Below are 142432 nucleotides of genomic sequence, written 5' to 3' on the forward strand. Positions count from 1 at the left end.
TCACTGCCACAGGAGGTGGTGGCAGCCACAAGTATAGCCACCTTCAAGAGGGGTTTAGATAAAAATATGGAGCAGAGGTCCATCAGTGGCTATTAGCCACAGTGTGTGTGTATATATAAAATTTTTTGCCACTGTGTGACACAGAGTATTGGACTGGATGGGCCGTTTGCCTGATCCAACATGGCTTCTCTTATGTTCTTATCTCTGTGCAGCTTTGCACAAAGATATGACACCCCTCCCCATTTCTTGATCTGTCAGGGGAATGGACATATCTTACAGAGTATCTAGCTGAAATTGCCATCAAACTAGGGATATCTGATAGCACCTTCTTTCACTTTGAGAGACAGTGTGGTGTAGTAAAGAATGTCGGAGTCCGATCCAGGAGACCCAGATTCGAATCCTCACTCATGCCACTCTCTCAGCCTCACCTACCTCACAGGGCTGTTATGAGAAAATTGGAGAGGAAAATGACGCAAAGCAACGGAGTCCCCTGGGGAGAAAGATGGGATATAAATGAATTAAATAAGTAATTAAGACTAATTCCACTGTGCCTGCCCAGTTCTGTTCCTCTTTTCTCTCTCACTCATTTTCCTGGTCATATAACACTTAAATGTTTTAAGCTCCAAGTCCAATAAATCCTAGTCTATTGTAGGTCTCATACAATTTTCTAATTTTGTAATCAATTTTTCAATATTATATTGTTCATTGCGTCTTACATCATTCCTGCAGCATCAGTTTTTAATTGGGTGTGTGTCTGTGTGAATGCACACACCTGGACGTGCTGGCAACCTCTGGTGACTGACCCCCATTGGGGGCCTGGAGGATATTCAGGGTGGTGGCTGAATAAAGCCTGTCCCAGCCTCCCAACTGGGGATTTCAAGGACAGTCCAAGTACTGACCCTGCTTGGCTTCCAAGTTTGAGCTTGCCTGCCTGGGCTATCCAGGTCAGCCCTGCAGCATCGCTTTTAAATTCTGTTATCCCCCCCACACACACACACTCAGAGGGGGGGGGCTATAAAGGAAGCAAGTGCCTGAATTAACACAGCCACTGTGGTCAGTGTCACTCTAGGCTACTGGTGACCTGGGTTGGAATCCTTGCTCTGCCCTGGATGAGCATGGGCCCCGCCTGGCACCCCCTGTGAGAACCGCCCCCCTCCCAGGTCGATGGCGCCCAGCTGGGCTGAAGCAAGAGACCAAAGCTGGAGTCCTCTGAGCTGCCGGGAAGAAGCCTGGGCAGGAGGGTGCGGGCAGCTGCTCCAAGAGGCCCCCCCCCCGCTGGCCTTGCAGGGGCCACCCCGGTGGGGCTCCAGTGGAGAGGAGGCGCTGCGCCAGGCCGGCAGCTAAGCAGGGGCTCACGGGGCCTGGCCCCCTGACAGTTTGCACCGGGGGGGGGGGGAGGAGGAGCCCTGCACAGTTCCGATCCCACGGGAGGGGCCCCGGGAGCAGCCAGGCAAGGGCTCCACAGCGGGGGGGGGGGGGGGGCGGGACTGCAAGGACCCCCCCCCCCGGGGCTGCGCGGGGGGGAGGCGGGAGGCGGGTCGCGCTGGGCCCCAGGCCACGGGGGGGGGGGGGAGATCGCTGCGCCCGCCCTTCTGGCCTCCCGGAGGCGGCCCCCTCCCTCCCTCCCCTCCCCTCCCCTTCTCTGCCGGCGGGGCGGGGCGGGGCGAGGAGCTGCGTGGGAAGGGAAGGGAAGGGAAGGCAGCGGCCGCCGCCGAGCTCCGCGAGCGCCGCCCGGCCTGGCGCTTCTCCGCCTCGCCCATCGGCCCCGGGAAGAGGAGGAGGGAGCAGCGGCGGCGGCGGCAGTGGGAGCCTCCTGCGCCGGTAAGCTTCGCCGCCGCCGCCGCCTCCTTTGTGCGCTGCCTCCCGGGCGGGGGCTCCTGCAGCTGGGCGGGGCGGGGCCGCTGCGTCCCGGGAGGAGGGCGGGGTGGGGGGGGGGTTGTGCGCCGTCTTTTGCTATTGGGACCCCCCCCCCCCTTCCCTGCCGCTGGCTGTCAACTTCGGGGGGCTTTGCGACGCCTGCAACTTCTTTGTGCAAACCACATGTTGGCTGTGCTGCTGCTGCTGCCCCCCCCAAGAGGCCGGGGGGGGGGCCCGCTGCTGTCGCCCCCGGGAGGAGGGAGCGGACCCCCCCGAGAGCGCGCGGCCTGCCAGAGGCGAGGCTGCCCAGCTGAAGCTTAGGAATCGTTACCCAAATATATATATTTGGGGGGGCGTGGAGGGGGGGGAGTAGTCTTTGCTTTGCAGAAGGCTGGGGAATCAGAGCCCGACGGAGTAGGAGTCAGTCCCACGCCAAGATTTTGCTTTCTCGTTTTATAAAGATTATATTGAAAAAAGCACAAAAGACTATACCTTTTGGGGGGAGGGCATTTGGTGCAGTTGCCTCGAGACCAGGGTTCCCTCTAAGCTGAGTTAGCTCACAGATTTTGAGCCTCCAGCTCACACATGTTGGGGGGTTAGCTCAGGGTGGATGACCCCAGAGCACAGGAACTGGTGCAGGAGCTCACAACTGTCATGCCAGCGCCTCACAAAGTAGAATTTTTCTGCTCACAAGACTCTGCAGCTTAGAGGGAACACTGGTCCAGATGTGTTAGACATCTGCTCGTAAGGCCTCAGTTCCTTTTAAGGTTGGCAGCCCACTGGTGGGGCATGGGAGGGGGGGTAGGGTGGCCAGCTCCAGGCAGGGAAACTCCTGGAGATTTGGGGGTGGAGCCTGGGGAGAATAGGGACCTCGATGGGGTACAGTGCTGAAAAGCCCACCTTCCAAAGAGCCTGTTTTCTACAGGGAACTGGTTTCCATAGGCTGGAGACGAGCTGTCATTCTGGGGGATCCCCAGGTCTCACCTGGATGCTTACATTGTAGAAGTGGTGTGAGGGGCACTTTTCAAAATGCACAGGATTCAGCAGATGAAAGCATCCACTGACTTTTCACCCCTTAAAGGTTTAGGTAACACAGCCAAAGGAAATCATGCTGCATGAGATCCAGTGGCAACCCACTAGATTCCTTAGAAGCGGTTCCCCTTTCAAGGTAAATTTCCAGAGGAGGGGCTGTCGGTTTCTTTTGCTTCCTAGCAAAGTGCCCCAGCACAATTTAAACTGTTTCTCATTGTTGGGTGTGTTCTCAGCCAATCAGAATATTGCTCCCCTACCCCAGGACAGGGACGCTCCTCATTAATCTCACAGGGGAAATGGCACAAGTGGGAAGAACTGCAGGAAGTGGGCCCAAAGAAAGGTTGCAGCTTTATTTCTGAAAAAAAATGTTCCTGCCTGCCTGTCCCTTGTCACGGGGACTTGTTAGGCTTGGTGGAAGGGGTCCTCTCAGTGAAATTGTTAGCAGTCATAACACTTTATAATATTATTTGCCGTTACGATTAGCATCGATAGCAAGATGGCCGCTAAATGGTTGGGAATATATAAAATCGGAAACATCACTCAGACTGCCAATTGGACCTTGGTTTTTCTAAACCTGCCAATAGGGGAGAGGGCGGAGACAGGATTGGTCTGTTGCCTGGTGATGTAAAAGCTACTCTGCCCACCACCTTGAGAGAGGCCTTTACTTGCTGCAATACCCAAGGGGATGGATGGAGCGTTTTGTAGCCTTTTGTCTTGGTTACAGGTTGCCCCAAGCACAGTTCAGTATCTCCCCCCTCTGTTTTCTGCAAGCATTTCCACACCTGTGAGAAGTGACCTTCGATTTGCCATTGCCTGCCTCTCTGTAGCAGCCGTGGATTTCCTGCTGGAATGGCCTTGGGTCAGCCATGGCTCTCATAGGAGCTGTGCTTGAAAGGGCAGCTGCTGTGGGAGCCCTTTCAGCCCCACCCACTTCACAGGGTGTCCGTTGTGGGGAAGAAGATAAAGGAGATTGTGAGCCACTCTGAGATTCGGAGTGGAGGGCGGGATATAAATCCAATGTTGTCATCATCTTCTCCCGTCCAGGTACTAACCAGATTGACCCTGCTTGGGACAGGATTGGGCTGTCTAGGTTAGGGCAAAAATGTTTGTATGTACGATGCTGATCCTGTGAATTTAAAGCTAAAGATAGTCCCCCGTGCAAGGGCCGAGTCATTACCGACCCATTACTGACATCACATCACAACGTTTTCTTGGCAGACTTTTTACGGGGTGGTTTGCCGTTGCCTTCCCCAGTCATCTATACTTGACCCCCAGCAAGCTGGGTATTCTGTGAATTTAGGGGGAAGTATTTGTGAATTTCCTGCACTGTGCAGGGGGTTGGACTAGATGAACCTGGGGGTCCCTTCCAACTCCATGATTCTGTGATTGTTTGTGGTGGTGGAAAATACTTTCAAATCACAGCTGACTCTGGCAACCCCACAGGGTTCTCAAGGCAAGAGGTTACTTGCTGTTGCCTGCTTCTGCACAGTGACCTTAGACTCCCTGGGTGGTCTCCCATCCAAGTACGAACCAGAGCTGGCCTTGCTTAGTTTTTGAGATCTGATGGGGTCAGTCTTGCTGGGCTATCAAGGTTAGGATTATAACTACTAGTGTTATTATTATTCCCCTTCCTTCTTTCACTGTCTTTTATTCTTTCTTGTCTTTTATTCATTCTTGCAACAGCTGAAGTACCAGAAAGCAGACACTCCAGCACTTAGAATAAAGATGTTTAATACTTCTGTGGGGGAAAGGAATGCCATAAGAAATGTTCAGGTTTGAAAACCAACCAGCTATACACTTAATCTCTTAACGGAGAATCATACTAGTCGAGCTCCCTACACAATGCAGGGAATTCACAAGTACCTCCCCCCCACTCCCAGTGACCCCTGTTCCAAACCCTGAAAATGGCAAAGAAAAGAAAATGCCTTCCAGGATCCCTGGCGAAAAGAGCCTGGGGGCAAATTGCTGCCTGACTCCAAAGGAACAGTCAGCATTTCCCTGGGCATGTAAGAAAGGGCCATGAGAGCTAGGCACAGATGCAACCCCTCCTGCCCTCCTCCTCATGATCTGCCACAGTTCACAGAATCAGCATTACTGTCAGATGGCCATCTAGCCTCTGTTTAAATACCTCCAAGGAAGGCAAGTCCACCACCTCCCGAGGAAGCCTGTTCCACTGAGGAACTGCTATAACTTCCAGGAAGTTCTTCCTAATGTTTAGCTGGAAACTCTTCTGATGTAATTCCAACCCATTAGTTCTGGTCCTACCTTCTGGGGCCACAGAAAACAACTCTGCACCATCCTCTAGATGACAGCCCTTCAAGGACTTGAAGATGGGGATCGTATCACCTCTCAGCAAGAACCCTGCAAAGATACCTTTGCAATTCCCAAGAACTTGGTTAGATCTCAAATTGCAGAACACCGTTCACCAGTTAAATATATGACTGTGACAGTTGTTGTTGTTAACAACAACACAACACCAATAGTAGCTAGGCTCTACAGAACTAGGCCAGAAGTTCTGGGTGTCCACGAGGGTTCAGAACTGTGTTTCCAGCTGGCCAATCCTATAGCGAGTTATACCTGTCCAAGCTCATTGGTGTGACTGGGCTTAGGATGGCTCGTGTCACCTGGCAGCATTGCTGAGGGAAAGTTCAGAAGCACTTAGGATCTGGTGTGCGGCAAATAGAAGGAGGTCTGCAGTTCAGAGTGAGGGACAGGGATTTTTAAAAATTCTCTAGGCATAACAGTGTGAGAGATCCCACATTCCAGCTTCTGTCTCCCTTTAGGTTTTGGTTCTAAAAAGCCCTGGCTGGTAGCTACTGAATGAGATAGCTGCATGTATCTGATGAAGAGGCATTGTATTGCTGCCCTAATTCCAGGCCCTGTTAATGCATGCGACAGGATGCATGAGAATGGAGTGGTAAAAACCTATCATGATGGAATGGGCTGTCACTGTGATCCTAAACAGAATTGTGCCCTTCTAAGCCAATGGCAGGGTGTACGTCTACTTAGAGTTGCCTTGAGAGCCAGTCTGGTGTGGTGGCTAGTGGCTGACTAGGATTCTGGTGTGGAAGCTGGCTGGGGGGCTGTTAATACTGGGTTCAGTAAAGAGGACACTCGGTGGAGTGATCATCATCTTTTATTAGTGATACAGCATATCTAGTGAGAACTGGAAAAAACTGGCTTGCATGGGCCAGTGGGGCCAACTATATACGTATCGGGTTCCCCACAGTTCCCTGCCGGAGGCCCATTTGAACCAGCAGGGGTACCCAGGATTGGTCAGGGCAACACGGGGACTAGGATCCAGCTCCCGTTGTTTTGCTAGTCCAGGGGTGGCCAAACTTGCTTAACATAAGAGCCACATAAAATAAATATTGGAAGTTTGAGAGCCACAAGACATGAACTTCAGATGTTTGAGAGCCAGAAGGCAGGCAGGCAAATAGATTGAGGGAGAGAGACGTGGAAAGAAAGTAACTTTAAATACATTCTCTAAGCTGCTGGCTAGCTTGGCTTGGATAGGTGATTTAAAGCCTTCCTTAAGCTGGCTGACAGGGCCATGGGGGCTTTGAGAGCCACACAGAGTGTGAAAGAGCCACATGTGGCTCCCGAGCTACAGTTTGGCCACCCCTGTGCTAGTCCCAAGTTCAGTCCTTTGGCTTCAGTGAGCCATGGCAGGATTGCTTACGCACACAAAATCCCGGACACAGCAGATGCCTTGGGCCAGTCACCCACTCTCAGCCAAACCTACTTCACAGGGTTGTTGGGAGGGTAAAAAGAAGGCGAGGAGAACAACGTAAGCTGCTTTGGATCCTATTGGGGAGGGGGGAGGCTGAGTGTGAATAAAGTACAAGTAAATAAATGTGTGTCCAAGGTTAACCCCCTGCTGATAGAAACTAATAAAACAGAGGGGGGGGGTTAGACCAGAGCTCCCCCCCCAGCTGTTATAATTTTCAGCTGTTTGCTTTTTATTTTTATTTTTTTTTTGGGGGGGGGGAGCATTCAAAAGTGTGAAATACCTGCTGGCAGCCACTATGCAGTAGCATCAGGCTAGGACTGGGAGACCTGGGTTCAGATTCTCCCAGTCATAAAGCTCATGGGCCCTGCCGCTGTATCTCAGCTTAACGGACCTTATGGAATTGTTGTGAGCAAAGCAGGGGCCAAGCTACGGTTCCCCCTCCCTTTCGGTTCCATGGCACTGCAAACCCTGCAATGCTTCCCGGAGGGAAAACAGCGGTGCCCTACTTCCAATACAGGGATGCCATCTTGAACCTGTTCAGGGGACTCCCCAGGTGTGCTACAAAAATATGACTTTGTAAATTAAACAGCAGCAAACCCTGCTGAGGAAGAACCTTGAGAACAGCTAAGGATCCGTTCAGGGAAGGAGGAAGAGGAAATGCTCCTGCGAGCTGCTTAGAGGAACCTGGGAGGGGAGAATTTCATGGCTGGGGTGGGATTTCCAGATTAGCTGCCTGAGTTGCAGTCCTCCACAGGCCCCAGAGTGGGTTTTCTTCCATTAATACAAAGTTTGAGTCCAGGGGTAGATTTAAGACCAACAAAATTTTACTCCTGGTATAAGTTTTCATGCCAAGAATTGTACCCAGAACTGAACTTTGTTGGTCTTCAAGGTGTCCCTGGACTCAGACTTTGTTTTGCTGCTTCAGACCAACCTGGCAGCCCACCTGGGCCTTTCTTCTTCTATCAGACACTCTTCTCAGCCTGCTGTATCCATTTATTTTTCATAGGAGGCAGTTTTGTCTTGGCTATGCTTTATTCTATTTTTTAAAAACCCAAACATTAACCCCCTGCCTTATCTCAGACTCCGAGGCAACCAACAATCCAGGTTTCAAGGACATAAAACATGGCAGCCCAAGGGTTGTTTTTTTTTTTTAAATAAGCACAGGTTAAAAATACACAGAATGTTGAAAAGCCCAGCTTACAGGTTAAAAAGTACACAGATTTAAAACAGCCTCCAATGAAAAACACCCTCAGTTCCAAGGAGCACAGCCAAACCTGCTGAAACATTTCTCCTCCATTGGATGCTCTCTGGAACAAAACTCTTATACACCTCGGTGGAGCTGGTGAAACTGCCTTCTGCACCCACTCTGGGAGGCTGTTCTACGCTTTGTAAAATTTATTTAGACCTTGCATTTCTCCTCACTGAGGACCTAAAGTGACTGGCATCATTTGCCTCCATTTTATCCTCACAACAACCCTGTGAGGTAGCTTAGGCCGAGAGTACGTGACTTCCTCAAGGTCCCCCGGCAAGTGGAGTGGGGATTAGTGAGTTTCCTGCATTGTGCAAGGGGCTGGGCTAGATGACCCTGGAGGTCCCTTCCAATTCTATGATTCGAACCTGGGTCTCCCAGGTCCTGGTCTGACACTTGAATCCCTGCGCCACACTGGCTGCGAACCCACCGTGGAAGAAGCCTTGGGACCTGGCTGTTAATGTTCAAGCAGTCCTAAGCGGAGGTGACCATAAGGAGAAGAATGTGACCACTGGAGTAGCAGAGCCCTGGGCTTGCCTGCAGAAGGCTCCGAGGCTCAGCTTTGAGTCTAGTCTTTGGACTTAAAGTATCTTTGGTGGCAGGAATCAAAAAACCTTTTCCTTACTCGAGACCCCACAGAGCCTCATGCAGAGAGAGAGAGCCCAGCGGCTGAGGGATCAGCTGTCTGCCTTGGCCTCAGGTCGCTTCATATGCCTTTGTCTGCCCTGCCACCCTGAGCTCTAGCACTGGACCTTGCAAGCAGGAGACTCTGGAACAGGGCTGGCCAAGCTGCAGCTTGGGAGCCACATGTGGCTCTTTCACACATACTGTGTGGCTCTCAAAATTCCCACCACCCTGTCAGCTGACTTGGAGAAGCCATTTCTCTGTATAACTCACAAGCCTAGCCAGCCAATAGCTTAGAAAATGTATGTAAAGTTAAAGTTGCTTTCTTAACCTCTCCCCCCACCTCCCCAATCTATTCCCTTCCCTTCCTCCTGTCCTTTGGCTCTCAAACACCTGATGTTCATGTCTTGTGGCTCTCAAGCATCTGATGTTTATTTTACGTGGCTCTTCCGTTAAGCAAGTTTGGTCACCCCTTCTCTGGAGAATCTCTGCCAGCCAGCATATTTTAGACTGAGCGAGATGAAGCAGTGACCTGTCTCCACATAAGCACTGGTTTTTATGCTCGTATGGGAAAGAAATGTTTTCAGTGATACCAGAAAGGAGTCGTAGCAGCTGATATGAATTTAGACGATGCCCATGTAGTCTGGGCGCTATTAGATCTGTTTCTCAACTGCACATTTTACATTAAGACCCGAGAATTTCCAGTTCTTCTTCCCTCCCTTCTTCCTGGGGTTCAGGCAGAGAAAGGCAGACGGGTGTTGGGGCAGGCGGGCCTGCCATACAGTAGATGTGCCATAAGCAGGAGTTTTGGGGCAGGGTGGTGGTTTGACCCCACCCCCCGGCAATTCCCTGGTTCCTCCTAGAGGACAGACGAGTCCAGTCAGTCATCAGTGGCTTCCCAATGAACTTTCCTACATCATGAAAATATTCAGCCTGGGTAGGGAAATATTGAGTAAGACAAAGGATGCAGCTGACAGGGCTGTGTAAAGAAACCAATTTAAGGAGAAATTTGGATGGCAGTGGTGCATTTTATGTCCTCTCCGCATCTCATGAAGCTGAGCAAATGCAGCCAGTGATTTCTCGGAGGCCGCGTTTCTGCAAATGCTGCTCTTGGGTATTTGCAGTCTCTTCCGCTGCTTGCCTCAGCTGGCTGATTCATATTGTCCGGACCTGGAAGCTAATGTCCTAAATCCAAAATAAATTAAAAGGTGTTCCTTCATTTGCCCCAACAAAATGACTTCTTCCTCTGTGCCTAAACCCTGGGCCTAGAATCAGTGTTGAGGCTCAAGTTGGCGGAGTGTTATCCTCAGTTCCACCCTCTTTACTCTTTGTAAGATTTTAATTTTAAGTCCAATTAGCTCAGCACTCAATCAGGTTGTTGCCTGCGGATGGCATTGCAGGACGAGGCTTTTGGATGCAGAAAGGGGGTGAGGGGAGGGGATAGCTTGTCTGACAGCAACCGCCTGCGTTCCAGCCCCCTTTCTCCCCATTCTACTGAGCTAGCTGAGGCAGGTTTCAGTCAAAAGGGAAAGTGGGAGTCTCTGGGTCGCAGATAAGGCCGCTTGAGCTTCAGGTGCTGGCCGTGCCACAGTCCCAGGGTAGGACAGGTTGCTTATGTTCGCTACAGACATAACAAGACAGATTAGCAAGTGAGCAAATCTATCTTAGCGAGTATACAAATCAATGTGGCCTAGACCGAGATGGACACACTCATGGCAAGAAGCATTCTCGGCAGCCGGGTCTTGTCAGGTCTGGGCAGTGAAGCCCTGCTCAGGACTTGGGTTGGGGGGCCAACCAGGAAGCCCGGGGTTGCTGTGCAGAGGCAGGCAATGGGGGGCTACCTCTTTGCTGATTGCCTTAGAAACCCCACGGCAGCAGTCCCCAACCTTTTTGGCACCAGGGACTGCTTTTGCGGAAGACAGTTTTCCCAGGGACCGGGGGCGTGATGGTTTCAGGATGATACAATTGGGCACTTTATTTCTATTATTACATTGTAATATATAATGAAATAATTTTACAGCTCACCACAATGCAGAATCAGGGGGAGCCCTGAGCTTGTTTTCCTGCAAATAGAATTTATGGCTCCTCTCCAGACTCCAGAGATCAGCTCCCCTGCAGAAAATGGATGCTCTGGAGGGTGGACTCTGTGGTGGTGTACTTTGCTGAAGTCCCTGTCCTCTCTAGTTCCATCCCCAGATTTCCAGGAGCTTCCCAACCTGCATCTGGCAACCCTACCCTATCCCCCACTTTATTTCTGTTATTACAATGGCTGGGGACCTGGGAACCATACATGCATACATAAAGAGAAACTTGCGGGTGGGCAGCAAGACAAGAGCAGGGAAAGGCAGGTGTCACGAGAGGAGAGCTGGGAAGGCCAGCAGTGAGATGAGAGCTGGGAGGGTGGGCAGCATGAGAGGGGAGCAGGGAAAGGCGGGTGGTGCGAGAGAAGAGCTGGGAGGGAGGGCGGCACAACAGGAGAGCTTGGATGCATCATGTGACTTGTGGCACCGCTGCCGCCCTCCCCCCCCCCCCACAACACCCAGGGCAACTTGCCCCCTGCTAGATCTGGCTCTGCGGCTCGGTTGCTCTCAGGCCATGGACCGGCACCCGTCTGTAGCCCGGGGTTGGGGACCGCTGCCCTACGGGGGTCTCTGTAAATTGGGCACAGCTTCACAATGTACACCATAAAGTAAGTAAACTGTGTCCCAGTTTATTTGTAGCACTTTGGAAAGTGTACAGTTGGTGGAGCTGCTGGTTGTCAAAGAAGCTGAGCGGTCAAGAAGAGGTCCTGTTGCTTGAGATGCTCTAATCCTAGAGAGGGGCAGAATGGCCAGAAATGGCCGATTGGAATTGCGGCTTTGTGGGAGATGGGAAGGCCAAGAGGAGGAATCCTAGAGTTGGAAGGGAGCTCCAGGGTCATCTAGTCCAACCCCCTGCACAATGCAGGAAACTCACAAACACCTCCCCCTAAATTCACAGGACCTTCATTGCTGTCAGGTGGCCATCTAGCCTCTGCTTAAATACCTGCAAGGAAGGAGAGCCCACCACCTCCCAAGGAAGCCTTTTCCACTGAGGAATCGCTCTGACAGTCAGGAAGTTCTTCCTAATGTGTGTAGGAGGAGGAGGAGGTGTGTAAAAGAAGAAGGGAGACTGAGAGAGAACAAGGAGAGGTGAGCACATTGGTGGAGAATGCAGAAGTGGGGAGGGTGGGATTTCCTTAGGACGTCTTGGCTGCAAGCAAAGAACTCCTACAGCTGGTAAAAGCAGAAGGGCTTCGGTGCCCTGAAAGCCCCGTTGTTTATGCAGAGGGATGGGGCACCTGCATGGACGACCGATTGAAGGGAGAGAAAATTTCAGATCACCCAGACCGGGTTTCTGCTGCTGGGCAGGAGAAGGAAGAATGCATATGGTTTGCTGCAGATTAATATTTTTGCGAGTGCCTTTATTAGGTTGCATGAATCACTTGTCATTTGTTCATTAATTAGTGTTGTTTGTTACCTGTGTTTATTACTGGGCATAGTTCCATTTCTTTTTGTGCCTAGTGTCTCTAACTGCAGATCCGCCTTGCACAACACAGGGTGGCTGTGCCCTTGGTCTCTTTGCAGCTTTCCTCCTCCCAGGGGATTCCAGCTACCCGGGATTTGCAGCCTTTTACTACATTTCCGGGGCTCAGCAAAAACCAGGGTAGGGATGGAAGGATGCCTGTCATTGTTGTCCTGGAGTTGCTTTACGTGCAGACTGAGTAGTGATTTAAGGGGGGATTTCTGGCTCATGCAGAGTACATTTTCAGATCGCACTTCTTAGTTCAGTGGTTCTTGAGGAGGGCTGTCCACTGGGGGCAATGGAAGCAGCTCACATGTTTGGTTTTCTTGTTGCTGCAACACAACCAAAGTTTTGCGGAGAACAAAACCGTCTTTCCGCCCTGCTAGGTACTGTAGGGTTCCTTCCAAGGAACCAGCTGCATGCTCCAATGTGTGGCCTTTGCATCAGCATGCCCAGCAAGCCCGAGCGAGGGTGATTGGACAGCAGCTTCAGCTTGGAGTTCTTGCTTACTCACAGTCAGGTTTTTTCAGCTGTTTCCCAGCAGCTGGCAGTGAATGGAACACCCCTGGCAAAGACAGCCATGTCACTTTTTCTGGCTCCAACTCCAACGTGCCCCAGTTGTATGTGCGCTCCCAAGGCCAGACCTTTCCCTTGGGGTGATGTTTCTGGATCCTCTCCTGTCTAACAAAGCTGTTTCTTTTGCCCAGTTCCTCTCAACCTTTTTTCTGGCACCTTTTCACAGCAATACCTTTCTACTATCCCAATCTGGCTGTATTTAAATGTTTTAAAATTTGACAATTACTGTTATTTGCCTTTATATACGGTGCCCTTGACAGAGTAAAATAAGCCTGGCACATATTCTCCAAGTGCGCAGTTGACCTGTGGAACTCATTGCCCCAAGGTGTCTTAAGGGCCCCTAGCTTTAAAAGGGGATTAGAGCAGTTTGTGGAGGAGTTAGTCTGCCAATGGCTGTTTGCCTTGATGGTTAAATAGAACCACCATGTTCAGAGACCGTATATCTTAGAATATCAGTTGCTGGGGGCAGCAGCAGGAAGGGGCTTTGGCCTTTGACGTGCTCTGGAGGCATCTGGTTGGCCACCGTGAGAAACCGAAGGCTGAACATAATTGGCCTTGGGTCTGATCCAGATGAGATCCCTGCCCCCCCTCCCACACACCCCATGTTCTCAAGTGATATGGAGATACCTGCCCCAGGGATCTTATAGCTGGAAATTATTTGGGGGTGGTGGCAATAGGAAGATGGATTAGACATTAGAGCAATGAAGGAAAGCATGAAAATGAAGTTTCAAAAGTTGCTGCTCCCCCGAGAGAGAGAGAGAAAGAGAGAGAGAGAGAGAGAGAGAAAGAAAGAAAGAAAGAAAGAAAGAAAGAAAGAAAGAAAGAAAGAAAGAAAGAAAGAAAGAAAGAAAGAAAGAGAAAGTTAGTTAGTTAGTTAACTCCCTCAGTGTATTTATCTGCCAAATAATAGCAGCAGTCCCTGTTCCATTAGGGAATGAATGCCCTCTGAGATCTTGGTGGCCATTGTGGGGGTTGTTAGGCAACCACAGCAGTATTACCAGCCTTCATATCTTGGTTTGGATCAGTAAAAGACAATGGGAGGAGGGCTCTTTCCAGGGCTTTCCTGCTCCCTTCACACCTCCCCTAATTGGGGACTCAGTGGGGCAGGCCCAGCAGCAACCACCAGGCAGCCTGCTTTCATGCAGTTTGTGTGACTCACCCAAGTGCGGTGGTGGCTGCAAGGCAACTTGAAGTCACACAACATTCCTGGGCGTAGCAGCAGCCTCCACACAACTTGTGCAACTTGGCTGGGCCTGGGAGTGGCTACCGCACAACTCATCTGAGCAACTTGCTACCGCATGACTTTTACAGCTTAGCTAGACTTCCCAAGGAGAGGTTGCCAGGGGAAAGAAAGGAGGGAAAAGCTGAGAGCTGATGTGGTAGAGTGCCGTACTAGTATCTGGGAGGCCCCGGTTCAAATCCCCTCTATGCCAGGAAAGCTTTCTGGTTGACTGGGCCAGTTGCTTTTCCCCAGCCGAATCTACTGCACAGGGTTTTGCAAGGATAAAATGGAGGAGAGAACAATGTTAAGTACTTTGATTCCTCACTGAGGGGAGAGGTATAAATGCAGTAAATAAATAAGACTGAAGACTGATGGAGAGGGCAGGTGAAAAACTTGTATCTGCCCTTGGAAAGCTGCTACCCTGAAAATCTTGCTGGTCTCTCACAGGGGTGGCCAAACTGTGGCTCAAGAGCCTCATGTGGCTCTTTCACACATATTGTGTGGCTCTCAAAGCCCCCACCACTCTGTCCACCAGCTTGGAGAAGGCGTTTCTCTCTCTTTAAACCACTTCTCCAAGCCAAACCAGCTGGCAGCTTGAGAAATGCATTTAAAGCTACTATTTTTCTACCTCTCTGTCCGTCCTGACATCTATTTGCCTTCCTTTCTTCTTGAGGCTGATATTTATTGTATGTGGCTCTTACATTAAGCAAGTTTGGCCACCCCTGGTCTCTCAGGTGCTCCTGCCTCCTGGTCTCAAATCAACTACAGCTGGTTTCTGAGGTGGCTTGTGAATAAAAGCGGGATGCAGTTGGCAGTGAAAGCCAGGAAAAGTTTAGCTGCTTGTTTCTCCCAGGCAGGAATGGCCTTTCAAGCCCTGGGGCGGGAGGAGGTCTGCCACGAGCAAGCTGGTGAGGATGCGCTGTTAGGGGAGGGGGGTGTTGGAAACTCTTAGGCCCACCAGACAGGGCTGCCTTGCAGGGTTGTTGTGAGTGTGGGAGGCCTGTGCACAGCTGTCCAGGCAAACTAGGCGATTGCCTAGGGGGCCAGCCTTCTGGGGCACCAAAGGGCACTCCGTGTGACTCGGAGACATCGCATAGGATAGGGGGTGGAATTCCAGCAGGAGCTCCTTTGCATATTAGGCCACACACCCCGGATGTAGCCAATCCTCCAAGAGCTTGCAGGGCTCTTTTTTGTAAGCTCTTGGAGGATTGGCTACATCAGGGGTGTGTGGCCTAATATGCAAAGGAGCTCCTGCTGGAATTCCACCCCTGGATAGGATAAGAATGGGTCCATAGGATAGAATGGAGGGATTGGACTGCCGCTGCGGTGCAATGCTACAGAAGGTATTTTAAACTTTAAACCCCTTCTCTTGGGTCACACTGAGCCCATAGAATAGAATGGCGAGATCTGGTCTCAGCGACCCCAGAGAAGGTAGCCGCCCTGAGCCTGCCTCGGCGGGGAGGGCGGGACATAAATAAAAGTTTATTATTATTATTAGTAGTAGAAGTAGTTAGCCTTGGAGCTGAGCTAACGTGCCTCCTTGTGCTGATGGAGGGAAGCAGAAAAAAGCGGGCCGCCTTTGGCAGATGGCTCGTGTTCCTTTGCTTTCCCCAAGAGAAGAGCCAAAGCCCTTCAAGGAGAGGAGAGCCAGAACTCCATCTCTCCTCGTGCTGCTGAGAAGCGGGTTTGGCTAGAGCGGAGGTTTCCTCTTATTTCCCTCACTCTTGCCAAACGTTTCCCGCTTCAGCGTGAGACATGGAGGGGGAATGATCCAAACCTTTGCCAGACCGCTGCTGACATGGTTTCCCCTTCCCCTCCCTCCCATTCCCAAGCCCTGCTGACATTGAAGAAGACCTCTGTCGATGCCGCCTCCTGACCGTCTTACGGGCGGCTCAGCTCTGGGGCTCCAGGCAGAGGCAGCTGCCCAGGGACTGAGCTTGAGGTCTGGGGCATATAAAGCAAGAGCATTCTGGCTTCTTCCCTGATGATTTGGTGCCCAGTGGGTTGTCAGGCCCACTTACTGAGGGGGGCTGCATCAAGAAATCCAGGCTTGTCCGGTGGCAGGCCAACTAATTTAGGGGCCACAGACAATACTCCCTCTAAGCTGTGGAGCCTTGGGAGCAAAAATTCTACTTCATGAGCTACTGGCATTACAGTCGTGGGCTACTCTGGGGCCGTTTTTCCTGAGCTAAGACAAAAGTGTGTGAGCCGGAGGGTAAAAAACTGTGAGCTGGCTCACACTAACTCGGCTTAGAGGGAACCCTGGTCACAGGCGGTTCTGTTTGTCTGGCACCCTGTTCGTATTTCTCCCCTTGCTTCTCTTTGCCAGAGGAACCTAAACTGAAAGAGTTGCATTTGTAGAGGGTCGCCCTGTCAATGGCCGTTAGTTGTGCTGACTTTGATGAAACCACCATGTTTGCAGGTGGAAAATATCTGAATGTCTGAGGGCCTGACAAGTTCTGAGCAAGTTCTTGTCTTGTCCCATTTCCTGACCACTTCAGTCTTTCTGACCATGGACACAAGGACTCATGAACATATGAAGCTGCCTTATACTGAATCAGACCCTCAGTCCATCAAAGTCAGTATTGTCTTCTCAGACTGGCAGCGGCTCTCCAGGATCTCAAGCTGAGGATTTTTCACACCTATTTGGAGATGCCAGGGATTGAACCTGGGACCTTCTGCTTCCCAAGCAGATGCTCTGCCACTGAGCCACCGTCCCTCCTAGCTGCCTTATCATACTTGATGGACCTTGGTATTGTCTACTGTAGGTGTGTTGAACTCATTTGTTAGAGGGGCCGGATCTGACATAAATGAGACCTTGTCGGGCCAGGCCGTGTGTGTCTTAAAATGTAATGCCAGGGAGCAGAGATATAAACTTTATAAAGGACACAGGCAAACACAAAGATTTTTTAAAAACTTAAAATAAAACATAAAACACCAGCACTCATTGGTCTTATAGGTGCTCTCTCCCATGGGATCCAGGGAACTGGGCAAAGGAAGCGCTGGCTGTTTCTTTCTTTCCCCAGGGGGCCAGGAGGGGGAGGAGCCTCAGCCAATAGAATGAAGAAAGGCTTGGCTCAGTAGCTCGGCTGTGCGATTGTGATAGCCTGGCAAAGCAAGTTTTCCCTCCCTCCCCTTCCTCCCCAAGGGAGGTGCTTCAGCCAATGGAGAAAACAGAAGCTTTGCTCTGTCGCTCTTGTGCAACTGAGCAAGCCTAGCAGAGCCCCCCCATGTTCCCCAGCAAGCACTTCAATCAAGTTCTCAAAATCTTTTGGTTGTCCCTGGGCTAAAAGAGGCTAGGCTAAATTCCCCAGAGCAAGAGCCTTCTCGGTGGCAGCCCCAATAATCTGGAACACCCTCCCAGAAGCCATCAGGGCCATGCGGGACTTATTGCAGTTCCACAGGGCCTGCAAGACTGAATTGTTCCGGATGGCATATGACATCTAAATGGGAGAGGGCTGCCACCTCACCTGGATCTATTTCATATTAGTACCAACTGCCTAGGATCTGAACGCTGTGGAGAAAGGAAAATACTATATGATTCTCTTTGCATTATTAAGCTGCGCCTTGGCCTGTGGCTCTTAGCCTGGGGGCTGTGTAAAGACCAGGAATCCAGATCCCTATTTTCCTGGTGTTCCCAATAAAGTAAGTAGACCCTCCAGAAGGAGAGCCACATAAACAAGCAGGATTTAAAAGGGGACTGTATATTTTAAAAAAGCTATCATGAAGGTAGAATGCCAGCAGGGGGGTGGGGGCTTTCCAGTGTTTTGCACTGAGTGTCTCATGTATGACTAGCTATCCACAGGACAGAAGTCTTGGGTGTGTGCTCGATGCAAGGAGCTCCTCGTCCTCAAGGAACGAGTTCGTACCCTTGATGCTGAGGTGACTGACCTGGAGAAGCAGAGACAGTCAGTTAGGCACTCGGAGAAGACTCTCGGGGACGTGTTAGATGAGCCCCACTCTGAACGTGGCAGCCCCGTTGCTGCCAGGGAGCATGAGGGTCGAGAAGGAACAGGGCACCATTCTGAGGATAAGGGGAATGTGCCCTCAAAAGGGACCTCTTCTTCAGTTGGTGAGCGGGTATCCTTTCGCGCCAAGGAACCATCCCTGGGCAGGAAAAGGAGGGCGGGTCTTGGTAGTTGGTGATTTGATCCTTAGGCAAGTAGACAGCTGGGTGGCAAAACTGCGTACTGACCGTATGGTGACTTGCCTGCCTGGTGCGAAGGTAGCGGACATTACATGTGTTGTAGATAAGCTGATAGTGCTGGAGAGGAGCTAGTGGTCGTGATGCATGTTGGCACCAACGATGTGAGGAAATGCAGTCGTGAAGTCTTGGAGGAAAAAAATAGGCTGCTAGGCAGGAGACTTAAGGCCAGGACCTCCAAGGTAGCCTTCTCAGAAATGCTACCTGTTCAACGTGCAGGGCTGGAGAGATAGGCACAAATTAGAATTCTCAATGTGTGATGTAGGGAGGAAGGGTTTAAGTTTGTTAGGCACTGGGATGCTTTCTGGAACAAGCGGGAGTTGTACAAAAGAGACGGTCTCCACTTGTCCCCAGATGGAACCAAGCTGCTGGCGCTTAAAATCAAAAAGGTGGCAGAGCAGTTTTTAAACTAAATCTTGGGGGAAAGCCGACAGGAGATGAAGTGTCTCTGGTTCGGGAGGACTTATCTCAAAGAGATGAAGGATTAGCTGTTGCTTTTCTACCGGGTAATGGATCAGAGTTGTCCACTGAGATGGTGACAAACAGTATGGAGTGTCTGCTAAAGTCTCAAGGCAGCAGGAGGAAGGTTGCGGGCCTAACTTGCCTGGGAAATTATAGATGTTTGTATGCAAATGCTAGAAGTGTTCGAAGTAAAATTGGTGAGTTGGAATGTTGGGGGAAAACATAGACATTGTGGGAATTTCAGAAACTTGGTGGAATGAGGAGAATCAGTGGGACACAGTGATTCCTGGATATAAGTTATATCAGAAGGATAGGGAGGGAATGGTTGGAGGTGGGTGGCTCTGTATGTCAGAGAGGGTATACAGTCCAGTAAGACTGAGGTCAAAGAATTAGATTCCCTTCTAGAAATACTTTGGGTTGAAATAGAGGGCCCAAAAGGAAATTTAACTATGGGAGTTTGTTATCGCCCACCAAATCAAAAGATAGAGGATGATTATAATATGATGGAAGGATTAATGATAGCGGCTAAACGTAAAAACTGTGTCGTAATAGGTAATTTTAACTACCCGCAGATTGATTCGTCAATATGTGTTCAGGTCAAGAGAAAGAGATTGAGTTTCTAGATGCTCTCAATGACTGTGCTATGGAGTAGATGGTCACAGAACCTACCAGGGGTGGGGCGATCCTGGATTTGGTCCTAAGTAATGCCCAAGTCTTGGTGAAAGATGTAAAAGTGATTGCACTGCTTGAGAGCAGTGACCATAACGTTATTGATTTCACCATTTGTATAAATATGGAGTTGCCCCAAAAGACCAGCACACCCACATTTAACTTTAAAAGGGGTAAATTCTCTGAGATGAGGAGGCATGTGAAGAGGAAACTGAAAGGAAAGGTAAATACAGTCAAAACCCTTGGGGAAGCTTGGAGACTATTTAAAACTATAATCCTAGAAGCTCAGATAAAATATATACCACAAGTTAGGAAAGGCACAAACAGGTATAAGAAAAGGCATGGTTAACAAACAAAGTAATGGAAGCTGTAAAAGGTAAGAAGGACTCCTTTAAGTGGTGGAAAGCTAGTCCAAGTGAGATTAGTAAAAGGGAACACAGACTGTGGCAAATCAAATGCAAGATTGTGATCAGGCAGGCAAAAAGGGACTATGAGGAGCATATTGCAAAAAACATAAAGATTAGCAATAAAATTTCTTCAAATATATTAGAAGCAGGAAACCAGCCAGGGAGGCAGTGGGGCTCTTGGATGACCAAGGGGTCAAAGGATTACTGAAGGAGGATTGGGAAATAGATGAGAAGCTGAATGCATTTTTTTCCTCCGTCTTCACTGTGGAAGATGAGAAATGTTTGCCCGCTCCAGAACCACTAATTTTGGAAGGGGTATTGAAAGATCTGAGTCAGATTGAGATGACGAGAGAGGAGGTCCTACAACTGATTGACGAATTAAAAACTAATAAGTCACCAGGTCCGAATGGCATATATCCAAGAGTTCTGAAAGAACAAAGTTGTGCTTGTGGATCTCCTGACAAAAACATCTAATCTTTAATTGAAATCTGCCTCTGTTCCTGAGGACTGGAAGGTAGCAAATGTCACCCCATCTTTAAAAAGGGTTCCAGAGGAGATCCGGGAAATTACAGGCCAGTCAGTCTGACTTCAATACTGGGAAAGTTGGTAGAAAGCATTATCAAGGACAGAATGAGTAGGCACATTGATGAACACAAGTTATTGAGGAAGACTCAGCATGGGTTCTGTAAAAGAAGATCTTGCCTCACTAACCTGTTACATTTCTTTGAGGGGGTGAACAAACATGTGGACAAAGGGGACCCAATAGATGTTGTTTAACTTGACTTCCAGAAAGCTTTTGATAAAGTTCCTCATCAAAGGCTCCTCAGTAAACTCGGGAGTCATGGAGTAAAAGGACAAGACCTCTTGTGGATCAAAAATTGGCTAATTAATAGGAAACAGAGAGTGAGTATAAATGGGCAATCTTCGCAGTGGAAGACAGTAAGCAGTGGGGTGCCGCAGAGCTCAGTACTGGGTCCCATGCTCTTTAACTTGTTCATAAATGATTTGGAGTTGAGACTAAGCAGTGAAGTGGCTAAGTTTGCAGATGACGCTAAATTGTTCAGGGTGGTGAGAACCAGAGAGGATTGTGAGGCACTCCAAAGGGATCTGTTGAGGCTGGGTGAGTGGGTGTCAACGTGGCAGATGAGGTTCAATGTGGCCAAGTGCAAAGTAATGCACATTGGGGCCAAGAATCCCAGCTACAAATACAAGTTGATGGGGTGTGAACTGGCAGAGACTGACTAAGAGAGAGATCTTGGGGTCGTGGTAGATAACTCACTGAAAATGTCAAGACACTGTGCGATTGTAATAAAAAAGGCCAATGCCATGCTGGGAATTATTAGGAAGGGAATTGAAAACAAATCAGCCAGTATCATAATGCCCCTGTATAAATCGATGGTGCGGTCTCATTTGGAATACTGTGTACAATTCTGTCACCACACCTCAAAAATAATATTATAGCATTGGAAAAAGTGCAGAAAAGGGCAACTAGAATGATTAAAGGTTTGGAACACTTTCCCTATGAAGAAAGGTTAAAACGCTTGGGGCTCTTTAGCTTGGAGAAACGTCGACTGCGGGGTGACATGATAGAGGTTTACATGATTATGCATGGGATGGAGAAAGTAGAGAAAGAAGTACTTTTCTCCCTTTCTCACAATACAAGAACTCGTGGGCATTCAATGAAATTGCTGAGCAGTCAGGTTAAAACGGATAAAAGGAAGTACTTCTTCACCCAAAGGGTGATTAACATGTGGAATTCACTGCCACAGGAGGTGGTGGTGGCTACAAGCATAGCCAGCTTTAAGAGGGGATTGGATAAAAATATGGAGCAGAGGTCCATCAGTGGCTATTAGCCACAGTATATAAATATATATATATATATATATATATATATATATATATATATATATATATATATATGTGTGTGTGTGTGTGTGTGTGTATATATGTTTGTATATGTATGTATGTATGTATGTGCGTGTGTATACACACACAAACACACACACACATATTGGCCACTGTGTGACACAGAGTGTTGGACTGGATGGGCCATTGGCCTGATCCAACATGGCTTCTCTTATGTTCTTATCCTGCCTGAATAGATGAAGTAGCACCATTGTGATTTTACCTGATTGTTTTATTGTTTTAACATTGTTTATGTTGTTAGCCACCTTGAATCTTTGAAGAATGGGTGGGATATAAATCTAACGTAATAAATAAATAGTAAATCAAGCTGTGATGCAGAAGGGGGCCCATTAGGAGCCCTCCGGGGGCCTGATTTGCCCCCTGGGCTGCATGTTTGACACCCTTGGTCTACTCAGACTGGCAGCAGCTCTCCAGGGTCTCAGGCAGAGGGTTTTCACATCACCTGCTACTTGGTGCTTTTAACTGGAGACACCGCCAGGGATTGAACCTGGGACCTTTTGCACACCAAACAGAAGCTCTGCCACTGAGCCTTGGCCCCTTCCCCAAGAGTCCAGGGAGATAGATTAAAAATCTCTCTCTCTCTTTTGGTCATGGATGAGATTTTCACAATGCTGTCTCCTGCTTTTGCAATGGTGAGCCAACTTGCATGGCAAATATACACAGCCCCGCGGAGTGCAGCTTGGTGGGTATCCTTTGCCCGCCCTGGAGCTGCCTGCCATTCTACCCAACTGCTGTGGAAGGTGAATGGAGAGATTCATGTCCACAGCTGGCACTTTAAAACAATCCTGGGACTGGAAATGAATGCCGAAGCAATTCTGCTCACTGGTGCCCTTGTCACTTGACGGCCCTGCGGGGAGAAGCCTTTGCCTTTTGTGTGATACTGTATCGCTCTGGAAGCACGGTGGTTGCCTGGCAGACGACTACTCTCCTTGGTACCTGCTACGCCACTCTCTTGTCTGGAGGGAACTGGGGTGGGCGGGTATGATTGGCTGGGCTTCTTTCTGCAAGCGCATCGCTCTGCTTTTGTCCAGTATCAGGCAAGCTAGGATTTGGGAGCTATCCGAGCCGTCACCTCAATACATTGCATTAAACCAGATGCAAGCGATTGCAGCCATTCTTAAAAGGCTGGTGTTGCCTTTGAAAAGCAATCTAACTGCACAACCAGAGTGCTCTCTCAGTCCGTTCTCCAAGCGTCTTGCCTCAGTTCTGGCATGGCTGGATCTGGTGCATGCTTTGAACCCTCCTGCCAGAGGCTGGGACCCTGATCCACCAACTACCAGAGGGGAGGAAGGGAGGGTGAAGCAAGAGAGCCCCATGGCAGCTGCAAGATCAACAACGCTTTATTCCAAGTATACGCTTTTGTGTCCAAGCACACTTCTTTGGAGAGGGGGAGGATGGATGGATTCTTCTGACAAGCACAGCGTACACTGAGGAAATTATTTTGGCATATTCTGAAAATAATCAAGCATACTACTGTCATTCATCTGGTGGACCTTTTGATGGCATTTAGTTTTTTTGGCCACTGTGTGACACAGAGTGTTGGACTGGATGGGCCATTGGCCTGATCCAACATGGCTTCTCTTATGTTCTTATGTGACACAGAGTGTTGGACTGGATGGGCCATTGGCCTGATCCAACATGGCTTCTCTTATGTTCTTATGTGACACAGAGTGTTGGACTGGAGGGGCCACTGGCCTGATCCAACATGGCTTCTCTTATGTTCTTATGTGACACAGAGTGTTGGACTGGAGGGGCCACTGGCCTGATCCAACATGGCCTCTCTTATGTTCTTCTGTGACACAGAGTGTTGGACTGGAGGGGCCACTGGCCTGATCCAACATGGCCTCTCTTATGTTCTTCTGTGACACAGAGTGTTGGACTGGATGGGCCGTTGGCCTGATCCAACATGGCCTCTCTTATGTTCTTCTGTGACACAGAGTGTTGGACTGGATGGGGCATTGGCCTGATCCAACAGGGCTTCTCTTATGTTCTTATCTGCTATTTCCATTCGACATCCGAAATCACCTTTGTAAAGTTTATATCTCCAGTACCTGGTGTTACATTTTATGGCACACATGGCCCGGCCCAACAAAGTGACATTTATGTCGGATCTTGCCCTCATAGCAAATCAGTAAGACACCTCTGCTCTACACGAAGAATAGCCGTTGGAAGTCTGGATTGCGTACATCCTTAGCACAGCAACCCGGACATTCAGCAAAGACAGAAGAATTCTGTTTCATCACAGAGGTTTCCTAGCAGCAAACAGGAGTTCTTTTCAGTAGAGACTGTAATAGAGAACACTGTGGTCCAGCTGCCGCAGCAGAAGATGGGAAGGTGGCTACTCCAGATTTTTGGCACCCTTCCGTTTTCCCTGTAGAGACAGAGTTAAGACAGTTTAGCTGCATCAAGTGTGAAGGTAGGTGTATGTGCATTCCAGGTGTAGCTTGACTCAAACTTGGATCTGAGCTCAGTGTCCCTTCTTCTTGGGAATGCCTCTGTAAGTTGGGTACTCATTTTACTATCTTCGGAAAGATGGAAGGCTGAGTCAACCTTGAGCTGGCTACCTGAACCCAGCTTCCACTGGGATCGAACTCACATCGTGAGCAGAGCTTGGACTGCAATACTGCAGCTGATCACTCTGCACCATGGACCTCCCCAAATCCACCCCTCCCTAGGCTCTGCCCCCAAATCTCCAGGTACTTCCCAACCTGTATTTGACAACTCTAGCAGGCAGGGTGCCACAGAAGAAAAGGCGTTGTTATTGGACAACTAATTTGCCTCCCAAAGAGGGCCCTCTGGTGAAGATCAGTTGGCTGATTTCATCTGTACCAAATATGAAAGCCAATTTCCATCAAACAGCCCAGCTCTCTAATGAAATAAAACAATGCAATGGGCTATGGTTGAAGAGTTGGAAGGCAAAGCAAGCAAATAATTCTTTAAAAACTGACAAGGCAAGAAAATAGTGTTGGAAAAGAACGATCTAAGGCAAGAAAGCTCTCTGTTTTGACATGCCATATTGAAGAAAGTGTGATTAAAGGGGAAGACATTGGGTTGCAATAAAAGGGGGCGGTACGTATAATAAACATTGCAATATATGTTATAGTACTTTTTCTTATAAGAGCAATCTCTGGGGCTGATACCTTATACCATAGTTTTGATTTCTTTATAAGAATGGCCCTTCTGGACCTTTCTGTTTTGCAAATTTTTTCAAAACGATCAGGGCTTTTTTTTAGCAGGAGCGCACAGGAACACAGTTCCGGCTGGTTTGGTGTCAGGGGGTGTGGCCTAATATGCATATGAGTTCTTTCTGGGCTTTTTCTACAAAAAAAGCCCTGAAAATGATAAAAGTGGGGGGGGGAGCCCTTTCTGATGGCCTCAGGCAGGTTTTTCTGTTCTGTGGGAACATCTGGGCACAACTGTCCTTTAGATTCTTCGGTGCTGGACTGTCAAGGGTCCTGAAAGGTTTGCTTTGAGCTTGGCAAGGAACTAGTCGACATGGTTGCTGTATAAGCACAGCCAGGATGAGTTTTCGAGAGGGACTCGTCTTGGAAGGAAGCATCAAACTGGATCAACAGTAGCTCTGGCCATCCCTTTGATTGAACCATGTGTGTTGATGGACCAGCAAGCCTTTGAGTTCTGTGCAGGTCCTAAACCTGCTTTCTTCCACAAAGGGGAATATCTGGGTCACTTGGAATGTGGGTTGAAAACTTGCATTAAAGCCTCTCACTGGAATTTTTCTATTTTTAAAAACTTTTAAATTTGATTGTGGCAGCAGCAACTGAGGAATTTGGCTGCCTTTTTTTTTTTTTAAGCAGACATCCAAAGGAGATCATGTCTTGGCCACATCCTTTTAATCCCAGCAAGCCCCCCCAGCTCTTCCCCTTTAATTAATGGCTCTTTTGCAGACCACTGGGGTGATCTGTCCCTTTTCAATCCCCTCCACCTCTTTATTTGCATGGGGCTTAGGCAGTGACTTAGCCGCCTTCCTCTGAGAGAAAACGGATTCCTGCTTTCTTAAGGCACAGATTCCCACAAAGAGAAGGAGATCTCTCTCTCTCTCTCCCGCCCCCCTTCAATTTTTGTAGATACTTAATTTTGTTCAGTGAAAAAACGCAAAGTAAACTTTAGGGCAGCACAGAATATTTCCCTGGTAGAATGCAACCCTGGCATCTGAACAACTCTAATTTTGCATGTTAAAAATGCAAATAATTTAATTATTGTAGAGTGGGTTTTCCAGATATAATGTGAGAAAGATTTCAAGCTGCATAATTAGGTTTCTGTAAATAAATGAGGTGCGAGCTGGAAGGAAAAGATACTCTTTGTTTTTTTTGTGTTTTCATTTTTTCAACATCAACAATTTGCAGTCTTTTTTTTTTTTATAACCCACCTTGGATTGCTTGAAGTTATCTTCTTAAATATTTTGTAAATTTTGGTCTGCGGGATGAATGGGGCAGTCCTTTCCTGTGAAGCATTGTGGGTGGAAAGAGAACTTGCTCTTGTATGATGAAGCTTCCTGGAACTCTGGGTTGCAGGCTGGCCTTGGCTGCTTTCGAGAAGCCGGCAGGGTTTTCATACAGACCAGAATCCCTTTCATATGAAAATTCCAGGAACTGGAATTTCTGCATCTGATAGGGTTGCCAGCCCCCAGGTGGGGCCAGGGGATCTCCTGCTTTTACAACTGATCTTCAGCTAGGAGAGATCAGCTCCCCTGGAGAAAATGGCTCCTTTGAAGGATGGTTGAGGCTCCTCCCCTCCAAAAAAACCCCACCCTCTCCCAGATCCACCCCCAGAGTCTCCAGGTATTTTCCAACACAGGCCTAGCAACACTGGCATCTGAACAACTCTTAATTTTGCATGTTAAAAATGCAAATAATTTAATTATTGTAGAGTGGGTTTTCCAGATATAATGTGAGAAAGATTTCAAGCTGCATAATTAGGTTTCTGTAAATAAATGAGGTGCGAGCTGGAAGGAAAAGATACTATTTGTTTTTTTTTTCATTTATACTGATTAAGGTAGTAATTAGATTGCGGGGAATTGTGCCCTTGTTAAGGTAATAAGAAGGAAAGGAAATCATACAGAAATCTGCTCCCAAGAATATCAATGCCAGAGGTTTGTGCGCATGCTCATCTAGTGGCTAAGAGGAGCGACGCATCAGGGAATTGTGATTTCACAGCCATGATTTTCTGTGCAGCTATCACATGGTGACTCTCAGGTGTTTACTTCCTTCCCTATGTATTCTTACTAGGAATTTTACTAGGAATAATATCTTGTACTCTTGTATGTAAGTAGTACTTTTGCTCCTGTGCACTTTATAGTATTTTCACAATAATTAAATTTATTTTCATTCAGTTTGGCACTATTGCAGTATTTTCTTCTAATATTACACATGTTGCCTCTGCTGACTGCAATCCTTAATAACTGCTTACCATTTAAGGGCTCACAGTGGGTCCTTTCTAATATAGATATGTTCTCATAACATAAGAGATTTTTTAGACCAGAAAGTTGTGCCTCAGAGCCTTATCTGTTACCTAAATGGGGTGCTCATGAGAATGGTTACTCATGGGTACAGTTTGCACTTTGGTCACGTTATAAGAAGATGAGACTTACTGAAAAAGACAAGAATGCTAGGAACAGTTGAAGGTGTTGGAATTTTGAATATTTATATTGTATGTCCAGGCAATGTCTAAAGTTCAGTCATTATAATGTTAGACGGGGCTTTCTTTGTAGAAAAAGCCCAGCAGGAACTCATTTGCATATTAGGCCACACCCCCTGACATCACCATTATTTCACATAGGGTTTTTTGTAAAAAAAAAAAAAAGGCTCAGCAGGACCTCATTTGCATATTAGGCCATGCCCTCTGGCACCAAGCCAGCCAGAGCTGCGTTCCTGTGTGTTCCTGCTCAAAAGAAGCCCTGGTGTTCGATATGTTTACCTGTCAGTCATAGAGCTGATGGAATGTGAAGCAGAGGCTTGGAAAACGACGGTTAAAGAAGAGCAGTTGGCAGTTCTGTGTTAGGATCTGCAGTGAGCTGGCTGAGGAACAGCTTGTTAGTGATAGCTTAGAGAATGTCGTCTATAGTGTTATTATTTTCATCCCAATGTCCCTACTCCTTTAGAAATAAAATATATTTTTCAATATTAAAGATCTCTCAACTCTTTTGTGATCCAGTGGTCCACTGAACTAGCTGGATGATGCCTTGGGAGGTCAGGAATGGAGGGAAGAGAGGAATGGTTTTCCTTCTGGCTTGATTACCCATCATAATCAATGGATGCTTTGTAGGTTTGGAGGTTGAAGCCAGTGCCTCTTCTGATGCTCCCCAGCAGAGTCACATGGACAAATAAACCTTGGCTGGAAGAGAATTACATTGTGTATTCCCAAAAGATACTAATTCCAGACTATAATCTCTGAGAGAACTAAATAAGAACTAAATTAAGTGGTTAAAGCAGGGGTGTCGGACATGAGGCCGAGGGCTGGATCAGGCCCCCGGAGGGCTCCTGTCAGGCCCACGAACAACTCTCTGTCATCTGCTTCCTTCTCTCTCTCTTGCTCCCTTCTGCATTACAGCTTGCTTTGCCAGGCTTGCTCAATGACACAAGAGCTACAGAGCAAAACTTCTATTTTCTCCTCTCTGACCAGCACATGATGCAAGTTATGTGCAAAAGCTTGCAATGCCCAGCCGTTTCATGTTTTCATCTGGGTCATAGGCTTGAAGTATTGACCATGAGATTTCTGTAATGAATGTCTATAAAGCAAAAGTAGGTTTGCAACTTACAGGCACACCTGAACAGCATACTCAGGACTGCTACAGCACACACATTGTCTCCAGATTTTGATGTAATAATTCAGAGCAAGAGGTGTCAATTATTGGAAACCGTTGAATCAACAAAATATTGCATGAGTACTAATCTTTTAAGTATATTTTATTTTAATTTTTTTTTAAAAATCCTTTTTTTTGTTAAAAAAAAGTTTATATCGCAGCTACCTGGCATGATACTATATGACACCCATGGCCCAGCCTGACAAAGTCTCATTTATGTCAGATCCAGCCCTCATGACAAATGAGATCGACACCCCTGTTCTAGCTCTTTCATGTTATCCAGGGTGCACCACGAGGAGGCGAGCTAAAATTGCACCCCTATTTTGCGCAGCAGGTAATATTATAACAATCAAATCGCTGAGAGAGAATAAAAGTATTTTAACTTGCTAGCTAAAATTTGGGTGTCATTTGTATATTTCTGGAAGGGGCACTTCCTTTATCCTCACAAGACGGAGGCCCCCAGAGATGATCTTGAGTGATGGGTTGGTTCGTGTGCGAGCAGGTGCCATGTCAAGTATTTTGCTTCCCAAGTTGTAAAGGCATTTAAAGTTGAAAACCAGGGCTTTGAATTGGGCTCCCAACCAAATTGGAAACCATTGAAGATCTTGTAAAAGTGGCAATAATATTTTGTCCCAGCCTAACTGTGTGATAGAATCTCTGGAAGGACCTCAGCTTCTCTGAAGATGGGGCTTCTTGAAACCTGTCCTGAGCGTGGTGGTGGCACCCTGCCTTTGGGAAAGCCTCCTCTTTGGGGCTCACCTGGCACCTTGCCATATTTCCCTTTATCTGCCAGGCCAAAATCCAGGCCTTTTCAGCTGCTTTGTGGGCTGCTATGAGCCCGAGGATTGTTTCATCAGTATCATTTTTAGATTGTCTGTTTGCTGCTTTTCTAGTGTTTTTTTCTTTCTTTTCCTTTTTAATGGACCTGTTTTAATTGGCTTGGCTTGGTTTTTTACTATTTCTGTAGGCTTGGCTTCTTTTTATTAACTTGCTGGTATTATATTGTTTTAAGCTGTGAGGCAGATTCTGGAAGGGGAGGGGGAATACAAATTTTCTAAATAGATACAGAACCACTGCTGCTGTCTTGACTGGAAAGGGAGCTTTTCCTCCTGTCCCGGTTGCGCCGTCTGTCTCCCCGGTCTCTCTCATCGCCAGTCTTGCTGCCAGAATGGTGCTCTTGGACTGTGCAGGACAGAAGTATCTCCGAGGCTGCCAACTCTCAGTCCAACAGCTAGCAGTGTGAGTGTGCTCTGGTGGCACACACCTTGCCCTTCTCTTCTTTCCTTCTCCTGCCAGTGGACTGATGCCCCTACCAGCAGCAGGGTCCAATCTGTGTCTGATGGAATCTGCCAGCATTCGCTAGACTTCCGCCAACACCAGTGCGCAGCAAGGACGTCAACAAAGAGTCTCGTGCCTGAAAGACTCTCACATTTGCTGTGGCAGAAACTTCTGCAGCTCATCATTGAATGCGCAGGGTGCTTCCACGGATGAGATTCATCTTGGAGGAAATAGTTGGAATACCTATGAAGCAGAAATAAATAGAGTGTGTGGGATTTGACATGGGTGGTAGATCCCGGATTGTTGTAATATGAGAACGTGCCCCTGGGCACTTCTGTCAGAAAGAGAAAATCAACAGGCAGCTTGTTGTCAGATTTCCTAAACTCAGGGAAAGAGGAGGGGCTGTTCTTGTTCTCACTCTCTCTGTTTGTGTGTGTCTCTCTCTCTCCCTCCCCCCTTTGAAATTAATTTAAACTGTGTGCTTGGATTGGGGACAGGGGGAGGGGGAGGGAATGGGAGATTTAGAGTTTATTACAACGTCCGGTTTGGCTCTTGACCAGCTTAATCTTGCCTGTAGGCTTTGCTGGAGAAAACAGATGATCTGCTAAGCTCGGGATGCCAAAAGGAAAAGAAGGAACATCTTCAGATGACATCTTTGCATGGCTCCCTCCCTCGTCTACCTTAAAAGTTCCCTTCTAAACAATGCCTAAAGAAGCTACAGAATGCCATCGTTGTGCAGATTTTCTGTTATGTCTGTCTCCCTAGTAAAGAACTTGTCATCCTACAGGGAATTGCAGTGCCCCTCTTACACGAACAGAATGCACATGAAGCCGTCTGATCCTGCATCAGAGCCCTGGTCTGCGACAGTCTCTGTTCTCTGACCAGCAGTGGCTCTCCGGGGTCTCAGAGGTCTTCTGCTTTGGCTGCTGCTTGATTCTTCTAACTGGAGATGTTGGGGGTTGAACCAGGGGCCATCTGGGGGCCCAAGCATATTTGGTACTCCTGAGCCACAGCCTTCACTGCCCCTCCCCATTTAGTGTGGTCCTTCTAGGGCCCGCTTAGGCAATGGCTGCATGATGAGCACATTTCTGTAAAACGTGAATGACAAACCCACTAGCAGCAGTGTCCCCAGACTCTGCTAAACTTAATTTCATCCAGGGTTCAGTCCTGGAATGCCTCTTTTTTTCAGCCCTGAGGACTCTTCTCTGAAGCATTTGGAGAAACAAGCATTTGGGTCCATGAGATTTGGGGGGAATCCTCTCTCTCCTTTCCCCGGCTGCTAAGATATTTGAGGCTTTTTTAATTCAGAAAGAAGGCAATTAAATGTGGATGAGTTAGAGGTTTATAGAATTATGCATAGTGCAGAGGAAGTAGGTAAAGAAAACTTTGTTTGCTGTGTGTTTGAGACCACCTGACAAAATGTGGCTGGTTGTAGATTGAGGAGCAAAAGGGCTTCTTCTCAGAATGACCTTGAAATTCACTGCAACAGGTTGTGATTACATTAGAGGGAGTTTACCAAGGCTGATGGTTGGTTGTAGAAAATATTTCTGAGGGCTTTGTTTAGTGCTCCCCCAAAATTCCAGTTTTTCCATAGGGAAACTGGGTGAAAATCCTTGGGGGGGGGGGGAATGTGGGGGACTTTCTCCCTTGCTGTCAAGTCGCAGCTGACTTATGGTAACCCTGTAGGGTTTTCAAGACCAGAGACATTCAGAGGTGGTTTTGCCCTTGCCTGCCTCTGCGTAGCAACCCTGGACTTCCTTGGTGGTCTCCCATCCAAGCACTAACCGGGGCCGACGCTGCTTAGTTTCTGAGATCTGATGAGATTGGACTAGTCTGGGCCATCCAGGGCAGCTAAAGGAAATGTCCACAATCAATACCTTGGGACTTCAGTTGCTTGGGATGCTGCAACCAGCTGCGTTGAGTTGTTGGCTTTATGTCCAGCTTGTAGACTTCCTGGGAGCTCCTGCATGTGTTGGTAACAGCTAGAATTGGTGAATGCCAGTTAGTAAATAAAACATTCGAAACATGAATACAGACGGAAGACTGAGATGTAGATTTTTGCAGAATGCAGGAAGCATTGATGTATGAATTGTGAGGGCAGGCTGATACACAGCTGGTTGCTGAGGTCCTGGACGGAAGGAGTGTGCATGAAACAAATTCTTAGTCGACTCCTTGTCCAGGACTCTGGGGATTTGCTTTGTACAGTCTTCAGGGGAGCCTTTGCTACCCTATAAGAGTAGAAAATCTTTAATATTCCTAATTGAACTGTGGGACTTATTCCCTTTGGACGGCATTCGTGGTAAAACCTAAAAAGGACTTCTGTAGTTCCTATTTTTTATATATATATTCTGTGAAACTTCTATACATTGGAAATAATTTCGTAGTGAATAGACTGAGATCACAATTGGAAGTATTTTCAAAGTGAATTGACTGAGATTATAAACTATAACAATTTTTGTAACTTTTTGTATTACTGTGTTAGTTATCTGGGTTATGATACTGTCAGTATAGTCAGTATATAGCAGTATAGTCAGTATATTTGCATGCATATTCAAGCTATTTATTTATTTGTATGGTTGTGCCCCCACTTTTCCGTCCAGCTGGGATCCAAAGTGTGTTACAACATCCTTCTCTTCCTCCTCCCTTTCATCCCTTTAACTATCCTATGGGGTAGGTTGTGAGAGAAAGCGACTGGCCCAAGGTCACTTAGTGAGCTTCCCTGACAGAGGGGGATTTGAACTGGGGCATCCAAGATCCTAGTCTGACTGTCTTAACTGCTACCCCACACTGGCTCTCAGGAATGGCCAGTTCAAAGAATAAAAGAGCTGTATATATATATATATATATATATATATATATATATGACTATATGAAGCTGCCTTCTACTGAATCAGACCCTCTTTGGTCCATCAAAGTCAGTATTGTCTACTCAGACTGGCAGTGGCTCTCCAGGGTCTCAAACTGAGGTTTTTCACACCTATTTACTTGGACCCTTCTTTAGTTGGAGATGCCAGGGATTGAACCAAGCAGATGTTCTACCACTGAGCCGCCGTCCCTCCCCAAAAGGTAAAGTTAATCCCCTGTGCAAGCACCAGTCATTTTCGACTCTGGGGCGACGTTGTATCATGATGTTTTCACTTGCAGGCTTTTTACAGGGTGGTTTGCCATTGCCTTCCCCAGTTGTACACTTTCCCCCCGCCGGCTGGGGACTCATCCTCTGCTTGTGGGTTTCCCTTCAGCTGCTGCTGGAAACGAGATGCTGGTGGAGGTGGGCATTTGGTCTGATGCTGCAGGGCCCATGGAACAAGCAATCTTGGTGTGGCTCGTAAGCAGACTGGATAACTCTGCAATCATTTCGATGGGTATCACTATACATTCGAGTGGGTGACTATGTTGGTTTGAAGCAGCAGGTACATGAAAACTTCTACCCAGAATGAAACTTTGTTGGTCTTAAAGGTGCCCCTGGACTCAAGCTTTGTTCTGTTCGCTGCGTCATCATTGTGCCTTCTCTTGGCTCTCCAAAAGGACTGTTGAGCAGGGGTCCCTTCTGAGTTCCGTGCTGGGCACTCTGTTCCCGTGTGCCGATTCCAGGCAGGGCTGTGAGGCGCAAGAAGGGACTGCAGCCTCCCCCATCATGTTCCGGTTTTTTTATCCTGAAAGGGCCCTCCAGGAGCTGGTCTTTGTCTCATTGATGAAACCTGTATGTAGCCATCAGTAGACGTAAATTTCCCCCAACAGGGCAAAGAGTCGCTCTGCATAGCCAATAAATGGCCCTGCAAGGGACTGAAAGCTCCCCCCCCCCCCACCCCATGTTGTGGTCCGTATTTTGACTGGGCCTGTACACACTGGGAATTGAGCTCTGAGCATGGAACTTGTCACGTGTGCAACAAGCTGGTTAGTTTACTTGATGTCAGTGGCGAATCTCCGTTTGCAAATGACCCCTGGTTTGCTGCTTCTTGCCTTTTCTCCTCCTGCTGGTGGAGAGGACATCCTCCCCTGTATTTTTTAAATTTTTTATTACATTTATATCCCGCCTTCCCCACAAGCGGGCTCAGGGCAGCTAACAGGGTGCTATCTTCGTGGCCAGACAGACAACCACAAGGAGTGGTACTACTTGACAAACTTTGGTTAGTAAATTTAGACATCACAATACATAATCAGTTATCAATGCTGATTGACAAATCAAATGCAAATCCTAGTTTGAAATGACAGCTTGATGTCAGCCAGCCAAACATCCGCTGATGGTTTGTTATACAGTTGGCATTCAGGCGTAGGGTTGTCAGCGGGCAATCCCCAGGAGTTTTGAGGGTGCCTGGGATGCTGAGATGGGGAGTGACCCTGACATGATGCCATCACTTCCGGATAATCACTTGGAAATGATATCACAGTGTCAGTGTAGCTCTAGGAATTCCCACCTCTCATCTCCCATAGAAACTAGAATGTCCTAGAGTGTTGTGGAATGTACTAGAGCAGGGGTGGCCAAACGGTGGCTCAGGAGCTACGTGTTGGTCTTTCACACATATTGTGTGGCTCTTGAAGACTCCACTACCCCACCGGCCAGCTTGGAGAAGGCATTTGTCTCTTTTAGTCTCTTTAAATCACTTCTCCAAGTCAAGCCAGCCGGCGGCTCGGAGAATGCATTTAAAGTTGCTTTCTTTCCACCTTCCCCTCCCTACTCCCTCTCCCTTCCTTCCTTCCTTCCTTCCTTCCTTCCTTCCTTCCTTCCTTCCTTCCTTCCTTCCTTCCTTCCTTCCTTCCTTCCTTCCTTCCTTCCTTTTCTTTTGTGGCTCTCAAATATCTGACATTTATTCTATGTGGCTCTGACATTAAGCCAGTTTGGCCACCCCTGTGCTGGAGTGTTGTGGACGTGGCAACTGGAGTAGCGTTGCTGCATCCATGACATCATCCCCACCCCCTTCAGGTATCACAGCAAACTGAGATTTTATCAAGCCGCGCTGTATTATGAAGCATGAATGCAGCCTTTATGCTGCCTTCTCTTCTTGCCTGCTTTTGGCCAGCAGCGTGATCCCTGAAACGTGATGCCTCTCCCAAAGATGGCTGTACAGAGCTGTTTAAAAAAGCGAGTGACTTTTGTTTTCCTCAGCTGCAGCTGGTCTGTTGGTCTGAATTGGGCAGTGGCCACTCTCCGTGGAAGGATCCGTTTTAAATCTTTCTGTTGGCCCTTAATGGACAGAGGCCTGTCCCACTTAAATAATTTACAAGGCCCAAGACTGAGAGGCCTTTTCTTTCTCTCTCCCCACATTTGAAACTCCATTCATTGTGTTTCCATAGAAACCCATGCAGGCTTTTTGCTTTTGCCTTGCCTTGGGCAAATCAACAGCAGTTTATTTCTCCCCCCCACCCAACATTAAGCAGCGAGGCCTCAGAAAGGAAGGGGGGGGGGAACCCTCATTCAGAATGTCAAACCCTGCCTATTCTTTTGCATGCTGTGGTATTAACTGCAGCACAACTGTGATTCTGAGCTGGAATCGATCCACTGGAGTGATTAATGGAGCAAAGCTTTAATTGCGCATTAAAATGTACCATCACCACCCCCAGTTTTAACCAGCAGGGGCTGAGGACAAGCAAAACTGCCTATATTTTGGGAAGGCCTCTTTCCCTGAGGGCCAAGTGTGGGGAGGTTGCCGGCTGTTTCCTTCCTTGTACATTGATGGTGCTTACCAAACCATATTGTTAAGCACTCTTCTTCTTGCTGGCGTCAGAAGTGTAAGAGCCTACCTAGTTTATGTTCCATCTGGGCGTGAGCAGTGGAGTCTTACACTGCAGTGCCAATCTTTCACTCCCACCAGCAGAACTGGCCAGAAGCACACAGATGCTTAAAAGCAAACCACAACGCAGCTGTTTCAGCATCTTCAGGTTTCAAAACGGCAAAAATGAGAGGGACATGTCCTCACTATCCAGGATCACAAATCCACTTTTCTTAGACTCTTGGCTACAGTTTACTAGGTCAGGCAAAACCACAATGGTTTTCACAGTCAGTGAGATGGCAGAATGTTTTCACATCTCCTGTCATGGGTCAGCCGGGGCTCAGCAATAGTGAGGTCTCATCAGAGGAAGAGGAGTTGATAGAAGCTGACCTGCACAAAAATGAGCTGGCATGCCCGGACTTACAGCCAACATCTGGGACAGAACCACCTCCACTCTCCAGATCCAATGCAGCAGGTGAAAGTTGGTTGGCTGCTCCCAGCCCTCTGGAATCTCCTGTGCCTTTGGAAGACCACAGACAAAGGCTGAGAGCTGAGCTACAGGTCAGACAACGAAGTGCACACCTCCTGCCAGCTGCCTGCTGATAATGAAGATGAGTCATTGCAGGAGTACTCCTGAGCAGCTGGTTGGAAATATGACATTTGAGTGTTCAGCTGTAAAACCTCCCAAGGGAGGCTTTTTGAGTGTGGACACAACAGTTATGTTAAGACACTGAAGTGCCAACACCACCTGGCAGATTCCTGGAAACCTGACTCTGGACCGAACTTTGAGTGAATTCCGAACCCCTGACCTTGGACCCAAACCTACCGCTTGGATTGAACTCTGAAACTCTGACCTTGGACTGGACGACACTGGACTTCAGAAACCTCCTCTAGTGTTGTTATCGTGGAAAACAGAACCAGACACTGTAACCTACTACCCAGAGCTTGCAAGTCAATAGTTCTCCTCTTCATCATCTTTCTTTCCTAACGTGGAATTTGTTGTCATTTTTAGACTTATCTACGGAACTGTAATCGCCAGATACTTAAATTTCTACGTTCAGATTCATTCAAGCCTGTCATTGCCAAGCACAAACCTTTGCTTTCCACAAAACTGCCGCAGGGGTGAATTCAGCAAGCGTGTGCGTTTCTCTGCCCTTGGACTGGCCTCTAAAAATGTCTGGAATGTCTCCTACCCCTCCTGTGACTAATGCACTGCTATTCCACCCTGGAATGTAAACCTTCCATACTTCTAAATTAAGCCCATGTTAATGAGAAAAGTGGAGGTGCTTAATTGAAAAGTTCCATGCCTTCCAGGCTTGCTCTCAGTTCCGTTGGGCTGAGAAGTAATTTGATCTCGGTAGGATGACTTTCTTGAAATAGTTGAGGGAATTCAAACATGAAATAAGGTTTCTAGGAACAGAGGAAGAGGATTCAGAAGGGATGAAGCCCAAAGGAGCATCTGAGATTACTGCTGCTTCCGCATAGAGGTTTTTCTCTGGTTTGGCATCTGAACTGGAGCTCTTTATGGTGGAGTACTCTAATCCTGTTCTAATCCTGCACCAGTTGCCCTTTCCCTGTTTTCAATACAAATAAAAAATAAATAAATAAAATACGCACTTTCCCAAACCTGCTTTCCTATGAGCTTCCTGGGGAGTGCACAGTCCAAGCAGCAGTTGCTCTGTCTGGTTGGGAAGGGGCAATTTTTCAAGGGTCCTACCTGTGTTGGCCCCATTTCCCTGAAATGTAGCACAAAAGCTCATGGCCAAAATTACTAATACAACTGAAATGTCTGAAAAACAAATTTGTTTGTCGGAACTTTTGGGGACACCAGTGGAATTTTTTGGGTTCACAGGAGTGTTTGGAAGAAAGAGCCACCTCTGCATGAAATTCCAATCCTAGAATGTGGATCCATGCAATATCATTGTGAATTTGAACTCACTTTCCTGTTCTGGAATTAACACAGAGATACCCCAGCAGTGCAGGGTTCCATTGTTTGGGTTAGAAACTTTGACAGTATTGAATTGTATAATTTTGATGTTTTTCGTATGAATTTTGTATGATTTATTGGATTTGAAGAACAATATCAAGAGACAAATTTGTTGTTCAAACATTTCAATTGTTTTAGTAATTTCAGCCGTGAGCTTTTGTGCTACATTTCAGGCACCGTTTTCCTTCCATCTGCTCCATGCTGTGCTTTCTGAAAAAACAGGAATTCCTATAGGGCTATATCGGTTACCAATTTGACTTGGATAGCCCAGGCTAGGCCAATCTCAGCAGATCTCAGATGCTAAGCAGTGGTTAGTATTTCAATGGGAGACCTCCAAGGAATACCAGGATCGTGACCTGGAGGCAAGCAATGGAAAGCCACCTCTGCATGTTTCTTGCCTTGAAAACCCTCCAGACTGAGTCACCATAAGTCAGCTGTGACTGGACGGCCCTTTTCACCATCATATCAATTACCAATTTGGATAATTTGTGCAGGGAAAATGGCAGCAGATGGAGGAAAATCTGCAGAAAACTGCTCTGTGGCTGCTCCCGTGCTAAATGCTGTATTTGGTGGCTGGCAGCTGTGAATGCAAAACAAAGAATCCTAGCCATGTAGATGCAGCCTAGAACAGGCTTTTGCTCGTTTTCTGTCCGCGTGGAGCTTTTTGGTGTGAAATAGCCTTCAAAGCCTGGCTTTGCCGTCAGGCAGTGTGCCTTCACTCAAGCACTTGTCAGGGTGGAAGAAGCCGCACCTGCTTGGCAGCGCAGAGACCAGGGGGAGGGGGGCAGGTATATGACACTTGGGGAACTCATAGGCAGATGTTCATTCGCTGAAGGTCCATCGGACTTGGATAGAGAGTTATTTTATTTGAAATGTTCACATTTGGATTCCTCTTCAGCTACCAGCAATTGACTTAAAAATGCATCACACCAACTGTGTCATACAAAAAATATAGCAAAGTCAAACCTGCTATAGAGCACGACTCAACACAAGAGCCAAACCAATACAGCAGCTGCCAGTACAGGTAGACAAGAACAGCAGAATATCAAACCGGCATTCCCTCAAAGCCTCTCGGAAGGAACGCCATCTTTTTTTTATTGTTCAGTCGCACAGTTGAGTCCGACTCTTTGCGACCCCATGGACAAAGTCACGCCAGGCCATCCTGTCTTCAACCATCCTCCAAAGTCTGCTCAAATTTGTATTTGTTACATCAGTAACCATCTTTACCTGACACCTAAACCGCTGGCAAGATGTGAGTCAAATTTCCCTTGGTCAGAAGTCCCACAGTGCCTTGTGCCTTCTCTGATCTTCTCCCCAACTTCTGATCCCTCCCCACATTATCCTTCCTTGGAGGTTTTTAAACAGAGGCTAGATGGCCATCTGACAGCAATGAAGATCCTGTGAATTTAGGGGGTTTCCTGCATTGTGCAGGGGGTTGGACTAGATGACCCTAGAGGTTCCTTCCAACTCTATGATTATCCCCCCCCCCTGCCCGGCATGTGCAAGACGGTCCTTCATCACTGAGCCCCTTCCCCAAAGTTTTGTGTGTTAAGCTTGTGGCTTTCTAACCCTGGCCCTCCTGGAAAGGCACTGGCTCTTGATTCCTGGGGCCACCTGAAATTGCACTGCGAATTTGTTGCTGTTGTTCAGTCGCACAGTCGAGTCCGACTCTTTGCATGGACCAAGTCACGCCAGGCTCTCCTGTCTTCCACCATCCTCCGAAGTCTGCTCAAATTCATGTTAATTATATCAGTAACACTGTCCAGCCATCTCATCTTTTGCCATCCCCTTCTTCTTTTGCTTTCTGTCTCTCCCAGCATCAGGGTCTTCTCCAGTGAGTACTCCCTTCTGATTTGGTGGCCAAAGTATTGGAGCTTCAGCTTCATATCTGACCTTCCAGGGAACGGTCAGGGTTGATTTCCCTTAGGACTGACTGATTGGATCTTCTTGCAGTCCAAGGGACTCTCAAGATTCTTCTCCAGCACTGCAGCTCAAAAGCATCTATTCTTCTGCACTCGGCCTTCCTTATGATCCAGCTCTCACAGCCATACATTACTACTGGGGATACCATCGCTTTGACTATACGGACTTTAGTTGACAGACACATCCACAGCTGAGTGTCTTTTTGGCTTTGGCCCAGCTGCTTCACTCTTTCTGTGGTTACTTGTAGTTGCCCTCTATTCTTCCCCAGTAGCATATTGGGCACCTTCTGACCTGAGGGGCTCATTCTCCAGTGCCGTATCCTTTAGCCTTTTGTTACTGTCCATGGGGTTTCCTTGGCAAGGATTCTGGAGTGGGTTGCCATTTCCTTCTCCAGTGGATTGCATTTTGTCTGGGTTCTCAGCTGCTTAATTTCCCAGCCTTTCCCTTTGCCTGGCAGCCAGCTTGCTCTAGGGAAGCCAGGCAGAGTTGCCAAATGTTGGAAGGCACAAATCTGTCAAGGGAGGGAGAAGCCAAGACAAAGGGAAGGGAGCAGGAAAGCCCAGGGTGGAGATGGAGGCCTTTTGAAAGGTCACCCGTACTTCTTTCCCTCTTAAGTGGGACAACTGAAATCATTTGGGGAGGGGCCACATGGCCCAGTATCAGAGCGTCTGCTTGGCACGCAGAAGGTCCCCGGATCAGTCCTTGGCGTCTCCAGTTGGCACCCGGTAATGCGAAAAACTGCATAAGACCCTGGAGAGCCACTGCCCATCTGAGCAGAAAATACAGCCCTTGATGGAACGAGGATAAGGCGGCTTCATGTCTTCCTTGGTGTGTCCTTTAGTGTGGAAGGAGCTGTCTGAGCTCAGCAGGAACAGCCTGACGCATTCCAGTCATGGGGAATCGGGAATTTGAATGAAGAACTGGCCTCTCCTATTCCGTCCACTTCAAGTAAGCCAGAAGGGAGAGGAGCTGACCATACTGGTGAAAAATGGGACAGTCGGCGATGCTGCAGCCATTTAGTTTTCTAAATGCCTTCCACGATCCATGACCACTGTCTCTGTGCCACTGTCTGTTTGGATGCCCCTGCTGTTTGTTCATGACAGGCCAGAGCACAGTTTGCTTATGCCTGCCGGCTCCCCTCCCTCCTCCGCTGGTGCAAGGAGACGCGTGCAGAACTCCCCCGGGCTGGGAAAACGTCAGGCAGGCTCCCCCTCTTGGCAAGCGGAACTCTGCTTCCTCCCAGCAAACAGGGATTTCCTTCCAGCAAACCAACCCATGGGAAGCATTCAAACACACTTCATGTGCAAGGGAGCAGAAAAGCAGCGCAACGAGCTGTGTTCACGTCCTGTCAGGAGCGGATGTCTAAGTGGCACCAGTGGACTTTTCCCTTTGGCATTGTGCTCAGTATTAGTCTTTCTGTGTGTTCCTTACATATCTGTTCCTTTAAAGGAACACACAAGCTCGTGCACCTATTCCCTTTCCTTCCACCGTTCCTCACTTGCCTTCTGTGTCCCACCTCCTGCTCAAGACCTGGCTTGTTTCGTTGTGTGGTCTTAGAGGGACTATTCTTTTGGGACGGTGTGTATTGGAGGGTCGGCAGCTCCAGTCTGAAGACTGGGAGTGAGCAGGAAAGGATGGGTTTCGGGAGGGGAAAGAGGGGCCTCAGTGAGGTACAATGCCACAGAGTCCACCATTTTGTCCAGAGGAATTGATCTCTGTATTCTGGAGACCAGTTGGGATTCCAAGAGATCTCCAAGCTCCACCTGGAGATTGGCAGCGCTGTGTGTGTGTGTGCGCTGTATGTTTGTGTGAGAAAAAGAGGCTGTAGCTTCTGAGAAGACACATCTGACACCCCTTTCCCCTTCATTGATCATTTTTCCTGTTTTTAAGTAGCCTAGTGTAGTATATATGAGAGAGACAGTTAACAGGATCATTTGAGTAATTGATTTTTATCTGACGATTGAGCGGCTGGGAGAGTTCTTCCATCATCACCACCCAGAACATCCTAACAAATGCATTTTAAAACAAACCAACACAATGGAGGAGAGAGCTCTAGAGCCCCCCCCCCCGCCCACACCCACCCACACCGCTGCCGCCACCCGTTCTGCAGATTGGCAAAGGAGGAAAGAGCAAGGCCTTTTCCTTTGGCCATTGGGCAAAGACCACCTGGTCTTTGGCCTCATTCTGTGCCTAATTATACATCGCAGGCCTTGCGTGTCTGCTGGGGAAACTGAGGCATAGCCCATCCCATAATAGCAGAGCAAATGGAAATCTAGAACTGCTTTGGGCCAGGTGGGAAGGCAGCAAGTTTTTTGTTGTGCAAAGAAGTACTTTTTAGGGGGGTCTGTTCTGAACCCTCTACCCATCACTTTTACTAGGCACCTGCAAGGTCAGGTCCTTCAGTAGGGGGAGAAGAAACCTGCCCGCGTCCACTTTAACATCAGTCTGCCCAGCCCATCTGCCACCCAGGTGGTGTGCAGGAGAGGAACAGAGACCGGGCAAGGCCTCTTCCAGTGCTTTTCTTTCATCCGTGGGGGTTATTATCTCTGTTGTGAAAACTGTCAGCTTTTGCTTTTGAAAAAGAAACTTGGGATATAGACCTAGAAAGTCAATTAAATTAAATCATCCTCCGTTTACTGGAGGACTGCACTGATAACACAGCTCCGCTATCAGAATTCTGCACCATCAAAAAGTAGATTCTTTGACCTGCAATTGGATTATTTTGCATCACCGGTGTTTCAGGGAATAGCACAAAGAGATGTACACTTCCTGCCACTGGCCAGCTTCTCCGTGAAGTGTGCAATGGGCTTTCTAGATGTCAACTGGAAGAAGGCCTTTGGAGAGAATTCCTTTTTAAGTCTGGCCGCAGCTGTGTCAGGCATTACCACATTCAGTCCTGAGGGGTCCATGTTCTGACATCAGCTGCTTTCTCACGGTGCCTTCGTTCAGAGGGTGAACAAGAGGCACTTCAGATCAGCCTGCTGAAACTTCTGGGTGTCGTTCTTTTCTGCAATGGGGTCAGGTGACCAGCAGTAGCCAATCCTCTCATTCTTCCTCCTATTTAAACTCCAGCTCTCCCTGTTTCTCTTCAGCCTGAGCAGCAAGGTTGCTTGAGGAAGCATCTCAGCTTCCCCTGAGGGGCTGCTGGATTTCCCCTTAGCCCTGCCTGCCTTCCACTCTGACTCCATGAGAGAGTTTTCCTCCGCTTTGCTTGGCTGACCTCAGTGCCCAGCGCTCCAGTGACAGTAAGTCCTGTTTTGTGTGTTTTGCTGAGCTGGAGACCTGAGCACCCAACAGTCCGATTGTGGTTAAAATCCGCTGGCTTCCTCCATCCACGGTTCTGGAAATTAGGTGGTCTCTTATTGATCTATTTAAAATGTTAACGTCCCATCACACTTTCAGCACACAAGGCTTCTGACCTCAAAATGAAACAGTAGAAGAATTTGTCAGTAAAACAAGAAACAGCCTGGTCTCTTTAAAAACACATCTATAGCATTAAAAACCAGAAAATAAAAACAGTAAAATTGGTTTATTTTTTAAAAAATCATAGCATTCAAAATCCATTAAAGTAGGATTCAAAGTGCATTGAAAAAATATAGTTGTTCAATTAATAAAAAGATTAGAGAGGAAGAAGAAAATTACCCCAAAGTGAGGTACTGAGTAGCAAGAGAGCGGGAATTCCACAGTTTGGGGCCCCACCACTGAGAAGGTCCTAGCTCTGGTAGCCACTTGACTCACAAAGGCTGAAAAAAAAATCTTTCTCTTCCTGCGTGTGCTACTAGTGAATAGTTGTAATAGTAACTTTCAAGAGAAGAGATTCACTTGTTTAATGCACAGTGTCATGGGCTGAGATGTGGGTTGTGCTTATTGTCTTATGCTCTTCCCGCGTGGGATTACGTTCCCCTTCCCAATCCAGGAGGGAGGACAATTGAAAGCCTCCAACTCATCCTGTGAGGACTGGGCAGACTGAGGGCAGGTATTCAAGGTCAGAGCCAACCTGTGGCTTTGGACTCCCATACAGAAAGATCAACTGCCTAGAATCCACATCACTCACGGAAGAGGCCTGGGTCTGCGCAGCCCCCACCCCCCCATGACACCAGGGACTGTCAGGCAAAGGTCATGTGATCCAGTGAATGCACCTCTTCCCTAGAGCAGGGTCAAAATGGTTGAGAAGTTGGAGATCCAGTTTTGGATCTTCCACAAATTTTAAAAAAGAAAATGTCATGGTGTATGGAGCTCAGGCCCATAGCCAGGATTTTAAAAGGAGGGGGATGTAGAAAAGTCAGGGGGCACTAAGCAGATCCCCTCCCCTGCCCACCGCAACTCAGGGAGTCCAATTCTGGGGGCCTGACTGATCAGCAGGTCTTTTAAATGTCGTGGTTGGCTGCTACTGGGTACCCCTCCCATGCAATTTAGCTCATGGTGGAGGGAGGGGTGACTCCAGCCTCTCAGATGGTGGAGGGGGGAGGGAAGTCAGGGGGCAGGGCCCCCACAGGAGCCTTGTAACTACAGGCCTGGTGGAGCTCCAGTTTGGACTGAGACTTCTTGTGGGGGCAGAGTGGGAGTTACTATTACTGTCCCTTTTGCTTTCTCAGTAGCCTTGTAGGGAAAGGGGGGAAAGATGGGGAAAAAGAGATCTAGGGTAATGGCAGCATGGGAAGGTCTGTTTCAGTAGGCCGAACTGTGGGGCTAGAAAGATTACACCTCTTGTTTCCTCCCTGTGATTTTTGTGTCAGCCCATTTAACCTTACAAAGACTCGGGATCATTTTCATCTCATCTGATTCACTCACATCAAGATGTCTCGGGTTCTGATGCAGGCTTTGCTCCAAGATTTTGCAAAATGCTGTCACGTTGCAGCCAGCTTATGGTGACCCCATCAGGTTTCCAAAGCAAGAGGCATCCAGATGTGGTTGGCCACTGCCTGCCTCTGTGGCTTCCGTGGCTGGTCTCCGAGCCGCATGCTAACCAGGGTCGACCCTGCTTAGCTGCCTAGATCTGAGGAGGTTGGGCTCGCCGGATTTCAGGTTTGAGCTTACTAGGTGGGGCCAGTAAGGAACCCCTTTTCCTGGAATTATTCATAAGGCTGAAGTAGACACATGTAGAATTCTGCTTTCCTGGGCACATCATTTTGTCATGTTATGTCTCTCTGTGTGTGTTTTCTGGCTTTACACACGACCCTGAGCCCTGCATTAAAACAACAGCGGAAGCAGGAGTAGCTGAGAGCCCCATTTGACAACTGTGGCTGCAGCCACTGTGGATCCAGGCCCAGGCAGGCTTCCTCCATTAATAGGGTTGCCAAGTCCAATTAAAGAAAAATCTGGGGACTTTGGGGGCGGAGCCAGGAGACTTTGGGGGTGGAGCCAGGAGACACTGGGGGTGGAGCCAGGAACAAGGGTGTGACAAGCATAATTGAACTCCAAGGGAGTTCTGGCCATCACATTTAAAGGGGCAGCACACCTTTTCAAATGCCTTTCTTCCATAGGAAATAATTAAGGATAGGGGCACCATCTTTTGGGGCTCATAGAATTGGACCCTCTGGTCCAATCGTTTTGAAACTTGGGGGGTATTTTGGGGAGAGGCACTAGATGCTATACTAAAAATCTGGTGCCTCTACCTCAAAAAATAGCCCCCCCCCAGGGCCCCCAATACCCACGGATCAATTCCCTATTATTCCCTATGGGAATCATTCTCCATAGGGAATAATAGAGTGCCCAGTAGACATTTCCCTCCCCCCACCACGCTTTCTAAAGGGGGGAGGGCCTCCAAGCCAGGGAATCCCCCTCCCTCTCTCTCACACACACAAATACTTACTTGGTCTTCTTCCGGAGAACTGTGCCTGCTGAGAAAACGAAAGCAAAGAAGGGAGGGGCCGTTCTCCGAAGCCCTTCCTGTTTCCTCCTTCCTGCCCAGCCTTAAAGGGACAGGGGTTTTACAAACTGCTCAGGAGCTCTACAACAGGAGCTCTCCCCCCCTCCACCCCCCCCCCCCCCCGCTTCTCAATTTTTGAAGACCGGGAGATTAAGCTGGGAACCCAGAAGTCTCCCGCTAAAGCGGGGGGATTGGGAACCCTATCCATTAACCACGGGGATGTGTCTGGTGCCCAGGATCACTTGCTTGTAAAACGATTATTAAGATGCTTTGGAGAGTCCCTGTGCGAGAGATAGTTTTAATATTTGCACATGGCCTTTGTCTTTCTAGGATGAAAGCGAGTACAAAAATTAGGAGGCCGTTCTAATTCGCAGAAATTGTTTCTTCATCCTATTTCAAGGCCCTATTCCCACAGGGACTACTGTGTAACAGCAATTGTGTTAAAAGTGCTACACAGAACACAGAGGCAACAAGCCCAGCCGCAGTGATTTGTATGTAAACCTAGACTGACAGTGCAGTTCTGTACAGAATGACTCCAGAATTCTGTGCAGAATTACACCCATTTAAATCAAGGATTGTGCTATGCAAGCTGGCGTGTTGTAGCAGCTGGAGTGTTAGATTTTGAACAGGGAGACCCCATGTCCAAATCCCCACTAGCTAGAAAGCTCACTGGATAACTCACTGGATCTCACTCTCTCATCTTTCTTCCACCTATTCGTTTTCCACCCATTGGATCCACAAATGGATTTCTTCAGAACCAGAATCCAGGTGATATTAAGCAGAACACCAAACTATCCAAGCAGCAGCATTTAGGGTGCGATCACACAAGAGATGTGGCCCGACCTAGGCATGCCTCCCATGTAGATTTAATGTGCATGATCACATGTACACATCTGCCTCCCAAGTCGTACCCTTCTACTACTGAGTCAGACCAGAGTCAGTGTCCGAGTCAGAGTCCGTGTTGTTAACACAGACTGGCTGTGGCTCTCTGGTATCTCAGGAAGAGACTTGCCACTTGCCACTTTATTTTGTGACTAGCCTGGAGGTTCCAGAGTCTGGACCTGGGACCTTCTGCATGCCTACTACTGGAGATGCCTGGGACCACCGAGATCCATCTTTTCCTGCAGTGCAGAGATGAAGCAGCCCTTTGCAAGTACAGGGGTGTCGAACTCATTTGCTATGAGGGCTGGATCTGATAGAAATGAGACCTTGTTGGGCCGGGCCATGTCAGGCCAGGCCATGTGTGTACCTATTTAAGATTAGGAAGCAGAGATATAAACTTTATAAAGGACACAGACAAACACAATTAAATGTATATATTTTTAAAACCCCTTAGAACATGCTTAAAACATTAGCACTTGTTGGTATTAAAGGTGCTTTCTTTGTATGTCTCCCATGGATTCCAGGAAACTGGGCAAAGGGAGCTCTGACCTTCCTTCCTTCCTTCCTTCCTTCCTTCCTTCCTTCCTTCCTTCCTTCCTTCCTTCCTTCCTTCCTTCCTTCCTTCCTTCCTTCCTTCCTTCCTTCCTTCCTTCCTTCCTTCCTCAGCTTTGCTGTGTGATTGAGAGAGCCTGAAAAAACGAGCTCTGCCTCCCTCCCCCCTTCTTCCCCAAGGGAGGAGCCTCAGCCAATGGAGAAAATAGAGGTTTTGCTCTGTAGCTCCTGTGCAATTGAGCAAGCCTTGCAAAGCCAGCTGCTATGCAGAAGGAAGCAAGAGAGAGGGGGAAGGAAGCAGATGATAGCCAGTTCGGGGGCCTGATTCAACCCCTGGGCTGCATGTTTGACACCCCTGACTTAGATGAACAGAGAAGAATGCAGCAAAGCTGGCAACTGAGACATTCTTGCTGCTTCTGAGTGTCTCTGATGCGTTGCAGATCATGGGGATGAGCCCCCGCCATCATCCCAAGCTTTGGAACTAAGGTGAAGGGTGAAGAGGTTCATCTGCTGTCCTGCTGAGCTTCAGACTGTGCTGCTTCCAAGTCCCTGCTGGGTTCAGTGTTGTCAGTGATGAGACTCTGTGTCTTCCCGCACTCACAGGAGGAACTGGGTCAACCACCAATTAGGCCTGGGTACCAAGAGGTCTTTCTTCTTATATGTGCCTCTGAAGCCCAGTAGGAGGTCCGGCTGTGGACACAGCGTGCAACTGCAGCAGTGAGAAAAGGCTAATTCTGAACTGTACACGATTAGGAAAGGGATTGGCTGGCCTTATCCTTGTCTAAATATATAGTGTGGGCCACCTTTGGGATACGGTGTGTAGAACTGGCTGCCCCATCGCAAAAGGTCGATGCAGAACTGGAGAAGTGTGGAAAGAGACAATCAGAATGACCAGGCTTCACACGAGTGACTGGGAGGAGGGCATGATGAAGGACTACAAAATCATATACTTTGTGGGGGGGAAAGAACAGAGAACTTTCCCTCCCTCTTTCATAATATGAGAACTTTGGAGGGGGGGTGGTCCCTGTAACATTGATGAGGGGGTCTGTTTAGGACAGACAAGAGGAGGTGCTTCTTGGCACAGTCTTAATTAGCATGTGGAATGCACTGCCACAAGATATAAAACTTGTATGGCTTTAACTGAAGATTGAACACATTTATGGAGCTCCATCAGTGGTCAGTTTGGTGTAGTGAGCCAGTTTGGTGTAATGGTTGAGTGTGCAGGCTCTTATCTGGGAGAACCAAGTTTGATTCCTCACTCCTTCATATGCACCTGCTGGAGTGACCTTGGGTCATTCACATGTTCACGCAGAGCAGCTTCTATTAGAGCTCCTTCACCCCCACCTGCCTCGCAGAGTGTCTGTTGCGGGGAGGGGAAGAGAAAGGAGATTGTAAACCACTGAGACTCCTTCGGGTAGTGAAAGGCAGGGTATAAATCCAATCTCCTCCTGCTGCTGCTGCTAAGGATAAGTGTTCAGAAGCATGGTACCTCTAGTTACCAATGACTGGAGCATAGCAAAGGAGGGAGAGCCTTTGGCCTCAGTGCCCTGTTTGTAGGCCCTCCAGGAGTGTCTGGTTGGTCACTGAGTCAAACAGTATGCTGGGATTCGCTGGACCATTTTGTTCCAGGGCAGGTGCTTGCTAGTTATAGTCCAGGGTGTTGCTGGGGAGAGCACTGGTGAGGTATGGTCTGCGTTAGGAGCCTGAGCATTTCTTTAATGTGACTTTACTGTCATGAGTAAAACAGCTTTGAATGGAATGTGTAGGAGGCTTTTTTGGCAGGACGAAAACGTTTGTGAGTGCCAAAAGCTCTGAATGAATGGTGTGTGTGTGTGTGTGTGTGTGTGTGAAAAGCATGTGTTTTCAGGCCCAGTGAGAGGCGTTCATGGACAAATTGCAGAAGAGTGCAATATGGTTTTGATCTGTTCGAAACGGCAGCGGACAAGCCAGCTTTTTTCCAAGCCCATCTGTGCAGCGATGGCAACAGCTATGATTATTTGTGCTGTATTGTGTGTGTGTGGCGGAGGTGGGGGTGGGGAAGAACAGCTAAGAGGAAACTTTCACGCCTAACTCTTTCCAGCCGGTGGATCACGAGAGAGCACTTGGCAATTGCTATGTTTCAGGGCTGGGAGGAGAATAATTCCCCAGCTGTTTTACAGCTGTTGCCCTCCTCTGGTTGGCCCCCATGTTCAGAGGCGGTAGACCTCTGAATGCCGGATGTTGGAGACATCTAGAGAGGAGGAATCTCTGTACCCTGGTTGTGAACCTCTCAGAAGCATTCTGTCTGGCCACCCGCCGGGCTGGATGGTAACATTAGCCTTCAGCCATTCTTGACCTTGGCGAGAGCATTCAAGGCCTCCTTTTAATCCAATTTAGCTGGTCCTGAGCTAGACGGACCCTTCATCTGGACACCAGACATTCAGTAGGAATGGAGGAGGTGTAACAGTGCATGTTGCGTTCTGGGGCGTGTCTCTGTTTGATTTCCCACTCCTTCCCGACTGCAGAAGTCTCACCCCATGTAGGACTCCTAGGAGGCGAACAACTGCAACCCCACAGCCAAACTCCACCACACTGTATCAGCAGGGCCAGCCTTAGACTGTCTGGCACCCTAGGCAAGGCTGACTCCTCCCCCCTCCCTTGCACTGATAACATCACTGAGTTACATGGGGGGGCACCCAATTTGGCACACCCAGAAGGCTGGCACCCTAGGCAATTGCCCAGTGGCAGGGCCAGCCCTGTCTATCAGCACCCTCGTTTTGTGCAACAGCCATGTTCCCTGCCCTGGTCTGCGAACACAGCAGTTGGGCCTGTCTGGTCCAGACCGAGGAGGTGGTGGGGTATGGCTGGAAGAGGGACTGGAACGTGGAACTGAGATGGGGACAGGAGGGCAGCACTGGCTGAGACAGAGAACCTCAGCGATGGGTTGAGGGGGGCAGCACCTGCTTCCCAGTCCAGAATTATGGTCTGTGGTGTTGGTATCCCAGCCTGGCCTGCTGGCAGCGGCCAATACATAAAGTAGAGAATCCCTGGGTGAATGTTAGGGCTTCTGGTTTCTGCAGCGCATGGGGCCAGCCCAACCGCTATGGGCACAATGGCCTAGGCCAGGAGCACCTGATTTTGAGGGATGCCAAAAGGGCAAGAGGATCTTCCTCTGCTGGCTTGGTGGAAAGCTTGGCATTTGCTGGCTTCTGGGATGTGTCTATTTACTCTGGTCTTCTCAGAGCTGCCAGGCCTCTGCTGGGGTGAGGGATCCTTTGCCCCCAGCTGGTGCCCCCCCCCCCATTAGCTGGCAGCAGGGGAAGTCCTAGGCTGGCAACTCAACAGTGCAGCATTGTACATTCCAGTGGAATTTGTGTCTGCCCGAAACTTCTCGCACTGGAGATTGTAGCAGCCGTGCTCTACCCCCTTTTCCAGATTAAGATGTCTTTCTAATGCAGCACCTCAAAGGACCTGATGATTTCTGCAGCTCGTCACAGAGCAGAGGCATGGCAAATGCATGTGAAATGGCAAGCGTGCATTGGGCCTAGCATGCAAAATAGACCAAGGAGAATTGTCTGGCCCCTTGGTGGGCTGGTAATAACCAGTTCCTCTGCCACCTTGGAGATGTTCATTTAATTGAATGCAGTCTGCTACTGGATTAGCATCCCTTTGCTTGTCAGTTAATGAGGTTGGTCTGAAGCTCCTTGGTCTCTGCCTCCTCCTCCAGCCACACATCAGCAAAGCTCCGGAGGTTTATGTGGAAATGTTCGATTTGTCTGGACGCTTCTTTGCAGATGACTCAGACGGCTGGGGTCAGGGCCTTGGGGTTGCAAAGCGGTAATCAAAACACCTCTGAGGTTTTTTACCTGCTTCAGCAGTGCGTGGCTTGAATCACTAAAGCAGCCGTTTACAAAGAGCTTGCTGTGAGAGAGGCTGAGGTGGGACTAGAGCACAGAGCCAGCGTTTCTGAGCCAGTATAGCGTAGTGGTTAGAGTGTTGGATGTAGGAGACATGAGTTCAAATCACCCCTCTGCCCTAGAAGTTTGCAGGATGACGTTGGGCCAATTACCCTCTCTCAGCGTAGCCTGCCTCACAGGGTTATTATTGTGAGTATAAAATAGAGGAGGGGAGAGTGAGGTTGTCAGCTACGATGGGTCCTCATTAGGGAGAAAAGTAGGGTATAAATGTATAAATAAATGTCTGATGCTTCCTCTACTTTGTGTCCATAAGGTGGTCCTTGTTTGGAGAAAGACACAGTACAACTTTTTTCTTTATTCCGATATTTATGCTCCGCTTTCCCCCCAACAGGCCCACAACAGCTTACTACGTTGCTTTTGCCAACTCACAACAACCCTGCAAGGTAAGGTTGTCAGGCAGAGAGAAAGAGAAAGAGGCTCAAGTTACCCAGTGGCAGGCTGGGGGTTCCAAATTTCCACACCCTGAATCCAACTGTGGCATCACAGTGGCTCTCCATCAGCCCCACTAGCTTAAGAACAAAGCTTCAGGGTGCAGAGGCATCTTGGGGGGGGGAGGCAGCAGACATCCTGATAAAATGCTGCAACTATACCTGTCCATGTCTGTGCAGCTTTCCTTCCTTGGGCCAGATCACCTGACCCTTTACCCATCTTGAGCAGGCTTACCTAATCAAACCAGGGCAGGTACATCAGTCATCTGGTGGCACAGGGGGAGGAACCTGTTCTGTGAAAATGTACACCGAGTAAGGAACAGCGGTTGGCTTTTATATCAGCCAGTGGCTCTGGATTGGTTTCTGTTGTCACCTGACTCCCCGGACCCTAAGGATTCTGGGCTTTTCCTGTGTGTCTCAGCCAGAACAGCCTGCACTTCCATCTTCTGAACAGCAGCCTGGTTGGCAAGACTCTCGTTCTAAGCCCCGCCCCTCTGACATGGACCATCTCCCACAGCATCCCAAATCCAGCAGCTGCTTTGCCTTTATTTCGCCTCATAATCGGGTGGCCTCTGGTACCATCCCTCCACGCCGGAGGGACCCACAAGCCAATCATCATGATGACTTCTGTGTTTTGTCAGTTTGCAAGCTGTCCAGTTCTGATTTTGTTTCTGTATGGAGTTATGTGTGTAAAGGAGGAGGGGGTGGAAAGGGCAGTTTCAGTGAACCACTTAGGTGGCTCACGTCTCTACAAAGGGCATCGATCAGGGTTCTGTTGTAGAGCCATGTTTGGATGCACTGCATGGCAGCGTCTTAACACCGTACTGCTTAACCTGCTGCATACAGTGGGTAAAGAAAGAAACAAATAACTGTGCAGAATTAGTAATATCCACCATCTAGATATGTAATCAACAATGAATACAGTCAATATGAGAATTCGTACACATAATTCAAACCATAACACATATCTCATTCTCACAAAAGACACCAAATACAATAGCACCACTGTGACCGCGGTCACACTCACCGTTAAATCCATCCCTAACCCGTCGCTATTATACCCCGCAGCTTTTTTACAACGAATTTCCTGATCAGACATCCCTCCATCCTTCAGTTCTAAGCAGCGTTGGTCCCGTCGCTGGTTGATCAGAGGTCTCAACCGGACCTCATTTTTTGAGATGACATTCCGCACTTGCACAAGTTCTGTACCGTGGGATATTGTGCTTGGCTTTTTTTTTTTTTTAAGGTGCCAGAAAAGGTGGGCGATCTGCCCCCCCATTTAAACACCCAGAAAGGAAGGGGAAGCCCAGGAGCTCTCTTTGCTGTCTCTCTGCCTGGTGGGGAGACACCAAAGGTGGGTGATCTTCCTCCCCCCCCATTTAAATGCCCCACCGTGGTGTTTAAATGGAGGGGGGCACAGCAACTCTCTTTGCTGTCTCTCCGCCTGGCGGGGAGATGGCAAAGGTGGGTCATCTTCCTCCCCTGGCAGGGAGACAGCAAAGGTGGGCGATCTGCCCCCCCCCCCCATTTAGGAAAGGTCCCCTGTGCAAGCACCAGTCGTTTTCGACTCTGGGGTGATGCAGCTTTCACAAAGTGTTCATGGCAGCCCTTTTACGGGGTGGTTTGCCATTGCCTTCCCCAGTCATCTATACTTCCCCCTTCCCCCCAGCAAGCTGGGTACATATTTTACCGATCTCAGAAGGTTGGAAGGCTGAGTCAACAATTGCTGGCGCAATGATATCATTTGGAGTGGGCTCTCGCAGGGAAGTGGATGTGCGCTTGTGACGAGTCGGCTACAATGGAGCGTTCAAACATAGAAAGTATGCGTGGAAGTTGTCAGAAGCATTCTTATTCCAGATTTAATGTACTGTCAAAAAAGTCCGCATCTCAGTCGTGGCATTTCGGGACACGAACAAGCCAACGACCATTGCCAGATGCTGATGTTTGGACAACTGCATAAAATCCGACATGCATCTGGCTTTCATCCATGCCCATGTCGTCAGTTTATGTGCGTCTGACCTCGGCCTGTGCATTCTCAAATGGTTGCTGTCCCAGAGTCCCAATATCTCATGGTTCACAGTCCAATGTTCTGCAGTTCGAAATCCACTTGTAAAACATTTGTATGGGAGACCCAAAGAGAAGTCCATTCCAAATATATATATAATGCAATATTTCCAGTACTCACTTGAACAAAGTGACTGCAAGCCACTCTTCGGTAAGAATGTTCCACAAGCTGCTCCTTAGCAAGCCGCTAATTTGACACTCCCACCGGCTTGTAATACTGTTTCACACTCAAGGCTTCCTCAGGAACAATTCCTCCACATACTGGTAAACAGTCAATAAAATTACACAGTATGTAGTACGTCAATAATAAATGTGGCCCTTTTGTGGTTCCAGAAGGTAGGACCAGAACCAAGGGGTTGAAATTAAATCAAAAGAGGTTCCGGCTCAACATTAGGAAGAACTCCCTGACCGTTAGAGTGATTCCTCAGTGGAACAGGCTTCCTCGGAAGGTGGTGGGCTCTCCTTCCTTGGTGGTTTTTAAACAGAGGCTAGATGGCCATCTGACAGCAATGAAGATCCTGTGAATTTAAGGGGAGGTATTTGTGAGTTTCCTGCATTGTGCAGGGGGTTGGACTAGATGACCTTGGAGGTCACCTTCCAACTCTATGATTCTTTGATTCTAGTTGTACTCCCAAAAAACACATACAAAGCTTACATACCATAATATTAGTATTCACTCACTCACTGCGGGTGGCGCAATGTGTGTCTGTATTAGTTCTTGTCAAGGAAGTGTCTATTTGTAGTTTTAGTGATGGGGAGTCTAGAAAGGCCTCACTGCAAAGCCAGTGTGTATAACCAGCCTCTGAAGGGCCAGACATTTCCTTTCATCGTATCTGGCCTTCTTTGCTTGCTACAAATGAGCAGGCCAGTTCATAGAGCCTGCCATTCGTCAGAGTTGCTTTTATTTATTTTTATTTTAAAATGTTTCTAGTTCTCGCTCTAAAGAATATTTCCACAATGCAGGTAGAGCATCACAAAAAGCCAACAACATAAAAGCAGATCAAAATAAAACTATTAAAATCAATGTTTGAAAAAAATGCAGTGTAAACTTACAAAAACTCGACACCGTGAAAGCAGCCAGCATAGTCTTTTTAAAAAACACACAGGGCGTTTTCGCACTCACCTTCAAGTGGTGTGACCACCCTCCTCACGCCGGCGGATCTGCAGGGATTTCGCACCAGAAGCGCCAGCGCACCCAAAAGAGCCGGCGACTTCCGTCGCGAAACCAGCTCAAGCGTTTTCCTGCTTCTTGGCGGTTTCCGTTTGAGCTGGTTTCGCGACGGAAGTCGCCGGCTCTTTTGGGTGCGCCGGCGCTTCTGGTGCGAAATCCCTGCAGATCCGCCGGCGTGAGGAGGGTGGTCGCACCACTTGAAGGTCAGTGCGAAAACGCCCACAGATAAATTGGGAGGGATTTAAAAAGAAGAAAGAAGAAAAGATTTCAAAGAAAAAAGATTTCTTGAGTGGGTGAGGAACAGTGATGTAAACCCTTCAGAAAAGAAAAACATTATCACCCAGGGAGGAGATGCCAGAATTTAAGGTATGAGCAAAAGCCTGAATTTACTCTGAAAGCTGATTCATTTCAGCCCCAACTCTGCATTTTTCTGTCCATTCTCCCCCTTCCCCTCCTTCTGTGTAACTGATTTCAGATTTAATTGATTAATTGAAAACTGAGCTGAAAATGCGTGTTTTCTTACAGGTTGTGGCTGTTCCCCCCATCAGTCTGAATAGGCGATGAAAGGATCTCCTTGTAAAGAAAAGGTTTCTTGGAATTTCTGGGGAACAGGATGACGACACCGTGAACTATTTCTGTAAGTCCTGTGTGCTCCAGAAATGGCAGGGACCAGATTTTAAAGCCTCATCCACAAAATCCTAGAGAGGAGAGAAAGTTAACTGGTGAGGAAGCTTAATTCTACTAGAACTGGGTGAATTCATGAGTCAGTCTGGATTTGGGACCCTGGCCTGGTAGTGGGTCTCCACGGGGTTGTTGTGAGGATAAAATCGAGGAGAGGAGAACGATGGAAGCCACTTTGGGTTGGTGGGGTATAATTGAATACAATACATAATAAATTTGTCTTGGAGTACGTGGTGCATAAGGAGTGGCTCTGAAAGTCAAAAAGTTAATGACAGGGTAGATTATTTATTTATTTTACTTCATGTATGAGCACCCAAGGCAGCTTATATTTTTTTCTTCTCTGTTTTCTCCTCACAACTCTGTGACGTAGGCCAGGCTGAAAGTGTGTGACTGGCCCAAGGTCAGCCAACTTCCCTGCCGGGGGTGGGGGAAGTGTTGAAGCTGACTCTCCCAGATCCTAGTCCAAGAAACTAACTGCCACACCTCACTGGTTTAGAGCTAGTGACTGACCCAAACTCAGCTAGCTGATTTTGAGGGACTCGTACCCCAGTCTCCCTCCTCAGAATCCAAAGCAAACATACCCCACTGTCTCTTTTGCATGCAAAAATAACATCTGAGGAGCCTTCCCTGCCTTTCTGTGCCTGGCTCCTAATTTCAGGTGCCAGGTTAAGTTTTTTCCTACTTGTGAAGGGCTATTTTATGGGTGTGGTTGGGGGTTTCACCCCTTTGTTTTTGATGTTGTTGCTTTCTTAAAGATGTCTTGGTGCCAATATTTTAATGAATTAATGAGTGTTGCTGAGGTTTTGGTACACTGTATATTCATGCTTTTTAATTTTATTTTTACTTCAGAGGCCTGTTGGCAGAGTAGACGGTTCTTGTTTAAGTCAGGGATAGCACAGACATTGAATGAACTTCTGCAGTCCCAAGAACTTCCCTGGGCTGACGGTGTGGCAGGGCAGCAAAGGAAGAGTCAGGGAAAAATGGATTTTAATACAGAAAGTAGGCTAAGGAAGATAACAGGGCAAAGACAGATAACTGAGGAAAGGGAGTGGCTGAATGGTGAAAAAAGGCCATGGACTCTGAGAGCTGTTTCAGAGGGGAGCCAGTTCGTTTTTGCCAGATGATCTGTTCAGAATCTTTGGGTCGGAATCTCTAAGGTCGTTTTCGCACTCACCTTCAGCCGGCGCGACCCCCCTCTTCACCGCGCAGGATCTGCGCGGATTTCGCACTAAATGCCACGGAGCAGCCGGAAGAGCTGGAAACTCCCGGCGCAAAAGCCGCTCAAACGTAAACCGCCAAAAAGCAGTTTCCGTTTGCGCGGCTTTTGCGACAGGAGTTTCCGGCTCTTCCGGCTGCTCCGCGGCATTTAGTGCGAAATCCGCGCAGATCCTGTGTGGTGAAGAGGGGGGTCGCGCCGGCTGGAGGTGAGTGCGAAAACGACCTAACTGTTACCTCAGCCAGCGGTAACCTGTCAATCTGGTATAACTTTTTTGAAAAAATCCTGTTGTTCCTCCAAAGTGCTGCATCCATGATTCTGCCTCCATTTTGTCCTCACAACAACCCTGTGAGGTAGGTGAGGCTAAGAGAGTGTTGGGCCCAAGGTCACCCAGGGAGTTTCATGGTTAACCTCGCACATACCCACTTATCTTACACCTAGTTTAAAGAGACGTGGGGTGCTCATTCTGTCTGGCCCCCAAACCCTCATTCAGCCCATTTTCCCAGCAGTGCCACCACAATTCCTTCTAAATAACCTGAAAGGGAAGTCTCCCCCTCCCCTTATTCTGCTGCTGTTCTTAATGAGGGGGGGTTTCTGGGAGAGGTCTGCGGGCTCACATGAATGCAACACGACCTGCCATGGATGACAACAGCGGCAGGAAATTCCTCCCACACATGTAGCCTCCGCTCTTTCCCACTCACCTTCCTGCTGGAAACTTGCTTTCCATGCTGGGAATTGGTACCCTGCTCACCTTCCCAAAACAGCTGTCATCAAAATTAGGGCAGCCCCAAGTCATCTCTGTTTGTGTGAAGCAGGGGTCCCCAACTTTGTAGAGCCCGTGGAACTGGAATTCTGACACAGGTTGGTGGGAGAACCACAAAATGGCTGCCATGGGAGGCCAAGTCATCTGCAGAGTGTTGGGGAGGGAGGTTATGAATAACTTTTAACACCAACTCTTCAGAATTTCAGGCAGAAGCTCTGTTTTAAAGAATTCCTTTTAAAATGACATTGTGTGTGACGCTCTGGTTTGGGGGCAAAACTCTATTTCGGGTGCATTGACAGCAAATGACATCATAGTCTTGGGAATGTTGTGTGGCAACAGCCCTGTTTGGGGATGGGCTTCACCTGCTGGCCAACTGGCTGGCAGTGGATCAAAGCCACCAAAGGCTGGGGAACCCTCATTGGGACCTGGGGGCTGGCAACCCGTGTGTGTGTGTAAATGAGAGAGAGAAAGAATATTTACATGGGGATTTATAGGACTAAACTAAACCCCCAGTGGCTTCTTATGTCACTTGACTGTCACTGAATGAGCAAGCTGCAGTACCTCTGCTCACCCAGCTGCACTGGCAGCCCTAGGACAGCCGGTTCCCCGCCCAGTGTGGGAGCTACCGTGGAGAGTAAGGTCTGCTGCCAGAGTCCCAGGCTCCTGGACCTTGGGGCCTTACAGAACCATGTGCAAGGGTGGTGGAAATCGGGGATGCTTCATACAAACCTTGCAGTAAGACAGAAGAACACGAGAAAACGAAAGGTAGGCCAGGCTCCTAAAAGGGATATTGGTGTGGCCCTCCAGCATTACTCGTTGCCTGGGATCCCCTTGCTCAGCACACTCTGTTAATTGCAAGGGAAAATTCAAAGTGTGGAAGGCGATAGGTTTTTTCATTGCTTGCACAGAGTGCGCAGCTGCTGTGCATAACAGATATGCATGGACAGAGCTTGTTGCTTTGGATTCTGCTTGCAAGATGTCTCGCTAAGAGGTTCTAATAATATTTCTCTCACTTTGGGACTCCCCCTCCCCACCATTGAAGTTTAAATATTTTCTATTTGAAATCTTCCACCTTCTGCTTAAAGGAAATTGGGTAATGGGAAATGTCCAGAATTCATTCTCAGTGCAGTTTCATCCATCAGTAGGGTTGTCAATCCCCAGTTGGGGGCAGGGGATCCCCCGGTTTGGAGGCCCTCCCCCCGCTTCAGGGTCATCAGAAAGCGGGGGGAGGGGAGGGAAATGTCTGCTGGGAACTCTATTATTCCCTATGGAAATTTATTCCCATAGAAAATCATGGAGAATTGATCCGTGGGTATCTGGGGCTCAGGGGGGGCTGTTTTTTGGGGTAGAGGCACCAAATTTTCAGTATAGCATCTGGTGCCTCTCCCCAAAATAACCGCCACGTTTCAAAACGATTGGACTAGAGGGTCCAATTCTATGAGCCCCAAAAGAAGGCGCCCCTATCCTTCATTATTTCCTATGGAAGGAAGACATTTTAAAAAGTGTGCTGTCCCTTTAAATGTGATGGCCCGAACTCTCTTGGAGTTCAATTATGCTTGTCACACCCTTGCTCCTGGCTCCACCCCCAATGTCTCCTGGCTCCACCCCCAAAGTCTCCTGGCTCCACCCCCCAAAGTCCCCAGATATTTCTTGAATTGGACTGGCAACCCTATCCATCAGTAGAGGCTGTGCCTGGAATAAATGGTACTTCGCTTATGTTTTCTAAGATAAATGGGCAAAAATGTTAATCTTGGAATCCATGGCGCTTTTCCTCACTTCCTTTGGGTGGCTTTGAGATCTTTGAGAAGTGCTGAGCCGCAATTTTCTAATATTTCAGCAGTTTTGAAAATTGCTTGTTTAGTAGCATGTATCATGCTTGCAACCTGGTTTGTTAGTTTCACATTTCCAAACAAATGGCTGCTGGAAAGAACTAGGAGGAGGGGCCAGATTCAGGGTGAGGCCATGATGAGATCTAGGCAGGCTTATGGGCAGAATTTGGAGAGAGTGGGCTGGGGTCAGAGCTGACCGCATGATGCAGGACTGTCTTCCCCCTCCCCTCAGTACTGGGGAGGAAGAGGTAATTTTGTATTAAACATGGTGAGGGTACTTGCAAACTGGTATCCCCACTCCACCCAGGGGTCATTTTGTAGAAAAAGAGGTGCCAGAGCTCATTAGCACAACTCATTTGCATATGCCACACACCCGTGACATCTCCGGAAGGTATACTGAATTATATCAGCTCAGCATCTACCCTAAAATGCTTGTTGAATTATAATTGTCCTAATAAAACCTTACTCCCCCTCATACTTTTTAAATTACTTTCTCCTATGTGGCCACAGTGGCACTATTATTATATTATTTATTGCATTTGATTAATCGCCCTCTCCCGACTAGTGCCAGGCTCAGGGTGATGTACAACAGTAAAAAACACACATATATAAAATCAATTACATTAAAATTTACAGACCCTGATGGCGTCTTTAAAGTGCTCTTAGTTATTACATCACATCAGGGGTGAGGGGTTTCTATGAAGATTTCCATCTGTCTGCTTTGTAGGTTTTGGTTATTTTCCCATTTTTTGTGGGGGAAAAATATTAGGAAGTTTGTCAAATCTTAGAGTTCTGTGTAAATAAAAAAACGCTAAGAGACACCATAAATTTTAAACAAGACAGTACAATGTAGAGGTCAGTGGTGTTCTGACCAAGCTTGCACATAGAACTTCAAATAAACAAGAGCGTGTAGCAAAAAGACATTCACAGACATTTCAAAACAGTCTTTCCAATCACAAAGAAGTAACAGTATTCCAGTATTTAGTTCGTAGAACTAAAGGAAGCCCTTCCAAAGACGTCTGTTCTAGATATCAAGACGTTTCATCCGCCTTTCTTCAGTTTGGAGGCTTATTTATCACTGGAACCCAATCTTTACAGTACATTCATAGAAGACCAACAAGGTTCAGAACATGTCTGTTAGATTTCCAGGTTCCCAAAAAATCTTAGAGTTCAACAAAATTCTCACAGGGGGTTTGAACAATGGAGCCCAGAAGCAAGTATTGGAGGGAGGTGGTTAAGAAAGAAAGAGCACTATAAAATCCAGAGGTTCTGGAGCTCCACTCCTGTGAACTCCTGCCCAAATGAGGCCTGGCTCCACCTAATGGTATGCCTTTGTCCTCACCCTGTATGTAAATTTTCACCGGGATCTGTAACATTTGCTTAAGAGTTTCTAGCCAAATTCATTCCAGCTTCAAATTAATGTCTGCTACTGCAATGAATACTTTTCTAATATCTGTTTGTGTTTGTTTCTTCAGTTAAACATGCCTCTTAGGCTTTGGACGCTGTAGTGTTTTTGGAGGTGTGGCTTTGGACCGCTGTTGTGGCTGAGTCCTTCTGGGTGGAAACACTTCAGGACCGTTGTGCCCTCTTGCCGCGGCATCTTCAATGTTCCACATTTGTGTTGTGGATTACCGACCGGCAGTGTTAGAAGATGGCTACGTAGTCTCTTGACAGTGGGACTGGAAGGCCGGCCGTGCCTCTTCCTGTCTCCCCCCCGCGCCCCGGGATTTATACCTTCTGCTGGTTTTCTTTTTGCTACCTCAACAGTTGATTTGAAAAGGTTAAACATTTTCCAAAAGCAGTTATCAAAAATGACAAGTCTGTTCCGCCGGAGCAGCAGCAATGGCGGCTCAAGGAACAGCTCTTCCGCACAGGAACTCAACAACAGCCGGCCCGCCAGGCAGGTGCGGCGGCTGGAGTTTAATCAGGCCATGGAGGATTTCAAGACTATGTTTCCCAATATGGATTACGACATCATTGAATGTGTTTTGAGGGCTAACAACGGAGCTGTGGATGCCACCATCGATCAGCTGTTGCAGATGAACTTAGACGGCAGCAGTTATGACGACAGCTCGGATTCAGACGACAGTATTCCTCCTGAGGTAACTGTGCCGTGAGGTGGGAAGGCGGGTAGGGAAGATGCCCACTCCTTGCCAGAGTAAAGGGCAGACTAACCCACAGAGTGCTCCTGGATTCGAATCTAGCTCTTCTACTGCAGAGCAACACAGCCACCCTCTGAGAGCATTTGTTATGTTTGCTAGGTTAGCAAAAATGAATGGGAATAACAACAGAGCTTTGAGTGGCATTGGTCTTAATCAGTTTCCGTTGAGCAATTAATGACCGCATGTGTTGCATTTCCTAGCGTGGGGTCTTTTCTCTTACCCATCTGAAATTTGGCACAGGCAGGGCCAACCCTCCCACTAGGCAAATTAGGCATTTGTCTAGGGTGCCGGGCTGAGGAGGGAATCAAATAGGGCCCTCCTCGCCTGGCACCATAGGCAAATGCCCAGATTTTGCCCTGTGAGGACTCCCGGCCTACGCACAGCCTCCGTATTGCTCCCTGAGCATCCTCCCCGGGGGGGTGGGGATGGAGTGCAAGAGGGGAGGGGAGGGGAGGGGGCAGCCCAGGAGGTGGCACCGTGGAGTGAGTAGTGGGTAGGTGGTCTGCCTGGGGCATCGCGTACCCTAGGGGTGGCCCAGGGCACAAGGGATCCCTTGGTACAGTCCCTGAGAATTTCATCTAAATGGGATGCATAGCAGACTGCCTCTCCCTGTATCCACCTGTGGGATGGCTCCTTTCCTCAGACCAATGCCTACTGATTATTCCCTCCTGTCGAGTAGTTAGGATGGTCACAGCTCTTCCTGAAGTTGTTTGGGAGCTTTCTGCTTGGTTGAGATTCCGCAAGTTGTGTGAGGTGGGCTTTAGGCACTGCCGTTTTATTTTTAATTACATACATATGTTAGTTTTTATGAGTTTGTAATTGAATATTGCTTTTATTACCGTTGTAACTCACCTTGAGCCCAGTTTAGGAGAAAGCTAGGCTTAAATGTGTGCTTAAAAAAAATACAGGAGGTTTAGTCTGGAAATGTCTTCTTCAAAACCAAAAGGGAATGAAAGCAGATTTAAAAATGAAATGAATGTATGTGATGGGTATTTAAAAAAATGAAAATAATGAGTTTACAGAAAATGAAAGAAGCTTTTGAAACAAGAATGAACATGAAGATGACAACATGACCATGTCCATAGTGGTTGCTATTTCTGTTTGGCTGTTTGAGGAGGTGGGAGGGGAGAGCCATGTGGAGGAAGGGAGGGATTGAGAGATCTTCCGCCCACCCCATAGTCAATTGGATGTAAGATGTTCAGCTTGTGGTTGTAAGATGTACTACATGGTGTGTTTTGCTCAATTGTTACTTGTGCATTATAGCTTCGTGTTCAGTAATAAGTAAAAGGGCACAATCAGACTCAGCTATAAATTGTTTGTTTCAGAGTACCAGATGGCAGCATTTAATTTTTAGATCCCAGTTCTTGCTGATAGTTATAAAATGCACATGCCATTGCATTCTGGCCTGTGCTTTCAATGCAGAGCTCATGCTTTGTGTACTGGAGGTTCCGTATTGTTCTTTCCTGGCATCTTGACATTGAAGGATCTTGGCCTGCAAAAAGTCTCTGCATGAGAGCTGCCGTCCGAGCAGACTATACTAGTCGAGATGGACCCATGGCCTGACTCTGCAGAAGGCAACTTCCAGCATTCACACACTCCCACAAAACCAAGCCCAAAGCAGTTTGTGATACAAAGAATAAAAAGCATTGTGGTTGCAGACTTAGCTTGATGGATAGATTCATCCATTGGTGCTTTAGTTGACTAACGAGGGAGGATAACTTTAAATGGTAGGACTTTGTTAGACGCCAGATGGTTAGCCGATGGAGTCTTTAGGGAGCTGGCTGTTTACTTCAACAGTTCAAGAGGCAGCTAGTACAGTCTAGAACTGCCAGTCTCTAGAAGCAACAAGTGAGAATTGAAATGCCCAGTAGTGAACATCCAGAGCAGGCGAGACATCAAATCCCAACAGCAGCAATGTGTGGAAAAGTCCAGGCACTTAGCCAGACTGAGAAACAGGTTCTAAGGCTGGGGCTTTATAATGTTTGGTGGGCAGAGATTGGTCCATGGGGGTCAGGTGATAGGGCTGGTATCGCAAACTAGGTGGCGCTGTTGAAGAATCCAGCTTGCCAGTAAGGTTGGTAGGAGGAGTAAAAGACTGATAGTGGAGAAGAAAGAATACCAGACCACTGGGAGTTCCAACCTGACCCCTCCAGTACGCCACAGGATGCAAATTAAAGGCATGTTGATTCCACCCCCATCTGGTGAGTTACCAGAAAAAGAAAATATTATTCTTTCCTTCCAACAATGAAAAGTACATCTGTGTTTATATGTTTATTAAACTCTTAAGTTGTCTCATGGTTCCATCAGTATTATGTAATATGCAAATTTAAATTTAACTAATTGATGCACTTGGCCTCAAGATGAATGATTTGCCAGCCCTTCAATGAGCCTGCAGTCTCCCCAATGTATGTTTGAAAATCTTCATGTCAAGGAGGGCTCCAGACAAAGTCAGCCCAGTGAGGGGGGGGCACCCCGCACACAACGCAGCTGTGCCCCGCTTAAGAATGCTTCACAAAACAGGCTGTTTAAGTTGTGACACAACCGTTTCAACTGAAACGCTGAAGGGAGGTTTATAGAGTAGGAGAATCTCTGGTTTAAAGAAAATCAGTGACTGCTTGTTGCCCTTGCCCCTGGTAGTGGTTCAGGCTTCACCTATCTAACCTGCTCACGATCCCCTCCACCCAGTCCCTAGGCACTCTTATCTCACTGCACAAAGCTGCCATTTTTGGAATCAGACGATTGGTCCGGTCCATCAAGACTGATATTGTCTCCTTGGACTGGCATCGGCTCTCCAGGGTCTCAGGTGGAGGTATTTCCTATCACCTGTTATCTGATCCCTTGAAGGGCAAAACTACATGAGACAATTTTCCACTGGGTTTGGGGTCTGGGGTCTGAGACCCGACTTTCAGCCAGTTAGCCGGACATCACACTGCTCAACGGCCAGTGTACAGCAGAAGGGATGCCATGGAGTGCCCTCGTCTTCCATTAACTTGTCCGTACAGTCCAGTGTCAAGCACTAAGGTGCGCAAGGAAGAACGTCGGCGGGCTCCAGATGCAGTCGCATTGCTTTCAGCAAGGACCACTTTGTTGTACTCTCCATTTCCCTGCAGGGTCCAGGCTTGGTTATCCGTTCCTCTTTGCCTTCTAAAAGAGATTGCTCTTGTTCTTCCCTCAAGAATGATGTCTGTGCATCATAGACATCTGTGCAACATAGTCAAAGAGGGGAAAGCTCCCCCTTCTATAAGGCACAGCTAAGTGGATGTGTCCAACATGGGGTCATATTTTTACAATGCAGATCTCAAGCCTTGTTGCAGCGCACAGTTCGGAAAATGCTGCACCTGAACATCGATTTATTTTCAGCACTGCGGGTACCAGATATTCTTAGAATCTGGGGACGGTGGAGAAGACAAGATTCAGAAGGAGCCGAAAAATGTAGCAGTTGGTCTGTCTCTGACATGATTGTCTTAAAATTAACTAGGAGAGTCATGCTTGGTTTTTTTAAATTGTCCCTGAAAGCTGGATTGTAAAAGTTGACGTTGAGTTATGAGATGTTTTGAATTGGTATGTGAAATTTAATTCTAAATCTTTTATTAGTTAACCCTTTTGTGACTTGGAGTGGTTAAAGAATAGTACCATGATAGCTTTTCTCTCCTCTTCCAATATAATATAATGTCCGTATGGCTCCAATGAGCCCGGCTGGCACACCCAAAGTCTTCACATACATAACATCCAATATTACACACATACCACACACATACACACACACACAGAGTGGGCTTTTTTTTAAAGTGCAGTAAAAAGGTAAAGGTAGTCCCCTGTGCAAGCACCAGTCGTTTCCGACTCTGGGGTGACGTTGCATCACGACGTTTTCACGGCAGACTTTTTTAATGGGGTGGTTTGCCATTGCCTTCCCCAGTCATCTACGCTTTCCCCCCAGCATGCTGGGGACTCATTTGACCGACTTTGGAAGGATAGAAGGCTGAGTCAACCTCGAGCTGGCTACCTGAAAACTCAGCTTCCACTGGGGATCGAACTCAGGTCATGAGCAGAGCTTGGGCTACAGTACTGCAGCCTTACCACTCTGCGCCATGGGACTCATTGCTAAAATGCAGTACTCGTATATAAAATCGGACTGATTTCCACCAATTTCCACCCATTCCCCCTTCAGGAATTAGGAGAGCCCTCCCTCAAAGAAGCTGATACCGGCAGTAGCTCTCCAAGGTCTCAGACAAAGTTGCTTCCCCAGTACATATATGAACATATGAAGCTGCCTTATACTGAATCAGACCTTTGGTCCATCAAAGTCAGTATTGTCTTCTCAGACTGGCAGCGGCTCTCCAGGGTCTCAAGTTTCGGTTTTTTCACACCTATTTGGAGATGCCGGGGATTGAACCTGGGACCTTCTGCTTCCCAAGCAGATGCTCTACCACTGAGCCACCGTCCCTCCCCAGTAGCTGTGATGTTTTAATTTAAGGAGCCAAGGATTAAACCTGGAACTTTCTGCAAGGCAAATACTTTGCCTCTGAGCTGTGGTCTCTCCAAAGTATAATGTGTGTAACTATGAAACTGTGTTATATTGAATAAAACCACTGATCTCCCAGTGCAGATCCAAAACTGCATAAAATGTCATTTCCGCCCCCACCACCTCCATTTTAGCCTGAAAACAACCACCCTATGAAGTAACTCTGAGAGACGGAGAGACTGGCCCAAGGTCACAGTGAGCTTTCATAGCAGAATGGGGATGTGAACTGGGCTTTCCCAGATCCAACTACCCCATGCTGGCTCTACACTGATCCGAAATGGTGAAAGGAAGCCCCAAACAGAAAGGCTTTGCAGCAGGAAAAAGAAAGCCCAGAGAGGCAGTAAATGAAGAGGACCCAGCTGCTTCACATAGTTTGAAAGCAGATCTGAGAAGGACAGGCTGTTATCCCAAGTTGAAAGGACAACTGCAAGCGGGTTTTGTGTTGCATGACGTTTGTCCAGCTATTTATGGATTTGAAAAACATCCTGGTGAGATGAAGGCACAAGCCCCAATTCTCAAGAACTGCAATCTCGGTTGGGATGGCATCTTGACTTATGCCGGTGTCACGGGGTGTTGGGTCACTTAAGGGCAAGTTGCTGGGAATCTTCCCAGATTTGCCGTCACGGTAAGCCTTCATGGCTTGTGACCCAGAGCTGAACCGTCCCTCCGTGGCAGCTCACCAGGGGACATAATAGGCCTCCTGTTTCTCCAATCTGTCTGGAACTGTAAGAGCAGGAGGGAGAGTCTGGGGCACAGAAGCTGTGAAGTCTGCCTTGGGCCCTGTGTAGTTGAGAGGTGGTTGCCAGCATTTGAGCAGATCACAGTTCTTCAGCCCACAACTTCTCTCTTTTTACTGACAGAAGGAGATAATTTTCAGTCAGCTTCTTAACAACTAATAGCGCCTGGCTCCTCCCACCCCAGCCCCCTGACGACCGCTTCCCCCTTTCTTCCATTTTACATACATTTATTTGAAAAGCATTTGCCCCACGTCTCTCTCAAAAACCCAAGACAGCTTTTGGAAATGAATACATTGCAATAACACAAATGAAATGTCTCTTCGGCAAATGTATTCCCTGGAAACTCTTCACCGTCTCTTCCTGATGTTGCTCAGTGGATACTCTTTATGCACTGCAGCTGTTTGAGTGTGTCTTCAAAGAGGATTCCACTCATGGGGCCCTGGCAGTTAAAATGGTGGCTCTCTGGGCTAGAAAAGGGAGAGGTGCAGAACTGGGGTACCTGGTGAAGCTCCTAGCAGGTGGACGCAGGCAGCCCATCTTCTCCCTCCCTCTGACCATGAGGCTCTGGCAGTGAACTCTTATGTGTTTGGCTCCCATGGCCTGAACTCTTGGGTGGCCTCCCTTCTAGTGCTGTTGCCAGCAAGCTCTCCAGCCATTGGTTTATCTGCATGTGACGTCACAGCAGGTTCTCCAGGGCATCAGACAGGTCCTAGAAACAGGTGGGGAAGGGAGGAATGAAAGGTAAGTGTAAAATGCTCTTCTTCTCCATCTTGGAACCCTGAGTCCTCTAATTAGAAATCATTAAAATCAAACCAACTTGATATAGCCCCAACATCAATCTCTCTACCCCCCAACACCAATCTCCTGCTAAAGCCTTAACTTTTCCAAGCTTCCTCTACCTGTCTTTCTTTGCCATTCAGCATACAAAATCATCAGAGCCCTCTGATTCTAATAGGTGATGTAGCATAGTGGTGAAGAGCCCAGGTGAGGAATCTGGCAGCTCCTGGTTCAAATGTCACCTGCACCATGCACAAGATGGCCTTAGGCAAGCGAATCTTCATAGCTGCAATAACCATATAACTTAGGTAGTCAGTATTATTATCTTGTAAGTTTGTTGTAAAGATAGCAACATGATCATATACGTGAAGTGTCTTTTCAATGCTACAGTGCAGGGGTGGCCAACGGTAGCTCTCCAGATGTATTTTGCCTACAACTCCCATCAGCCCCAGCCATTGGCCATGCTGGCTGGGGCTGATGGGAGTTGTAGGCAAAAAAACACCTGGAGAGCTACTGTTGGCCACCCCTGCTATAGCACTATAGGCATGTGTTATAGCAGTAGTAGAGACAGTGGGGAATGAAAGTCACAGATTCTCAGGGCTTCTTCTTTGGCCTCCATAATGTTTGAAGTCATTCCAATTCTGCTGGTCTTTTTTATTAGATTCTGGAACGGACTCTGGAGCCAGACAGTTCTGATGAAGAGCCGCCTCCGGTTTACTCCCCTCCTTCCTACGACATGCACATCTTTGATAGACAGTATCCGCAAGCTCCACCAACCCCACCCCCCAGGTAAGTGGAAATGTCTTTTTGAAGTTAACAAAGCCAACTCTTTATTCAAGCTGAGATGACTGTGGAGGGGGAGGGGATGATCCATTGGGAGATTTCTCGCTGGCTCACATCGCGGCTTGGAGATCTCCAGGAATTACAGCTGATCTCTAGACTACAGAGATCAGCTCGCCTGGGCAAAATGGCTGCTTTGATGGGTGGTCTCTGTGGCATTATACCCCACTGAGGTTCCGCCCCTCTCCAAACCACTCCCTCTACAGGCTCGACCCCCAAATCTCTAGGAATTTCCCAACTCAGAGTGGGCAGCCCTAGAGCAGGCCATCCCCCACCCCCTTCTTTATTTTGTGATGGACTCTCAGGTGCCCTCAGCATTCTGTATCTCCTTTGGGGAGCCAGTCTGGTGTAGTGGTTAAGTGTGCGGACTCTTATCTAGGAGAACCGGGTTTGATTCCCCACTCCTCCACTTGCACCTGCTGGAATGGCCTCGGGTCAGCCATAGCTCTGGCAGAGGTTGTCCTTGAAAGGGCAGCTGCTGGGAGAGCCCTCTCCAGCCCCACCCACCTCACAGGGTGTCTGTTGTGGGGGAGGAAGGTAAAGGAGATTGTGAGCCGCTCTGAGACTCTTCGGAGTGGAGGGCGGGATATAAATCCAGTATCTTCTTCTTCATCTTCTAAAGCATGCCCAGTTCTTGTTGGGCCATTTTTTTGAAAGTTTTTTTTTAACTTTTTTTTAAAAAATCTACAGATTTTTTAACCTGTGAAGTCTCAGAGTGGGCCCAGTCCTCAGCCTTGTCTGTGGGTAGCCCCTGCTTCACTGCCTCACTGACAGACATTAAGATATGATGTACAGTCAGAGGGAGAATGATACTGGAGCACTTTATATCCTCGTGGTTGTTCACTGCGGACTAGAGAGCCAGTGTGGTGTAGTGGACAGAGCGTTCGATTCCCAGAAGAGGACAGGGTTCACGTCCCTTCGGAGTGAGGCCGTTTAATGTGGTGACCTCTGGCCGGGCGTCATACGGAAATCTCACCTGCCTCACAGGTTTGATGTGAGGGCAGCTCAGGAAAAGACCTTCAGCTCATTGGAGGAGCACTTTTGTTGTTAATGTACCCAGGGCCATAGCCAGGGTTTTTTGTTTTGTGGGGCACCCATTATGCTCATACTTGAAATAATATTTAAATAATAAAGACAAGTCATTTGTCACTCAGAAATGTTTCATGCTTATTTAAAAAATGCTAACCGTTACAGATCCTTGTGGTTTGATGCAGCAGACAAATTAAATCAGGGAAACCACACCCCCACCCTGAACTTTGTCTTTTTTAAAAAAACAACAACAACATGACTCTGTGCCCTCAACTCCCCCCCCATGAGATTTCACCTTGAAAACAAAAAACCAAACAAACATGAAGTGTTTCTTTTCCTTTTCTTTTAAATGAAGTTTTGGCTCTGCACCCCCAATCCAGTAAAAAGGTGACTGCTTTCAGGAGACTCAGTTTTAGCAGATCCCCTACTGAGCAAAGTAGTCACCGGGGAAATATAGTCATTGGGGAAACTGATCTTTTAAGATAAAAGGCAGAGCCCAGCCCAGGCACAAAAAATAAAAAAATGGGAAGTCAGGGGGCCTGGCCTGGATGCGAAGTCAGGGGGGCACTGGCAGTAACTGGGGGGGTGGGCCCGAAGATGCCACACTGTAACTACAGGCCAAACAAATGCACACCCAAAAACCCTTCCAAGTCAGCAAGGACTGCACATGTGTCTTTTGGCAGGAGCTATAGAATGTCAAGGTCACTTTGATACCAATTTAAAGGAGCAGGAGCTGGAATAGCCTGCTCGCACTGGCCTGCTCGCACACCCCAATGAGGGAATTTGGTGGCCAGATCCCAGTTTTCTTTCACCCCACTAGACTCTGCAGGTTGTGATAAACTTTGTGATCACTTTACTTGCTTAGAGTTGTGGTAGGAAAATGAAACAGCACCAGAGGAAAAGAATTCTTCTGATCCTAATTAATTTCAAGCTCCTAAGGATTCTTCAAGCTGGGAAGGAGGCAAAGAACTTGAAAAACCTGTAATGTTCTGCACTAGCAAGTAGCCAGTGAAATTAGGGTCAACAAGGGATGCATACTGCAAAGCAAACATTGCACAATCCCAGCTTCCCATTACCCAGACTCCCCTGTTCAGCACTCAGGGGAAAGCAAAAATGCTGCCCCCAGAGCTTGGAGCCTCATCCTGAATTCTGGTTTGCTGAACTCCAGGGACAGATGAGAAGGAAGCAACAGTCTATGTCAGGGTCCCCCAAGCTTGTGAATTCTCTCACAGCACGATGGGCACAGCCTAGACTTGCCATTCCCTAGGTCTCTGGGGGGCATCCCCTGCTTTAATGGGCTCCTGTCTGCCATGGACCAGCTGACCACCAGCAGCAGCAGCAGAAGACGACGACATTGGATTTATATTCCGCCCTCCACTCAGAGTCTCAGAGTGGCTTACAATCTCCTTTACCTTCCTCCCCCACAATAGACACTCTGTGAGATGGGTGGGGCTGAGGGAGCTCTCCCAGAAGCTGCGCTTTCAAGGACAACTCCTACGAGAGCTATGACTGACCCAAGGCCATTCCAGCAACTGCAAGTGGAGGAGTGGGGAATCAAACCCGGTTCTCTCAGATAAGAGTCCGTACACTTAACCACTACACCAAACTGGCAGGAGGAAATCTCCACCCATCCTCAAACAACATCTTCCTGCGCAACGCACTGACATCACCTGGAAGTGACATCAGCACATCAGGGGGTGACACTCTGCTTTTGGGGCAAAACTCTATGTTTGAGATTACTTTTACCGTAGAGTTTTGCCCCAAAAGGAGAGCGTTGTCTCCCAACATCACTCATATGCTGTTATCATTTCCATGCCCCACCCACTCCTGGAACACCCCCCCCCCCCAAAGCCTTCTGTCAGTGGGACAGAGCGGCCTGTCAACCCTTGTGCGGCCACATAATGACTGCCACAAAAGGGCTGCTTTTGGTGGAGGTGGAGCCAGTCACCAAATGGCTGCTGCAGCTTCCCTTCAGTCACTATGGGTGTTTTCGCACTCACCTTCAGCCGGCGCCGCGACCCTCTTGACGACGGAGGATCTGTGCTGATTTCCCACACGAAGCGCTGGAGCAACCAGAAGAGCCGCCAATTTCCGGCGCGAAGCCCGCTCAAACGCAAATCGCCAGGAAGCAGGAAAACGCTTGAGCGGGCTTCGCGCCGGAAATTGGCGGCTCTTCTGGTTGCTCCAGCGCTTCGTGTGGGAAATCAGCACAGATCCTCCGTCGTCAAGAGGGTCGCGGCGCCGGCTGAAGGTGAGTGCGAAAACACCCACAGTGAAAATCCTTGTGCTGTGGTGGCAGCTGCTGTATTTTTAAATATCTGCACAAATATCAAATCTCTAGTGGCCAATCAGAAGCCTTCCTGGACAAAAGCCCCAACTGGTCCCACCCACTTTCTAACCCCGCCTCCCTCTCCGGCAGTCAGAAAGGCACCTGTAGGATTGCCAGGTCCAGCTCAAGAAATATCTGGGGACTTTGGTGGTGGAGCCGGGAGCAAGGGTGTGACTAGCATGGATTGAACTCCAAAGGGACCATCACATTTAAAGGGACCACATGCCTTTTAAATGCCTTCCCTCCATTTGGAAATAATGAAGGTAAGGGCACCTTCTTTTGGGGCTCATAGAATTGGACCCCCTCTGGTCCAGTGTTCTTGAAACTAGGGGGGTGTTTTGAGGAGAGGCACTGGATGCTATATTGAAAATTTGGTGCCTCTGTCTCAAAAACCAGCCTCCCCAGGGCCCCTGATACCCGTGGATCAATTCTCCATTTTTTTTTAATATGTATATTTTTATTATTAATACATTATCCGTTTCTCTACATGGTTTCTGATATCCATTTTACATTTACCCCCAACCCACCCCCCTTAGTCTATGCATCCTTTTCTTCTTCCAGCCAGGGACAAAGGACTCGAAGCTTCCACTGAATGTCCACTCTCCTTTCTTCCTTCGCCCATTTCAGATACATCAGCCACTTTTCTTTAATTCTTGATCTTCTTTCTTCCCATGATTCTTCTTGCAACATTATAGCGGCTATATCTGACTGGACAAAATCAAAGAGATAGTTATGCCAAGTACTTTCCTTCCATTTACTTTTATCCTTCCATCCTGCCGCTATTACCGCTTTACCCGCTGATATCATTGCTTTTAGTAAATCTTGGTTGTTCTTCCCTATTTTTTCATTCCCTAATAAACTCATCTGCATTAGTTCAAAGTTAATTCTCGGCTCTACCTGAAAGAATTTCTTTATCATTCCCACTACCATATCCCATAGTTTCTTGGCCTCAGGACACTCCCACCACATGTGGGAATACCATCCCTTTTCTTTCTTACAGTGCCAACACTTAGGGCTCAACCCAGGAAACATATTGGCTAAAGTAGCCGGAGTTCTATACCATTTGGTGAAAAATTTCAATTCCATTTCTCTAACCTTATGTATCTTAACTTTTTTTAAACCTTCCATTATCTTCTCCCCTGTTCGTTTCGTTATTTGGCCTTCTAAACTCCATGACCGTTGAAGGTAGCTTATTGCTCCTTCGTTACCTAAATTCATGCTCCTGTATAGGATGCCTGCTAATCCTTTTTTTGTTTTACCCATTAATTTATAAAACTTTTCCATAGGTTCTTCTTCATTTAAGTTACTCTTTTCCACTTCCTTTTTAACTTTAGTATACAATCCTGTGGCCTTAAGCCAGTATTGTATTCCTACGACTTCTTGAAATTCATGTAGTGGTTTTAACTTATCTAGTATTAACAAATCTTCTACCCTTCTAAATCCTTTAGCCTTAAGTAGTTCGCTCCACCTATGCTCCTTGTCTCCTTCCATCAACACTTCTAATGGCGTCCATCTAGATACCCGATTCAGCCATTTTGGTTGCCATTTCTTCCAAACATTTAGCCCATTTTTCCTTGGTCCCACGTTTAAATTAAGTTCCTTCGCCCCCATGTTCGTAAAGATGCCATGTTTTCCTACCCCATTATTAGCTTCATTCTCAAACCTTATCCATTTCTGGTCCCCTTCCTTCTCTATTTCTAATAATGCTTTAAGCTGAAATGCTTCATAATAATTGACTATATCTGGGACTCCCCATCCAAGTTCTGATTTATGATTGTATGCCAATTTTTTTGGAAATCTAAGTTTCCTACTACCAAATATCCATTCCCTTATTTTAGTGTTCCAGTTAGTCATTTTTTGCTTATCTAACTCCAGTGGTATCGTTTGAAAAAGGTACGACAACCTTGGCATCCAAAACATCGATACACTCTTTATTCTAGTGGTCAGGCTCATCGTCCTTTTCCCCCACTGCTGCATATCCCTCTCTATTTTCTCCCAGATTTTATTATAATTTCCCTCCACTATCCTGTTGATATTTTTATAAATTTCTATCCCTAGATATTTAAATTTCTTAACTCCCATCCCCATATTAGTTATCCTATTAATCTCTTTCCTTTCTTCCAAACCAACATTAAAGTACATTATTTCAGACTTTCCCATATTTATCCTTAAGCCTGATACTGCTTCAAAATCTTCTAAAATAATTTTCGTTTCCCTAATGGCTTCTTTCGGGTTAGATATTGTCATGATTATGTCATCTGCAAATAAATTGATTTTTATTTCCTCCTTTCCTATTCTATAGCCTTCTATTCTCCCTGAATTCCTAATCCTTTCTGCTAGTTGCTCTATCGCCATTATAAACAGGGATGGGGAAAGTGGACACCCCTGCCTCACACCTCTCTCAATTGGGAGCTGATCCGTATGTTCGTTGTTTACTCTTACCACTGCTGACCCCTCCCTATAGACCTCTTGAATGGCTTTTAAGAATAGTGGGCCAATCCCACACTTCTTCATTATGGACCATAAGAATTCATGGGACAGCGTGTCCAATGCCTTGTATACATCTAATTTAAGTAAAGCAAGTTGCCCAGAACGTTTATGGTACAACACATTAAATATATTCCTTATAGGATGTGCAATACTCCTATTCTTTACAAAGCCATATTGATCCTCTTTTATTATATGAGGTAATATGTTCCTTAACCTATTTGCTAAAACTTTAGCGAAAATTTTGTAGTCCTGGTTAAGTAAACTTATTGGTCTATATGAACCCACTTCCCGAGGGTCCTTCTGGGGTTTTAATATTACGGTTATTTCAGCCATTCTCCAAGAGTCGGGAGCTTTCCCTCCCTTCAATATAGCATTAAACACTTGTTGTAATTCGGGGATCAGTAACTCCTTCATCTCCTTATAAAAATCCACAGTAAAGCCGTCAGGCCCTGGGGATTTACCCACTTTTAAATTGTTCACAACTTCCTCTATTTCTTGAACTGTTATTTCCTTCTCCAAACTCTCTCTATCTGTATCTCCCAACACTTCTCCACTTTCTTCAATATGTTCTGTTATATCCCTCCTAGCGTATAACTCTTTGTAGAATTCTTGAAACACTTGCCTAATTTCTCTCGGGTTCTGCGTGACCTTTCCTTGTTTCTTAACACTTTCCACCTTTTGCTTTTCTTTCCTAGTCTTGAGATAATTAGCCAATCTCCTAACGGAGTTTATTGAATCTCAACTCATTTCTTACCATGGTTTGTTTTTTCCATAATGCCCTCGAATCCATAAAGTCCAATTGTTTCCTAATTTCATCGATCTTTTTTTTCCTATCAGGGCAGAATCTAATACCTTGACTGCTCTGCAGTGCGCCTAATTCCTGAAGTTTCTGTGTCTTGTTAGCATACCATTCTTTTTTTATTTCTTTCTCCTTCATCATACAATGACCGCTTAACACTGCTTTTGCTGCTTCCCACAAGATATTTGTGGCCACTGTTCCCTTATTTTCTCTAAAATATTGTTTTACTTGATTTTCCATATATTGTCTATTTTCTTTTTTTAATAAGACCATACTGTTAAATCTCCAAGTCCTTCTAATTTGTTCGTTTTTTATCACCAGTTCTATATTTAGTGGAGCATGATCTGAGATCCATATTGGATGGGTTGTTACTTTCCTCAACTCCCAATTATTTGATTTTTTAAGAAATATATAATCTATACAAGAAGCTGTCTTGTGTCTACTTGATAAATGTGTCGGCTTTAGAACCAAGCCTAAGGCCTCATGTGCTTCTACCAAATTCCTTTTCCACCTGGCCTCCTTCTCCTTGGTCATATCTATGTTAAAGTCTCCTGCTATAATAACTTCTCCCTCTGAGAATTTCTGAACCTTTTGCATAACTTTATTCAAAAATCTCCTCTGTCCTGTATTTGGGGCATATATATTTATAAGCGTTATTACTCTATTTTGAAACCTACCTTTGATAAACAAATATCTCCCTTCCCTATCACTAATGAGATCTAGTATCCTAATATCGATCCTTGTGTGGACTAAAATTGCAACTCCTCTCGTCTTAGTTCTACTTCTTGCTTCAGCCAATACTTTCCATCCTGGGTGTTTAAACAACGGTTTAATATCATCCTTTGCCTTATGTGTTTCCTGTAAATACACGATATCTATATTGTGTTGTTTTGCCATTCTTGTTAATCTATATCTTTTCAGGTCTGAACATAGTCCGTTGACATTCAGTGAGAGCATTTTCAAAGTTTTAGCCATAATCATTCACCTCCCTTCACTTCCCTGGCTGGATAACAAAGTCTGTTCTGCCTCTCCCCTTTCTCCCTTCCCCCCTCCCACACCCTTTCCCCCCACTCTTCCCCATCATCCCCCCTCCCCTCTTCTGGTATAGGGCTCGCTTTTGGGTTGATCTCTCCACCCTCCCTATACCTTCGGGTGGGCACACCTCCCCCCCCCCTCCTGGATCTTTTATTATTTCCTTCCTTCACTTAAGACCGTGATATTCCCTCCCTCTTATTTGTGGGGTACTTCCCCCCCCCCTTTTTTTTTTGGAGTTCCTCCTTTTCCTTGAACATCTTATAGTCTCGTCCTCTGTCGTTTCTCCTGACGTGTAGAAGGCCCCTCCTCTGGTTCGTCGACATTAAGCTCTTCCTCTGGTTGAGTTCCTGTTTCTCCTGGGTCCAGACCCATCTTCTCCAAGAGTTTCCTTGCTTCAGCTGGGTTCCTTGCTGTGAGTCTTTTGCCTTCTTTGTAGATCACAATAGTGGCTGGGTAAGCCCATGTAAACAATATCTTGTTCTGAAAGAGTTTATCTGCAAATGGCTTCATTTGTCTTTTTTCTTCCAGTGTTTCACTGCAAAAGTCTTGTCTCACATATACCCTTTTCCCTTTAAATTCCAGCGCCCTCTTCTTCTTCAAAGCCAAAAAGACTTGCTGCTGCACTTTTTCTCTTGTAAATTTGACTATCACTGGTCTCGGAGATCCTCCTGACCTTCTAGACCTAAGCCTATGGACTCTCTCGACCTGGTCAGCATTAATCATAACACCTGTTTGCTGTTCTGAGAGCCAATTTATTATCCCGTCTTCCAAGTGTCGTGAGTCAATGTCTTCTGAAATACCATGAATGATAAGGTTTGCCCTTCTTGCTCTGTCAGAGAGGCTTTTAATCTGCTCCTTTAAATAAACTATCTCCTTCCGATTTGTTGACGCTGCCTTATCAGCCTTGTTGGCCAGCTGCCTAATATCTTGCAGATCCTTGTTTATCTGGCTAACTTCATTATTAATTTTAGCAACAGTCTCCTCTATTTTGTTCTGAGACTGCATCATTAAAGCTTGAAACTGTGCTATCTGTTCGGAAAGCTGTTTCACTGTAGTGGCAGCCATTTTAACGGTGCTAATCACTGCCTCCGGTTCTTATCTGTTTTCCAAAATACTCCCTTTTTCTCAGTGCTAGCTGTCTTCTGAGCACGCCTTTAACTTCTTTGACTCTCTAGCTCCACTGCCAAATATTATGACCCCAGAACTTCAATATTTACTTATCTTTCGGTCCTAATCTCTTTTCTTGTCCGGAGAGGGGCGAGCCGAGGCTGTTTCTCTTCAGAGCGTGCGCATTTCCCCCGGATCAATTCTCCATTATACCCCATGGGAATTGGTCTCCATAGAGTATAATGGAGTTCCCAGCAGACATTTCCCTCTCCACTGCTGCTTTCTGCTAGCCCTTAAGCAAGGGGAGGGCCTCCAAACCAGGGGTCCCCTGCCCCCAACTGGGGATTGGCAACCCTAGGTGCCAATGGGCACCATAGTCCCCATGGGCACCATACGGGGGACCCCGGTCTAGGTGCTGACTGAGAGGAAGATTTCCTGACAGTTTGTTTCTCCTGCTTCCCCTCGACTCCTTCCAGGCCCCCTCACCAGCTTGCTGCTTCTGTTTACTCTTCAAGGCTTCTGTGTTTGACTGATTAATCAAAGCAATCAATGAAGAACCCTTTTTGTAGACTGAAACCACCACCATTTAATTGAGCAACACATTAAAAAATATCTTTGTGTAATTGCAGATGGCAGGTACCATTTTAAAAACAGCATCCCATCCTCTACCCCCCCCCCCCCCAGTAGGGAATGCCTCTTCTGAGGCGAATGAACCGAATCTTGAATGAACTGAATCTCCCCTCTAAGATGTGGTGTTCCCTCCTCTCTCTCCATCAGGAGGGAATTCCTCTTCTAAGATGGCAGCTGCCAGGACACCTACATGGATTATTGAAAAATAAAGGAAGTGTGTTTTCCCCTTACATAGCATTTCATCTATTCCTGTGCAGATTTTTGCTGATTTAAGATGTGAGCCAACAATTCTTTAAGCTGTTGTTAGTCCTAATGATATCAAATTCTGTACACTCTGGATAGTTGAGAAAGTCTCCCTTCACCTTTGCTTTAATCTCTGTGTCTAATAAATAAGCATTCATCACATTACCAACTATACTAACTTGGTTGAATGCGAAATAAGAAATCCCTAGCTTTGAGACACACTAATAGTTAGCATGAATAAGCCAAGCCAAGACTTGTGTATCTGTGTATTTGGCTGCTTCTGTTCCTCCCTTGTCTGTTTCTTGCTCCTTGGCTTCATGTGCCTCTTTCCAAGAGGCCTTCTCTTCTGCATGGAAATTTGAGCAGTTTTGTCCAATGTTCTAAAATCCAGACAGAGTGGAGAGTTTAGAACACTGAGCGAGTGGTTTTTGGCCTCCTCTTTTTCCTTCGAGGTTATTTGGATTCCTTTCCTGATTTACACAGAATTATTTCAGTACAGTGTACTTTCTCTTATTCTATCTCAGGGCTGTATAGGGGTGGGGGGTGGGGGGCAGAATCGAATTCTGTGTTCCAAATGCTGAATTCTGCAGCCTGTATAAATTAGGTGGAAATGTACAATCCCAAACTGAGCAAATACCCGTAGTCAATGGGTTTAGAAGCAGGTATCTCTGTTTAGGATTGCATTATAAATTGTGTTTGCATATATTGGCTAGTTTTGCATAATTCTGCTTTTATTGTTCATATAAATAGGAAATCCTGCCCTGTTCCCCTCCCCATCCAAACCTCTGATGGATGAAATTTCACAGGCATTTTATGATTTATGAAATTTCACCAGACATAACTCAATATTTTGCTGGTAATCTTAAGAACTGGAAACTTGGTGAGTGGAATGCCACCCCCAAGGGATAAGTGCGTTTTTTCAGAGTGCCAGATTCTATAATCTGATCACTGTGATTGCTGGTGCCCCCCACCCCAAACTCTGTGCCCTGCGCAAACTTGAGAGCTGAGTGAGACTGGGACAAAGGCTAATGCAGAATTGGTCCTAGTTTCTGCAACTGGATTTATTAATGCATATTGTTTTTACTGGAGTGTGTGTGTGTGTGTGTGTGTGTGTGTGTGTGTGTGTGTGTGCAGGGCTGTCAGGTGGCTTCTGAGTTATGGCAACTTTATGAATTCATGTCCTCCAAAATGTCCTATTGTTAACAGCGTTCCCAGGTCTTGCAAACTAAAGGCTGTGGTTTCCTCCTGGCATCTGTCTGCCTTTTTGCATGTGTTCCTGCTTTTGACAGTTAGGGTTTCCAGAGGGCTGGATCCAAACTAAGTTTTCCAGTGGCAGAATGGAACTTTCCTTTCCCCCACCCATTGGCAGCCCCCTAATCTCCAGAAAATGCTGCTCGTGAAGAATGCCATGAGAAGGGTCTGCAGCAAGAAATGGGAATTGGCAAAAATTGCCAGTTTAGTCTGGATCCCACCTAAAGTCTGGATTGGGGCAAGGGCAGAGTTTGGGCTTCTAGCAGTGCTGAACAGAGGAAGAGAGAACAGCTAAAGGAGTGTTACAGTTAGAGCCAAGAAGACTTTCAGGATGGGAGCCTTTCAGAGTCCAAACCCCCTTCTTCAGGCACACTGGAAGAGAAGTGGAGGGCTGAGTCCTTTTATCCTAGTCAGAAGGGGGGAGAGGTGTTGTAAAGGATACTTGTAAAAAGAAGCGTGGTTTGTGGCCACAAAAATGGACAAAGTAGCCAGACTGGGCTTATTACGCCAATGCACCCCTAAGCTGATTACTGCCTGCCCAGGTCAGGATGGGGGATGCTTATTCTCGGATGCTCAGGGAAGCTGATGGGATTACTGCCTAAAATGGCTTCCAGCCTTACAGTGCTGTGAATATCTGGGACGTTTCTTCCTGTTTGCACGTTTAACAACCAGAACATTCCCCTTGGAGGCAGCTGGGTGTTCCTTTCCCCTTAGCTGGCTGTCCTGGGTAGCACTTTGGAGAAGGCAGCACCAATTCTGCAGTGCAGAAGATGGGGAGGTAGTGCCTTGACCGGGGTCCCCAGTCTTTTTGAACCTACAGGTACATTTGAAATGGCATGGCTGATGCAATTGCAACATGAAGTGGAGCCAGCCACAAAATGGCTGCCACAGCTAACCTTCAGTCACCCACTGTAGATCCCTTGTGCTGGGGTGGCAGCTGCTGGCCAAGCAACATTTTAGAAAATCTGCACAACCAAACTGGAGACCAAGAAGCCCTCTGAGGAAAGGCTGAGGGACTTGGGAATGCTCAGTCTGGAGAAGAGGAGGCTCAGGGGGGACATGAAGTATCTGCAGGGCTGTCCCTTAGAGGAGGAGGGCAGGGAGCTGTTCCTGTTGGCTGCAGAGGAGAGGACTCACAATAATGGGCTTAAATTACTGGTGGAAGGGTAGTGGCTGGATATTAGGAAAATCTTTTTTACCGTAAGAATTGTTCAACAGCAGAATCAGTTACCTCAGGAAGTGGTGAGCTCCCCTCACTGGAACTCTTGAAGCAGCAGCTGGACAAACCCTTGTCAGGGATACTTTAGGCTGATCCTGCATTGAGCAGGGGCTTGGCCTCTATGCCCCCTTCCAGTTCTGTGATTCTAGGATTCTAAGTCCAGGGAAGGCTGCACAGTGGGCATTGATCCCTGCAAGATTATGGAAGGGCGACTGTGGGTCTTCGGCCAGTTGTGGGGCAGAGGTGGGTGGACTGCAGCAGGCATGTCAGGGAAAACATCCAGGCTTAAAGGGGAATGAAAGGCAAGGGTTAGGTGACTGGCTGCGACTGTCTTAGGAATTGATGAGTCCAAGGCTCAGGAAGGCTTCTTCGTACAGTAGTGTGTAATTCATATTTGTGTGTGTGATGATGATGATGATATTGGATTTATATCCCGCCTCCACTCCGAAGAGTCTCAGAGCGGCTCACAATGTCCTTTACCTTCCTCCCCCACAACAGACACCCTGTGAGGTAGATGAAGATATTGGATATATATCCCACCCTCCACTCCGAAGAGTCTCAGAGCGGCTCACCATCTCCTTTCCCTTCCTCCCCCACAACAGATACCCTGTGAGGTAGATGAAGATATTGGATTTATATCCCGCCCTCCACTCCAAAGAGTCTCAGAGCGGCTCACAATCTCCTTTCCCTTCCTCCCCCACAACAGATACCCTGTGAGGTAGATGAAGATATTGGATTTATATCCCGCCTCCACTCCGAAGAGTCTCAGAGCGGCTCACAATGCCCTTTACCTTCCTCCCCCACAACAGACACTCTGTGAGGTGGGTGGGGCTGAGAGGATTCTCACAGCAGCTGCCCTTTCAAGGACAACCTCTGCCAGAGCTATGGCTGACCCAAGGCCATTCTAGTAGGTGCAAGTGGAGGAGTGGGGAATCAAACCCAATTCCCCCAGATAAGAGTCCGCCAGTTAACCACTACACCAAACTGACTCTCACCACTATACCAAACTGACATGGCATGACTGGCATGTAAAAGGAAGATACAAATGATCCTAAGGGACCATACACATCTGGGCCATTTGCTTTTTGAGATCTTACCGTCAGGTAGACGATATAGAGTGTTGAAGGCTAGGACAAACAGATTTAAGGACAGTTTCTATCCAAGTGCTGTGGTTAGGTTAAATGCAGGGTTATGAAGGATTATCTGTTTTAGATGTATTTAATGGTTTAAATGGTTTTAATGGTTTTATGAATGTTTAATGGTTTTATGAATGTTTATTTAATGGTTTAAATGGTTTTAATGGTTTTATGAATGTTTATCCGTTTTAGATGTATTTAAATGGTTTTAATGGTTTAATGGTTTTAGATGTATTTAAATGGTTTATGAATATGTGTGTTTGATGTGTTGGTATGTTTGTGGAAGAGCACCTCATTTCGTTGCTCTCTTTTTGTTGAGAACAATGACAATAAATTCATCTATCTATCTATCTATCTATCTATCTATCTATCTATCTATCTATCTATCTATCTATCTATCTATCTATCAATAAACAGTGCTATAGGGTTAGGATTGTGGAAATCTGGAGCCAACCAAAAATCCAAAAACACAATTGAAGCAAAGCATAAATGTTAACATGGCCATTAAATGATGCAGTATTACATAGCAGGATTTTGCTTACAGGAAGCTATATGCCGTTATCTAGTCCATAGTCCCCTAGGCATTAATCTCAGTAACTGTGTGTTAAATGCCGTCGTCACTTCCAATTTATATTGGCCCTATGAATTAATGACCTTCCAAACTTCTGCCTCTTGTTAGCAGCTTTGCTCGAGTCTAGCAGACAGAGGGCCCTTGTGGCTTCTTTAATGGAGTCTGTCTGTCTCATGATAGGCCTTTCCTCTTTTCCTGCGGCCTTCGACTTTTCCTAACGGGGAAAATATATATCTATATCTCCATATCCTGCTTTTCCCCCCAGTGGGTATCCAAAGCCGCTTACAATAAAAAGCAAAGGGTCGCCAACCTCCCATGAAGATCTCCTGGGATTACATCTGATCTCCAGGTGACAGAGATCAGTTTCCCTGGACAAAATGGCTGTTTTGGAGGGTGAACTCTATGGCATTAGACCCAGCTGAAGTTTTCCCCTCCCCAAACCCTGATTCCCCAGACTCCACTCCCCCACCCCCAAATCTCCAAGAATTTCCTAGGCTGGGGCTGGTAACCCTAGAGGGGGAAAACATCTGGCTGAAATGTGTTTCTTCTTATCTGTCTCTGGGCCAAAATACACTCTATGTAAATAGAGTTGCATCCAAACCAGATTCACTTTCTCTGCAGCCTCAGAGCAGCTGTGGAGACTGGCATCTTACAGGTCTGCAGAAATACAGTTTGGCCCTCTGTTTTTCTCTCCCAGAGTCCTTTGCCTTTTATATCCTTTGGCTCATGCCCCAGGGTCTCACTTCTGGGCATGCCCAGGCCTTTTTTGTAGTTGTGAGCAGAGCAGAACTTTAGTCAATGGGCCCTTCCTGCTTCCTCCCCTGCCAATGAACATGGTGTTCACTATCACAAGACATAGTGATGGCCACTGGCTTAGGCAGCTATAGAATGCCAATTCGTGGCGGAGGACTGACCTACCAAACTGCTATTAGCCATCCGTACAGTTTTCTATCTATCTCTGAAGGAGCTGGAGGAAGCTGGCTTTTTGGAAACATCTGATTGGCTACTGTGGAGAACAGAAAGCCGAATGGGCTGGATCTCTGTGTGTGTAAATGGAAGGGTGAAGCAGTTAGTTGGATCCCCAAGATTTGTTTGCCTGTGATGAGGGCAGGGAGCTCCATTGTGTTGGGACACAGCTGTGATATTTCAGATTCTTTCCTTTGAAGGATTAATCCCACCACCACCCTCACCTCCATCCTGTATATCAGTCATGAAACGAACTACATTTCAGAGGATTCCTGGACAGATTCTGTCAGGTCTCATGGTAGGCTTGCCAATCCCCAGGTCCCAGCGGGGGTTCTTCCACTTCCCGCCCCCAGTCAGCTGGTCGGCAGGGGGAAGTGTCAAGCATGAGGTTTTCAATGACCAGTCAGGTTTGATACAAAACTACATTTATTGATAGACCGATACTTTCTGCTAGAGCAGATTCTTGAGAGTGATGCTAAAGATACATTGATACAATACTTTTAAGACATACTTCAAAAGGATTCCAGAAGGTGGGGGCGAGGGATGCACTCTCACACATAAACTATCATAAATGTCTACATTCTCATAGCGTTATCAGGACTCCGTCCTTGCTTTCCCCAGATGTGTCCCATTCCCTAACAGGAATGTATGGGAAGGTACTGATTACTCTTTCTCAAGTTAGTTTCGTTTCTCTCTATTCTACTTCACAAGAATAAAGCAAGAAGGGAGAGGGGGAAAGAATAACAGAGCTGTTAGGCTTTGGTCCTCCATGATATTTCACAGGCCAGCTTTATGGAGGACCCTAAAGCAATCAATTACCAATAGAATTCTACCATGCTTGACATACCTGCCCCCAGAGGGCCATGTGCATTTCCAGTTCTGGAGGCTTCGATTGAAATGCTTCCTCTTGGGATGGGGTGTCTGTGTTACTTTGAAGAAGTTGGCAGCAACTTGTGAGTACAGAAGCCAATCCCTCGCTTCAGTTCCCAGAAACGGGGGGGGGGGGGGGAGGGGTGGAGAGGGAGGGAAACGTCTGCTTATTCCCTATGTGGAGATCGATTCTCATAGGGTATAATGGGGAATTGATCTGGAGGTTTCAGGGGCTGTGGGGAAGCTGTTTTTTGAGGTAGAGGCACCAAATTTTCAGTACAGTATCTAGTGCCTCTCCCCAAAGTACCCCCCATGTTTCAAAATGATTGGACCAGGGTGTCGAATTCTATGAGCCCCCAAAGAAGGTGCCCCTATCCTTCATTATTTTCCTATGGAAGGAAGACATTTAAAAAGGTGTGCTATCCCTTTAAATGTGATGGCCAGAACTCCCTTGGAGTTCAGTTATGCTTGCCACACCCTTGTTCCTGGCTCTGCCCCCAATGTCTCTTAGCTCCACCCCCAAAGTCTCCTGGCTCCACCCCCAAAGTCCCCAGATATTTATTGAATTGGACTTGGCAACCCTATCTCATGGCTTCAGGGTTGCTCTTTCTGAACGGAAATGACATGATGCCACACCCCAAGCCCTCCCTGGGCATTTGCACCCAGGTGAGCCTGAAAGAGTTTATTTATGTTATGTTGTTCATCATCCACCTTTCTCTCTGGGATTCAAGGCAGATTACGCAGAGGGGATTGACAGGATGGCACGTTCAATGAACAGTGTCGTAGGGTTAGGATTACAGAAATCTGGAGCCAACCAAAAATCTAAAAACACAATTGAAGCAAAGCATAAATGTTAACATGACCATTAAACAATGCGATATTACATAGCAGGATTTTGCTTACAGGAAGCTATATGCCGTAATCTAGTCCACAGTCCCCTACGTATTAATCTCAGTAACTTTGTGGGTCATTTTATACAGTACAGCCCTGTGACCTGTGTAGAAAAAGCCCACGTGAACAATATGTGAAGTTTGTCTGCTGTGGCTTGCTGGTGAGCTCTGGGGTTGCCCAGAACTTGTTTTTAAAACCATTCTGTGGAAAGAACGCTGGGGTGCCTTTGTATCTTGTGGAAACACCGACACTTCCCCAGGGGCTAAGAGCTATTTGGAAGTTCCACAGAGCCAAACGATATCAACAGCATAGCCAAAGGAGACAGATTTTCAAGCCTTCCCAAATGTAAAGCTTCACCTTACATGTCTGTCCCTTTTGCTCGACCCAACAGGACTGATATCCAGAATTCCAGCGGCCCTCAAGCACAACAGCGGTACAGGAACTGGAACCCCCCATTGCTAGGCAACCTCCCCGATGACTTCCTTCGCATCCTGCCCCAGCAAATGGACAGGGTACAGGTGAGAAGTGAATGTTACTTTCATCATTATTTAGATTGCAAGCTGAGGGGGTTGGCTTACTTTCTGGCCTTTAAAGGAGCAGCCAGGTGGGTTTCCCTCTGATGCAGGCGACTCACCGTGGAATATTTTGAGTAGGGCAGGCATCGCTCAGAAATTCCAAGGGTTGAATTCTGAGGCTGGGAGCCAGCTATGTATGGATACTCTTTGGCCTTGGGGCCCTTTTCAGGAAATGGGAGCACACAGCCTTGGCTCTGGTAGGTGGCAGGCAATAGGAAGCCTCAAGATTGGCTTATGCTCCTTTAAATGCTAGGAGTTTGGTCTTGGCACTCCTCTCTGGTTGACAGAATATTACTTTTGGCTTCAGCCCTCTTCCTTGCTCCTGCTCAAGATCAAGTCACCCGCAGACTGGCTCGGGATCCCTGTCTGAGCTCTGGAAAGTGCGTGGCACTTTTTTTTAAGGGCAGATGCCTAAGATTTTTGTAAGCAGTGCTCTGAAAATGTAAATTGTGAATACTGCAAAACTTGTTTCTGCAAATGAACCCACCAAACTGTAGCATTACGGGGGGAGGTGGTTCATTGGCCACAGTGGCAGCCCAGGTATTGTGTATGACTGTCTCGAAAATGGTCCTTCTTGACACTAAAACCCTTTGTCCAGAGTTCCCAAAGCTGCCACCAGACCGCCCCAAGCCAAGAAAGCCCGGGACCTCAAGGCTCATTAGACCAAGAGAGGAAGTGGAAACAGTACCTGGAAGACGAGCGGATCGCCCTCTTCCTGCAAAATGAAGAATTTATGAAGGAGCTGCAGAGGAACCGGGACTTCCTCCTTGCCCTCGAGAGGGGTAATGAATCCTTTCAGAGTCTTTGGTGTAGTAACGCATCCTTTCAAGAGCCAGTTTGGTGTAGCGGTTAAATGCGCAGACTCCTATCTGGGAGAGCCGGGTTTGATTCCCCATGCCTCCACTTGCACCTGCTGGAATGGCCTTGGGTCAGCCAGAGCTCTCGTAGGAGTTGTCCTTGAAAGGGCAGCTGCTGTGAGAGTTCTCACAGCCCCACCCACCTCACAGGGTGTCTGTTGTGGGGGAGGAAGATAAAAGAGATTCTGAAATTCTGAGATAAAAGAGACTCTGAAATTCGGAGTGGAGGGTGGGATATAAATCCAATATCATCATCATCTTCTTCTTCTTCTTCTTTGGTGCATGTTCTCTCAGGCGATGGGGAATTCACCTTGTTTGATTCAGTCCCCATTTTGAAAGAGGCATGATGGCACAGTTTCAGAGTGTCATTGGCAGCCATGTTTTATTCCTTTCCTCTGAGTCCTCGGGGACACAAATCAGGGAGCCACACTCCGGTTTGGGGCCAGGAAGCATACTCAGCCAAATGTTCTCAGCCTTCTACTGCAGCATTAAAACTGTTTCATGCATGCAGTCTGCTTCTTTGGTCACTGGAACATCATGCACAGCTGCCAGGATTGCTAACTCTGAGTGGGGATATTTCTGGAGATTTTAGGGATGGAGCCTGGGGAGGTGTGGTTTGGGGAGGGCAGGTAACAAGCTACGCAATGGAGCCCACCCTCCAAAGCAGCTGTTTTCTCCAGGGGAACTGACCTGTGATGTCAAGAGAGCTGTTGTGCTTCCAGGAGATCTCCAGGCCCCATCTGGAGGATGAGAACCCTAAAAGCTGTCTTATCCTGCCTTATTTTGTCCACATAGCCCAGTGTTTTCTCCTGTCTGGCAGCAACTCTCAAAGATCTTGGGCAAAAGTCTTTCTGAAGCATCTCATTGGAGATGGGAGGGACTGAACCTGAGACCTTGTGTGGACTGTGTGTTGTGCTGCTGGGCCACAGTTCCTTCCCACATGAACAGCCGAGCCTGCAGAGTCAAACTGTAGTTCCATCTAGACCTGCACTTTCTGCTCTGGCTGCCGGTGGCTCTCCAAGCAAAGATCCTGTAACTGGAGAAGTTGGGGATTTAACCTTGGACCTTCTGCATGCCAAAGCAGCTCTTTCCCAGTGAGCCAGGGACTCTCTTTCTGTACTGGACTCTGCTTGCATCCAGCTGTCATTCACCTGATGTGCAGTAAGCATGACACAAGAAGCTGAAGCACATAAATGTATCTGTGACTTCACCTTCCTTCGGATTGTGCTGTAGTGTAAAGTGTATTTATATCACCAAGCCCTCTGAAGTTCCCGGATGGTGAGACACATAGCATCAAGTCAAGGGGGAAACGTTTTTGTCATTTTTTTAGATCGATTGAAATATGAGTCCAAGAAGTCCAAGATGAGCAGTGTTGTCCTCAGTAACGATGTCAGCTTCTCCTCGGCAGTCGCAGGTACATCGTATTGGGTTGTTTCTCTGCATTGCCAGGTCTGCTGAGGGACTGTGGTTCTTGCAGCCACACTGGGGCTCGCAATTTCACCTTCATGGCCTCTTGATAGAATTGGAAGTTGCAGAGTTAGCAAAAAAACCAAATGTCCCAGTCTAGGCACCTCAAGCATGCATGTATCATGCTTGCACACAGGGAAGGGATACAAGGTTTTGTGCCAGATTGTGCATGCAATCACTGGCTGAACTGTGGCTTTGAATGCACTCGCACTGTGCAACCACACAGCAATCCAGCCCTGCTCATGGCTGGGGCCATTTTTCAGGGTCTGTCTAGCTAGACCAGGGTTCCCTGACATGGTGTCCATGGGCACCACAGAGCCTGCCAGTACTTCCCTTGGCGCATACCAAGCTTTTCAGAAAGTGGGTGTAACCATTGTAAGGCAGGGCTTGTTGTTGCCTCCCCTCACTCAAACCAAAGGGTTTCCCACGGCTGCAAAGTGGGAGGGAGGCATTGTATTTGGCTCTGTCACCTGTGGCAGCCATTTTAGTATTTCACTCTGGCTCCTGTGGCAGCCATTTTGATGTCGTGCTCTCCACACCCTCTCAAAGTTTCCTAGATGCTCAGTGGATCAAAGCATTGGTGACCCCTGGGCTAGACTGTGCTTGCCCATCCTTTGCAGCTGCCTTGCGTGCCAGCCAGCGATGTGGATCACAAGCTCCTTCTACTCAATCAGGTGACTTCTTTTTCCTCCCACCCCCGGCCACTTATGAGACCACTGGAGGCACACATGGGAGATGAGATTCCACATAGCATGTGCATGGCCTCCAGGGACGTGAGGAGGCATTTGAAAGAGATGGCACTTGGCATATAGAGGCTCTTTTCTTTCTTTCTTTCTTTCTTTCTTTCTTTCTTTCTTTCTTTCTTTCTTTCTTTCTTTCTTTCTTTCTTTCTTTCTTTCTTTCTTTCTTTCTTTCTTTCTTTCTTTCTTTCTTTCTTTCTTTCTTTCTTTCCCTTTGAGGGGAGGGCTCTCTGTGTGTGGTCAGAGGCACTCAGCTGAAGGTGCCAATGCTTTTGTAAGCAACATATGTTAGCCATATAAATGTCAACAGGCACCCTCAATTTCTGCTCTTTCCGGAGCCTCCTGTTTTAGAAAGTGAGAGTGAAACCTGTTCACTTTCTTTGGGGGGTGGAGGGAAGGGGTGACTTCACAAATACTGCAAGCACCTTTTGGGTAAGGGACTATTTGTGTAATTACAAGGAATCCTACCTATAGCTTTCAAGATCTCTCTGAGATCATACACAGTGGAAGAGGCCTTTCAGTATTCTTTTTCTACCAGTCCAAAGTTCATACATTCAGGTGAGCTAAAGGAGAATCAGCTGCCTCTGATAGAGGAAAACAGGGACATCCTCATGTGTACTTTTTAACAAAAGGTTTTATTGCATATATGAGAAAGCATTTGAGAAAGACGGCACCTTGCCTTTTTTCTTTGCTGTATTTTTGTTTGTGTGTGTGTTTTTAACACCTGGATTCTCAGTCACACCCACAATCCCTCCCTGAGCCATAGACACTGCAAGTAGCCAGAAACTTGCTTTCCCAAACTCTGAGCTCACAGATTGAACCAGCATCCGAGATGCTGCTCAGGGCAAAATGCCATTTGTCCCCAGGACTGAGTGCCCTAAGAGGGAAAGTGGAGCATACTCAGGCAGCCATCCTTGGATCCTGGTTCACTGAGAATCCACTCCCCAACAGATGCTTTGTATTTAATGTTCACTGTGAGTTGGATTCCTGGGAACCTCTTTGGAAACCAGCTTTTGACTCAAAAGCAGGATACAAATCCTGACATCTGAGGTTCTTGTTGATTGCCTGGAGAGCCTGAATCCACTGGTGCTGTTGGAACCTCTCAAGAGAGAGCAGTGATGGCATCCAGGCAAGCCTTTCCTGCTTTGTTCTTCAGCAGGGTCACAGAGAGAAGTCTGGGTTCATTGGAGGTTTCTAAACAGAGGCTGGATGGCCATCTGACAGCAATGAAGATCCTGTGAATTTAGGGGGAGGTGTTTGTGAGTTTCCTGCATTGTGCAGGAGGGGTTGGACTAGATGACCCTGGAGGTCCCTTCCAACTCTATGATTCTATGATTGCAGTCCCTGTTTCCTTGTCTTTTTTAATACACATGCTTTGTTTTAAACTGACTGTATGACTCAGCCTTCCATCCTTCCGAGGTGGGTAAAATGAGTCCCCAGCTTGCTGGGGGGAAAGTGTAGATGACTGGGAAGGCAATGGCAAACCACCCCGTAAAAAGTCTGCCATGAAAACGTTGTGAAAGCAACGTCACCCCAGAGTCGGAAACGACTGGTGCTTGCGCAGGGAACTACCTTTACCTTTTTAAAATCCAAATCCAAAGAGCCCCATGGTGCATAGTGTTAAAGCTGCAGTACTGCAATCCTAAGCTCTGCTCACAACCTGAGTTCGATCCCAGTGGAAGCTGGGTTCAGGTAGCTGTCTCCAGGTTGACTCAGCCTTCCATCCTTCCAAGGTGGGTCAAATGAGTCCCCAGCTTGCTGGGGGGAAAGTGTAGATGACTGGGGAAGGCAATGGCAAACCACCCCGTAAAAAGTCTGCTGTGTAAACGTTGTGAAAGCAACGTCACCCTAGAGTTGGAAATGACCGGTGCTTGCACAGGGGACCTTTACCTTTTTACTGTTTTGGAAGCTGATGAAGGGAGCTTTGATTCAGACAGGCTGATGCTCTGAAAATCTGGTTGGTCTGTGAGGTGCTGTTGGACTCGAACCCTTTGCCTTTCTGTCACTCTCAGCCTTCCCTCTGCAGGCAGCTGACCAAATTGTACAATCAGTTTAAATCTGACAAACCCTCTCCAGGCATTCCTCACGTGACCTGATCAAAGCAACTGCTGGAGCCATTCACCCAAGAGCCTGGCAGTGAAGCAGATGCTCTGAGTCTCTCTGGCTGCCTTGCCTTTAAAAAAACAAGAGCCCCTTTGCTTGAGTGCCGGACAGGCCTTTGGAAGCAGATGGGTGGAGTGGGGGGGCGGGAGTGACCCGTTCCCAGCTGTAGTCAATGCAAACGCCTTTTATCCTCTGAACGAGGGGGAGACGGCCTGGCTGGCAGGATGAGGGAATAATCCTACTTAACCTTAACCACAGAGCTGAGCGGCAGCTCCGAGGACGGAATTAGAGCGTGTTGTCTGTTGAGGCAAACAGAACGGTAAAGGTGGCCATTTTAGCTCAGGCTGCTCACAAGAAATGGATGCTCTGCGCGAGGGAACCAGGCACCAGAAGTCTGCAGGATTGTCTCGTTGTGCATCGAAGCTCAGGAGGCTGAGCTCTGGATTCAGACAACGGCCCAACTTGGCTTGGCCGTTTTGCACGCCTGGGGTGGTAGAATGGACTGTACTACATCAGACTGCTGGTGGAGGATTATGGAAGATCCCATTCAGGGGTGCTGCCCTATGCTAAAACCTTGTGTGCAGCAAGGAAGCTTTCATCCTGCTGTGCTGCTCATTGTTTGCACAGTGATTGTCATGCAAAGGGTCATTTCAAAGTAGGAATCCCCCCCCCCTGCAGTGTGATGTGGCTCCGTCCATTCTGCCCTCTCATTCTTCTGCATGTGTGAACCAGGCCTGAGTTCTGCACAAGAGGCAAACTGGGTGTAAATGACGGGCAGTCGGCCAACTCAGGAACGGCTTCCCCTCCAGATGAGTCTTCCTCGCGTGACCTACATTTTATTTATTTAAAGCATTCCTATGCTGCCTTTCCACCCTACCAGGGTCCACATAGAAGTCCTGCCTCCCATCACATCTACCTTCCGGAGTTAAGTGAGTGTAGGGCTGCCATCTCCAGGTGGGGAGATTCCTGGAGATTTGGGGGGTGAAGCCTTGGGAGGGTGTTGTTTCAGGAGGGGAGGGAGCTCAGTATGTCCACCCTCCAGGGCAGCCATTTTGTCCGGGGCAACTGATCTCTGTAGTCTGGATATCTGTGAGGTCTGGAGTGCCCAAGCATTGCTGGTGAGGGAAGAGAAGTGCACTTGGCTGGGAGTTGTGGGAGCTTGGTGGAAAGCCCATCCATCTGCTGTTTTCTGTCACTTGAGAAATAAAGTAGACAATTTTCATTGACGTATGGAATCATGTGCATGGGAAGGGGATTTAAGGTTGCTAACCTCCAGGTGAGGCCTGGAGTTCTCCCAGAGTGATAACTGACCTCCTGACTGCAGAGTTCAGTTCCCCTGGAGGGCCTGGCAGCTTTGGAGGGTGGACTCTGGGAGCATCATGAGGCCCCTCCCAGGCACCGCCCCCACATCTACCTGGAGTTGGTTCCCTGAAAAGGGGAAGCCGGTGCTCCAAGGATGGAGCAGACAGAGAATTACAGCCCTGATTAGGAGGAGGGCAAATGGAGAGAGAGCTTTTGGGTGGGTCTCCTCTTTAGAGATCCAGGGGGTTCCTACATTGCTGTCCTTTCAGTACCAAGTAAAGACCTTTTTACCCCCTGAGGCTTTTAACAGGGGATTGGGGCTTTATTTTGCTTGTTTTTAAACTTATTTTTCCTTTAGTGTGAATGTTTGTGTGCGCGCGCATTATGTTTTTTAATTAATGAGTTGTAATTGTGATCATTATGGATTGGTTTTGGAGTCTTCTGCTTTATTTATATATCAGAAACTTTTTTAAAAAGTGGACAATCTGCCTGCAGATGACCTATAAATAATAACAGTTGTGCATCTTTGGTCTCTTTTTGCATCCTCTGGCTCTTTGTTCTGCGTTCTGTTCTTGTTTTTTAAAGCAACTTTCTCTGTGAAATCCAGTTGTGCAGGAGCAACATCTGCTACAGTCCTAGAATCCAGAGTCATATTTTGGGTGGTCAGACAATCTTCTGTGCTGTATATCATGCTAAACCTTCACCTCCATTTCCTCCATGGCCAACTGATCCCAGATGTTTTCCATTTCAGATGACATCACTCGCTCCTTAAGTGGCGTGGCCAGCGGTGCCATCTCCGAAGATGCCTTATTCAGGGACAAATTGAAACACATGGGGAAATGTGAGTTTCTTTGCGGCAAAGAGCAGAATTGAATTTTGGGCTGTGATTTCTTTTGGAAATGGCTATGGGCCTGCGAGTCCCTGATTTGGGCAAGGAATGGCACGTATGTGGGAAAGGGGCTTCAGCCTCCCCCCCCCTTCCCGCCAACGATATTTTCCTCAGCTGAAATTTGCCTCATGGGGGGGCGGGGGGGCTGCACATGTTCTACGTGTGCCCCTCAGCAGGAACAATAATGCCCCCAAGGCCATTTTGGATAAGGAAAATGGAGGGGGTGGGGTGAAGCTTCTTCCTCCTTGCTGGGGTCCTGTGCTTGGAAAACCAGTTCTGGAAGCTGGGTCAAGGAAGTCAGGCCTTGATTTGTCCACCTGTTCGGTCAGCACTCAGCACAGAATCTGGACTGGCTCCAGGTTTTGGGGGGGCTGCCTGGGGCAGGATGGGTTGATTGGGTGCCCATGGAGGCTCATATCTGCGCAGGCTCACACCTTCCCGGAGGAGGGAGCAGAGTGCAGCATTTTCAGGATCCTTTAAGGAGCAATAAAAGGGCGTCCACTCGCAGGCATCCCGCCCAGCACCAAATGGAGAGATCATAGAATTTATGTAGCTGGTCTCCAGACTACCAAGATCAATGAGAAGGGCAACTAGAATGATTAAAGGGCTGGAGCACTTTCCCTATGAAGAAAGGTTGAAACGCTTGGGGAACGCTTTAGCTTGGAGAAACGTCGAATGCGGGGTGACATGATAGAGGTTTACAAGATAATGCATGGGATGGAGAAAGTAGAGAAAGAAGTACTTTTCTCCCTTTCTCACAACACAAGAACTCGTGGGCATTCGATGAAATTGCTGAGCAGAAAGGTTAAAACGGATAAAAGGAAGTACTTCTTCACCCAAAGGGTGATTAACATGTGGAATTCACTGCCACAGGAGGTGGTGGCGGCCACAAGTATAGCCACCTTCAAGAAGGGTTTAGATAAATATATGGAGCACAGGTCCATCAGTGGCTATTAGCCACAGTGTATGCGTGTATATAAATTTTTTTGCCACTGTGTGACACAGAGTGTTGGACTTGATGGGCCGTTGGCCTGATCCAACATGGCTTCTCTTATGTTCTTATGTTCTTAATGCCCCTGGAGAAAATGGCCATTTCAGAAGATGCTTCCTGTAACATCATAGTCCTCTGAAGTCCTGCCCCCCCCCAGGCTCCACTCCCCCAAAATCTCCAGATTTCCCAACCAGGAGTGGCCAACTCCAGCTGCTGATGTCCCGCTCTTGTGGGATGATGGATCAAGGCTGGCAGGGAGTTCTCTGCCGGGGTACTGAGCTCACTGGATGCCCGGTCACTCTGGCCATTGAGGCTGGTGCTGGCAGAAGGTAGTGGGGGAATCCAGAAGGGATAGGAGCGCTTCTGACTGCAGACCTGCCGCTTTCCCAAGTAAAAGAAAATTAGCACATTACAGAGAAGGGTTCTTCCCCAGCTGGATGAGTTTTCTGCTTGCAGGGAATTGTTTTTCAGACGTCCAGGCAGGCTGTGTCCCTCTCTTTGCCTGCAATGTGAAATGGAATGGCTCTCCTTCCCCTCTCAGGATTCCACTGCCTTCTTTAGCTGCATTTAATTCCACCCATTTCACACAAGGTGGTCTAAATTTGGGCAGAAAGGCATTCATTTCTCTGCCCAGCTCCTCCTCTCTCTCCCCCACAGCTAACACGCCTCATTCTTCTTTCCTGCCTAACCGCAGTCGTCTCTGTGATGCACCTCACTCCCACGGATTTGTAATCTTGAAATAAATTATGCTGGGTGCTCTGTGTGTTTGACTGATGGCCGCATTTGGCAGCTCCTGGTACAGAGTTTAGATTTTATTTTTAGTTGCTGGTGTTCGGGGCAAACAGCCTCACACGCATCTCTCTGCCTTTCACAAGACTGAAGCTGTGGGATGCACATTACAAGGGAGTCCCGGAAACAAGGGAAGGCCCCCTTACAGTTTCTGGGAAAGAACCCCCCGGGGTGTGCCTGGGGTGAGAAGTATCGTGACTGGGTTTTCCGTTTCAGAGTGCTGACACTCAGGGTTTGTGAGCTGCTGCACCAGACAGACGGCACAGCTTGCGGGCTTCTCTTTAAACGAGCTGCATTTAACTAGCAAGAGGTGGCAAGTGTGTCCTGTTGTGCAGTCCTTACTTTTTAAATAATCTGGATGTTTAACCGAAGAGTGCAGGAGGAAATCCTTAACTTGAAGTCTCCAGTAGAACCAAAAATTATCTAACATTAAGGATGGCAGATTTCAGGCCCGGCGCATGGAGTTCTGGCACCTAAGATAGAACCCCAATGCACACACACCCCCTAAAAGGTTGCACACACAGCTTGATGATGTCACAGTGATGTCATCATGATGGGCATTCAGTGCTTCCTTTCCCCAGCGCCCTCGGAGGACACGGGAGAAGGGAAACACCACTTTGGGCAGAGGCAAAGAGCAGTGGAGGCTCAGGGATGGCACAAGGGGGAAGGGGGCGCCTGCCCCGTGCCCCTGCTGGGAGCTGGCGCCCTAGGCAGCTGCCTAGTTTGCTGACTCCCATGCGCCAGGCCTGGCAGATTTCCACAAAATAAGGTCACTTGTGGCTGCGTTGAGTGAGGCAGGGGTCCCAAATTTAGGGCCCATGGGTACCGTGGCCCTCACTGACTTCCCTGGCACCCTCCGGGTGTTTTTAGAAAGTAGGCATGGTCAGGTGGGCCCTTTGCCCAGCAAGGCTTCTGGTTGCCACTGGAGATTTGATTGGGCTGTGCAGGTTTTTGAAAATGTTGCTTTGGCAGCCGCTGCCATCACTGCACAAGGATCTTCAGTGCGTGACTGAAGGTAAACTGCAGCAGCTATTTTGTGGCAGCCCCACCTTTTGTGGCAGCCATGTTGTGGCTGTGCCTACCCACAGTGCCAGTGCTACAAAGGTGCCCACAGTCTTGAAAATGTTGGGGAGCCCTGGGCTGAGGCCTCTGAGCCACACGAGGGTTCAAGGAGCTGCCATTGGCAGAGAGGGGCTCAGATCCAGCAGCGTGCAAGCAGAAATGTTAAGGGACGTAGCGTGGTGCCACTTGCATGGGATTTAGTGCAAGACCTAGCTAGTGCTTTCCTCTATGTGTTACAAACCCTAAAAATTAGCTGCTTGGGATCTTGTACGAGTGGAAACACAAACGGGAACACATTCCGTTTGACTCTGTCCAAATGGCTGACATGGCTGTTTTCTTGCATTCCCTTTGCACAAGAGTTTTTAGCACAAGTGGAAATCTTGTGCTGGATCCAACCCAAGGTGAAGAGTTTGGATTTGTCAAGTCTAAATATTACTTATTTCATTTACGTCATAGTCCACCTTTCTCACTTGGACTCAAGGTGGATTGTGTGGAGTAAGTTGATACAATCCAGAGGGTGGGATAGTCAATAAACAATGGAACAGGATGTGGGCTGTGGAACCAATCTGAAGTCCAAAAATTGAACTAAAGTAACATCTTAGTTTTAACATAATGGTGTGGAATTGTTTTCTGTGGCCTCAGAAGGTCAGACCAGAACCATCGGGTTGAAATTAAATCAAAAGAGTTTCCGGCTCAACATTAGGAAGAACTTCCTGACCATTAGAACGATTCCTCAGTGGAACAGGCTTCCCCGGGAGGTGGTGGGCTCTCCTTCCTTGGAGGTTTTAAAACAGAGGCTAGATGGCCATCTGACAGCAATGTGGATCCTCTGAATTTAGGGGGAGGTGTTTGTGAGTTTCCTGCATTGTGCAGGGGGTTGGACTAGATGACCCTGGGGATCCCTTCCAACTCTATGATTCTATGATTAAATGATGCAAAATTACATAGAAGGATCCTTACAGCAGGCTGTACGCAGTAGTATAGAGCATAGTCCCTAATCCATGTCACCTTGTGCATCATCTTGTACAGCACAGTCCATTGCCTGCATAGAAAAGCCATCTTGAATAGTTCAGTGTCGCATCGTTTGCAGAAAGCCAGGAGAGGGGAGCCTCTATGACCTCCTCAGGCAGCCCATTCCAGAAGGTCCAGGCCACAGTGGAGAAAGCAGCTGTAGGGGCAGTTGTGGAGTTTGCCCATTTGCAGGTTGGCAGAAGACCCAGCTTTGATAAGCAAAGCTGTCGTGGTGGAGCGTAGTGGGAGAGGGGCTCTCACAGATACGGGGCTTTTTTTGTAGCAGGAACTCCTTTGCATATCAGGCCACACACCCCTGATGTAGCTAATCCTCCTGCAGCTTATAGTGGGCCCTGTAACCTTCAGGAGGATTGGCTACATCAGGGGTGTGTGGCCTGATATGCAAAGGAGTTCCTGCTACAAAAAAAGAAACCCTGCGCATATGTGAGAGTCCAAGGCCATGAAGGCCGATACCTTAAATTGAGCTGATCAACTAATGGGCAGCCAGTGTTGTGCCTGCAGGATGGGAGTGAGATGCTCTGTCTAGCCCCCCAGCAGTCTTCACTGACTGGGGCTTCCACATGGAGTCTGAGGGGAACCCCATGTAAAGTGCATTGCAGTAGTCTAGTCTCAGTGTTACTGTGCCATGGATCCAAGTGGCCAGGTCAGTAGTACCTTTTGGGCCAGGCTGAGTTGGAAGGAAGCCTTTTTTGCAAGTGCCTTAACTTGCTTCTCCAGGAACAACGATGGGTCCAGTATAACCCCCCGAGGCTCTTAACTGAATCAGCAAGGATCAGTCAAACTCCCTTCAAGATCTCCACCTTCCCAGTCAGCGTTACCTCTGTTTTGTCAGGGTTTCAATTCAATGTTTTAATCAGTTTACCCCAGCCACCTCTACCACATTACCAGGGGATTTGGATAAGGCGAAATAGAGCTGGGTATCATTCACATATTGATGAGACCCAACCCCAAAACTGTGAATGACTTGTCCCATGGGCTTTGCTTAGAGACTGAAAAGCAAGGGGGAGGATAGACTCACACGCTGTGGAAGGCCACAGGCTGGGTCCCACGTGGATGACAACTGGGTTCCAACAGCAGCTTTGCATCCGATCCACGAGGAATAATTTGAACCAGTTCAGCTCCCAGCTGTGATGCTCACTTCTGCCTCCAGGCTTCATCATGGCTTCATCTGCTGCATCAAAGGCTGCAGAGAAGTCTAATAAGAGCAACAAACAGACATGGCCTTTGTCTGCACTCACACAGAGGCCATCAACTATAAGTAGCTTTACATAGTTTTTATTCTAACTTCTGCTTAAGGCAACAGCTGTATAAGCAGAGATGGATGGATCCAGTTAACAGCACCATGAAATGTATTTTATGTATTTGATTGTTGCTTTAATTGTTTTAAATTAGAATTTTGAACTGTTTTAAACTGACTGTTAGCCACCCTGAGCCCGCTTGCAGAGAGGGCAGGATAAATAATAAAAATAATTTAAAAAAAGATAGAGAACTAAAGCTTGCAGAGCTGCCTCTGTCCCATAGCCCGGTTGAAGCCAGACTGAAAAGGGCAGGCGAGTTATCCAAGAAGACCTGGAGTCGGTCTGTTGCTGCACGTGGCCTTTTTGCCCTTATCCGCGTCAACAGAGCAGTTCCTTCTCCCCAATACTGTAGCTTCTCCATCTTCTCCAGTCTAATCCACTGGGAATCCTGAATTGGGGGTCCCGCTCTCCAGGTCTCAGTTCTGGTGTGTCCACAGCATGTCCCTGTGATGGGCAGGCTATACTAAACTTCTGGATTGGCCAGGCCTGCTAGGAATACTGGGAGGTAGGCTGGCTCTTTCCCCATTCAGTAGTTGGCACCTTCCAATCTCAGGCTCTGTTTCCACCCCGCCCCCCTGTTCTAGTACCCTGGGATGGAGAACAGCAGCAGCAAGCCTGGACTGGCAGAGGGCGCTTTGTGGCTGTGGCCTGTTTGCTTGACACGCACAAGCAAATGGCCAGATGTTGCCCATCAAGGAGTATCCAGGCAGAGTTTTCAGCACATGAAAATGACCTGTTTGAAATGGCCTTGAGATGGTTTTGGGGGAAGCTGCTGGACCCTATATGGCCCTATATGGCCGAGGACCGGCCTACTTGAGGGACCGTCTTTCCCCATATGAGCCCCAGAGAGCACTGAGGTCAGCAGGGAAGAACAAGCTGACTATCCCTGGGCCAAAAGAGGCCAAATTGCAGAACACTCGCGCACGAGCCTTTTCCATCATGGCTCCATGCCTATGGAACCAGCTCCCGGAGGAGGTGCGGGCCCTGCGGAGTCGTGACCAATTCCGCAGGGCCTGCAAGACCACTCTTTTTAAGCTGGCTTTTACGGACTGCTGATTTATGATCGTTAAATAAATGGATCCACCAACATGATTTTGTTCTAGGGACCCTCGCTATCATGTAAACTGACAGACATAGCGCCAGGAACATCACTGTCACTGTCAGATTAAGTTAACTGTGAATTGAATTGCTTTTAAATAATGTTAATTTTTAAAGCCTGTATATTTATTGTACTGTATATTTTATGGATGTTGTTAGCCGCCCTGAGCCTGCTTCGGCGGGGAGGGCGGGATATAAATAAAATTTTATTATTATTATTATTAAAACATTCCATGGATGGAAACTGGGATGCTTGTTTGGTGTTCTTGGAATGTCTCTTTTCCACATATTGTCGCCACCCTTTTTTCATAAAAATGTTTGGTTTCCTTCTAGCAACACGCAAGAAGCTCTTTGAACTTGCCCGGGCTTTCTCAGAGAAGACCAAGATGAGGAAGTCGAAAAGAAAACAGCTGCTGAAGCATCAGGTGTATCCTTCCACACGTGGCCCAGTTACCATATTGGGATTGTGCAGAATCTTCCTCCTCTCAGTCTCCAGCATGGAGATCTCATCCAAACAAACACAAGTCCCAGTACAGCCAGTCCCAACAAGCCCAGCGTATGAGCCCCCTCCTCCCATACGGGTGTGTGCTTTGTTGCCCCCGACATCACTCATGCAGTCATCACTGCTGACCCTGCACTTGCTAGTTGTTCACTTAGGCATTTATGCCAACAGGGGCTCCCCAAAACCCCCACCCACCTCTCTGAGGGTGTCTGTTGTGGGGGGAGAAGATATGGGAGATTGTAAGCCACTCTGAGTCTCTGATTCAGAGAGAAGGGCGGGGTATTAATCTGTGGTCCCCTCCCTTCCCTCCCTCCTTCCCTCCTTCCCTCCTTCCCTCCCTCCCTCCCTTCCTTCCTTCCTTCCTTCCTTCCTTCCTTCCTTCCTTCCTTCCTTCCTTCCTTCCTTCCTTCCTTCCTTCCTTCCTTCCTTCCTTCCTTCCTTCCTTCCTTCCTTCCTTCCTTCCTTCCTTCCTTCCTTCCTTCCTTCCTTCCTTCCTTCCTTCCTCCTTCCCTCCCTCCCTCCCTCCCTTCCCAAGGGTGTTTCTCATCAAAATGTCTTCATATTTAAAATGAGAATCTTTCCATTTCAAGCGGTTTCCATCTCAGTGCTGCAGAGAAGGCCGAGTGTGTTTCTCACTATCAGTCACTGTCAATTCCAAGGAGCTCCATGGTTGCCATGGGATATGCCACAATTTGGAATTTGGCTTGTTTGCTGCAGGAAGCACTTAAAGGGTGAAGGGGAGACGGGCCTGTCCCAGCAAGCAGTGAAGCTCAGGGGTAGTTGCATACTGTTAGTTAATTAAAATATTTGTACCCCGTCTTATATCCTCGAGCAAACTCAAGGTGGTTAAACACAACAGCAAAAGCTGCATACAGTCAGTGAAAATCAATGCACAGATTAAAAGGTTAAAAAACGCAGCCCCGATCAATTTACCCTCCACAAAAGGTGCTCTGGAACAAAAAAGTCTTGCACAGCTTCCTGAGAGCACCATGGGGTGGCTGGTAGGCCGTTCCAGAGGATAGAACCTATTGCAGAGAGAGGACTCACCAGGAGGAGGAGGAGGCAGCTGCTGGGGGAAAGGCACTCAGCATGTGCCCCACAGGGCCTTTCATCTGTCCCAGAGCTGAGCTGTGGGCTCTGAAAACAAGCAGAGGAGTTCAGCCATGGTGGGGCCTTGAGGGAGACCATTGGTATTTTTTTCTCCTTATCTACAAGTGCAGGATGGGGACTGCAGCCTCAACGGCTAATCTTCTCGATGATGTTGAAGGACATTCATGTGGTAAGATGGTGTCTTAGTTGGATGTGTGCGTGTGTGGAGAGCCAGTTTGGTGTAGTGGTTAAGTGTGTGGATTCCCCACTCCTCCACTTGCAGCTGCTGGAATGGCCTTGGGTCAGCCATAGCTCTGGCAGAGGTTGTCCTTGAAAGGGCAACTGCTGTGAGAGCCCTCTCAGCTCCACCCACCTCATGGGATGTCTGTTGTGAGGGGAGAAAATCTAGGAGATTGTAAACTGCTCTGGGTCTCTGATTCAGAGTGATTGGCAGGGTATAAATCTGCAGTCGTCTTTTCTTCCTTTAGGCTGGTTCCAGGGCTTTTTTTGTAGCAGGAGCTCCTTTGCATATTAGGCCACACACCCCTGATGCAGCCAATCCTTCAAGAGCTTCCAGGGCTCTTCTTCCAGGGCCTACTGGAAGCTCCTGAGGGATTGGCTACATCAGGGGTGTGTGGCCTAATATGCAAAGGAGCTCCTGCTACAAAAAAAAGCCCTGACTGATTCCACCTACTCTTGTTGCATGCTAGTGTGTATTAGATGGCTGCTGCTGCTCTTGAATCACTAGGGTCACTTCCTTGACTAAAACTTCTGGGTTAACAAAAAAAAGTGGTGGAGGAAAAGTCGCAGCTGCCTAATGACGCCCCCTGGTGGTGTTTCCAAGGCAAGAGATGTTTGGGGTGGTTTGCAATTGCCTGCCTCTGCGTAGCAACCCTCAGTGGTCTCCTATCCAAATGCTAACTGGGGCTGACTCTGCTGAGCTTCTGAGATCTGATGACATCAGACAAGCTTGCGCCATCCGGGCCGGGCAACAAACAAAGTGCTCCCAATTATTTATTTTATTTATATTTTATTTTATCAGATTTATATCTCGCCCTCCCCTAACGGGCTCAGGGCGGCAATGTACTTTTAACTAGTACAGTTAAGCAGGCAAGATGTAAAAAATATTACTTTCAATACAAGCGCTTGTGAAGAAGAAGATGCAAGAGGCAAGTGCCATCACAGTAGAGAATAGCTTCTTACATTTGTAGTTTCTATGGAGGCGTATTCATGTGCCATCTAAAACCAAAGAAAAAGTGTTCATTATCCATATGCACATTTCAGCAGATTTAATTGATAAAAGCTCATGTGATCAGTTGACTATGATTTCATTCATTGGGTGACAATGAACAGCACTGGGAGGGGTGGAAGCAATCACTGGTCGTTTTCGCACTTACCTTATTCCGGAGCGACGTCCCTCTTCACCGCGCAGCGTCTGCGCAGATTTCGCACTACTTGCTCCGCAGAACCCGGAAGTCCCGCAGCTTTTGCGTCGCAAATGTAAACTGGTTTTTGGCGGTTTACATTTGCGACGCAAAAGCCGCGGGACTTCCGGGTTCTGCGGAGCAAGTAGTGCGAAATCTGCGCAGACGCTGCGTGGGGAAGAGGGACGTCGCTCCGGAATAAGGTAAGTGCGAAAACGACCAGTGGTTAATTCCTAGAAAAAGAGACACTGAAGCCCTCCTCCCAACTTCAGACAGATGAAAGATGTGTGATTTTACTCACTGGTGGGGAAAGAGTTGCCTTTTGCTCATGTTTAGAACTGTCATTTTCAGTGTTGCATTGAAAGTTCAGGGAGCCGAGATCAGTTCCACTGCACTCACACAGAGGCTGTGGTGGAGGCAAAATGCAAACTTGTAACTTTCTAATTCCCTGCTATGCCTAGACTGCCCTGTCCCCTCTGTGACATCAGTGCAGGTCATCCAGTGACAGCCACAGGAGCCAGGTGCTTGTTTAGGCCCACTGTGATGTCAAAGCAGATCAGCCAGTGACATCAAGAGAGGCAAAGCCAGAAAAGGGAAGCAGGAGGCCGATGACAGGTTGCAAAAATGGAGGCTAAAGGAGAGGGAAGAAAGGAGAGGAAGGAGATTGGCCGAAGGTTCTCACAGAGCTCTCAAACCAGTGCTTCCTGCTCCTCTTCGTTAGATGCTGCGCACGTGCTCACCTGTGGCCTCTTCAATACAAAACCCATGTAAACAAGGCTTCCTGATTGTGCACTATGGCCAGGTTAAGCTATGCGATAAGAGAGGCTGCAGTTTCTCTTAAGGTTACAACTTGCTATCCATGACGAAATGGATCACGTTTTGCGGGGCAAGGAGAATGAGTGTAGAATTCTGAATTACTCGGAAGCTCTCACAGGCTGAACTAATGTATATATTAGAGATGGGCAAGCTCACTTAATGTAAGAGCCACATAGAATAAACGTCAGATGTTTGAGAGCCACAAGACATGAACATCAGATGTCTAAAGGAAGGAAGGAAGGGGGAGGGGGATGGAGAGAGAGGTGGAAGGAAAGCAGCTTTAAGTGCATTCTCCAAGACACTGGCTGGCTTGGCTTGGAGAAGTGTTTTAGAGAGTCAAATGCCTTCTCCAAGCTGACCAAAGAGGTGATTGGGGCTTCAAAAGCCACACAATTTGTGTGAAAGAGCCACATGCAGTTCCTGAGCCGCAGTTTGGCCACCCCTGGTGTGTGTGTGTGTGTGTGTTACCCTGTGTATAGTCCCCTCCCCGCATTCTCAAGGGCCCCTGCCTGTAAGAAAGGCCCCTGGTATGAACAACACCTAGTTGGCAAGCTGGGCTGTGATGTCTTTGCCTCTTTCAGGATCCTCGCTGACCTGTGCTTGCATTTCAGATGAAGACATCCAGGGAAGAAGACGACAATTAGACGTGGAAGCAGAAGCCTCCAGAGAAGCACAGTAAGGTGAGTGGCCACTTGGGCAGATGACCCCTGTGACCCCTGCTTTTGTTCTCACTCCTGTGCTGATGCAGCCTGCCATCTCCTTGCACTGGGTCAGATCCAGACTGAATTTTTCACCCAGCTCCCCCTTCCTGCCGCAGTTTCCCCTCATGTCATCCTTCAGGGTTTCTTATCCTCCCACAGGAGCAGCATTTTGCAAAGATCAGTGGGCCGCAGGAGGAGAGCGAAGGCAGGAATTTCGCATTCAAATGGTGGAAAATTTACCCAGATTGGTTGGATTCAATTGGTTCAATTGGTTGGATTCAATTGGTTCAATTGCACCAAGTTTTCCTACAACAAAGGGGAGGCTTTTCTGCATCAGAGGAAGTCTTTCTCTGAGAAGAATCAAGGTGGCCGCCATGTTGGTCTGAAGCGATAGAACAAGCTTGAGTCCAGGGGTGCTTTCAAGGCCAACAAAGTGCACTTCTGGGTTCGAACCTTTGTGTGCCTGCACATGAGAGCTTCTCTCCAGAATTAAACTTCATTGGTCTCAAAGGTGCTCCTGGAGGCAAACTGTTCTGTTGAAAGAAGACTTATTGGAAGAGAGCGAGAGGACCCACTTTAGGGGACAGGAGGTCACAGAATGCTCTAGGTTGAGATCTGCTCCTTTTTGATCACAGTAAGTGCCCTGAAAGAATATCCAAAGCTGGCTTAGACCTTGCACTACATATGTGCCGTAGAATCTTTTCCAACATAGAGAGCCAGTTTGGTGTGGTTAAATGCACAAACTCTTATCTGGGAGAACCGGGTTTGATTCCCCACTCCTCCACTTGCAGCTGCTGGAATGGCCTCGGGTCAGCCATAGCTCTCGTAGGAGTTGTCCTTGAAAGGGCAGCTGATGTGAGAGCCCTCTCAGCCCCACCTACCTCACTGGGTGTCCGTTGTAGGGGAGGAAAATAAAGGAGATTGTGAGCCGCTCTGAGATTCAGAGTGGAGGGTAAGATACAAATCCAATATCAACAACATCTCCTTCTCCTCCTTCTGCTTCTTCCTCCTCCTCCTTCCTTCTTCTATCTTCTGTCTTCTAATTTTAATCGATGAGCTGTTTTGCTCCTTCATTCTTGTTTGTGTGCCAAGATTTCCTTTGGTAGTAAATACAACTGAAGCCGGTGTGAAGATAAGCAATTATAAGATAACCGCCGGAAGCAATAAAACTTCCACGCAAAGCATGTAAATATGCGTTTTTAGTGAAGTAAAACAAAAACAAAACTAAGGAACGCTGAACATTCTTGAAATTTTTCCCGCGAAGTCTCTCAACAGTCACAAAGAATGATAGCCTCTTCAAATAGAACTTAATGAAAACGTGGGTGAAGTCTTTAAATTCTTAGTGTTCCACTCGTGATAGTACAGAGAGAATAAGGAACCGCTTTTAAAAGGACTCCTCACGGTTTTAATAGTTCTTCCTCTTTCTCTCGACGTTACACGGAGCCACAGCTCTACTCTTTACAGCATGGATCCACGCATGCTCAGAGCCGGTAGCAGCAAATTAGAGCATACGTGGATCCATGGTGTAAGGGAGTAGAGCTGTGGCTCCATGTAACATCAGGAGAAAGAAGCGGAGGAAGAACTATTGAAACCGTGAGGAGTCCTTTTAAAAGCGGTTCCTTATTCTCTCTGTACCATCATAAGTGGAACACTAAGAATTTAAAGACTTCCCCCACGTCTTCATTAAGTCTTATTTGAAGAGGCTATCATTCTGTGACTGTTGAGAGACTTTGCGAGAAAAATTTCAAGAATGTTCAGTGTTCCTTAGTTTTGTTTACAAGATTTCCTTTGAGGCGGAGTTAACGATATTATCCATAAAAAGTTTTAAACTGTTGATCCTCATTTGTTGTTTTCTAGGTCCTTAGCTGGGCTTTGATCTGTAAATTGGAAAAGAAACGACAAGATGAGAGTTGGAAGTAGGTCAAGAAGGAAGATGGTTTTCTGGCTGGTGCGCCATCCCCGCCCTGGAGTTAGCAGACTTCTTCCAAAGTGGAAGCACGGCAATGTCAGGCACAGTCAGGCTTTCTTACGAATGGGTTACTCAACCCCTTCCTTATCTGAGGAATCCAGCCAAAAAGAATGATTAAATTAACAGCGGATCTGAATTTTTTTTATATGGAAATCCTTGCTGCTGGAGAATGGATGTGGAGTTTGTGAAGTTGGATGGGTTAAACCTCCCTATTTCTGTGTTGCACGAAGCTGTTCAGATGTTTGGATGAAAAAGCATTATACTGTCGGCGGGTGGTCTGGGGGCTAGCGTGTTTAAAAACATATCTCTTTTTGCAGACGCGTGGTGACTTTCATCCTGGTAATTGCGTGGCCTCGGGATTTTGCCAAATTGTTTTGTTATCATTATTGCTGCTAATAGGAGTAAGCCCAAATCAAGATCTGTCAAAATCAGAATAACGAAAATGCATTTCTCTGTGAAAATGTGTTTCTGCTCATCCCACACTTCAACCAGGAAAAAAAAAATGCCACAACAGCTCAGTCTTTGGCCTTGGTCCTTGAGTTTTAAAAAGCGAACACTAAAGAATTATCCACACCGCTAAAAATGCATTCTCCCCATTGTACTCAGGTGACCTTCTAATTTTGTATTCCTACATTACTAAAAAACAAAAACAGAATTTGTATGAGGGGATGTAGTCTAATTTGTCCTCTCTGCTTGTAAGCTACTTCAGTGTTGAGGAGCCCTTCCTTATGGTTTTGTAAGCGACTTCAGTGTTGAGGAGCCCTTCCTTGTGGTTTTGTCGCAAGACGCTGAGGGAAAGGCATTAGGTGACAGCTGGGTGCGAAGGGCTTGCACAATTGGCTTGGCCCAGGGCTGTTGCCAGAGTTTCAAGCACTACCTCAGAAACATGGGATGAAGCCACACGTGAAGGGGGTTTTAGCCTGAAGAGACCTGGGATTGGTTCTTTAGCATCTGGTTTGTTTTGGAGGGCAGGACACCTCTCGGCTGCCCTGGTGTCTTGGAGGCTGCGGCTTTATTTGGTGTGTTAAAGAAACAAAACCAATAAAATCAACATATGAACATATGAAGCTGCCTTATACTGAATGAGACCCTTGGTCCATCAAAGTCAGTATTGTCTTCTCAGACTGGCAGCGGCTCTCCAGGGTCTCAAGCTGAGGTTTTTCACGCCTATTTGCCTGGACCCTTTTTTGGAGATGCCAGGGATTGAACCTGGGACCTTCTGCTTCCCAAGCAGATGCTCTACCACTGAGCCACCGTCCCTCCCCTAGCCACCGTCAAAATTATGGGAGGGCCAATTCTTGAGCATATGAGGAAGTTTCCACTTCAGTCTTTGGCATTGACAGTTAAATCTTACGTAGCTGGTGTTGGGAAAGACTTTTGCCTGCTTGAAACCCTGGAGAGTCAGAGGAGGCAGCCCTGGACTAGGCAGACCACGTGGTTCAGTATAGAACGTTGCTTAAAAATAAACCTTTTGGTCAAGGAGGGGCTCTATTGACACCAAGGCTGCAGGGTTTGAACCCCATCATGCCTGTATAGCAGTATTTCCCCCTGTAGACACATTCATGAAGGAGAGGTTTTTCAGGAGTATTAACCACAGTATAGGAGGGAAGGTGGCATAGTATAGTGAGATCTTGGAAGCTGAGCGGGGTCGATACTTGGGAGACCACCAAGGGAGGCTCTGCAAAGGAAGGCAATGGCCAACCACCTCTGCTTCTCACTGGTCTTGAAAGCCTCTTGCTGGGGTCACCATAAGTCAGTTGTGACTTGACGGCACTTTACATGCGCACATGAGCCATGAGAGCTAAATGGAGCGTCCGTGTTCAGAGGCACGGGGAGCTTCCTATCACAGTGAAGAGGCAATGCTGAGTAATCTGAATGTACATCAAAGGATTTTGGCAGCTGAGGTGCAGCCCTGCACCAGACCAGTTCTGATGGATTCACGTCTTCGACACCATAAAGGCTAATAAAGTTTATTCCAGCATCAGCTTTGGTGAGGAAGAGCTCACTCCATGAGGCTGACTCACACCAATGCCTCTGAACTGATGCTGGAGTGAACTTTGTCTTTATGGTGCCCCTTGGTAGTTTTCTCTTTTACCCACCCTCATAGAACTACAGTTCCCAGGGTTCCTCAGGAGACAGATTGCAGCAAAGCCTGTAGCAGAGGGATGCTGCCATTTGCTGGCTCGTTTTGAAAAACAACGAAGAAATACACAAGAACCTTTTGGGTTTTCCTTTTTTAAAAAAGTTGAACTTTGGTTGCGTGGAGAGGATGTTTCTTTAGGTCCTAACCAGATTAAAATACATGGATTATATCCCCAGGTTTATTTGTTTTTTAATTCCTTCCCACTGTCTCATTTTTTAAAACTGACCTCAGAGGGAACGCCTGGAGCTGCTGTTTGTCCTCTTCACATCTACAGGCTTCTTAGATGCTATCTGGGGACGAACACCAGTTCAAGGAAGCTGTTTTGGAACCTAAGAAAAGCCCTGCTGGATCTAACCACCAGTGGGCCATCTTGTCCAGTATCCTGTTTCCTACAGCGGGCAACCACGAGCCCTTCAAGGTCCACAAGTGCGAGTGCAGAGGGAAAAATTCTGCCCCTCATTGTTGCTCCCTGCTGACTATCAAAGATAGACTGCCTCTTAACCTGGACGCCTCACTGACTCATCATGGCTAACAGCCACTGGTGGGCCTACCTTGTAGCAGTGAGTTTTTTCTTTGGTTAATTATTAAGTTAATTATTCCTAGAGACTTGGGGAGTGTTCTCTCTAAGCTGTGCATGTGAGCAGCCGCTCATGAACCCAGGAAGCCCCACTCAGCAGCAATCTGGAGCTGCACAGGGTCTCGCACTGCCCCTGGCCGATACTCCCTCTAAGCTGTGGAGTCTTGTGAGCAGAAATTCTACTTTGTGAGCTACTGGCATTAAAGTGGTGAGCTATTGCACAAATTAGTTTGCTCTGGGACCATTTTCCCTGAGAGAAGACAAAAATGTGTGAGCTGGAGGCTAAAGAACTGTGAGCTAGCTCACATGAACAAAGTGTAGAGGGAACACTGCCTGTGGCCCATTTGAAGATGACAGCAGGATGGGAGGAAAATTAGAGGGAACATTGGCTGAATCTACTTCCTGTCAGCTTCATTTGTTCAGAGGCAGGAAAAGTTAAGAACATAAGTGAAGCCATGTTGGATCCAGTCAGTAGCCCATCCAGTCTAACACTCTGTGTCACACTGTGGCCAAAACCCAGGAGGTCCACCAGCAGGTCCAGAACTCTAGAAGCCCCCCCACACACACTTTTGCCCCCCAAGCATAAATAATATAGAGCATTACTGCCCCAGAGTGTTCCATCTTTACGTTGTGGCCAATGCCACTGATGGACCTCTGTTCCATATGTTTACCCAATCCCCTCTTGAAGCTGTCCATGCTTGAAGCCACCACCACCTCCTGTGGCAGTGAATTCCACATGCTAATCACTCTTTGGGTGAAGGAGGACTTCCTTTTCTCTGTTCTATTTCTAAGCCTGCTGCTCATGAATTTCATTGAGTGCCCACGAGTTCTTCTAGTGTGAGAAATAAGAATGTAAGTTCTGTCTTTCTCCGCTTCCTCCACACCACCATTAATTTTATAAGCCTCTGTCACTTTCTCTTTCTTTGTAGGGAAGGTGCTCCAATAATCCCCTGATTGTTTTGGTTTACCCTTGCCTGCATCTTTACAGGATCCTTTTTTCTGACTTGGGTGACCGGAAGTGGGCAGTGGTGCAGGGAGTGAAAGAGGTCATCCCCCCTCTCTGGATGTGAATGGATGGGATGCATCTGCTGTTGATCCATGGTGAAGTGCTTGGGTGGTCCACGGACATTTCAGTCAGCACCTTCTCTGCTTAGAGGGCAAGCCTGAAGTTCACTTCGTTTTGGAAGTCTGGGTGCTTTTTCCCAGAAAGGGGCCCAAAATTGTATTCTTCAGTCTTATCAATACCAGTTGGAGATTATGAATTCTCCAAAACAACCAATTGTCTCTTCAAATCTGGGATTGTTTTCAAGCATTCTTTTTAAAAATGAATCTTTAGACCTTGGCTTCCTAAAGCAGCTCTTAAGAACTAGATGGTAAAGGTCTCCTTTGAACTGCTAGAGGCGTGAAGTTTCATGTCTGTGCTTGCCAAGGAATGCTTGGTTTTAAATGAGCATTTCAGGGCAGGTTTTAAGATGTCCACCAAAGTGGCTTCAGAAAGGATGTGGAGGGCAGCGAGGCTTTAGCAAACACAAGGGAAAACAAAACAAGAACCCTGAATGGGAAGTAAGTTTGTCTTTCTCTCCAAGGCAGTGATGTCACCTAACAACAGTTTAGTCTCTCAGCCTCCGCAGTCCTGGATCTGCTTCAGACCCAAGTTGCCAGGTTGTTTGCAAAAGCGGGTTAAACAGTGTTACTTAAAGAAATGCCAAGTCAGAGAGGCAGCCAGGCCCCAACAGCTTGCTTCCAGAAGACCAAGGCAGCATGGCGGAGACCAACAAACAGACCCTCTGGATCAGGCCTCCGCACCTCCCTCTCCACCTGGTTCAAGAGCCAGCATCTGCTCGTTGCTAAGGGCCGAGCTGGAGTCTTGCCAGGAGAAAACAAACCCAGCCTTAGAACAAGAAGAGCTTGCTTTGATTCCCCCCTCCCTCTTTCCCCCTCTCGTAGTTTCCCTTTTGAATAAGCACCCGGCTGTTCCTCTATCCTTGTCCCAAAAGCCACGCTCTGAATGCCTGGAGCTGCTTGTTTGAGCGTCCCACTGCTCGGTGGCTGCTTGCAGGCTTCACTTGCTCAAACTTTCCATGAATGCAGAAAGATGCTTCGAGAAGCCAGTAAGAAATCCCACTGCCTGGGCCTCTGCAGAGAAATGGCACGTTGGCTAGAAGGTGCCTGGCTGGGCGGGGGAGGGGGGAGCCCATATCATTGAGGACACCTGTCTTTTCGCAGAATCTGTAGGTGTCACATCCTGCCCCCCACCCCCACAGTACACAGCAATAAGATGCAGACAGACAAGCCCCCTTTACAATGAGAGAATGCCGCCTGTTTTCTGTTAAATTCAAGGGATATGGGATTCATTGTGTTGTAGTAAAAAGACTGCATCGACTGCCTGTGGTGTAGACCAGCCACACACATACACACACACACCCGAGTTCCTGTGCCTTCAACACCTCAGGTCAGCAGCTATTCATATAGGGCGGCCATTTTGACAATGAGATGGAGCATAACAGGCCAGGCCACTGCTGTCACCGCTGACAGGGCTGTCACAAAATCCCAGGGCCAGAGTTGTCTCTAAATTGTTCCATAGGGATGCAGATTATAAGTGGCCATGTTGGTTCAAAGATGACAGTGCCGCCTTTGCATGCTTTTGGGGGGGGGGGGCAGAGGCACTTTTGCTACAAGTTCCCATCCAGAAAGGCACCTGGGTCTTCCACTTCCAAATAGCATTGCCAACTCTGTCTTGGAAAATTCCTGGAGATTTGGAAGCAGTGCTTGGGGAGGGCAGAGTTTGGGGGAGAGGATGGCACTCGGTTGGGGCGTGGTGCCATGGAGCCCCTCCTCCAATGCTGCCTTTTTCTCCAGGGATCGTCATTCTCCAAGCCCCCACCCGCAAGGTTGGTAACCAACTTCTAAAGTCGAAGGGGCCAGCGGCTCCTGAGAGGTTTTTTCTTCTTTTGGCCCTTGCTGAACTTAGGAAGAGAAGCTCAGCACTGCCAAACTCTTGCAAGGAACCCAGCCCTGGTGGGGAATACAGTTTTTGGTGGTCCGGTGCGAGGATTTTGCTACAAGGGCAGTTAGAATGAAAGCCTGAAGAGCAACTGGGGATGGGCAGAAACGGGACAGCTTGCAGTCTGGCAAGTGGGTTTGAACCTGTTTGACGTCTTGACCAAACTACCCCATGGAGGATATCCCAGAGACAGCTGGGGGGGGGGCGGGTTCCTGCTGATCTTTTTAAAACAAAAAACAGACAAACGGGTTTCAGACCAGCCAAGATGGGCTTGAGAAAAACCGAGTTGTGTTTCTCCTATTGAACAATGTACAATCCTCAGTAACATTTGTATTGCTTTCTCTAAAAAAAAAAAGAAAAAAAAAAGGTTTTTAAAAAGACCATAAAAAGAGACTTCTGTGATGTTTGTGTGTGTTGCTATTTTAGAATTTATTTCCATACATGATTTTTTTCTTAAAGATGTTTAATAGTAATTCATATAATAAAGTCATGTTGTACTCTCTTAAGTCTTTGTCGTCGTCTTCACGCTCACACAAGCACCAAGCGTTCCTTCTGTTGGTCCCTGTTACTGCAGATAGATGATGATGATGAAATGCATCCAGGTATTATTTGGGAAAGGCTGATGGTGGGAAACAGCCAAGCTGCACCTGGGGGCTTCCGGAGGACTTTGGGGACATCAAATGAATCAGCCTTGCCGGATTCGTCGAAGGGAAATCATCACCCCAAACAGGACCTTACATGGTTTTTACTTTTTACCACATTTTACAACAAAAACTAGTTCCCAACTTGGCTCATAGGAAACACCCCCCCCCCCCCCGAAGCATTTAAATTTGATACAACTACTCCTTGGAGAAGGGAACTTTCCACTGCGGCTGAAACCGAGCACCTGGGGGAGGGGGAGGGGTGCCAAGCTATTCCCTACCAATGTAAGAGCCCCGTGGCACAGAGTGTTAAAGCTGCAGTACTGCAGTCCTAAGCTCTGCTCACGACCTGAATTCGATCCCCGGCGAAAGCTGGGTTTTCAGGTAGCCGGCTCGAGGTTGACTCAGCCTTCCATTCTTCCGAGGACAGTCAAATGAGAACCCAGCTTGCTGGAGGGAAAGTGTAGATGACTTGGGAAGGCAATGGTAAACCACCCTGTAAAAAAAGTCTGCCGTGAAAACGTGAAAGCAACATCACCCCAGAGTCGGAAATGACTGGTGCTCGCACAGGGGATCTTTCCTTTCCTTACCAATGTAAGGCTCAAGGTCAGGGGTGTCAAACTCATTTGCTACGAGGGCCGGATCTGACATAACTGGGACTTTGTGGGGCCAGGCCATGCATATCATAAAATGTAATGCCAAGTAGTGGAGATATAAACTTTATAAAGGATATAGAGAAACAAAAAGATTTTTTTTACTTAAAATATAAACATGCTTAAAACTAGTGCTGTTTTGTTTAAAATGGAAAGGTGTGAGGGAAATAGTGGGATTTGGCAATGCAATTTTAAAAATAACATCAAGAAAAATCACAAGGATCACAGCAGAAACTAAAAATATAAACAAAACATATAACATGTTCTGGGCTCAGGAAAACATGAAATGGCTGGGCACTACAAGCTTCTTCCCCTGCCCCCAAGTCTACTCAGATTAGCAATGGCTCTTCAGTGTAATTCTAAGGTCCATTTAGCAGACTGGCTCAAAGCATCAAGCCTTTATTTGCAAGGTCACCCCAGCGAGGAACAGCTTCTAACTGGCCATATAAATGCTGAAAAGCGAAAGTGAGCTCCACTGCATTAAAATACATTGCAGTACAGATAAAGTTGCAAGGAAAACATGGAATGGATTTCCCATTAAGGTCTCTGTGCCCAGATAAACTACTCCCAGAGCAGGAAGTCTGTACCCCAAACCCAAAGGCCCCCCCCCTCAAGCCACAGAAACTCCCATCTTTACTGGGTTCAGTCCCAGCCTACTCTTTTTAAAACCATTTCCTCTCCTCACCCAAAGCCAACCTGCCTTCCTCTGCTGCCCTTCTCTTGAGCTTTCCCCCCTCAGCAGCCTCTTCCTGGGAAAACTTGCATAGTAGGGAAGCCACAGGAACATACGGGGTGCACCTCACTTTCCTCTGTATCCCCCTCCCCACGCTATTTCCTCTTTCCCTCCAGACCCCATATCCTCTCCCTATTCCTTGCCTCAGACTCTCCAACTCAGCCATTCAACAGCTTACCTTTTCTCGGCCTCCCAACTCCAGCTTTGTTCATTATTTATTTACTTCATTTGTCCCTCACCTTTCTCAACAATGGGGAGCAAAGTAGCTTCCATAATTCTTCTCTCCTCCTTTGTATTCTCCTGACAGCCCAGTGAGGAAGGTTAGGCTTTAAGTATTTGATAGGCTAGGTCACACAGTGAGCTTCCATGGCAGAGATCAGACTCTACTCTGGAGATCAGACTCTATTCTGAAGTTCTGCTCCACAACACTGACTTTCATAGAGTGGCTCCAATTGAACAACAGCAAGCAGCCAGGCCTAGTTCAGGCATGCAGGTTGGGTGGTATCAAGTCATCCAGAGGTTATTTCCTGGCCTAGGGTTGCCAGCCTCCAGGTGGGACCTGGAGATCTTCCAGATAACAATTCCAGACGACAAAGATCTGTCCCCCTGAAGAACATGACTGTTTTGGAGGGTGGACTTCATGGCCTCTCCCTTCCCCAAACCCTGCCTTTCTCAGACTCCACCACAAAATCTCCAGGAAATTCTCAACCTAGAGTTGGCAACCCCAGGACTCAGGCCTGGCCCCAATTCATTCTCCCTCAAAGCCCTGTGGCGCAGAGTGGTAAAGCTGCAGTACTGCAGTCTGAACTCTCTGCTCACGACCTGAGTTCGATCCCCGCGGAAGCTGGGTTCAGGTAGCCGGCTCCAGGTTGACTCAGCCTTCTATCCTTCCGAGGTCGGTCAAATGAGAACCCAGCTTGCTGGGGGGGAAAGTGTAGACGACTGGGGATGGCAATGGCAAACCACCCCGTAAAAAAAGGCTGCCGTGAAAACGTCGTGATGCGACATCACCCCAGAGTCGAAAATGACTGGTGCTTGCACAGAGGGCTACCTTTACCTTTTACAAAGGTCAAAATATGCCTGGAAAGGACCAAAGCCTTTTTACCCCCTGCCTTTTTACTCACCAAAACCCAGCCTGGAATACTGTGGTTGCCTAGCAACAGCCACTGAGGGGAATCCATTGCTTAAAGCTACAGGTGTTCATTTATCATTTTGGGGATTTTTAGAACCCCTCAATGTACTTTTCATATTTTTCTGCAACCCCGGGGCCCTTTTCAGATGTATCTAGAGATCTGTCTTGCCTGTTCACAGCTCTAGTGACCAGATGTAAGTATCAGATTTGGCCAGTTACAATATTATATGATATAATTCCACACCAGGGAGGGAGAGGTGGATTGCAATAGCTCTACTGCAGCCAGTTTTTCTGCTTCAGTTCAGAATTAGTTGTTCTCATTGACCCTTCTGTAATGGGAGAGAATGACAGGAATCTCTCAGGCCAGCCAGCTGGTATTCTTGGGATGTCTCTTTTAGACAAGGATTCCTGGAAACATCATAGGTATGAGAAAGCTGTTTACTTGGAGCGCTGACCTTGGTGCAGGTGTTCCAACCCATAAATCGTAGAGGAGGAGGAGGAGGAAAATACAGCACCCATCTTAAGGTGGCCTGTAAAGTCTTGAGAATGACGCCATCTGGTGGATACGTGATCCTTCAGGAAGCACTGGCAACCTTCAACGACTAGAGCTCAGCACAGACACATGATGCTCCCCCCTGGACCGCGGTTCCATTTCACTCAGTCTTGTCTGTATGACTGAGAGTAAATCTTGGGGAGGGGGGAAAGGTTTCCCAACACCTATGAGTTAAACTTCTTGGATCTTGACCCTGGCGAGGGCCCTGGGGTCTCCAGAGCGCTCTGCCAGCTCTGAAAATATCGTTACACCTCCCAGGAACACAGTTCTGGTTCCTCCGGATGAGAAAGCACCCTCTGTCATATCTTGTTTTCTTGACCACCACTAGCCATGATGGAGCACCGGTTTGATCCAGTCAATGTAAGGCTAGTGGTCACAGGAACTCACATCACGTTGTTGTTGTTGTTATTCCACCCATTCTCCCATGAGAGCTCAGGGCGGAGTACATCAACATCAGTAATAATAATAATAGCACAAATTAGTATAAGTGGCCTTATACTGATTCCAGGTGACCCTTGTCTGCCCTGAGTGGCAGCAGCTCTCCAGGGTCTCTGGCAGAGAAAGATCTTTCCCTTCGCCTACCAACTGATCTTTTGAACTAGTGATCACAGGGATTGGACCTGGGACCTTCTGCATGCAAAGCTGACGCTCTTCCATTGCACCACATGGAACCCTCCTCACTTCCTCAGTGCCTGTAGGGCTCATGGAGAAGGATCAGTCCCTGGCAGCTCTGGCTAAAAGTCTGGCTAAAAAGACCTCAGGTAACGGGTTTTTTCTCTGTGGTAGGGGAGAGTGGGAGACTTAACAGAGCGCTTTTACAGGGCTTCTTTTTTTTTTTTAACAGGAATGCAGTTCCGGCTGGCTTGGTGTCAGGGGGTGTGGCCTAATATGAAAATGAGTTCCTGCTGGGCTTTTTCTACAAAACAAGCCCTGCTCTTTTATAATAGCATGGAGCTGTCCCTTTAAAAAAAAGATAGCTTCTCTTTGGAGCCCCCTTCTCTACCCTGCTCCCCCTCCACAATGCAAAGCCAGTCTTCTTCCTTCTTCAGATTCAAAGTGTTTCACTCTCATCCCCAGGGCTTTTTTGTAGCAGGAACTCCTTTGCATATTAGGCCACACACTCCTGATGTAGCCAATCCTTGATGAGCTAACAGGGCTCTTAGTACAGGGCCTACTGGAAGCTCTTGGAGGATTGGCTGCGTCAGGGATATGTGGCCAAATATGCAAAGGAGTTCCTGCTACAAAAAAAGCCCTGTAAGTCACCCCCAACTGGAATAGCCTGGGTCTCTGTAGGTGCTTGGAGCCACTAGCCATCAAAAGCTGCCACTGATATTACTCACCTCTGTTCTTTTGTGCCCACTGAGGAGGCCTCATGAACTATATGCTGAACAAAGAGTGAGATAAAAGGCCCTCTCCTTTGTCAAGCTCCATATGGTTTTGGTCTGATGTTACCTGGTATGAGTCCCCTACCCCAAGAGACAGCAGAGAATTAGACACAAGTATTTGATGCCTTTGGTTACAAAGTTATTGCACTTGTGGGTCTCATGGAAATAGCACAAAGTGCACATCTATTTTTTATTTTCCCCATGGAAGCCAAGCTGAGAGGATCCTCACCAAAAGACTTCCACTGTCTCCAAGCCATCTGGACCACATTCTTGGCCATCTGGTTGGAGTTTAAGGACTTGAATCACTCTTCAGTTGCAAGCAACACATACAAAACTTCTGCCCCTGCCTTCTCTGATGTGCTTTCTTGCTGGGCGGGGGGGGGGGGAGTTTGGGGCTTGCTCCTTCTTGCCGTCGGGCTTCAGAACAACAAATACTTGAAGAAGAGCGTGGCCCTTCCCCCACTGCACCCACCCATGTGTCCTCCTTCAGCACCCAGAGTGCGTGGAAAGGGGGTAGGGAGAGGAAATGTCTCAACCAGACTGAGATAAATCAAGCTGTCAACATGAATCACATGCCAGATCAAGAGAGGATTCCCATATGGAGGTGTCTGCAAAGAGTGCGGTGCAATTGTAAACGTTGCCTTGAAAACCTGGAAGAGAGTGCCTTGAGCAGGGTTTCTTTATCTGCCTAACAAGCTCTCTTTTATGGGTTTGTTTCTTTTATGGAAGAAAGTGCTGGGGAGCCAATAAGATCTTTGCAAAAATCAGTTTTGTTTCCAAACAATATACAGTGTGAGAAGGACTGAGGAATGCAGGCACGGGGACAGCAAACTCCCAAGGAGTTAACATGCCTTATTAGTACCGTAACAAGTCGTCATCTTGCAGGGTCCATTGTGGATTTTGCTGGATGTGGTTCAGAGGAAGCCCAGACAAATGGCCTTTGGGCTTTGACGAGAGATGTCGATGGTGAGGGTCTCACTGCTTCACTGGGAGGCTGCTACAGGTTCAAGATAAGAGCATCTCTTCTCCCAGAAGCCCCCTCCCCAATATTCTACGGCTTATTTGTGGATGATAAATACATGCAGGTTCTGGACTGCCCTTCGAAGAGCCATGTTGAGTCACACTAAAGCAAGTGTGTGAACAGTGAGAGCACTTCACACACGTTGTTAATCTTACAACAGCCCTGTAATGGAGGTGACTATTATCATCTTCAACTTGCAGAGGAGGTGGAAACCGAGATGGCAGGCTGGCAGCCTGACAAAGGACACCGAGCAAGTTTGCAACAGAAGGGGAATTTGAAAAGGGCTCTTGCTCATTCACTAGCAGTGCTTTAACTGGGCTTTGACTAGACCAGGGGTGGCCAAACTTGCTTAACATAAGAGCCACACAGAATAAATGTCAGATGTTTGAGAGCCACAAGACAGGAAGGAAGGAAGGAAGGAAGGAAGGAAGGAAGGAAGGAAGGAAGGAAGGAAGGAAGGAAGGAAGGAAGGAAGGAAGGAAATAGATGGGGGAGAAGGAGGTGGAAAGAAAGCAACGTTAACTTTAAATGCATTCTCCAAGCTGCCAGCTGGCTTGGCTTGGCTAAGTGATTTAAAGAGAGAAATACCTTCTCCCAGCTGGCCATAAGGGCAGAGGGGGCTTCGAAAGCCGCACAATATGTGTGAAAGAGCCACATATGGTTTCCCAAGCTACAGTTTGGCTGCCCCTGGATTACAGTAACTGCACCAACAGGGCTGACAATTTATGGTTGGGAAATTCCCAGAGATTTCGAGGGTGGAATCTGGAGGGGGCGGGATTTGGGGGGAGGAGGGACCTCAGTGGGGTGTGATGCCCTACAGCCCCCCCCCCTCCTTCAAAGCATCCATTTTCTCCAGGAGAATGAATCTCTGTAGTCTGGAGTCCAGCTGTGATTCTGGGAGATTTCCAGGCCTAGCTGGAGGTTGGCCGTCATATCTGCATCGGGTTGTACTTCCAGCTACTCATCTGAACAACTAACATCTGACATATTATACGAAAGAGGTAAAGATATAAAGGACCTTCCCAAACAATGTGAGAACTGTATATGGCTGGATGACTGAATATGGAGACATGGATATGACTGAATTAGGGTTGCCAATCCCCAGGTGGGGGCAGGGGATCCCCCGGTTTGGAGGCCCTCCCCCTGCTTCAGGGTCGTCAGAAAGCGGGGGGAGGGGAGGGAAATGTCTGCTGGGAACTCTTTTATTCTCTATGGAGATTTATTCCCATAGAAAATAATGGAGAATTGATCTGCGGGTATCTGGGGCTCTGGGGGGGGCTGTTTTTTGGGGTAGAGGCACCAAATTTTCAATATAGCATCTAGTACCTCTCCCCAAAATACCCCCCAAGTTTCAAAAAGATTGGACCAGGGGGTCCAATTCTATGAGCCTCAAAAGAAGGTGCCCCTATCCTTCATTATTTCCTATGGAAGGAAGGAATTGGAAAGGTGTGCCGTCCCTTTCAATGTGAGGGCCAGAACTCCCTTTGGAGTTCCATTATGCTTGTCACAGCCTTGATCTTGGCTCCACCCCCAAAGTCCCCAGATATTTCTTGAATTGGGCTTGGCAACCCTAGACTGAATATGGAAACCCTCTTTGAAGAAGGGTTTTGGAAATGGAGCACAATAAGCTAGCAAAGGATGCATGAAGAAGTCCCTTTTTTGATACTCTTAAGCCACAACGTTTCAAAATTGGAATTCATGGTCCATGCTGTGAACATCTGAAGACTTCCATTTGCCAAGCACAAGCACTTTAATGAGAAAGGGATGAGGCTTTAAATTGTTGAGCACTGTGGGACACTAGACTTGGATCTTCAAATGAAATTGGCTCTATGAACTTCGTGAAATTTCCTTGCAGAAACAGACTTAACTGTATAACTGTATATTAAATTGAAACCAGGTGAATTGATCTTTATAAATATTTATTGAGGTATTGGTATAGTCATTCTATCTTAGTATATTTGCGGTTTTCACCCATTGTTCTGTGATTCACGTTTTGGTTGTAATCCCCAGTTGAGGATGAGGATCCCCTGGTTTGGAGCCCTTCCCCTCACTTCAGAGTTATCAGAAAGCAGCGGGGATTATCCCCCCTCCTCCCAGGCAAGAAGCAGGAAATAAAGGCAACATCTGTGTAGCTAGGAAGTGATGTAGGCATATCGGTGACATTTGGGGGCAAAACTCTATGATAGAATTAGCTTCAAACAATAGAGTTTTGTCCCAAAACCAGAGCATCTCCCCCCACATCACTCCGTCACTTCCTGGTGACATAAACACATTTATTTCCTGCTTCTCCCTCCTTGCTCCTGGAAAGGCCTGCTGAGCCTGGCAACCCTAGAAATGACATCATCATGCCATTCTCTCACCCCCCACTGCTTGCCAAGAGCCACCTGCCAACCATACTTCATTCATGCCTCTCTAGGAATTGTTGGAAGCTCTTATGTTTTTGTTTCTGGCAATTCCTAGAGAGGTGTGATGTCCCATTCAGATCTCCCCAGTGATGTAATACTTTTGTGCTTTCTGCACCCCCCATCTCCTTGCTGGTTACCACCTACTGGCTGGTAACTCTAGAGGTGAGGGGGTGGCCAGAAAAGGCAAGGCCATTTCAGTGGTGCCATCTATGAAACTCTCTCCCTAAAGCTTCGTTCCTGGAGACTGGGGGGGAGGGGTGGAGACGGGGGATTCGAGGAGGGAAGGAACCTCACTATGGTATAATGCCATAAAGTCCACCCTCGAAAGCAGCCATTTGATCTAAAGGAACTGATCTGCCGCCTGCAGATTGGTATAATTTTGGGAGATCTATAGCTGCTACTTGGAGGTTGCCTTCCCTACCAAAGCTCTTCATTCAACCCACCTCATGTTTAGGCTTTGGGTGGGGGAGTGTTAATGCAGATTGGGTAGTTTTAGGTTCCCTTGATTAATTATTTGGGGATATTAATTACATCTTTAAGCTCCTGTAGGTAGTTATTTAATATTATTGTTAGTATTATTGTAACGACATGGGTGACTTTTAAGATAGTTTTTATTTTTAGTTGCATTGAACAGTGTGCTGGTTTAATGTTGTAAACTGCCTGGGCTCTCTGGCATGGTGACCACAGTGTCAGTAAAACTTGAGAGTTCCCTGGGTGACTTTGGGCCAGCTACCCATTTTTCAGCCTCTCTGGCTTGTTGTGTGGATAAAACGGAAGAACAATGTTGTACATCACTTTGGATCTCCACTGGGGAGAAAAGTAAGGCATTAATAAATACTAAGGAAAGGAAAGGTCCCCTGTGCAAGCACCAGTCGTTTCCAACTCTGGGGTGACGTCGCTTTCACAACGTTTTCACGGCAGACTTTTTACAGGGTGGTTTTGCCATTGCCTTCCCCAGTCATCTACACTTTCCCCCAGCAAGCTGGGGACTCATTTTACCAGCCTCTTAAGGATGGAAGGCTGAGTCAACCTCAAGCTGGCTATCTGAAAACCCAGCTTCCGCCGGGGATCGAACTCAGGCCGTGAGCAGAGCTTAGGACTGCAGTGCTGCAGCTTTAACACTGCGCCACGGGGCTCTTTATAAATACTAAACGTCAGTCCAAAATCTACAGTTTTTCTACTTGTCCGTTCTCTGCACTTCTCATGTTTTGTACAGATTTTCCTAGTTTGGTTGAATTAAAACCAACTTTCGGATACATTGCTCTAGCATCAATTATTTCCGTCTGATCCACTAAACTATTATTCTCCCGCCTCAGTTTGCAACTGTATTTGCCTGTTTCCGCCTCCGTTTCTCCACGTTTCCATGAGTGGCGCGCGCATCTGGCGCTTGCGCATTAGGCCCCAAAGGGGGATGTTTAAGAAAAGCATTCCACACAATTAGCACTTCCGGTTACATTCCGGCTACTCCATATGCGGGCCAAGACGGAAAGAAATCACAGCAAACAAAGTAAAAATTTAAACGAAACAGACATCCTTTAATTGCGGTGCGTTGCACTGAAGCTGACATCGGTTCAAAAGAAGCCGGGAGGATTCTGCTTACTTGCTTAGCTGCTACATTTTTTTTTAAATGGAATATTTGAAGACTTGATGGAGTGTAGGAAGGAAAAAGGACAGCAAGCACTGCTTACTTCGATTGGTCCATGCGGCTTTTATGTGTTTCAGCTGCAACTTGGTAGAAATCAGCAGTGCAATACAGGCAGCAGGGGGCGCCCAAGAAGCATTCCCTTGCCCTCAGAATGGGGAATGATATTAAACCAATCAAAAATGCTTGTGAGTGACACTTGGAATACAAACTAGTTTTTCAGATGTGCATAAAAAAAGCCAGTTTGGTGTAGTGGTTAAGTGTGTGGACTCTTATCTGGGAGAACCAGGTTTGATTCCCCACTCCTCCACTTGCACCTGCTAGCATGGCCTTGGGTCAGCCATAGTTATCACAGAGCTTGTCCTTGAAAGGGCAGCTTCTAGGAGAGCCCTCTCCGCCCCACCCACCTCACAGGGTGTTTGTTGTGGGGGAGGAAGGTAAAGGAGATTGTGAGCCGCTCTGAGACTCTTCGGAGTGGAGGGCGGGATATAAATCCAGTATCTTCTTATCTTCTTCTTCATAAGACAGTGACACTTTGTTTTCATCTGTGAACTACTGAAGGGCAAAGGGGTACTAGATGCAATCTCTGTCTCTCTAAGCACTTTCTTTCTGCCGTCCCCCATTCCTCCCCCTCCCCCAGCACTCTGCCCCAACCAGGATAGCCCCAAAATATCTGATTTTGTCCTGGGGATGCCAGCCTCCAGGTGGGACCTGGGGATCCCCTGGAATTACAACTCATCTCCAGACCACAGAAGTAAGTGGAGAAAGTGGATGCTTTGGAGGGTTCCTGTCCTCAAATCCCCAGGAGTTTTCATCCCTGGAGATGGCAACCATCCCTTCCCCCCATTCCCCAATGGAGCAGCCTCTCTGGAAGCTAAGCAGAGTCAGCCATGGTTAGTGTTTAGATAGACACCACCAAGGAAGTCCAGGGTTGTTGCTGCAACACAAAGCCAGACAATGGCAAACCACCTCTGAACTTGGAAACCCAACAGGGTACCACAAATCAGCTGGGATTTGATGGAGAAAAAAAGACTACAGAAGTTCAGCAGCATCACAACCACACCCAGGGGAATCAGAAGGCCTTTGCCTGGGACCTAAAACTCAATGGTCTGTGGCAGCAAACAGAGACAAGGAGAGAGTTCAGGACTCAAGGCCATGCCCACCACCCTTACAGCAACTTGAGAAAGTTCCTGGAGATCTGGGGACACCAGAAGCTGCCTTTTACTCAGTCAGGCCCCTGGGCCATCAACATCAGCAGTGTCAACTCAAACTGACAAAGTCCCCAGGGCCTCCTGCAGAGGCGGTCTTTCACATCCCCAGCTGCCACCAGGTCCTTTTCATGAGAGATGCTGCCAGGAATTGGACCTAGAATCTTCGGCATGCAAAGCGGCTGGCCTCGTTTTGGGCAGGAGCTCATGGGAGTGGAGCTCTGGAACCTCTACATTTTACTGTGCTCTTTCTTTCTTAACCCCCTCCCCCCCAAGTACTCGCTTCTGTCTCCATTGCTCAACCTCCCTGTGAGAAACTTGCTGAATGCTAAGATTTGACAAACTTCCTAATATTTTTCTCCACCAAAAATGGGAAAAGAACCAAAACCTATAAAGCAGACAGATGGAAATCTTCCTCATGCCCCTGTGGCCACATAGGAGAAAGTGACTGAAAAAGCATGAGGGGAGTAAGGTTTTCTTATGACCATTATAATTCAAGAAGCATGTTATAGCAGCGCGCCTCGCGGTCTCACTGGATCGCTTCTGTATGCGGCTTATGGCTACCCCAGCCCCTCTTCCACCTCAGTTCTTCCTTTTGAATTTTCCCCTCACGACTATGGAACTCAAGGGGTGGGTGTAATATGGATTTCTCACTACTAGTCTCTTCGGGTTTTTGTTTTGCTTTCAGATGGATATAAACTCAGTTTGTAGGTAGGGGACCACAGCAGCTTTGATAGCTTTCCCAATATACTGGCACCAGAGAACTTTAAAGTAAACCACAGAAATTTATTAACATACACACACCGTCTTCAACTGGGGAATGGGAAATATATACATGGGCTATATTGTATCTCAAGCAGTTAACAGTTTTTTCGTAGTTCAGGCTTTATAATATCTAGTTCACTTAGGTCTCTCAGGTTTCACAGATCATACAGCTTTCACTCTCCAACACTATTCTGGTTGGCCTCTTGGGTATAATGTGCCAAGTCCCTTAAGTCGACTGGTGTCTCTTCTCCCAGCCCTTCAGACTTTTAGACCCACACCTTTCCCTCAACCACCTCTTTAGCTCTTAAGAGAAGTGTCTCTGTGTCTGTGACCTCTCAGGTCTTTTACTGTGACTCTCCTCTAGTCACATAAAGCCCCGTGCTGTCTAAATAGAGTGAACAGTGAGCTTTGCTTCTCTTGAAGACTCTCCTCAGCTACTGTCTCAGCTCCTTCTCAGACCAACTGCTGAAGAGAGTAGATGCTGAGCTGATATAATTTGCTGAGCTGATATAATTTAGTACCCCTTCTGGTGATGTCAGGGGGTGTGGCATATGCAAATAAGTTGTGCTAATCAACTCTGGCACCTCTTTTTACAAGACATGACCCTTGCAAAGTGGCGCCTTCGCCATGGAGCCATGACATCTGGGGAAAGGGGCATTTGGAAATGGGATGGGTGGGGCACAGCTGGGATGTAATGAAGCCGAGCCCACTCTCCGAAGCTGCCATGTTCTCCAAGGAAACTCGATTCTCTCTGGTCCAGTTGTAATTCCAAGAGGCCCCCAGGCCCCCTGTGGAGGTTGGTAACCTCCTCTCCGGTCGGCCCGTTGCCTCCAAAGAAGAGGGGCCCAACAGCAGAAGTGCTGAGCAGCCGAGCTACGGGGACACAGAGGCCTATCAGGCAACAGTTGTAAACAGGCGCATTGACCCTTGTACAGTCTTGAAAGGTGAACAAAATCAATGTGATATCTCTTATTAAAGCCAATCCAAAGAACACTCTGCAGAAGTACCTTCCTGCAAAGTGATGACTAGGACTGTTCCTGCCCAGTATCAGCCTGACAGATGGCTTTGGAGGTGTACAGTCCCTCCATCCACCACTCTCCTCGGAGGGCGGCTGGGGCAGAGTCTTTTCACTGCATCTAAAGAGACCACAAGTTGCATTTTTGTGGCTTTAAAGCCTGGCCCATGAGTACAAATGCAACAGGTTAAGCTTCTTTGTCTACTAAGATCCTAGTTGTAATAAAGCACCTTTATAGGTGGGGAGGGGATAAGAACATAAGAACATAAGAGAAGCCATGTTAGATCAGGCCAATGGCCCATCCAGTCCAACATTCTGTGTCACACAGCAGCCAAATATATATATATATATATACACACACACACACTGTTGCTAATAGCCACTGATGGACCTGTGCTCCATATTTTTATCTAACCCCCTCTTGAAGGTGGCCATGCTTGTGGCCACCACCACCTCCTGTGGCAGTGAATTCCACATGTTAATCACCCTTTGGGTGAAGAAGTACTTCCTTTTATCTGTTTTAACCTGTCTGCTCAGCAATTTCATCGAATGCCCACGAGTTCTTGTATTGTGAGAAAGGGAGAAAAGTACTTCTTTCTCTACTTTCTCCATCCCATGCATTATCTTGTAAATGAATGTAGATGAATGCTGCTATGAGTGGGGAGGAAGCTTGTAGAGAGGTATAATTTTGGTCAAGACCTGTAGCCAGTATGGTGTAGTGGTGAGACTCTTGAACTAACATCTGGCCAATCCAGCCCTGGGTTCAAATCCCTCCTCTGCCATAGAAGCTTGAAGGGCCAGTCACACACTCTCAGTCTGGCCTGCCTCACAGGTTCGTTGTGAGGATAAAATGGAGGAGAGGAGAGTAATGTGAGCTGCTTTGGGACGCTGTTGGAGAGAAAGGCAGGATAACACTAAGTAAAAACAAAGGTTTTAAGTCAATGGCACGTTTTTAAATAAGTACATTGAGACAACCATTATATCAAAATACTGCAGCAGGAGTACCTAACCATACCGACTATTTTAAATGTATTTTTAAATGAGCTAAAATGAAGAATTGATCCGTTCCTGCGCGTTTCCAGTACTTGAACCCGGCACAATGGAGGGCTTGTACCAACTGCAATAGGAAGCCGGACGTCCTTCCAGGCGATCCATGCGGACTGCAGCTCTTTGATATTCCCGGCCCCGCCGTCAAGTCTCGCGCGGCTTCGCACTTCCGGGTTGCTGGTTGCTAAGGGCCGGAGCCTGGTTGTTAAGAAAGGCCTAGCTCGGCAAGAGGCGCCGCGATGGCTGGCAGCAGGCTGGAAAAATGGGGGACCGTGTTCACTCGGTGAGATGGGGCAGGGAGGTGGTGCATGTAAAGGGGCGAGGGCGAGATCCAAGATGAGAAACGCGTGGAGCCTGGGACCTCATTGGGTCCCCAAACAGCCGTTTTCTCCGGGGGACTGGCCTCGGTAGTCTGCAGATGAGCTCCCAAGGTCCCACCTGGAGGATGGCATCCTTAAAGGGCGAGGCCGCTTTGCCGTGTGGAAAGAGGGGGGGGGGGCAGGGCTGCCGAACGAGAGGCTGCTTAGGGCTTTAATTATTGAGCCCCGTGGCGCAGAGTGGTCAAGCTGCAGTACTGCAGTCGGAGTCCCGAGTTCGATCCCAGCAGAAGCTGGTTCAGGTAGCCGGCTCCACGTTGACTCAGCCTTCCATCCTTCCGAGGTCAGTAAAAGGAGTCCCCAGCTTGCTTGGAAGTAAAGTGCAGATGACTGAGGAAGGCAATGGCAAACCACCATGAAAATGTTGTGAAAGCAACGTCACCCCAGAGTTGGAAACGACTGGTGCTTGCACAGGGGACCTTTCCTTTCCTTTTTCCCCTTTAATTATCATTTATCTGAAGCTGAAAAATACGTCTGTTTTTCTGGGGCTGATGTATATGCATTGCAGATATATACTGCATATATCGGTGTGTAGGTGTATATGCCTATTCATTTTACTGTAATGTATATTTGAACATATGAAGCATATGAAGCTGCCTTATACTGAATCAGACCTTTGGTCCATCAAAGTCAGTATTGTCTTCTCAGACTGGCAGCGGCTCTCCAGGGTCTCAAGCTGAGGTTTTTCACACCTATTTGCCTGGACCCTTTTTTGGAGATGCCAGGGGTTGAACCTGGGACCTTCTGCTTACCAAGCAGATGCTCTACCACTGAGCCACCGTCCCTCCCCAAACACACATTTGTATGTGTGTGTGGGCTTCTATGGCCATGCATGTATTCCCATGCACAGTAGTAGTAAGCTGCATCATATGTGAACCCTTGATTCACAAGAGCTTACATTGGAGTAAATGTTGGACTTAATTCCAAGTAAATATCTGTGGGTTGCCTCAACCATTTGCATCAGTGTACATCAGGGGTGGGGAACCTTTTTTCTGCCAAGGGCCATTTGGATATCTATGACATCATTCGAGGGCCACACAAAATCAACTTAAAAATTTGCCTGCTATATTTGGTCAAACATTTAACTGACTCACCCCTAATGTGATGGCTGGAACTGCTTCCCTTTGGTGAGGCGTTGTGGGGGGGTGGGTGTGGAAGTGACATATCGAGTGATCTACCTTTGTGGGGTTCCCTCCACAAACAGAACGGGCATTGATAGGAAAGAACTTTGGGGCAGGAGCATTTCAAAAGGAATGTGAAGCAAACAGGAGGGTGAGGAACTCAGTCAAACCCACAAACTGGCAGGATTGCTGAACTCCCAGGACACAAAACTTGCTTCAGGGACAGAGCTGAGAGTGAAATATACTGCTGGACAGACATAGTCCCGACATCTAGCCACATTAGAGAAAATCGGATCATTTAAGAAAAACCAGGGTGCCTGGAATATTTGGGGACACAAGTATGAAGTTGTTTGAAAAATATGCAAAGCAATAGATCAGAGGGGTGGGGGGGGGGCTATTTATAAATTGGTAAAGCTCCTTTCTGCAACTGAATTCTATTTAATGTACAGCTTGCAGCATCACAAATCATCCGGCTATTTGATTGACTGTGGCCATTAACAAAAGTTTCTGGATTGATCCTATGCATTGCAAATATAGATCTGGAGAGGAGAGATTACTTCTTCCTGCGGCTGCCTTTCACCTGCACGTGCCACAGCTTTTCCTCACTTCTCCCAGCTCTGCACACTCCAGTCCCCCTCCCCTGAGCAGCTAAATGACCGATGGCGGGACCTTTCTTTTGGTCTGCGAGCCGCCTCCATCATCCCCGCACTCCATGGGCACCCATTTGAGGAGCCCTAGGGGTCAAGCGGGGATTGATTAAATGGGTCCCCCCCCCCCCAGCTATGGGCCTGGCTGCCTCCCCTTCCTCACTTCTCCAGCTCCCATTGCCTCCCCTCCCCTTCCCCACCCAGTTCTCCCAGCTCTGTAAGCCTGGCCCCTCTGCCTCCCTCCCACGCCCCCATGGAAGTGAAATTGCCTCAGTCTTGCCAAGCCAGCCAACTTCCCCCGCATGCCCTGTGGGTGCGCAGGGGCACGTTCTGCCGTTCTTGACTCCTGTTGCTGCTCACCAGTGTGCCTCAGCCTGAGAAAAGAGGAGGAAGGGGGGGGCAGAGGCTTTGGCAATAGCAGGCAGGCGGCATGCACGTGCTCCTCGTTCAGTGCCTGCTCTGATCTCCTTGGCATGTGAGAAAGGAAAGGGGTGTGGTCAGGCCAGGAAGTGTGCTGGGGACCTGTGCAGAGCTTCTTGGCGAGCGCAAAAGGATCAGGGTGGGGCCAGGCTCGGAAGCGTTCCCTGGACCTGCGCACAGCTCATTGGTGCGTGCAAAAGGATTGGCATGGGTCGGCAAGGAAGCCCTGCACAGGCATATGGAATGTGCATTTGGGTGGGTGTGTGCACGCGCACATGTGCGTGTGCTCGGCCTGGGTTGTTCTGGGGGCCGGTCCAAGGAGCCTCGCGGGCCGGACTGGAGGTTCCCCACCCCTGGTGTACATTAATACGGGTTAAGGCTAGTCCAGGTTGCTTGAAGTCATGGTTTCAGATCATGGTTTTATGACAGTTCCATCCCAGAGTGAGCAAAGTGGAATGAATCGCTTGAGCAACAGAAACAGAAGGCCTGTGAAGAAGAAGAAGACTGCAGATTTATACCCTGCCCGTCTCTCTGAATCAGTGACTCAGAGCGGCTTACAATCTCCTATATCCTCTTCCCCCACAACAGACACCTTGTGAGGTGAGTGGGGCTGAGAGGGCTCTCCCAGAAGGTGCCCTTTCAAGGACAACTCCTGCGATAGCCACTGTGTGACACAGAGTGTTGGACTGGCCATTGGCCTGATCCAACATGGCTTCTCTTATGTTCTTATAGCTGACCCAAGGCCATTCCAGCAACTGCAAGTTGAGGAGTGGGGGATCAAACCCAGTTCTCCCAGATGAGAGTCCCCACACTTAACCAGCACACTAAACTGTGATGCAGCAAAGTTACAGCAGCTGCTTTTGAAAATCAGGATGGCATATCTGGGGGAGCAGAGAGAGAGAGAGAGAGAGCACAAAGCCAAAATGGGAAATCTTTTCTGTGTTTGCTCAAAAAGGGCCTTTTTCTGAAACATTGCAAGAGTAGAAGAATGAATACTCTGCTTCCTGTAAGTAGTGCAAGTAGAAATTACCTTTAGTAGAGAGTAAAGCTGCTGCTTTAGAAGGGAAATGTTTCCTAACCAATGAGGAGTCCAGTTTTGGGGGAGGGGAGCAGAGATGAGCGTTTGGGATGTGATTTTGCCTTTTGCGGTGACTTTTCCTGACCCAGTTCTTCACTGATAGCACTTCAGCAAGTTTAGCAAGATAGAACTTGCTTGACTGTCATGTTTTCCCTATCAAATAAAACCTTTGGGGAAACTTTGGTGCATGGACTGGTGAAGAACTTGCAGTACTTGACATCTTTTTCCTCAGGACGCGGGACCTGATGCGTTCTGGAGTGATACCTGAATCCAAAAAACCAATCTGGTTTGATGTTTATGCTGCTTTCCCCCCACTGAAGGAGCCTGTCTACAAGGAACTCCGTCCACTGTACGGCAAAGTGCGGGAAACCGTCCCCGCCGTTCTTTACAAGGAAGATGAGATCCGAGCGTAAGCCTGGAAGGGGGGAGGTACTTCTCTATTTATCGTTATGTAGAACTCCAGAACTCAAAGAGGCTGGTACAAAACAGGGTAGCCTTTTAACAGATGAGATTTGACAGTTGGGTTAAAGGGCTGATGTAATGCCGTATTTCAGATTGATAGGTCAAGTGAGAGAGTTGTAAGCAGTTCATTTAAGGGCATGAATTTTGAAGGGGTGGCAGTTCTTGTGTTTTGGTTTAGCATCAAGCAAGTGGCTGATTTCTTGGCCAACAGACCGTCTCTAGGTTAGTATTGCTTATACTAATAAACGGGAAGCCGTTTATTAAGTTTACTAAATGTTGGTCACTGACAACTTCTCAGATGTGAACTCTCACGCCAATCCATAACATAAACAGAAATATTTTCGGCGGGGGGGGGGCGTTGGAGTGTGTGTGCATGCGGGTGGCAGCTTCTGGTGACCCCTGCTGGGGCATGGAGGCCATTCCGAGAAGTCCAAGGACGTGCCAGGGTCAGCCCTGCTTAGCTTCTGGGATCGGATGAGACTGGGCTTGCCTGGGCTATCCAGGTCAGGACGACGTAAACAGAAATCTTGATAAAGATTTACAGAAATTCCAAATATTTGTGTATAAATACTGATCGCAGTTTAGTTGCTGCAAGCTCTGCTCATAACTGCAAGAAATCAAAATGCATTTTGAAGTCATTTTGACCTCCCCCCCACGTGCATGGAGTAGGCAACAATACTTCCTTGACAAACAGTTTTCTGAAATACGAAATGCACTTGCATTTAGAGACTTGCCATGTTACCAAAAGCCAGTTCAACTAAAATCTTGTTCTACAAGTTGCTTAAAATAAAACGTTCAAACTTAAGTCTGCAAGGAGTTCTGTAAAGAAGAGTCTTGTATAGCCAAGGCAGCCAGCATCTTTGTCATTGTGCCGCAGGTTTGGGACTGCATGAACATGTTGTCCTTTGTACTGTCTCAGTGTGTTGTCCACTCTGACTGGCTGCAGCTCTCCAGGGTTTCAAGCGGAGAAGTCTTTCCTGAGGCCTGCTGCATGAGATCCTTTTAACTAGAGATGCTTGGCTTTTAAACATGGGATGTTCTGCTAAGCGTGTGCTCTTCCAGGTGTGCCTTCACACCTTCCTTGCCATAATCCCTGGGAACATTGTTGGCTGGTCTTGGAGATTATGGCAGTATGGGGGAGGGGAAATAAAGAGGTCATCTGCCAGACATGATGGACCCATTTTGCTATAGATCTAGGCTAACATTTTAAGAGTTAACTGTACTCTGGTGCAGATTCTGTGTTTTTGTTTCTACAGTAATATCCTTTGTTTGTTCTATCATGGATGCAGGCTGGAGTTCCTAGGGACTCATAGAGGCACTGTTGACATACACCCTCCAGCCATGCCATAAGACACAGAAAAGGAACTACTCTAATCCCCTCTCTGTGTCTTTAAATCCTTGCTGGTGGTAACATCAGTCTTCACACAGAGTCATTCCAGACTGAAATGTACTTATCTTATTGTGCAGGAAATTTTATGAAGCTTATGGAAATGGTCCGAAGGCCTTTGAACTGTCCAAATTAAACTTTAAATCCACCTGTCAAAGGTAAGTGGATAAACATTGACCTGAGGATATTCCTCTGAGCAAATGGAATGGAAATTTGTTTCCCCTGCTTTTGATGACTGTTCGGCTGATCTAGTGCCTGTTGGATTCCAGGTTTGTTGAGAAGTACACTGAACTGCAGAAGCAGAGCGAGGTGGAGGAGGACAGACTGTTTGAAGAAACAGGGAAAGCTCTCTTGGCAGAGGGCATTATCTTGCGAAGAAAAACGACAAGCAGTGTAAGTACGGAAATGAACTGCTTTGCCCGATGAGTGATTGCACAACCTGGAAGTGAAAGGTTAATAGCTGTAAGTCAGTTCAGAGCTGCTACTGCCCGAGTGCACGAAATCCCAAATTAATCTTCTTTCACTATAAGGAGGTCAGTAATTGGGCAGTATGTTGCGCAGTAAACTTTCCCCTCAATTACTGGAATAGTCCCAATGCAACATGGCATTCTGAGCTTTAAGGAACTCCAGGATCAAGGGGTTGTTTAAAACACCCCATGGCTTTAACAGTAGTCAGTGGTTAAAGAATACATTTTTGCTTTTGATCATGAAAAATGTGTTTACTAAACTTATGCACCACAAAAGTCTTTTCTGAGTCACATACAGCACCTTATTAGAACTACATGACCGTTTAAGTAAAATTCAGCAAAGTATAAAATAGTGACAAAAATCCAGATTATCAACATAACAACACAGGGAAGTAACAACAGATAATTAGGAAGAGGGATCAGTTTTTGTTGGCTGATTCTTGAAGTCTAACATGAAATGTCTAACATGGGGGCAAGAGTGTTCCAAACAGGTCCTGTCGAAATTCTGGAGTTGGTATAAGAACATAAGAGAAGCCATGTTGGATCAGGCCAATCCAGTCCAACACTCTGTGTCACACAGTAGCCCCCCAAAAATTATATATACACACACACACACTGTGGCTAATAGCCACTGATGGACCTCTGCTCCATATTTTTATCCAATCCCCTCGTGAAGCTGGCTTTGCTTGTAGCCGCCACCACCTCCTGTGGCAGTGAATTCCACATGTTAATCACCCTTTAGGTGAAGAAGTACTTCCTTTTATCCTGACTGCTCAGCAGTTTCATCGAATGCCCATGAGTTCTTGTATTGTGAGAAAGGGAGAAAAGTACTACTTTCTCTACTTTCTCCATCCCATGCATTATCTTGTAAACCTCTATCATGTCACCCCACAGGCGACGTTTCTCCAAGCTAAAGAGCCCCAAGCATTTCAACCTTTCTTCATAGGGAAAGTGTTCCAACCCTTTAATCATTCTAGTTGCCCTTTTCTGGACTTTCTCCAATGCTATAATATCCTTTTTGAGGTGCAACAACCAGAACTGCACACAATGAGACCAGAACTCCAAATGAGACCGCACCATCGATTTATACAGGGGCATTATGATACTGGCTGATTTGTTATCAATTCCCTTCCTAATAATTCCCAGCATGGTGTTGGCCTTCTTTATTGCGATCACACACTGTCTTGACATTTTCAGTGAGTTATCTACCACGACCCCAAGATCTCTCTTTTGGTCAGTCTCTGCCAGTTCACACCCCATCAACTTGTATTTGTAGCTGGGATTCTTGGCCCTTATGTGCATTACTTTGCACTTGGCCACATTGAACCTCATCTGCCATGTTGATGCCCACTCACCCAGCCTCAGCAGATCCCTTTGGAGTGCCTCACAATCCTCTCTGGTTCTTATCACCCTGAACAATTTAGTGTCATCTGCAAACTTGGCCACTTCACTGCTCACTCCCAACTCCAAATCATTTATGAACAAGTTAAAGAGCATGGGACCCAGTACTGAGCCCTGCTGCACCCCACTGCTTACCGTCCTCCACTGCAAAGACTGCCCATTTATACTCACTCTCTGCTTCCTATTAATCAGCCAGTTTTTGATCCACAAGAGGACCTGTCCTTTTGCTCCATGACTCTTGAGCTTTCTAAGGAGCCTTTGATGAGGAACTTTATCAAAAGCTTTCTGGAAGTCAAGGTAAACAACATCTATTGGGTCCCCTTTGTCCACAAGTTTGTTCACCCCCTCAAAGAAATGTAACAGGTTAGTGAGGCAAGATCCTCCCTTACAGAACCCATGCTGAGTCTTCCTCAATAACCCGTGTTCATCAATGTGCCTACTCATTCTGTCCTTGATAATGGTTTCTACCAACTTTCCCGGTATTGAAGTCAGACTGCCTGGCCTGTAGTTTCCCGGATCTCCTCTGGAACCCTTTTTAAAGATGGGGGTGACATTTGCTGCCTTCCAGTCCTCAGGAACGGAGGCAGATTTCAAGAAGATCCACAAGTTCAACTTTGAGTTCTTTCAGAACTCTTGGATGTATGCCATCGGGACCTGGTGACTTATTAGTTTTTAATTCGTCTATCAGTTGTAGGACCTCCTCTCTTGTCACCTCAATCTGACTCAGGTCTTCCAAAATTAGTGGTTCTGGAGCAGGCAAACACTTCTCATCTTCCACAGTGAAGGCGGAGGCAAAAAATGCATTCAGCTTCTCAGCCATCTGCATCTGCAGCAGATGCCATCTCAGTATCTTCTCAGCCATCTCAGTATCTGCAGCAGAGACTCAGTCCGAGGACTGCTAAGGGCAGAGGCCTTTAAGTCTCACTCTTGCCAGCCTCACTAGTAGCTTCTTATCTCCTACCTCTTTTTTTTAACCTTGAGAGACTCTGGCAATGAACTGTGGTAGAGCTGCCTTGTGGACACTCAGGAGTTGCTCCAAACTCAGGTCGTACTTTCCTGACTCCACATTGCCTGTTCAGAGGGACAAAGAGGTGCGCTTTGGGTCTTGGGTTGCCCCAGGGTCTGGTATTTGCAGTGGCTTCCTTGGGCTGGAGCCTGCTATTGATTTGAAATAAAGGCTTGGCCTCACAAAGAGCATCTCCCATCTTTTCCCCATCTTTCCAGATTGCTGAAGTGAGTTAAAATGACCAGTCTTTATCGGGGTGGCCAAACTATTGTATGGCTCTCAAAGCCCCCGCTGCCCCGTCGGCTGTCTTAGAAAAGGCATTAGTCTCTTTAAATCACTTCTCCAAGCCAGCCAGTGGCTTGGGGAATGCATTTAAAGTAAAAGTTGTTTTCTTTCCACCATTCTTTCCCTCCCCCCCTCTATTTGCCTGCCTGCCTTCTGGCTCTCACACATCTGACGTTCATGCCTTCCAGCTCTCCAACATCTGACGTTTATTCTATGTGGCTCTTAAGTTAAGCAGGTTTGGCCACTCCTGGTCTTTACTGTTAACTCCTCCCAGCAAGCCCCCCATCTCCATCCACTGGGTGCTGCCTTGTCCTTGGCCTCCCCTAGTCCTGTATGTTCTCTGTGCTTGAAAGGGCACCCCCACTTTCTTAGTGGATTTTTAAAAATTATTCTCTTGATGTCTTTCTCTCCCAAGAACCTTTTGAGACTTTGTGGATGGACATCCTTCTCTTCTCACTCACCTCCCACCACCCTGACGTCTCAGGCTCCTTCTCTCAGCTTTAAAGGCTTGTGCCAGAATGAAGCCAAGTGGAATTGCTTCCCCACTGTGGAATGGAAGAAGCCATTGTGAAATCCCACCCCCGGCTGCAGCCTCTGAATACGATAAGCTCCTAGAGACTTGAACTGTTCATTTTCTCTTTTTTCAACTGACTTCAGCCTTCTAGGCCTCCCAGAGCATGCTCAGCCCTCATCAGGGCGTTCTTTTATTTGAAGCCACATTTTCCCACATGCTGGGGGAGAGATTCCCACCCACCACCTCTGAGTACGTAGAAACTTCTGCTTTGTTTGTGGGCAGCCTGATTTCACTGTCCTGCAGGTAAGTGCTGAGCCATGAAGTTTAGCACAGAAAGGAATAGGTACTTTGAATGCAACCTTTTAGAGCAGCCCCCCCACCCCCAGTGTGGTGCCCCTTGGGCACTGTGGCACCTACCAGCACTTTTCCTGCTGCCCTCCAAGCATTTTTATGAGGTGGGTGAGGCCAGGTGGGACTTTTGCCAGGTGGAGCTTCTGATTGGCTGCTGAGGCCAGATTGTTTGGGTGGGGTTTTTCCAGGGTGCTTCGGTGACAGCTGCCACCACAGCACAGGGGGGATGCAAGGAAATAGTTCTAAGCAACATGTTCATTTAAAAGGCATCCTGTTAAACAGAGTGTCCCTGAGCAAGTTTTATACCAGAATAGAACTAGCGGGAAGGTTATAGCAGCAGCCGTAGGTGGCTCAGTCAGTATTCTGGAGGCTGGATGAGCCTGGTTGGCCTGCTGCCTGACTTAGTTGCCTGAAGCAGCACAAGAAGCCTGGAAATTGGTTGCAGTGGCTTTGGAACACAAAAAGCTGCCTGACACAAAGCCCCTCTTGCCCAGCATCGTCTGCTGTGACTGACAGTGGCTCTCCATGGTCTAGAAGAAGACTGAAGACTGCAGATTTATACCCTGCCCTTCTCTCTGCATCAGAGACTCAGAGCGGCTCACAATCTCCTCTATCTTCTCCCCCCACAACAGACACCTTGTGAGGTGGGTGGGACTGAGAGGGCTCTCACAGCAGCTTCCCTTTCAAGGACAACCTCTGCCAGAGCTATGGCTGACCTGAGGCCATTCCAGCAGGTGCTAGTGGAGGAGTGGGGAATCAAACCCGGTTCTCCCAGATAAGAGTCCGCACACTTAACCACTGCACCAAACTAGAGTTGGGAAGGTCCTGTCTTGCACTTTCTGTCTTAGACCTTTTCCTGGAAGTAGCAGGGACTGAACTTGGGGCCCGTGAAGGATGAGCTCCACCACTCAACTGTAGTCTCTCTGTGTTTGATATAACAATAGACTTTTTATAAGAGAATGGAAGATCCTCTCTTGGCTTCATTCATGAACTCTGTGGTGTGGCTTTGTCTTTGCTCTACAGGTAGCCCAGCAGGGTCCTCAGGAAGGTGCCGCTAAGGATGCTGCTGTGGTAACGAGGCTCCAAAGTGTCCTTCAGAAGATGCAGGATGACTCAGAAGCCGAGAAGGTCAAAACTGTGGAAGCCCAAAAGGAAGACCCCTCACTATCCTAAGGACTGTTGCGATGTCATTGCGCACCCCAAGCAGGCATTTTGGCTGAGAGCTGCTTGGCTGGGAGACTTGGTTTTCTTGCCTGATGAAAATGCTCTGTCCAGTTCTGCGTTTGTCCATTTTGGAAGAGCAATGAGGACTATCGTGTTATGACATGTTTTGTCACATGGGGAAACACTGACTGTTAAAGTGGATCAGGTAATTAAAAGGATGAATCAGTTGATTAAACATTTCCATCAGAACTGTGACTTGCCAGTGGATTTCCATTTTCAGCCGTTCAAAAGGCTAATTGGTATGAGAATAGCGAGGAAATGTGGCAAAAGAAGTCAGTCCCGTCTATTTCCCTCGGGTTTGTTTGATGTTGACACTTGACATGGGTAGATCTGAGATATCTGAACAGGGTAACTGAGATGTTCCAGTCTTGAGTAAATGCAAATAACCTCCAATGCATATTTTTCTAGGCTCCCATCACTGGGCAAGTGATGCTCTCTGCCCCTTTGACCTGTTGGCCACTTCTGCATTCCTGTCAGCTGTTGTGCTTGCGATTTCTGGAGAGCCAGTGCTACAGTCGTTGCTTGAGCAAACAAGTGTTGTACAAACTTTTCCCACCTGAGTCCGTTCTTGGTGTATATTTACAGAGGCAGAGCTATACATTCATACATCGTAGTAAAACTTAATGTGCACATGAATGCCATTGGTTGCTTCTTTAAATGAGCGCTCACTCTATAGAGAGGGTTATTAAAATGGAGTACATGATCACGATTCATCAGAAGAAGAAGATATTGGACTTATATCCCGCCCTATACTCTGAATCTCAGTCTCAGAGCGGTCACAATCTCCTTTACCTCCCCCCCTGCACAACAGACACTCTGTGAGGTAGGTGGGGCTGAGAGAGCTCTCCCAGAAGGTGCCTTTCAAGGACAACTACAAGAGCTATGGCTGACCCAAGGCCATTCCAGCTGGTGCAGGAGGAGGAGTGGGGAATCAAACCCGGTTCTCCCAGATAGGAGTCCGCACACTTAACGACTACACCAAACTGGCATAGGAAGAGCCCTGCTACATTAGAGCAAAGGTCCATCTAGCCCAGCATCCCATGGTTAACCACATGTCTCCACAAAGCCCACAGGCTGGGTCTGTTGTCCCTCTACTTCTGCTCCCTAGCCATTGGTGTTGAGTGCTGTACTACCTAAAGGTGGAGGTCTCATCTGCTATGGATGGCTAGACAGGTCAAATCACCACGATTCCCCCCCTAAGACTTGTGAACTTTATGATTATGCCGTGGCAAATAGATCAATAAACTAATAATAGCCCTTGCTGCCATCTTGTGACAGCGTGTGCAAAAAAAGTCCTTTCTTTTGTTGGTCCCAAAACATGGTTCAGGAACACCATTAGGTGGCCCTGAATTGTAGTATTATTGGAGATGGGGAAAAGTTATTTTTTCTACACCATTTATAGCTTTATCTATGAAGACATGTATATTAGAATCTAGAGTTGTTGTTATTATTTCACAGATGTTTGATCGGTAGGTAGTGTTCTGGAATTTGAGATCTTGCCAGGTTTGTGGGAATTGCAGATGTATCTTTGCTAGGATTCTTGCTCTTCCAAGCAACACTGTCTTCTAAAGCTGAGCTGGTGTTATTTGCTCAACGCACAGAATGTCCAGAATGTCTCCTTTTTAAAAAAGTCAGATTCAGATTTTATTGACTTTCAGAATGGCTGTATTGTATAATATTTCCTCAAGAAGACAATCTACCTAATGCAGCAGATTACATATAAGGAAACCTAGGATTTATGGGCACTGCTTCTTGGGTAAGGTCTTCATGTACTTGCATATAATAGAAAGCATGACTTCATCAGAACCAGCTCCTATTGATATGAATCTTGAGTCTTGCAGTCTGCTCACTGGCACCTCATTCGTGGATCCCATTCCTCCCCAGAACTGAAGACAACTATCTGCTAGTTCCTGAGCAAGACGTCCTGCCTTTAGTTTTGCCATGGATGCCAATTTGGTGATATCATTGCCCAATATACCAAGGAACGAAGGAGGTCCAGTCATTTCTTGAGACTCCTAGGCCTTCTCCAACGTCTCCAGTGACAACTGGCATGATGGGCACCTTCCCCCAGATGTACTGTTTGTAGGTCTTGGTATTTGGTGATCTCCTTTTCTTTCTTTGCAATCCCAGGACCCAGCAAAATAGAAATGTCAACCCTATTTCTCATTTTTTCCTACAGTTTTGATACCCGGGGTGTTATCTTATTGTTTATATTACTGTAATCGTAAGTCCCAAAGAAGAAGCTTTGTTTCAACATTCTCTATGATCTTGTCTGGTTTGTGCTCCCATGAATTCCTGCCTGATCGGAAGCCATACTTCTTGCAAAGACTGCGGCGCGGCAGAGCTGCAACACTATTGTGACCTAACGAGGTGCAGCTGTCCTCAATGAAGGCCACGACTTTTTCAGCCCTGGCCCCTACCCGGTGGAACTCTCTGCCAGATGACACCAGGGCTGTGTGGCCCTCATGCAGTTCTGAGGGCCTGCAAGGCAGAGATGTTTTGCCGGCCTTTCGATTAAGGACAGCTGGCACCACATTCTCTCTGAGCCCTCTGAGTGTCCCCCCTCCCCCAATATGATAAGAACATCAGAGAAGCCCTGTTGGATCAGGCCAGTGACTCATCCACTCCAACACTCTGTGTCACACAGTGGCCAAAAAACCCAAGTGCCATCAAGAGGTCCACCAGTGGGGCCAGGACACTAGAAGCCCTCCCATTGTGCCCCCGCCCCCCAAGCACAGAGCATCACTGCCCCAGACAGAGTTCCAATAATATGCTGTGGCTAATAGCCACTGATGGACCTCTGCTCCATGATGTCCAGCAGTCTAGAGCACAAGGAGAATAGTAGGGTACCATTGGGGTTTGTAGGAGTCCTGTGGCGCAGAGTGGTAAAGCTGCAGTACTGCAGTCCGAGCTCTCTGCTCACGACCTGAGTTCAATCCCAGTAGAAGCTGGGTTCAGGTAGCCATCTCAAGGTTGACTCAGCCTTCCATCCTTCCGAGGTGGGTAAAATGAGTCCCCAGCTTGCGGGGGGGGGGGGGAGTGTAGATGCCTGGGGAAGGCAATGGTAAACCACCCTGTAAAAAAGTCTGCAGTGAAAATGTGATGTGACTGGTGCTTGAACAGGGGACTATCTTTACCTTTATTTGGGATTGTAAAATGTTTTTAGCTTCAATTGTTTTACTGGTTTTAAATGTATGTAATTGGCCTGACACTGTGCCACTTCTCGAAATCAGCCCACTCCACACAGGACCTGCTGCCAAAGGAGAAAGAAGCATCAGTGGAGTGGCATCAGCCAAGGACGCTTCTGCCTGTGTCTTCCAGCTGGCTGGGAATGGGTGTGTGTGCGTGTGTGTGTTTCACCTTTTGTGCATGCAGAATGTGAGCAGTGCCCCCCAAAGAAACTGTTATATTCCTCCCTGCCCTTGGAAGAATGCTTTGTACTCAGGGTTCCATCATTCACAGTGACCTTAGTGGAGCTGCAGGGTTTTAATTAAAAGGGTGTAAGCAAAACCCCCAAGGGTGACCTATTTACTTATTTATCAAGCATTTTCCTTCCAGCAGTTAGGAAAAGGTCACCAGCATCAGGCAAGGCTTTGGAGTTCAAGCATCTCTTTCTCTTAGATTATTATTCTTCCTTTCCCTCCTTTTTTTAGCTTAGATGAAAAGGATGTTCAGTGGCTTCCTCCAGCCGTGGGTGTTCTGCATGCAGCATTCCTGCCAATAATGATTTTGACTTTTACGGTGGTTGTGTGCCTATCTAAGACAGGGCGGCGGGGTGGGGGGTGTTTTCTCATTTAGGTTTGTTTCTACAATAAAATAAAATAACCCAAAACCAAAATCCAAACAAGCAACTGGCTTGTGATTATGGCCAATAATGAGATATTGATTGTTTTGCAAATGTCACCGCTGGAAGGACGGGGGGGGGGGGGGGAGAGAATGTGAGCTCTGCATTTGTCCACTTGGGGGCACTGTAGGTTCTTTCATGCAGGCCCGCAGTCTACGTCCATTGTAGTGGTGTTTTCCACGTAGCAAAGCCCCCCGCCCCCCAATTCTGTACCTTCATAGCATTTTAAAATCAGTAATTTGATTTAGAATTCTACAGCTGTAAAGATCAAAGGTTCTTGTGTCCTCTTATAAATAGCAAATATATTGTCCTTTGAGCTTTCGGAGGGGCAGAACTCCTTTCTCGGACACATGGTGTGTTGTTACACACATTGGCGGTTACATCCATACATACCAGCCACACATATGGACAAGATGTAACCCGCCCTGAGTCAGTTTGTGGGGAAGGCAGAATATGAATGTAACAAAATAAAAACACAAGAAAAGTTGGGCGTGGGAAGCCATGTGGCACAGTGAAATCAGGAGGCCGGGTGATCATAGAAAAGGCAAGGATGAGGGGGAAATGGGCTGTACCCAGCAATGTGCCAACAGAACAAAAAGGGAAAAGAGCCAGATGAGAGATGGTTGATTTTTAAAATTATTGTACAAAGTTCCTATGCATTTTGCTGTGCAGGCTTTGTCAGGAGGAACCAGAGCATTCACCTAGTGCTGGAGCTGTCCACTGCAATTGTTAACCCTAACCCTAAAAAAACCCCCCAAACCTCACAGCCATTCCCCCCTCAAAAAACGTAATTGCTGTGGACAGTTCCAGCACTAGGTGAATGCTCTGCTTCTCCCTGACGCAGCCTGCACGCTGAAACGCAGAGGGCAGGAGGGGCCAAACTGTGGTTCGGGAGCCCCATGTGGCTCTCTCACACACATTGTGTGGCTCTCGAAGCCCCCACCCCTTCATCAGCCACTTTGGAAAAGGCAAATCACTTCTCCAAGCCAAGCCAGCCGGTAGATTGGAGAATGCATTTAAATTTAGTTGCTTTCTTTTCACCTCTCCCCATGTAGAAGAAGACGATGACATTGGATTTATATTCTGCCCTCCACTCCGAAGAGTCTCAGAGCGGCTCACAATCTCCTTTACCTTCCTCCCCCACAACAGAGAACCTGTGAGGTGGGTGGGGCTGAGAGGGCTCTCACAGCAGCTGCCCTTTCAAGGACAACTCCTACGAGAGCTCTGGCTGACCCAAGGCCATTCCAGCAGCTTCAAGTGGGGGAGTGGGGAATCAAACCCGGTTCTCCCAGATAAGAGTCTGCACACTTAACCACTACACCAAACTGTACTTGCTTTCCTTCCTTCCTTCCTTCCTTGCAGCTCTCCAACATCTGATGCTCACGTCTTGCGGCTCTCAAACATCTGACGATTATTCTGTGGCTCTCACGTTAAGCAAGTTTGCCCCCCCCCCCCGGCTTAGAGGGGCTTCCTTGGTTTGTATTGTACAGTCACCTGGCATTTTTCCCTTTTTTGTTCTGTGATCTTAGGAAAGAGACGTTACAGTGTCTTATTCCTCGTCCAATATTCTCACACCCAGTGGCCCATGAATTCATTTTTAAAACTGTAAAATCTCAGTGCCGTTTGCCCCCTCTCACCAAAAGAGAAGGGGAAGGGGCCGTGGGTAGTTCCTGCCTCCAATCTTCAATGCCAGGAGTGGCCTTGGTTGGGTGAAAAGTTCCGCAAGCCTCACTTGTGCCCCCGCTTACCTGTTAAGAGCCAACTCCTGCTACAGGGAAGTGTGAGGCTGAACCACATGCAGTTGTCACGGCTTTGTCTAGCAACTATGGGAAGAAAAGGCGAGGGGGAAGTCGTGTATGAACTTGCAGAAGTCCCAGTGGTCCCTCTGACCTTGGCTGGTGGTGGTAGGAAGTGCTGTTAAGGTGTAGCTGACTTCTGGCGACCTTGCAGGGGTTTCAAGGCGAGAAATGAACAGAGATGGTTTGCTGTTCATTGCCTGCCTCGGGATAGAGACCCTGGCCTTCCCTGGTGGTCTCCCATCCAAGAAGTAACCGGGCCCGACCCTCCCTAGCTTCCAAGATCTGGTGAGAGCAGGCTGGCCTCAGGTCAGGGCTAATTTGGCTGGCTGCAGCCGTTTCAGGCTCGTCCTGTCCATGTCTTCTTCTGGCTGAATGTTTTTGCACCCAAGTCCGTCCCAGCCAGAGGCTCGGTGGTGCTGCTCACAAGGCAGCTACCTGGGAATCCAGTCTTCAGAGGATCTACACTGCAATTCCAGTCTGGCACGACACCAGATAATGAGCTCCTTCATCAGAAAACCGTCTGAGGAAAAACAACAGGCTTTCCCTGGGGGTCTGTAATGGAAACAGGAGCTAATAAGAGGTTCTATCTAATCTTGTGCAAAACAACGAGCTGAAATATCTTTTGTCTTAATTCACTTAAAATCCCCAATCGAATCCACATGGTGTTTGGAGACAGACCAAACGTCTTCCTCGCTTTGGGGTATAAAGGAAGCCTTCTGTCCCCAAGAATGTGACTCTTGTCTAATGAGCAGATCTGGGCTTTGTCTCTCTCGGAGTCCTACACCCCATTAAGAGGGTCCCCGGTTGACCTTTGCCGGCTCCGTTGCTGACCTCTTCCTTCCTGAAAGCCAACTGTGAGGGGTCCAGGTCAGGAACCTCCCCCCCTCCCATCTCCTGGATGGCTTCATCAGAACACATATTGTGGCTGCCGAGTTAATGATTGGGGTGCTGCTCCGAGGTCACTTCCCAGCTCCCTCCAGATGGCTCGCGGCACAACAGAGCTTTGAAATAATATCCTCTCCTTTTATGAGCTTCAGCTCTGGAGTGAACTCGACTCTTTCCCCCACCCCCACCCCCCATGTGCATTTTCAGACTAGGTTTTTCTCCAGATACCTACTTTCCCCAAACTTTTGATCGCTGGGATGTATGCTCTACAAGTACTTTTTAAATTTTTTTTTGAGGAAGC

At 47.6% G+C, this 142432-nt stretch overlaps 2 protein-coding genes across 4 annotated transcripts; both read left to right on the plus strand.

Moving 5' to 3' along the window:
- The first annotated feature begins 23821 nt into the window (after positions 1 to 23821).
- CUEDC1 (CUE domain containing 1) lies at positions 23822 to 105588 on the plus strand. 3 transcript variants are annotated; one of them, XM_060259391.1, is made up of 12 exons: positions 50811 to 50862; positions 54668 to 54779; positions 60107 to 60733; positions 67491 to 67618; positions 84627 to 84753; positions 85409 to 85592; positions 86998 to 87081; positions 92031 to 92120; positions 98772 to 98865; positions 100161 to 100219; positions 102881 to 102949; positions 104828 to 105588. In XM_060259391.1, the coding sequence occupies exons 3-11, from the start codon at positions 60443 to 60445 to the stop codon at positions 102946 to 102948; spliced, it is 1125 nt and encodes a 374-aa protein (XP_060115374.1). In that variant the 5' UTR covers positions 50811 to 50862; positions 54668 to 54779; positions 60107 to 60442; the 3' UTR covers position 102949; positions 104828 to 105588. The 3 variants fall into 3 exon arrangements, with proteins under 3 accessions (XP_060115373.1, XP_060115375.1, XP_060115374.1); XM_060259390.1 differs by lacking the exons at positions 50811 to 50862; positions 54668 to 54779 and adding an exon at positions 23822 to 23920; XM_060259392.1 differs by lacking the exons at positions 50811 to 50862; positions 54668 to 54779; positions 86998 to 87081 and adding an exon at positions 23824 to 23920.
- Positions 105589 to 124964: 19376 nt separating this feature from the next.
- Positions 124965 to 135792, plus strand: MRPS23 (mitochondrial ribosomal protein S23). The gene is made up of 5 exons (XM_060259224.1): positions 124965 to 125146; positions 128739 to 128915; positions 130436 to 130513; positions 130625 to 130748; positions 135403 to 135792. The coding sequence occupies exons 1-5, from the start codon at positions 125103 to 125105 to the stop codon at positions 135550 to 135552; spliced, it is 573 nt and encodes a 190-aa protein (XP_060115207.1). The 5' UTR covers positions 124965 to 125102; the 3' UTR covers positions 135553 to 135792.
- The last annotated feature ends 6640 nt before the right edge of the window (positions 135793 to 142432 follow it).

This window comes from Heteronotia binoei, chromosome 18 (genome assembly GCF_032191835.1).
Source record: "Heteronotia binoei isolate CCM8104 ecotype False Entrance Well chromosome 18, APGP_CSIRO_Hbin_v1, whole genome shotgun sequence".
Lineage (NCBI taxonomy): Eukaryota > Metazoa > Chordata > Lepidosauria > Squamata > Gekkonidae > Heteronotia > Heteronotia binoei.

Bases quoted from the DNA above. Each gene is read 5' to 3' on its own strand.
- CUEDC1 (XM_060259390.1), top strand. From the start codon at position 60,443: ATGACAAGTCTGTTCCGCCGGAGCAGCAGCAATGGCGGCTCAAGGAAC. The intron at 60,734-67,490 runs GTAACTGTGCCG...CTTTTTTATTAG, and splicing joins ACGACAGTATTCCTCCTGAG to ATTCTGGAACGGACTCTGGA. The intron at 87,082-92,030 runs GTACATCGTATT...TTTCCATTTCAG, and splicing joins CTTCTCCTCGGCAGTCGCAG to ATGACATCACTCGCTCCTTA.
- MRPS23 (XM_060259224.1), top strand. From the start codon at position 125,103: ATGGCTGGCAGCAGGCTGGAAAAATGGGGGACCGTGTTCACTCG. The intron at 125,147-128,738 runs GTGAGATGGGGC...CTTTTTCCTCAG, and splicing joins TGGGGGACCGTGTTCACTCG to GACGCGGGACCTGATGCGTT. The intron at 128,916-130,435 runs GTAAGCCTGGAA...CTTATTGTGCAG, and splicing joins AAGGAAGATGAGATCCGAGC to GAAATTTTATGAAGCTTATG.